Source organism: Malania oleifera, chromosome 2 (assembly GCF_029873635.1).
Source record: "Malania oleifera isolate guangnan ecotype guangnan chromosome 2, ASM2987363v1, whole genome shotgun sequence".
Lineage (NCBI taxonomy): Eukaryota > Viridiplantae > Streptophyta > Magnoliopsida > Santalales > Ximeniaceae > Malania > Malania oleifera.
In genome coordinates this window covers 44,110,088-44,254,266 of record NC_080418.1, presented here as the reverse complement: position 1 = coordinate 44,254,266, position 144,179 = coordinate 44,110,088, and the positions used below count along the sequence as shown (strand labels likewise).

Below are 144,179 nucleotides of genomic sequence, written 5' to 3'. Positions count from 1 at the left end.
CAAACATGTCTGGTTCGTCGGATGCTTTCAATTCCTGTCTAATGCCGAATTTGATCTTACCCCCAAAGCTCAAAGTCCCAAATTTTACTATGTTTAGTGGGTCCGAATGTCCACTAGCTCACTTGGGGATGTACTTACAGAAGATGGTTGCGCATTATGGTGATGATGATATGTTTATCTAGTATTTCCAAGATAGCTTGACTAGGGAAGCCCTAAGATGGTATAACCGAGTAAAGATCCGCACATGGGAGGATTTAACTCGTGCCTTTATCGCTCAGTACAACAATGATATAGCTTCAGACAAGAAGACTTTACGAAATGTGAAGAAGAAGGCAAGTAGGTACTCTCATGATCAAGAAGAAATGACAACACAGAGTTATCCTCGAATAGAAAAAGGAAAAAAAATTTGTTCATGTGATGACTTTGTCAAAGATCAAGGTGTTGCTTGAGGATTTGGCTTGCTTGAGGATCACTAGAAAGCAGGTTAAGGAAGCGTTCAAAATAAAAGAAGTGCAATATACAAGGCCAAGACAAAGTTCTTCGAAAAGGGTTGAAAAAAGGAAACAAAGGTGGGCAAGTAACGTAGTACCTAGGGGTGCAGGACAACACATGGATTCCTTCAGTCCTTCACGAACTTTGGAGCAACGTAACTTACAGAGACCAGGCATGCCTCCAAAGGAAAAGAAAAGAAAGGAAATTCAGCCTATCCCGATGACCTATGCAGAGTTATTCCCACAGTTGGTCGAAAGGCATTTAGTTGTGCCTACACCAGGAATGTTGATACAACCCCCTTACCCAAGGTGGTACAACTCAAATGATCGATGTGAATATCACATTGGGACAATAGGCCATTCGATTGAAAAATGTTGGACCTTTAAGTATAAAGTGCAATCATTGAGACATGTTGGATGGATAGCCTTCGAGGATAAACAGCCAGGGATCTAGAGTGATCCTCTACTCAATCACGAGGAAAGAAGTGGTTAATATGTTGTAAGAAGATTTGGGAGCCGAGGTCAGGCAAAAGAATATGTCAAGTTATGGATCCTAGAGTTCTCGTAAGGAGTCCAAATGGAGCAAAAGTGCACAAGGGGCAAGTTTTTGATTATCTAGTTTGTTTCATGTGATGATGTCATTTTAATTCCCTATCTTCTGGCAGTCTTTCAACACTATTGTCTCGGACAATTTCCCTTTCATCAATAAATTGAATTATGCATTTTCTCATATCACTTGTGTCGTGAGTTCAGTTGACCAAAAATTTGTTTGCTGATGTTTCGTGTAAAGATAAGGAAAATAATATTACCAATATTCATAAGCCAGAAAGTGATGTTAATTTTGAAAACCAAAACATGAGAAGTGGAATTAGGAGAAGATAAAATAATTTTCCTCACCCTATGAACTCGGATGTTGTAAAGAAATAAAGAATCTCGAAGGAATTCAGTAAAATGTATGTGTTGTGACAAGAATTTCAAGTCAATTCGCTATTCATGTTTTGATCAAATGATAGATGACCATCCTTGGCCAACCAGTTATCCCCAAAAGAACCAAATATTGATTTACCAATTGTTAACCAAGTTGAGCCTGAATGTTAAACTAGTCTTTTTTTAAAAGCCAGTTCACCAAAAATTTAACCTGGGTTGGGTCTCCTAGCATTTGGCAAGTCATATGAGACAATGGGCTATCGAAATGATGGCAGACCATTTTTTTGCTACCCAGAAGAAATTCAAAGAAGAAATCTCTTGCAAGCCCTTTTGAGCCTGAAAAATTCATTTATTGATTAACCCGTCAAAGGATCACACCCCACACTGGGGCAGTTTAAAAGAAATCAGTCCCAAAGGATGTCCAAATAAAATGCTAAAAAAGTCCTTCACAAAAGGAAGAGCAAAAGTGCAGTAAAAAAGAATATGCAGGGAAGAGAAAGAAGAAGAAAAAAAGAAAAAAAGAAATAAGGGACATATTACATATGTGATCTTTAACCAAATTACCCTTGATAAAATTGACAATTTTGACCCTTATTTAACCTTTTTCTTCTTTAACCTATAAACCCCCAACCTACATTACGGTCCAAATGAAGTTCTGACTAGATTGGTATACATTGTTGTCTCTAATGATTTGTCAAACTCAATATTGGGTCTGAACTACGTAATGACCTGATCCTGAAAGGGTACGTAGGCAACTTGTTTAAATAACAAGTTCGGTCAACATCTTGCAAAACGTCTCAACTCGAACTGGGGGTGTAAAACACTATTTGGGGTGGTATTTTTGAGCCTTAGTTTCCCTTTTATTCTGAAAACCTATATCCCTCAGCCTACGTTTCGTCCCGAGTCTTAAAGACCATTTTGAGATCAAAACATGAGTTGAACTTGACTAAACTAAAGGCAACGTTTAAATACGTGAAATTTTTAATGGTTTTACAGCAGGATGAAACGAAAGAAGAGAGATGGCCATCGATAAAGCTAGGACAGTCGAAGAAAAGATCAGCCATTCAGTTTGGTAAATTAACATCAATATCATATGACTTTTGAATACTAGTATCAATTTTTCTTGTAATAGCATTGGAACATGGTAAAACATCTATTTTTGGGTGGTTGACCTTTTGATTTCACAAGTTGATGTCATAATTGCATAATCATTCCTCATTTCCAAAAAAAAAAAAAAGGTGATGGATAGTCAAAGAGTTTCGGAACCACTAGTGTGCTTCTTATAAAGGAGGTCCCCATTGAGGAAATACAATGCATATAGAATCAGTCAATTTAACTTGGGCAAATGTCATGTCAGGCTTTAGAGATCTGCTTATTCAAGAAGAATCTAACAACCAGGCCAAGATCAGTGGCAGATAAACTCATCTAGGGCAAGTTTTGATTTGAGTTTCAATCGGACTTATTCAAGCATCTTCTTATCAGATTGGATGAATAGGAAAACAGGGACAAGAGCAGTTATAAATCCATTCAACTGGATAGATTCTGTGATGGAGTTTCATTTAAGCCAAGTTGACCACCTCTATTAAGAAAATTGGGCCAATATCAGTTATGAATCCATTCAGCTGGGGCAAGTTTCAAGGGAACCAGGTCAGAGGCAACATAGTCAAGATTAGAGATTGATGGGTTGATTATAGGCACATTGGAAAAAAAAAAAAGTTCATGCATCGTCATGCATTTCATGCATTACACAGAAAAGTGCATATATATTATATCATGCAACATGCCTGCATATCCCCATGTTCTGGTGTCATATCAAACACCTTGCATACATGCATCCCCATATAACATCATTCATTCACACCTGTCTTGTCATCCTTGTCTCAGCAATCCATGTTTCATCTAAAAAAAGAAGGAAGAAGAAGAAAAAGGGGTTGGGGCAACTGGCCCAGGTCTTATTCAAGTCTTTCGCTTCCAAACCGGGGCAACCGACCCTAGTCCAAATTTTAGCATTCATTTTGAAGTTGGGGCATCTGCCTTTAGGACCAAATTAGGTTGTATGACTCTTGGGATCCTATACCCGAGTATTCATCATCAATTCAAAATTTTATCTAGCTCTCGGTATCCTATACCAGAGCATTCATTATCAATTCAACAACTCATCTAGCTCTCGAGATCCTATACTCGAGTATTCATCATCAATTCAAAAATTCATCTGGCTCTCGGGATCCTATACCTGAGCATTCATTATCAATTCAAAATTTCATCTAGCTCTCGGTCTCCTATACCTGAGCATTCATCATCAATTCGAAACTTCGTCTTGCTCTCAGGATCCTATACCTGAGCATTCATCATCAAATTGACAATTTATCTGGATCTCGGTATCCTATACCCGAGTATTCATCATCAATTCAAAATTTTATCTGGCTCTTGGTATCCTATACCGAAGCATTCATCGTCAATTCAACAACTCATCTGGCTTTCGGGATCTTATACCCGAGTATTCATCATCAATTCAAAAATTCATCTCGCTCTCGGGATCCTATACCCGAGCATTCATTATCAATTCAAAATTTCATCTGACTCTCAGTATCCTATACCTAAGCATTCATCATCAATTTGAAACTTCGTCTTACTCTCGGGATCCTATACCTGAGCATTCATCATCAAATTGACAATTCATCTGGCTCTCAATATCCTATACCCAAGTATTAATCATCAATTCGAAAATTCGTCTTGCTAATCGGGATTCTACACCGGAGTCATCATTAACCATCGATCCAAAATTCCCATCAAATAGTCATCAGACTCTTATAATCCTACATCTAAGAAGGCCTCGAGATCCTACACTTGAGCAATCATTATACTCTCAGAATCCTACACCTGAGAAGTCCTCGAGATCCTACACTCAAGCAATTGGCAAACTCTCAGAATCCTACATCTGAGAAGTCCTTAAGATCCTACACTCGAGCAATTAGAAAACTCTCAGAATCCTACATCTGAGAAAGTCCTCGAGATCCTACACTCGAGCAATCAGAAAACTCTCAGAATCCCACATCTGAGAAGTCCTCGAGATCCTACACTCGAGCAATCAGAAAACTCTCAGAATCCTACATCTGAGAAGTCCTTAAGATCCTACACTCAAGCAATCAATAGACTCTCAAAATCTTTTATCTGAGAAGTCCTCAAGATCCTACACTTGAGCAATCAGAAGACTCTTAGAATCCTACATCTAAGAAGGCCTCGAGATCCTACACTTGAGCAATCAGAAAACTCTCAGAATCCTACATCTGAGAAATCCTCGAGATCCTACACTCAATCAATCAACAGACTCTCAAAATCCTACATCTGAGAAGTCCTTGAGATCCTACACTCGAGCAATCAACAGACTCTTAGAATCCTACATCTGAGAAGTCCTCGAGATCCTACACTCGAGAAATCAGAAAACTCTCAGAATCCTACATCTGAGAAGTCCTCAAGATCCTATACTCGAGCAATCAACAGACTCTTAGAATCCTACATCTGAGAAGTCCTTGAGATCCTACACTCGAGCAATCAACAGACTTTTAGAATCCTACATCTAAGAAGGTCTCGAGATCCTACACTTGAGCAATCATTATACTCTCGGAATCCTATACCTGAGAATTCCTCGAGATCCTACACTCGAGCAATTGGCAAACTCTTAGAATCCTACATCTGAGAAGCCCTCAAGATCCTACACTCGAGCAATCACAAAACTCTCAGAATCCTACATCTGAGAAAGTCCTCGAGATCCTACACTCGAGCTATCGAGAGACTTTCGGAATCCTACATCTGAGAAGTCCTCGAGATCCTATACTCAAGTAATCAAAAGACTCTCAGAATCCTACATCTGAGAAGTCCTTGAGATCCTACACTCGAACAATCAATAGACTCTCAGAATCCTACATCTGAGAAGTCCTCGAGATCCTATACTCAAGCAACCATCAAACTCTCAGAATCCTACATTTGGGCAGCCCTTAAGATCCTACACTTGATGCACATCATTTTTCGGCACTCGGGTTCCTACACCCGATGCATATCATCCGTGAACTATAGCTCGGGTTCTTATACCCGGTGCGAGTCACCCTCTATAAACTATAGATCGGGATAATACACCTGATTGATCATCTCCATAGAAGTAACCCTACACCTGAATAATCGGGATCTTACACCCAATTGATCATTCTCCAATGTAGTAAGCATTTTTCAAAGACTCAGGATTCTACACCTGAATACTCAGAATCTTACACTTGAGTGATCATCCCTAGTTGGCAGAAATAAACAATTCTTGATTAAACTGAAAAGTCATTGGGAGTTGAATGGCTTGGCTAAAATAGGTGTCTTTTATCTTTGCAGGCTTGTTGCTACAAAAAACCTAGGAGAGTTCCTACCGTTACATTGAAACAACGAAGCCTACAAAGAGGGGCAGCTGTAGACACCCTATTTTTGCTCTAACCAAACAGAACAAGAGGTCATTTCTCATTGTATTATTATTATTATTATTACCTTATTTTTATTATTATTTTATTATCACTATTATTTCATTATTATTATTATTGTTATTATTATTACTATGATTTCTATTGTTGTTATTTATATTATTATTATTATTAATTATTTTCCTATATTGATATAAGTAATTTATTATTATTACTATTATTTTATTATTATTATTATTATTATTTATTTTCCTATATTGTTATAAGTAATTTATTATTATCACTATTATTATTATTATTATTATTATTATTATTATTATTATTATTATTTGTTATTTTTACCACTATATTTTTACCACTATTAATAATAATAATAATAATAATAATAATATTATTATTATTATTATTATTTTTATTTTTATTAACATTATTATTATTTGGCTATTATTATTATTATTATTATTAATTTTTATTACTCTTGTTATTATTATCATTTACTATTATCATTATTTCTATATTCATCATTATTAAAATTACTTTATTATTATTATTATTATTATTATTATTATTATTATTACCATATTAGTATTATGCTTATATATATTATTACCATAAAAATATAAAAGAAAAAAAAATATAATAAAAAATAAAAAACCAAAAAAGGAAAAGGAGAGGAGCTAGGTTTCTAAAATTTTTATAGAAGGGCCTTACACACACACCCAAGAGGGAGGAGTCGGGGGTGCACAGCGCAAGCGCAGTAGAGAGCAGAGCCAAAAACCAAAAAAGACACCGGTAGCCTCCCCTGCTGCACCGACCACCCCCACAGCAGCCAACCACCAGATCCTACAGGCTACCCGAGAGCCCAGCAACGGCTGCAACTCCAAAGGTGAGATTTTTAGGCATAACACTCACCCATTCACACTACGTATGCACAATACACACGTGCACGCGTATTTTATTTTATTTTATTCTTTGTTTTTTTCATTTATTTATTTATTTGTTTTCTTACTTATTTTTCTGTTTCTTTTCTTATTTTGATTTGTTTTAATATTTAAAGCTTAAGACTTCATTGTACGGGCATGTATATTAATATATTAGTTGTCATAGTATGTAGTTAATATTCGCACCCAGGCTTTTTATTGTATGTATGTTAAAATTTTAATATTATGTTGACGGTTTAATTTTATTGTTGTGATATTTGTTTAGATTTTTTTGTGGTAATTATTTTAATTACTAATCGGTTCATTCTCATTATTGTAGGATTTTGTTTTACAGCGGAGGTAAGAATTCTATTGTTTGATATTTAAATGTAATAAGTTTTGATTGTCGAATATTATTCAGTGTGCCATATTCATGTTATTACTTTTAATATTTAAGATTTTTTTTATCGGTCATATTTAAGCATGAGATTAATATTTAGGGTTATGGTTGTGTTTAAATAGGTCGTGTTCATTATTGTATGTATTTAGAGTTTTTGATTGTTATTGCATTCATTTTATGTCTAATAATTGTATATTCAGAGTTGTGTATTAATTTTGGTGACCATATTGAATAGGTACATATTAATTTTAGAAATAACTTGTTTCCATAAGTTCAATTATTTTCTTGCCCTGTTCATTGGTTTTCATATTTTAATCTTAAGTTTGATTTGTTTCTTTAATTAATTGTTGGCATATGTGTGTCTTGTGCATATCTTTAACAGTGTATTAATATTAAGATAAATACCATATTATTAAAATATATATATTATTAGTTAACGATATTTATTATTATTACTGTTAATATTATTATTATTACTATTATTGTAATTTATTATTATTATTATTATCATCATTATTCTTATTGTTATCATTACGGTATTTATTATTATTACTATTAATATTAGTATTATTATTACTATTATTATTATTTATTAATATTATAGTTCTTATCATTATTAATATTATTATCACTATTTTTAGTATTTTCGTTATTTGGCCTTATATGTACTATGGTATTTATTTTTATAAAATACTTTCTTGATTTTCATCCCTATGATTTTAATGCTAGGGTATTAGCCTTCGGGCTTCACGTACCTTTAAGCTCTGAGGGAATATATATGCATATATTATATTTATTTGGTTATTTATTTTCCATGTGTATTTATAAATTCATAAAAGGAGTAATTTAAAGAGTTTTTAAATTAACTTAGGGATAATTCTAAATTAATTAGGTACCGTTCGTAAGAACGGGCGCGTAGGGGGTGCTTGTACCTTCCCCTCGCATAACCGAACTCCCGATCCTAGCTCTGGTAATGTAGACCCATTCTACCCCTAACGGGGTAGTAATCACGTGTTCTAACCTCACTAAAGGTTAGTGGCGACTCCGACATTCCCTATTTTTCCTTGAAAATTAAAAATAATTTTTATTTCATCGCCCGGGCCACACGCGCTCCGGGACGTCACGACAGCTGCTTTCGAATAGAGTCATTGTTTTATTTGATTCGGCAGCAACTCATTCGTTTATATCTACTAGTTTTGTCAAACCATGTGGGGTTGAAACCCAAGTGATGGATGAGTGGTTGTACGTGGCTTCACCGACTGGGAGTGTAAGGATCTCTAGTAAGATGTTTGGAAACTGCCCAGTGGTTATTCAAGAAAGATTGTTAACGGGGAACCTAGTAGTGTACGACATGTGTGGATTTGACGTCATATTGGGGATGAATTGGTTATTCTCTAGTTATGTGGTGATCGATTGTCATAAAAAGGTGGTAGTGTTTGGACCTCCTAGGGAGCAAGAGTATGAGTTCATAGGGTTATGTGTGTGCATTCGATGTCATAGATTCTATCAGTTATACAGGCGAGAAGGTTACTTTTGAAGGGCTGTCAAGGATACCTAGCTTGCATGAAGGATCCACCTTGGGATGATTTGATACTTGAAGATATCCGAGTGATCAACGTATTTCTGGATGTATTCCTGTAAGACTTACTCGGTTTACCTCCTGATCATGAGGTGGAGTTCGCTATTGATCTGCTGCCAAGTAAGGTTTCGATTCCTAAAGCTCCATACCAGATGGCTCTAGCTAAACATAGAGAGTTGAAGGAGTAGTTACAAGAATTACTAGACAAGGGCTATATCATACCTAGTGTTTCGCCCTAGGGAGCTCCAATATTGTTTGTGAAGAACAAGAACGGGTCGATACAGATGTGCATTGATTACCGTGCGATCAACAAGGTAATAATGAAGAACCAATACCCGTTGCCTCGTATAGATGATCTATTTGACCAGCTATAGGGAATGCAGGTCTTTTTAAAGATTGATCTACGGTCAAGGTATCATCTGGTGAGAGTTAGGACTGAGGATGTTGCGAAGACTGCTTTCCGAACCAGATATGGTCTCTACAAGTTTCGGGTCATGCCTTTCGGGTTAACAAATGCGCTAGCAGTATTTATGAACCCAATGAATAGGGTTTTCCATGAATACCGAGATTAGTTTGTAGTGGTGTTTATCAATAATATTCTGGTATACTCTAAGAGTTCGGAAGAGCACGAGAACCATATAAGGTTGGTACTTCAGGTTCTATAGGAGAAAAAATTGTATGCTAAGTTGAAGAAATGCGAGTTCTGGCTAAATTAGGTCGTATTTTTGGGCCATGTTATGTCAAAGGGTGGTATCTCAATTGATTTTAGTAAGATAGAAGCAGTGGTTGATTGGGTGACACCGAAGAATGTACAGGATGTTTGGAGTTTCCTAGGACTTCCTGGGTATTACAGGCGGTTCATGGAGGGATTCTTGAAGTTATCGAGCCCTCTAACATGGTTAATGAGGAAGGGTGTGAGGTTTGATTGGATCGACGAGTGCAAGTAGAGTTACCAGGAGTTGAAACACCGATTGGTCACTGCTCCGGTTTTAACCTTCCCATCTAGGGACGATGGTTTTGTGATTTACAGTGATGCATCATTGAAGGGGTTGGGATGTGTGCTAATGCATCAGGGGAAAGTAATACTTTATGCTTCTCATAAACTCAATGAGTACGAAAGAATTAACCCATGCATGATCTCAAGTTAGGGGTAGTAGTATATGCATTGAAGATCTGGAGACACTATTTGTACGATGAACAATGTGAGATCTTCAAGGACCACAAGAGCCTTAGATACTTTTTCATATAGAAGGAATTAAACATTAGGCAGAGAAGGTGGTTAGAGCTGATCAAGGACTATGATTGCACGATTAGCTATCATCCAAAGAAAACTAATGTGGTAGCTAATGCGTTAAGTCGGAAGTCAGAGCATATGTCAGTATCTACAATTGTAGGTCAGCATCATATCAAATAGGATCTGGAGAGTCATGGCATGGAGTTGGTGGATGGTAATCATCAGACTTTCATTGCTAGCTTGGTGATCCAGCCAACATTATTTAAGAGGATTAAAGTTGCGCAGTCTAATGATGCGAAGTTAGTCGAGGTAGTAGAGAAAGTGCAATAAGGGTTAGTTGTAGATTTTAACATCTTTGAGGGAGGTGCGCTGAGATTTGAGATCAGGTTGTGTGTTCCAAATGATAAGGGAATATAGAGGACGATTCTGGATGAGGCACATCATTCCTTGTATACGGTACATTCAGGCAGTACGAAGATGTATCGGGATTTGCACAAAACTTTCTAGTGGAGTGGCATGAAGAGGGAGATTGCTTGGTTTATGGAGCAATGTATGACGTGTAAGCAGGTAAAGGCTAAACATCAGAGGCTGGCAGGGCCGTTGTAGCCATTGAGTATTCCCGAGTCGAAATAGGAGCATATCTTTATGGACATCGTTAGCGAGTTACCACCAGCATTTCACGGGCAGAATGTCATCTGGGTAATTGTGGATAGGTTAACTAAATCTTCTCACTTCATACTGATGAAGGTTAGCTACTCTTTGGGTAGGTTAGCAGATTTGTACGTGCAAGAAAGAGTCAGAATGCATGGGGTACCGGTGTCCATTGTTTCAGATCGAGACTCGAGATTCACTTCTCGGTTCTGGATGAGTTTGCAAGAAGTAGTGGGGACGAAGCTTACTTTCAGTACAATGTTCCACCCCAAATTGATGGACAGTCAGAGAGTACAATACAAATCTTGAAGGATATGTTACGAGCTTGTGTATTAGATTTTGTGGGTAGTTGGATTCAGTTTCTACCATTGGTGGAGTTTGCCTATAACAATAGCTTCGACGCAAGTATCGGGATGGCACCGTTCAAGCCATTGTATGGTCGGAGGTGTTGGTCTTTTTTTTATTAGGATGAGGTCAGTGAACGGTAGATATTGGGTCCCGAACTCATACAGCAGGCGACTGAGAAGGTTAGGTTGATCGGGGATAGGATTAAATTAGGTCAGAGTCGGCAGAAGAGTTACACGGATGTTCATTGTCGTGAGTTGAAATTCAAGGTTAAGGGTAAGATATTTTTGAAAATCGCTCCGATGAATGAGGTGATAAGATTCGGGATGAAGGGTAAGCTAAGCCCAAGGTATATTAGACCATTCGAAGTATTGGAACGAGCAGGTTCGGTGGCCTATACGATTGCACTACTCCTAGAACTGTCGAGGATTCATGATGTGTTCCACATATCCATGTTGAGGAGGTATGTGCCGGATTTGTTGCATGTGCTTAGTTACGAGTCGTTAGAGATTGGGATGCTTTGGCGTATGAGAAGATACTTGTTTAGATTCTAGATCGTAAAGTTCAAAAGTTGCGTACTAAAGAGATATCGTTAGTGAAGGTATTGTGGCGGAATCATGCATTTGAGGAAGCTTATTGGGAGTTAGAGACGAAAATATGCCAGAAATATCTGCAGTTGTTCCAAGTAGTTGTTTTGGTAGCAGGGTCGGTATGGGTATGTATGTATGTATGTAATACTCTGTTATCGTAGCAGTATAGTGTGGTTAGTCTCTGGGAGAGTATGTGCTCCCGAGACAGTGTATGTATGTAACCACGGTATTCCTTTACCATAAGTGAGGGTACATATGTATTGGGATGGGGCTGCTATGTAGGTGGTCGCTGGCTCTTCCTAAAGTCGGGTATGTGTTCGAGTAAGTGGTTTAGCCGGTAAGTAAGAGATTACAAATTTCAAGGATGAAATATTTGTAAGGAGGGGAGGTTGTAAGAACCCAACACGAGATATGTGGATTGACTAAATAGCGAAAGGGTAAAAAGGTAAATTTTGCAGGCTTCGTTGATGAAGTCATTATTCTCGTCGACGAAGGCACTCTTAATCTTCATCACCGAAATTCATAGCCTCATCGACAAAGAGATACCAAACATGTTGTAAAATATTGGAATAGGGTTCGTCGCCGAAGGAGCTAGTTCATTGACGAAATGCATGGATGATTCATTGACAAAGGCGCCGTCTCATTGACGAGGTTGGCCGGGTCAAAGGGGCTATAAATATCCTATTTCATTGCTTAGGTGCTAAGAAACATCAAACTCTCTCTCTCTCTCTCTCTCTCTCTCTCTCTCTCTCTCTCTCTCTCTCTCTCAAGAACTAGTGGGATCTCTCTCTCTCCCTTCAATTCTTCGCTGTTCGTCGCTAGATTCATCGATCTGACGTTACTGCATGAATCAGGGCAAGAATCTCTACGTTTTTAGTGGATCAGATCTTTGTTACGAGGATTTTTGGGTTTTCACCCAAAACCAAGGTAAGGGTCCGATTTCAGTTTCGTTTTGGAATATATGTAGTAGTACGAGTTGCAGTGAAGTATAGTTATTGGATGTTTAGGTTTTGGTGTCTTGGTTTGTAGTTTTGGAGCTGTAGAGTTCGTATTTTGGTATTCAGGAAAGGTAAAGGGATTCTATCTATATTAGTTTATTTTTGAACTCGAGATCGGTAAACCTGTACTTTACGATCATATGTATGTTTTGATTATTTATTTGGGAAAATCTATCAGGTGAAAATGCAGGATTTTCGGGTTATAATTTTTTGGAAAAATTTGGGGTTTTTGGGTATCATCTCTATTTTGTTCGAGAAATCGTAAGTTGTATTAAAACTCTGGTATTGAGATGACTGTACCCATATTTGTATTAAACTGTATTCTTGAACTAAAAATGATACGATTTTTTGTATACAAAATAAGTGTGGAATGAACTGGTGTACGTAAAATGTTCCAGGGTTTTGTAAAAATAGCTAGGGGTGGCTAATTACTGTATGTTAATGAGTATAGGGACATGAGTTCCAAAATTGTTCCAGGTTTTGTAAATTAGCTAGGGGCGGCTAATTACTGTACACTGAATCCGTTAGGGGTGGCTAATTACCTTGCAGTGATGTCTCGATTAATTGCCTTGGGCGAGAGTGTTCAGCTCTATATTCGAGAGTGTGAAATATCGCCTGTTCTTTTTGGCTAGTCATCGATGGGTGTGAGCTACATCGTACTGGTAACGATATCGCTGTGAGGCTTCAGTTATTGTCGTGCATTGGGTACTTGAGTGTGACGACGGTGACCGTACGTTTGGTATCATATGTAGTGGAATGGATTTGTGGAAAATACTGGAACTGTATTGAACTATATTGTACTAGATTGTATTGTGTTATGTTTTCTGTCGAAATAACACTCGTATGCCACACGCTGATATAACCTGCTTTCTTCCTTACTGAAAGGTGTCTTACCCTGAATATACAAATATTTTTCAAGTCCTTCGGGTAGACAAAACTAGCAGCCTAGTATCCAGAAGCGGGGGTGTCGTTTAGCTACATTTAGTACCCGTGTTGGTATGAGTTTTGTAACCGGGTTGTTAGTGTATAGTTTTGTAGATTCCCAAAGTGTATATTGTATTTTGGGATGTATATTTCCAATTATGCATGGATTCTGGTATCGTATGATGTATGCATAGAAAGAACATTTAAATTGCGTATTTGATGAGTATTGATATGTGTGTGAATGTGTATAAGGTGTATGTGTACCCCACGAGATCGAACCCTCATTTAGTGTAGTATCATGTATGTTTTAATTGATACAAAGACAGGTCAGGTTACTATATTCACACCTGGGATCCATCTGTGGGTTCGAGGTGTGACAAATATTGAGTTTTGAAGTACTTACATGTGACTTCCATTTGACTATTCTATCTAAGTGCTTAATTCTTCATGTTGTGAAGCTTCCAATATGTCTTCTGAGCTTTGGGCACTGCTTCAATGAGCTTCATGTCTCATATGACTTGAAAATTCATGTTTATCATGTCTCATAGTCTTAAGTGTGATTATCCATTCAAACTCTTCAAGTATATCCACTTGAAACCATAAGATCACTTAAGTTTTGAAACTCAAACTTGCATAAACATGTTAAGTAACCTTGGTTTGTTATCATAAAAAAGAGATTAAGACTTGTTAGAAAAAAAATTTCCCCCTTTTTGATGATGACAAATAAGGAGTGTAATCCCAAAAGGTGGGGTGAATTGGGTATTTTAAATTTGTTAACTCAAGTTCTACTTTTGAACAACCTACAAACATACACATACAACTTAGATGTCAAGCAGTTCAGTATTTCTCAACTTATCAACTTTAAAGTGTGATTTTATTAACCAATCAATCTTACCCATTTACTATACTGACGTAGTAATCAGTTAACACATACATAGCCACCACAAAATTAAATGCAAGTGAAATTAAAAGAGTTAAGAGAATGAGAGATGCAAACACAGTTTTTACGAGGTTCAGCCAACTTGGCCTACGTCCTCGCCTTGAGCAACCCACTCAATGATTCCACTAATCCCGCTCCTTTAACTGGGATGGAGCATCCCGTTACAATTCGTTGATTACAAGAGGCGTAACTTCTTCCTCACCCCGATTCACAACCCGAACTGTCAATAGAATAAAATGATTACAATTTTCTGCAAAAGTCAACCGCTCCTTAACAAGCTAATAAGTATAATTGAAATTCTAATACATACTCAGATGATATAACATGAAGCTCAATGAGTGTATGTGATGTTGTCAGTGAAATTATTTTAATAATCTTTTAATAAATATAGATACGACTATTTTGTTTCAAAGATTAAATTCAACTAAATGACCGCTGTAAAAAAATCTGTAACACAGTTTAGCTCCAAAGATCTAAATTAATCAAATTTGCTCCAAAGATCTAATCCACTATATGATCTTTATAAAAATATTTGAAGGACAAGTTTGCTTCAAAGATCTAATCAGATATGTTTTGCAATAATTGAGCTGAGATGAAAACTTTGAATAAAGACATATAAAAGTGAATTCTTTCAAATATTTAAACTTTGATAAACCCTTTTAAAATTTCTTCATGTAAAAATAATATGAAGAGCTCAAGTTCTTGCTCTCAGAAAATATTTAACAATAGTATTGTAAGAGTACAAAACTTTGCGAATAAAGACCTATATATCGAAAATGATACTTTGATTACCAAACCTCACTACCCAAATTGTTTGCAAAAGGTATGAATGAATGCCCTTTGATCTTGAAACTCAACGCATGAAATGCCCAAAGTTGATGTGAATGCTTTGGAGTTGACTCACTCGAAAAATGAGCAGCTCGGAAGCTATCCCAAGTATAGGAGTTCTATCGTGTAATATTAAGCCCAAGGGCTAGATCGTCTCCTCAGGAAATGCGTTTTAATCTCAGATTTTACTTTCTTCCAATCGAAATTAAAAAGGTACTGAACGCAGTTCAGATTCGGGTTTTCAAGATTGTGGAGACTTAAATGAAAACACAAATTAAAATCCTAAAACTATCACTCACGGAATTAAATAACAATAATGAAAACCCTAGTCTACTTAAGGAAACACTAGATCATACTAACTAAAAATGGAAACTTTAAACATGGAATTAAAATAATAATAATGAAAACCCTAGTCTACTTAAGGAAACACTGGGACACGCGTTAATTAAAAATGGCAACGTAGAACATGGAATTAAAAAAACACAATGGAAACTAAACTAGACACATACTAAAAAAAAAACCGAACCTACTAAAAATCGAACCTTTAGCACAATTAAGAGATCAAATCAAGACTCACAATTTAAATGCAAACGTGAATTCAACGGAAATTTAAAAAACGTAAACAATAACGGAACACAATAAAAACACAACCTTTACTAATCATAAACCCTAACTAAATCGAATTTCGACAAAAAAAATATCTGAATTTAATTAAGAATGCGAAATTAAAATAACTATCAATTAGATAAACAAAGAGATTAATTTAACAATAATGAAATACCCAACATTACTCAACTTAAACAAAAAGAAAGAAAACTCCAATAACATTAAAAAAGAAACTAAACTTTCTTCAATATTCCAAGATTCAAAGGAAAGTAAATAAAAAAAAAAAAAAAAGGAAAAGAGAGAGAGAGAAACAAATCCACGGAGCCGTGAAGTTGCTGCTGTGCTGGAGAAGTTGCTGCTGCGCTTTGGTGGTCCTGCTATGGAGTCGGCTAGTGTTCTACTGTGCTTGGGGATTGCTGAAGATGGTGGAGGAGGCTAGCCGTACCGCAAGAGGGCAGAGGAGGCCAAGAGAAACAGAGGAAAGGGGGAGAGTGAGGGAGGAAATACAAAGGGAAGGACGAGAGACAAGGGGAGAGAAGCAGAATTGAAAAGAACAAAAAAAACAAACTAAAGAAGAAGAAGAAGAAGAAGAAGGAGAAGAGGAGAATGGGGAGCCATAGGGGCTGCCTCCGCAGGAAGAGAAAGAGAAGGGTTAAATAGGATAGAGGGGGAAAGCCCTAGACCCGAATAGGAAACCCGAATTGCTATATTTTTTTCATTCTCTGTTCATCACAAATTTGACTCTTTTGGAGCCCGTATCTCACAAAAATCAAAACACAAAAGTTGTAGATAATCCTTTCTTCTTTCTCTAGAAATTTGAATCATCTCGATCGAAGCTTAGACGGAAAGGTTATGCACAAAATACGAACAGGTGTTGGTTTTGATTCCCGGGAATTTTTCCACGACAAAAAATTACCAAAACTTCGTAAATAGTGCAATAAAGTTCAAGAATGATGATTTTGGCATTTTATTAAAATATTGGACAATTTTAGATATTTAATTAAAAATATAAATCGTAAAACTCGGGTTAAACGTCTAATTACATAGTTTCGGTGCGTAATCACACCCCCTAACTAACGTTTTGCTAGTCTCTAGCAAATGACGTGAATGAATCTCAGGGATTCTTTACAACTACATACTCTAGTGATCATGAAATCAATGCACATGCGATATAACTATACCACTTCACTTTCAAGAACATAACTGAATTTCACACAAGCTCGTTCATATTCAATGCACACGACTCCAAAGCACGTCACTCATGCAAGTTTCATCGTTTATATGTGATTTGAGAGTAGGATACTCACATGAAGTTAATCAGTGGCACATTTAGAGTTAATGCAATCATATAAGTTCGAGTATAAATAGGTAAACTCTCGAGGTGTGTGTGATGTGTGTGACTCAGTACACCTAGGACGCCAGTGGACACCTACAGAACGGTCGCTTTGACTCGGCCTTACTGGTATACCCTCAAGAACACTCAAAGAAAATGGGTTCACTCATCATATGTGAGGAGGAGTGTCGCGATCAAACATCCCACATATTAAAAGGAACAACGCTAAGTATATGGAGTGAACTAGTCTGGAAAGGATCTAACCTATCTATGAGGTGTCGGGTCCTTCACCATAGCATCTTCTCACCTACTCGCCATATCCAACTGAGACCACCCTAGATAAACTTATTCACAAACTTATCGTGAATACATCTGAGGCATTAACCGGTTGAAGCATCTTCATATGTGGAAAACATGTGTCGTCCTTGACTTTTTGTGATATGTATTTGGGCCGGCATTGACATTTCATTTCATGCGCATGTGTATTGCTTATTCTTTTTTTTTTTTTTGCTCATTCTTTATTTTCTGTCTTTTCTTGATCAACTAGGACAATCATAACACTTCTTTTGTAATCTTCATACCATCAATGGGAATTGAGCTCGAATAGGAGTTCATGAATTAAGTCTATCTCTAGGGGTGGCTCAACCTTCACATCTTGAGTAGGCTACAAGACCTAGGTTTCTATCTCCCCACCAGGTGTCACCTCTAGGCTAGCAAATCAAAACATAGACTAGTGTACAAAGGAATCATCCAGAAAAAGAGAATTGAGTTCCATGAACTCTGATTTGATATTAACGCTCAAAAGGATGATAAATAGCTCAAGGATATCTCACAAGGTGTCATAGTCTCCTCGGATGCTCTCTCAGTGCTCACAGGAAACCCTAAGTGCAATGAATCATGTGAATGTGTTTATTCAGTCTCATGAGATGTCGTATAAATACAGAAAATTATATAGTCAAATTAACACGAATGTACTACCAATCGATTCTTCATGGAGTCATAAAGTCATATAAAGAGAAACTATGCATGATTGACTCAAGTGTGTCATTCTTAAGTTATACGTAAGTATGCAAAAGGTATGAGTCAGTGTTAAGCATGACATAATGCAATGTAATCCTTCAGTGCTCCTTTCTTTCTCTCTTTCTTTTCGATTTTTTTTTAATTTTTTTGTTTTTTTTGTTCTTTTTTTGAAATATAAAACCCAGTACGTGTACATGCACCGTGTTACATGTGAATGCTCATCCCCCCCAACTAAAGTGGAACATTGTCCTCAATGTGAAAGCATAGGGGAAATAGAAAATACTGTGCATGAGAAACGTAAGGCGTACCTGAGTGGCGAAATAATGGAAAATAAAGATCGAACTACGAGAAAATAAACCTGAAAACTAACTAAAAATAAAATAAGATAAAATAAAAGGACAAGAACGAAAGGAAAAACATCACAATTGTCTAGCGGAGGCTCTGGAGGAATTTCGTCTGGTGGCCGCAGGTCTATAAATTGCAATGGTGGTTCTCCAAATTTGAGCTGCCACAATCGATCAGTCGTTATACCTGCATGAAAATCAGTCTCAAATGAAATAATGCATGTCAAAATACCAAACAATACGTGCACAGGTTGACCCTTGTGTGTGGACAAGAAAGGGTCTTTATTCAACATTGTGTCTAGGAAATGTACTTCTTTACGAACTAACGGTTGAGAGAAAGTGATCGGAATAATTACCTGCAGTTCTTCAGAAGCATTAACATTAAAGGTTTTACCTGGTTCTTTAAAAATTATATGCTCACCAGATTGGTCACCCTCTTTATCGGGTGTACATATCATCATACCACTGCAAGAGTCTGCGTCCACATTAGGCTCTTTAACATCTGATTCAAGTGGGGGTGACGGTTTCATGGTTTCTGAGCTTGGAGTATTAGGTACCACAGGTTGGCACTCCGTATGGGTACCAGTCTCCTCATCAACTAACTGCTCCGCTTCTAGCCCCGTTTCCTCTGATTTTTCTTTGAATTCATCTATTTCAGCCGTAACTTCTGGTACTGGGACAACTGTTTGCCTGGCGATGAGCATTTCAGATTGGGGATCGTCTTTCTCGTTATTGAAGGTGATGGTGGCCTCTGCTGTCTCAAGAGAAACATCATGTATTATTTGTTGCGATTGCTGGTACTCTTGAGAACTAGGCTGAGGTTCCGCGAGTGATTCCTCATTTTCTAAGATGTCCAACTGTGTGCTTATCGCATTAATGGTATCCCGCAATTCATTATTATGATCGACTTGAGTTTGCATGAACTGCTGGAGCATGTTCGCCATCTGAGTTATGCTATCCTCCAGAAATTCCGACGGCGTACAGCTCTGAGGGATTTGTGGTGGCTGGTATTGAGGCGGAGGAATATCTGGGCAGTTTGGTGGCTCGTATACATCTCCACCATCGATTGTGCTGATAGGGTGTGCAGTCATAGGTGCCTGAGTGCATCGTGTGTTTCATTGTGGGACATTGTCAGCTAAGTAATCAAAGAATGATAATACCTGATCAGGATCCTTGTTGATGGGCTCTCTATTAGACATAGTCTCGACAAAACACTTACAATCAGGGGTAAGAGCAGTATAAAAACAATCAACTAAACTCCATGAGTCGAACCTGTAATGTGGACAAGTGCATAATAGATCCTTGAATCGCTCCCAGCAAGCCTGAAATATCTCGTCATCCTGCTGCACAAAATTAAGAATCTGATCCTGCAAAAATTGAGTTTTCTGTGAGGGACAAAATGCATGCAGGAATTCACGCTCCATATCAACCCAATTAGTGATAGAAAAAGGTCTCATAGAATGAAACCAAATCAGTGCCCTATCCTGCAAAGTAGCAAGAAATAAATTCAGTCTAGTAGATTCGTCAGCTCTAGCATGAGAGAAAAACATGTTGCAGGTTAACTCAAACTCTGCTAGGTGCTGATAAGGGCACTCAGATTCCGTCCCGTAAAACTCGGGTAACAATGACGTCCTCCCACACTGCATCATGAAATTAAGCTCATCATAAGGCAAAACAGTGGAAAAGGATGCAGTGGCATTATCGAGCTGCAAAAAATCTATTATTGTGCGCGGTGCAGGTGCAACCATTTTTCAAAACTTGATTTTTTTTTCTTTTTTCTTTTTTTTATTTTTTGTTTTTTTTCCTTTTTCTTAAAACTAATAAAAATGACGGGAAAAATGCAAAATTGAGACTAAGAACGACATTCTCTGGCAACGGTGCCAAAAACTTGACTCACTCGAAAAATAAGCAGCTCGAAAGTTATACCAAGTATAGGAGTTCTATCGTGTAATATTAAGCCCAAGGGCTAGATCGTCTCCTCAGGAAATGCGTTTTAATCTCAGATTTTACTTTCTTCCAATCGAAATTAAAAAGGTACTGAACGCAGTTCAGATTCGGGTTTTCAAGATTGTGGAGACTTAAATGAAAACACAAATTAAAATCCTAAAACTATCACTCACGGAATTAAATAACAATAATGAAAACCCTAGTCTACTTAAGGAAACACTAGATCATACTAACTAAAAATGGAAACTTTAAACATGGAATTAAAATAATAATAATGAAAACCCTAGTCTACTTAAGGAAACACTGGGACACGCGTTAATTAAAAATGGCAACGTAGAACATGGAATTAAAAAAACACAATGGAAACTAAACTAGACACATACTAAAAAAAAAACCGAACCTACTAAAAATCGAACCTTTAGCACAATTAAGAGATCAAATCAAGACTCACAATTTAAATGCAAACGTGAATTCAACGGAAATTTAAAAAACGTAAACAATAACGGAACACAATAAAAACACAACCTTTACTAATCATAAACCCTAACTAAATCGAATTTCGACAAAAAAAATATCTGAATTTAATTAAGAATGCGAAATTAAAATAACTATCAATTAGATAAACAAAGAGATTAATTTAACAATAATGAAATACCCAACATTACTCAACTTAAACAAAAAGAAAGAAAACTCCAATAACATAAAAAAAAAAACTAAACTTTCTTCAATATTCCAAGATTCAAAGGAAAGTAAATAAAAGAAAGAAAGAAAGGAAAAGAGAGAGAGAGAAACAAATCCACGGAGCCGTGAAGTTGCTGCTGTGCTGGAGAAGTTGCTGCTGCGCTTTGGTGGTCCTGCTATGGAGTCGGCTAGTGTTCTACTGTGCTTGGGGACTGCTGAAGATGGTGGAGGAGGCTGGCCGTACTGCAAGAGGGCAGAGGAGGCCAAGAGAAACATAGGAAAGGGGGAGAGTGAGGGAGGAAAGACAAAGGGAAGGAAGAGAGACAAGGGGAGAGAAGCAGAACTGAAAAAAACAAAAAAAACAAACTAAAGAAGAAGAAGAAGAAGAAGAAGCAGAAGGAGAAGAGGAGAATGGGGAGCCATGGGGGCTGCCTGCGAAGGAAGAGAAAGAGAAGGGTTCAATAGGATAGAGGGGGAAAGCCCTAGACCCGAATAGGAAACCCGAATTGCTATATTTTTTCATTTTTTTCATTCTCTATTCATCACAAATATGACTCTTTTGGAGCCCGTATCTCACAAAACTCAAAACACAAAAGTTGTAGATAATCCTTTCTTCTTTCTCCAAAAATTTGAATCTCCTCGATCAGAGCTTGGACAGAAAAGTTATGTACAAAATACGAACAGGTGTCGATTTTGATTCCCGGGAATTTTCATGCGACAAAAAATTACCAAAACTTCATAAATAGTGCAATAAAGTTCAAGAATGATGATTTTGGAATTTTATTAAAATATTGGACAATTTTAGATATTTAATTAAAAATATAAACCGTAAAGTTTGGGTTAAACGTCCAATTACACAGTTTCGGTGCGTAATCAGGAGTGCAGGAAAAAAGTTTGTTATATGTTCAAAGCTCTCAAGAATTATGCACATAGTTATAGACTAGGGTTTAGAAGTTGTGTTTATAAGTGTTCTCACCATTTGGGAGATTATTGGCCAATGGATCATTTAAATCAAACGATTTCTGTTCGTGTGCGCTAGAGCATCATTCAGCGCGACGTACTCATGGACGAGTGCACACGTTTGTCGATGAGTGTGCAACACTCATTCATCGATGAGGACATGAGTTCATTGATGGGAGGACTATCTGATATTTTTTAGCTCTCGGTATTTTCTCATCGACGAGAACAACATGTTCGTCACCGAGTGGCCTTCATGCGTTCATCAATGAGGTTGATGACTCGTCGACAAGCTGCCTATTATCCAACCCAATTCATCCTAGGTTAATGTATAAGAATATGTCAAGAACAACATGCATCATAAGGTAAATCTATATGCCATTTTGAGCTTCCAATTATATCATGTGAGATATGTAAATGCAATCAAACCTAAATACCCATTACACTTGAAAAACTTGAAACTTGCTTCTTCATCCTTTTGTTCTTTAAGTTCCATGGAGTGTGCCAGGTTGTATATGCTATAATCCTCATAGATCCCTTGACTTCCTTACCTTCCGTGCATGCTAAGCAATGATCCTATTCACAATCTCAATGCACAGGTAAGATATTATGTGATTTGTCCTTATCAAAACAGGATTAGACTCATAGAGTCAACAATCTCCCCCTTTTTTATAATGACAAATACACGAGCAAAAATTTAAGGTTTAGAACAGTCCCCCCCCCCCCCCAAGAATATGCATGACAATCAATGTTGCAAAGTAATCCAAACAAATATTACTGTAAAATATTTCTCCCCCTTTGTGTCAAAAATTTACTCCCCCTTTTGCCATCAACAAAAAAGTAACCCAAAAGTATACAAAGTTAAACATTTCTTCCCTTTTAAAAAAAATATCTCTCCCCCTATGTTAAACAATTTATTTCTCCCCCTTTCTAAAGATATAACTGTTTTGTTAAATTAAATTTCATGTTGAACTTATGCAACATTTCAATTAACATTGATATAGGTAAGCAATTGAGTTCATTAAAGGTCAAAAATTCATGTGCGCATCAACATGTAGCATATATCCATAAAGTATTTAACATGCAATAGTCATTGCTTAATTTTAATTTACGTTGCTCTCCTCAGTTATGTATTATAATATATCTCTAGACAACTTCTCGACTATGCATTAGGCCTAATTTGTGTCTAATTTGGATAAACCTATCCTTTTTAAGTGGTTTCATGAATATATCTCCTCATTTTTCTTCTGTGCACACAAAATCAAGTTCCACATCCCTCTTTTGCACCTGGTCACGAAGAAAATGATGTCTAATTTCTATTTGTTTTGTTTGTGAATGTGATATGGGGTTCTTTGAGATATTTATTGCACTCGCATTGTCACACTTTATAGGAACGGTTTCATAGCGCAATCCATAGTCCATTAGTTGTTGCTTTATATATAGCATTTGAGCATAACAACTTTCAACCACTATGTACTCAGCGTGAGCTGTGGACAATGCAATTGAATTCTATTTTTTGGAAAACCAAGAAACTAAGGATTGTCCAAAAAAGTGACAAGTGCCTCCAGTGCTTTTTCTATCTACTTTTCTACTGGCAAAGTTAGCATAAGAATAACTGAAACTTTCAAGAGATGTGTACTTAGGATACCACAATCTGAGTTCAATAGTTCCAATAAATTATCTAAGTATCCTTTTAACCGCTAATAGATTTGATTCTTTAAGAGCGGCCTGAAATATTGTGCACAAGCATACTCTAAACATAATATCAAGGCCTACTCGTAGTTAGATATAATAGGCTACCTATCATTCCATGGTAGAGCTTAACATCCACCGGTATACCTTGCTCATCCTTATCTAATTTTGTGGAAGAACTCATAGGTGTTCTTAAAATTTTATCATCATCCATGTCAAACTTTTTGGGCAGGTCTCTAATGTATTTTGATCAGTTTATGAAAATTTCATGTTTTGCCTGTTTGATCTGAAGTCCTAGAAATAAACTAAGTTTACCCATCATGCTCATTTCAAATTCACTTTGCATGTAGCAGGAAAACTCATTACAGAGCTCTTCGTTGGTTGCTCCAAGAATTATATCATCTACGTATATTTGTACTAGGAGCAAGTTATCATTTTTAGTCTTTATGAAGAGTGTTGTGCCAATATTTTCTCTAGTAAACCCATTATCTAGAAGAAAACCACTAAACCTATCATTCCAAACTCTAGGAGCTTGCTTCAATCCATACAAGACTTTAGTCAATTTATAAACATGATTTGGAAATTCGTTGTTTTCAAATCCCGAGGGTTATTCAACATAAACTTCCTCTCTAATATAGCCATTTAGAAATGCGCTTTTCATATCCACTTGATATAACTTAAAATTCTTAAAAGCAGCATATCCCAATAACATCCTAATGGCTTCCATTCTAGCTACTGGAGCAAATGTTTCCTCAAAATCTATGCCTTCCTCTTGGTTATATCCTTGAGCCACTCGTCTAGCTTGTTTATAACTACTATTCCATTTTCATCTTTCTTGTTCTTATATATTCCTTTTGTTCCAATAACTGTATAATCATCAAGTGTAGGAACTAATTTCCAAACTTTATTTCTCTCAAATTGATTTAATTCTTCTTACATAGATATCACACATGATTCATCCTCATTTGCTTCACTCACATTCTTAGGCTCTTCTTATGATAAAAAAGCAAAGTTACTAATCAAATTTCTAAGTGAAGATCATGTAGGTACTCCACTTGATGGTTCACCTATAATTTTATCAATGTGATGATTCCTTTCATACTTCCATTCCCTAGGTAGTTCATAACTCTCTTTTTCTACTTAGATATCCTCAAAATATGTTTCGTTAACTTCAATGTTCTTGTCTAAGTTATTTTCAATAGATAGTTTTTCTAATCCCTTACCTATCTCAATCTCATCCTCATCAGTATTTTCTGGAGAATGGATTTGACTCATCAAACACTACATGGATGGATTCAATTACAATCAATGTTCTTTTGTTATGCACCTTATAGGCTTTACTATCTAAGGCATAACCTCGAAAGATACCTTCATCTGATTTGGCATCAAATTTTCCTAGGTATTCATTATCTCTAATAATAAAACATCTGCAGCCAAAGACATGGAAATATGAAATATCGGGTTTTCCACAATTCATAGGGAATTTTATTTAGAGTGGGTCTAATCAAAACTCTATTCAATACATCGCAGGCGGTGTTCATTGCCTCATCCTAGAAGTACTTAGGTAGCTTATGTTCGTTAAGCATGGTTATAGCCATTTCCTGTAAAGATTTATTCTTTCACTCAACTACTCCATTTTATTGTGGAGTCCTAAGTGCTGAGAAATTATGAGATATTCCTAGTGAGTCACAGTATTCTTCCATACCTTTGTTTTGAAATTCTCTACCCCTATCACTTCATATGTGTGCGATCGTATAACCTTTTTCATTTTGAATTCTTATACACAATTTAATAAAATTTTCACATGCTTCATCTTTATGTGCAAGAAACAGTACCCATGTGAATTTAGAATAGTCATCAACAATGATGAAAGCATATCATTTACCACCTAGACATTGAGTTGAATTAGGACCAAATAGATCTAAGTGCAACATTTGAAGTGGCCTAGTGGTGGAGAAAACTTTCTTCTTCTTAAAGCTAGATTTTATTTGTTTTCCTAGTTGACATGCAACACATATTTTATCTTTCACAAATTTTGTCTTAGGTAATCCCTTAACTAATTATCGTTTAACTAGTTTGGATAATAAGTCCATATTTGCATGTCCTAATCTCCTATGCCAAAGCCAACAAGCTTCATTTATAATAGAAAAGGAAGTTACATGTTCAGAAACGAGATTATCAAAGCTAGTGGTGTCGATATTTTCATGACGATCAGCTGTAAATAATATTTTGTTTTCAATTTTATTCGCAACAGTGCTTTTGTCATGTTGAAAGGAAACTTTTTAACCTTTATCACACAATTGACTTTGTTAGACTTACAAGGCTTAACATATTATTTTGATGCTAACAAACAAGTGGAACTTAAAATATTTGTTTGAGTGATGATATTTTAGATCTCACATATGTGAAAGAAAGGTCAAGTACTCACAAGGATCAATTAAAGCTTATATTCCAAAGGAACATGATCATATGAAGCTTAAAGAATACTTAAAGGCATGGATGATATATTAAAGCTTCACAACTATGAGAGGATGAACTTAATATTAAAGCTTGATGAAAGGGCCAATACAGGATGAACTTGATATTAAAGCTTGAAGAAAGGGCCAAGACAAAGCATGAAGACTTAAGTGTTTAAGAATATCAAAAAATCTAAGAATTTTTTATGTAAGTACTTCATTTGATTTCAATATGGATACAAGAAGCTCTTAGGTTAATTTATTAGAGCTAGATACCTTTTAAAATACTTGTAAAATACTTTTATATGGTCAAAAGTTATTTCAAAAAGGTTAAAATTGCTTTTGGAATGAAAAGCACTAAAACGGGATTTTTCCAAATTCTGTTAATTTTTACACATCCGCATTGATAAGTATTTTTATCTATTACAAACTCCTTATTTTAACAAATGTTCAACACAAAAAGTTGTAGGAGTTTCTCTTAGATTTATTTTGATACCAAAATAAACTAATTTTAAGTTGTATATAAAAAGTTATGATTGAAATATTGAAGCGGGGTCGAAGTTGTCAGCAGAATGACTTGTGTTCAATGACTCACTCGAAAAAATGAGCATCTCGGAAGCTATCCCAAGTATAGGAGTTCTGTCATGTAATATTAAGTCAAAGAGCTAGATCGTCTCCTTAGGGAATGCGTTTAATCTCAAAATTTACGTTCGTCCAATCGAATATAAAAATGCACTGAACTTGGTTCAGATTCAGAGTTTTCAAGGTTGTTCAATTTTACTTCTGACGAATTAAATGGCATGTAATTTAAAAACCCTAAAACTAACATTCACTAAATTAAAAAAAACAAGTATGGAAATTCTAGTCTTCTTAAGGAAATACCTAAACAGGCATTATAAATATGGCAACTACAAATAAGGAATTAAAACATGCAATGGAAACTTAATCGGACACAAATGCATACAATAAAAATTGATCCTTTAACAAGAAGGACCTCAAATTAAAACTAAATTATTAATGAATTAAACGAAAAAAAAACATGATAAAAACACAAACTTTAATAAACATCGACCCTAAACTAAATCAAGCTTCGGAAAATAAAAATTAAATCTTGAAAAGATGACTAGCCTAATTTCTTTGAACCAAAACACTTTTTTTTTTTTATTCTTTTATATATATATTTTTAGAATTACCGAATTTACGGAAATAAACCACTCCACCACTAAATTATGTGAAAAACAAAACAAAACGAAAAAAAAAATATATTAAATAGCTACTACAATAAAAATAAAACATTAAAATCCAGATTTTTTAAGTAACATTAACAAATCAAAACAGTAGCATTACTAAAAAAATAAATAAGAGAGAGAGAGAGAGAGAGAGAGAGAGAGAGAGAGCCATGGCAAGCTGTGAGGATGGAGAAACTCTCGGGTCCTCCTGGTGTTCTGCTGCGGCCTACTCTGCTGTGCCATGGACTGGTGGAGAAGTGGCCGAAAGGCCTGCTGCTACTGAAGACTGGCTGGAGCTGTTCTAATGTTGTAGGAGGCGGTCCTGGTGGTGCTGTAAGGAGAGGCAAAGATGGGCTGTAGGGCTGGTTTGATGGTGGCCGAAGCAGAGAAGCTCAGCTACTTTGGATTTGTTCTGCCGTGGTGCTCTCGATGGTAGCTGGTATGGCAGCAGCAGAGTGCTCGGCTGGGCTGAAAGAAAATAGAGGAGAGTTGAGGGAGTTCAGGGGAAGAGAAAATAGAGAGCAAGAGAGAAGGAACTTAGAGAGAGAGAAGAGAACAGAGAAAGGAGAATAACAGAGATAAGGACAAAGGAAGAAAAGAAAGAGAGAGAAGAGAAGGGAAGGATAGAGAAAGGGAGAGAGTGGGGAGCCCTCGGGCTGCCTGCGCAGGGAGAGGAAGAGAAGGGGATTTAAGGGGGAGTTGGGTTGCCCTAGACCCGAATGGAGAGGATTGACCCGGATTGTTATATTTTTTTTTTTCATTTTTTTCATTCTCTGTTCATCGCAAATCTGACTCTTCTAATGCCTGTATCTCACAAAACTCAAAACACAAAAGTTGTAGATAATCTTTTCCTCTTTCTTCAAAAATTTCAATCGTCTCAATCGAAGCTTGGATGGAAAAGTTATACATGAAATACGAACAAGTGTTGGTTTTGGTTTCCGAGATTTTTCCTGCAACAAAAAATTACCAAAACTTCATAAATAGTGCAATAAAGTTCAAGAATGATGATTTTGGAACTTTATTAAAATATTGGACAATTTTAGACATTTAATTAAAAATATAAACCGTAAAGACCTTGTTAAAATGCCCAATTACGTAGTTTTGACGTGTAATCACACCCCCCAACTAACGTTTTGCTAGTCTCTAGCAAATGACGTGAATGAATCTTAGGGTGGTATCTACAACTACATATTCCAGGAATCATGAAATCAATGCACATGCAACACAACTATACCACTTCACATACAAGAACATAACTGAATTTCACACAAGCTCGTTCATATTCAATGCACACGACTCCAAAGCACGTTACTCATACAAGTTTCATCGTTTATATGTGATTTGAGAGCAGTATACTCACATGAAGTTAATCAGTGGCACATTCAGAGTTAATGTAATCATATAAGTTCAAGTATAAATAGGTAAACTCTCGAGGTGTGTGTGATGTGTGTGACTCAGTACACCTAGGATACTAGTGGACACCTACAGAATGGTCGCTTTGACTCAGCCTAACTTGTATACCCTCAAAAACACTCAAAAGAAATGGGTTCACTCATCATATGTGAGGAGAAGTGTCGCGATCAAACATCCCACATATTAAAAGGAACAACGCTAAGTATATGGAGTGGACTAGTCTGGAAAGGATCTAGCCTATCTATGAGGTGTTGGGTCCTTAACCCTAACATCTTCTCACCTACTTGCCATATCCAACTGAGACCACCCTAGATCAACTCATTCACAAACTTGTCGTGAATACATCTGAGGCATTAATCGGTTGAAGCATCTTCATACGTGGAAAATATGTGTCGTGTCCTTGTGATATGTATTTGGACCGACATTGACATTTCATTTCATGCGCATGTGTATTGCTTATTCTTTATTTTTCTCATTCTTCATTTTTTGTCTTTTCTTGATCAATTAGAACAATCATAACACTTCTTTTATAATCTTCATACCATCAATGGGAATTGAGCTCGAATAGTGGTCTATGAACTAAGTCTATCTCTAGGGGTGGCTCAGCCTTCACATCTTGAGTAGGCTACAAGACCTAAGTTTCTATCTCCCCACTAGGTGTCACCTCTAGGCTAGCAAATCAAAACGTAGACTAGTGTACAAAGGAATCATCCAGAAAAAAAAGAATTGAGTTCCATGAACTCTGATTTGATATTAATGCTCAAAATGACGATAAATAGCTTAAGGATAACTCACAAGGTGTCATAGTCGTCACGGGTGCTCTCTCAGTGCTCACAACAAACCCTAAGTGCAATGAATCACGTGAATGTGTTTATTCAATCTCGTAAGATGTCGTGTAAATACAGGAAATTATATAGTCAAATTAACACGAATGTACTACCAATCGATTCTTCATGGAGTCATAAGATCATATAAAGAGAAAACTACGCATGATTGACTCAAGTGTGTCATTTTTAAGTTATACGCAAGTATGTGAAGGGTATACACAGTGTTAAGCATGACATAGTGCAATGTAATTCCTCAGTGCTCCTTCTTTTTTTCTCTCTTTTTGATTTTTTTTTTTAAAACCCAGTACGTGTACGTGCACAGTGTCATATGTGAATGCTCATCCCCCCCAACTAAAGTGAAACATTGTCCTCAATGTGAAAGCATAGGGGAAATAAAAAATACTGTGCACGGGAAAAGTAAGGCGTACCTTAGTGGCGAAATAATGGAAAACAAAGATCGAACTACGAGAAAATAGACCTGAAAATTAACTAAAAATAAAATAAGATAAAATAAAAGGAAAATAAGGGAAAGAAAAACATCACAATTGTCTTGGCAGAGGCTCTGGAGGAATTTTGTTTGGTGGCCATAGGTCTATAAATTGCATCGGCGGTTCTCCAAATTTGAGCCGCCACAATCGATCAGTCATCATACCTGCAGGAAAATCAACCTCAAATGAATTAATGCGTGTCAAAATACCAAACAATTTGTGTGCAGGTCGACCCTCGTGTGTGGATAAGAAAGGGTCTTTATTCAACATTGTGTCCAGGAAATGTGCTTCTTTACGAACTAACGTGTGATGGGAAGTTATTGGAGCAATTACCTGTAGTTCTTCAGAAACATTAACATTAAAAGTTTTACCTGGTTCTTTGAAAATTATATGCTCACCAGACTGGTCACCCTCTTTATCGGGTGTACATATCATCAGACCACTGCAAGAGTTTGCCTCCACACTAGGCTCCTTAACATCTGATTCAGATGGGAGTGACAGTTTCATGGTTTCTGAGCTCGGAGTATTAGGTACCACAGGTTGGTACTTCGTATGGCTATCAGTCTCCTCATCAACTAACTGCTCCACTTCTGGCCCCGTTTCCTCTTATTTTTCTTTGACCTCTTCTGGTTCAGCCGTGACTTCTAGTGATGGGACAACTGGTTGTCCGACGATGAGCATCTTAGGTTGGGGGACTTCTTTCCCGCTTCTCAAAGTGATGGCGGCCTCTTCGATCTCAAGAGAAACATCGTGTATTTGTTGTTGTGGCTGTTGGTACTCTTGAGGCCTAAGCTGAGGTTCCATGGGCAATTCTTTGTTTTCTAGGATGTCCAACAGCATGCTTATCGTATTAATGGTGTCCCGCAATTAATTATTATGATCGAATTGAGTTTGCATGAATTGTTGGAGCATGTTCGCCATTTGTGCTATGCTATCCTCAAAAAGGTCTGACGACGTACAGCTTGGAGAGATCTGTTGTGGCTGATATTGAGGCGGATGGTTGTTTGGGCAGTTTGGTGGCTCGTATACATCTCCACCACTAATTGTGCTGATAGGGTGCGCAGTCATGGGTGCTTAAGTGTATCGTGTGTTGCACTGTGGGACATTGTCAGCTAAGTAATCAAAGAATGATAATACTTGATCTGGATCCTCGTTGACGGGCTCTCCATTAGACATAGTCTGGACAAAACACTTACAATCAAGGGTAACAGTAGTATAAAAACAATCAGCTAACCTCTATGAGTCGAACCCGTGATGTGGACAAGTGCGTAGTAGATCTTTGAATCGCTCCTAGCAAGCCCCAAATGTCTCGTCTTCCTACTGCACAAAATTAAGAATCTGTTCTTGCAAAAATTGAGTTTTCTGTGAGGGACAAAATGCATACAAGAATTCACGCTCCATATCAATCCAATTAGTGATAGAATAAGGTCTCATAGAATGAAACCAAATCAGTGCCTTATCCTGCAAAGTAGCAAGAAATAAATTCAGTCTAGTAGATTCGTCATCTCTAGCATGAGAGAAAAATATGTTGCAGGTTAACTCAAACTCCGCTAGGTGCTGATAAGGGCACTCAGATTCCGTCCCGTAAAACTCGGGTAGCAATGACGTCCTCCCGCACTGCATCATGAAATTAAGCTCGTCATAAGGCAAAACAGTGGAAGAGGATGCAGTGGAATATTCAAGCTGCAAAAAGTCCATTATCGTGCGCGGTGCAGGTGCAGCCATTTTTCAAAACTCAATTTTTTTTTTCTTGTTTTGTTTTTTTGCTTTTTTTTTTCTTTTTCTTAAAACTAATAAAAATGATGGGAAAAACATAAATTTGAGACTAAGAACGAAATTCCTGGCAACGGCGCCAAAAACTTGACTCACTTGAAAAAACGAGCAGCTCGGAAGCTATCCCAAGTATAGGAGTTCTGTCATGTAATATTAAGCCCAAGGGCTAGATCGTCTCCTCAGGGAATGCGTTTAATCTCAAAATTTACGTTCGTCTAATCGAAAATAAAAATGCACTGAACTTGGTTCAGATTCAGAGTTTTCAAGGTTGTTACTTCTGATGAATTAAATGGCATGTAATTTAAAAACCCTAAAACTAACATTCACTAAATAAAAAAAAAAACAAGTATGGAAATTCTAGTCTACTTAAGAAAATACCTAAACATGCATTATAAAATATGGCAACTACAAATAAGGAATTAAACATGCATTGGAAACTCGATCGGACACAAATGCATACAATAAAAATTGAACCTTTAACAAGAAGGACCTCGAATTAAAACTAAATTATTAATGAATTAAATGAAAACAAAACACGATAGAAACACAAACTTTAATAAACACCGACCCTAAACTAAATCAAGCTTCGGAAAATAAAAATTAAATCTTGAAAAGATGACTAGCCTAATTTCTTTGAACCAAAACACTTTTTTTTTATTCTTTTATATATATTTTTTTAGAATTACCAAATTTATGGAAATAAACCACTCCACCGCTAAATTACGTGAAAAACAAAACAAAACGAAAAAAAAATATATTAAATAGCTACTACAATAAGAATAAAACATTAAAATCCATATTTTTTAAGTAACATTAAAAAATCAAAACATCAGTATTCCTAAATAAAGAAATAAGAGAGAGAGAGAGAGAGAGAGAGAGAGAGAGAGAGAGAGAGAGAGAGAGAGAGAGAGAGCCATGGCAAGCTTTGAGGATGGAGAAACTCTCGGGTCCTCTTGGTGTTCTGCTGCGGCCTGCTCTGCTGTGCCGTGGACTGGTGGAGAAGTGGCCAAGAGGCCTGCTGCTGCTGGAGACTGGTTGGAGCTGTTCTGATGTTGCAGGAGGCGGTCGTGGTGGTGCTGTAAGGAGAGGCAGAGATGGGTTGTAGGGCTGGTTTGTTGGTGGTCGAAGCAGAGAAGCTCGTTTGGTTTGGATTTGTTCTGCCATGGTGCTTTCGGTGGTAGCTGGTATGGCAGCAGCAGAGTGCTCGGCTGGGCTGAGAGAAAACAGAGGAGAGTTCAGGGAGTTCAGGGGAAGAGAAAATAGAGAGCGAGAGAGAAGGAACTCAGAGAGAGAGAAGAGAACAGAGTAAGGAGAATAACAGAGATAAGGACAAAGGAAGAAAAGAAAGAGAGAGAAGAGAATGGAAGGATAGAGAAAGGGAGAGAGTGGCGAGCCCTCGAGCTTCTTGTACGGGGAGAGGAAGAGAAGGGGATTTAAGGGGGAGCTGGGTTGCCCTAGACCCGGATGGAGAGGATTGACCCGGATTGTTATATTTTTTTTTTCATTTTTTTCATTCTCTGTTCATCACAAATCTGACTCTTCTAGAGCCTGTATCTCACAAAACTCAAAACATGAAAGTTGTAGATAATGCTTTCTTATTTCTTTAGAAATTTGAATTGTCTTGATCGGAGTTTGGAAAGCAAAGTTATACACAAAATACAAACAAGTGTTGGTTTTGGTTTCCGAGATTTTTCTTGCAACAAAAAATTACCAAAACTTCATAAATAGTGCAATAAAGTTCAGGAATGATGATTTTGGTATTTTATTAAAATATTGGACAATTTTAGACATTTAATTAAAAATATAAACCGTAAAGACCGGGTTAAAATGCCCAATTACGCAGTTTTGACGTGTAGTCATTCAATTAGCCGACTGACCAGTTAATAGAATTAATTTTTGGGAGATAGAAAGCTCTCAGTCACCTGTCCAGCCAGCTGACACTGTATAAATACCCACCACATCACCTGGTCAGCCAACTGACCCTGCAAAGATTAAAATTTTGAACTTTAACGGGAAAATTCTAAAAATTAGTTTTTTAATGTTATAAAAACTCGGGGGACACTCCAAGAAACTTGGGAGACAAGGTAACTCACTCTATAAATACATGATTTACCAAATTAAATTATACCAAGCAATTGAAAATAAATTCTCAAAATTGAAACTCTCACACTCTTAAAAGCTCTCATGCTCTCATCTTTGCACATCTGAATTGCTACGATTTTTTGGAAGCAACTAATCAATCCTTCTTTGTGTTTCTAAATTTTTGATTCCCATCTAGAAGGAAAACTTGGTGAAATCTTTTTTGAGCTTCAATTGTATTTCATATTGTGAATTTGATTAAAGTATATAGAATTAACTTGTACTAATTAGCTCTTTCTAAGAGCACTCTTTGTACACATCTATTTGTTGTATCTCTTGTAGATTGTGATGATTCCAGGATTTTTGGATCGTTGGCTAAGTGAGGGGATATCGCTTAGAGAGGTGTCGCTCTAGCCTAACTGAAGGAGTGACCAAACGAGGGTATATCGTTTGGAGAGATAGGCTTTAGCTTAATTAAAGGAGTGTGTAAATGGTGTTGTTCTGCTCGGAAAAGGAACTAGTTTTGGTGAATCCTTTGGTGGTTTGCCAAAGGCAAAGACGTAGACTGGGTATAAGCCGAAACTCGTAAAAACGTCGTCTCACTCTCTCTTTACTTTGCTCTCTATTTCCAACATATATATGAACTGCGTGGATGTTTTAAATTCCTTAAATTAAACCCTACATCGATTTGATATTAAATAAAATTAAGTTTAATTTTTTTTTGGGATTGTGGAAACCGAAAGAGAGTACGTTGGTTGATCCATTCTTTGTGAAAACCGTAAGAGAGTACGTTGATTGGTGAAACACTCTAAAACTCTTTAAACTAAAAGTTAATTTAATGTCTAAGATTTTTTGAAAGAGTATTGGACTTTATATTGCACCTCATTTTAAGAAAGCAAATTCATTAACAATAGGGCTGCAAACAAACACAAGATGAATCTTCTATCTTAGTTTGAATATTGTGGGTGATTGGATAATTGATTGGTTGATTGATTGATTAAGTACTTTGTTGGTTGTGGATTGAATTTTGTTTTTAAGTATTTATTATTTGAATAAATCAACAAGAAGTAAAGAATTTATTAAAAGAATAAAAGGAAGTTAAGGATTCTTGAAAAGAGTTAAAAGAAGAATTTTAAATCCAATTCACCCCCCCCCCCCTCTTGGGACTACACTTTAGTTTTCAGACTTATACTCAATAGGTTATGTTTTAGACCATCAACTAATAACATGTTATCAATAACAAGGAAAGGTTCCTTACCAACTCCAATGATTTTACCTTTTGAATTATCCCCAAATGTAACGAATCCTTTATCTTTGGATGTAATAGATGCGAATTTAGCTTTATCTGTAGTCATATGTATCGAGCATCAACTATCCATATACCACTTGTCCCTTGAAGAGGATGATCTCAAACACATCTGCAAAACATACTCAGATAACAAGGTCCTTTGGGGTTAGTGTTAGATTCTCCCTTCACTTTCCAAATCTTCTTAATTCTTGCATCCTTGTTCTTAAAAGGACAATCAAATTGTATATGTCCTAGCTTCTTCCATTTGAAGCATGTAGTATATCTATAATTGTCTTTAGATGGAGCATAGGATTTTGATTCTCTTACAAAATACCCCATGTAAAGATGTTTCTGTTTTAGGTTTTGCTTCCCATTGAAACCAAGTCCTTCTTTAACAAGTGAGTTTCTTTGAGCTTTAAGAATTTTATCAAGAACATTTTGGCCTTCTGTAAATTTGTGAAGAACTTTTGACTTATCTTCTAACTCTCTTTCTAACTCGATAACTTTCATATCCATTTTTTTTATTGTAGAAGCACAAGATTCATTTTTCTTTTCCAAAATTTTTGAAAATTCCTTTAGTTTAGTTGTCAAATCAGAATTCTTCTTTGTCATTTTCTCAAGCATTTTCAAAGTATACAAATATTCCCGTTGCAGTTCATCATAAGAAAACATGCTATTTTCATTTTCTGAATCACTAGAATAATAAGATGAGGCTGAACAAAAAGATTACACCTCGTTGTCTTTGTAAGCCATTAGATGAAGGTTTGCAATTTGGTCGTCGCTAGAATCAGAGTCTAAACTGCTACTGTGAGTGTCCCAACCAACTTTCAGTGCCTTCTTCTTCTTCCTTTTGGACACTTTCTTCAGTTGGGGAAAATCTAGCTTGATGTGCCGAACTTCTTTGCAGATATAGCATGTAGAAGGTGTAGACACCCTATTTTTGCCCTAGCCAAATGGAACAAGGGGTCCCCTCTTATTATTATTATTATTATTATTATTATTATTATTATTATTATTATTATTTTCCTATATTATTAGTACTTTACTATTATTTTACTAGTACTTTTATTATCTTTATTTTATTTTTACTTTACTATACTTATTATTATTATTGTTATTATTATTATTATTATTTTTATTACTATTAGCATTAGTATCTTATTTTGGTTATTATTATTTTTATTGTTTTTGGTAATTTTATCATTATTATTTATTGTTATTATTACTTTATTTTAATTATTATTATTATTATTATTGATAGTATCTTCATTTTTATTTTTTATTTTTTATTTTTTTTATATATATAATCATTTATTATTGTTTACTATTTAGTAGTATTACCTTATTATGATAATTACTATTATTATTATTTCCCATTTCATTATTACCAAAAGCCTAAAAAATAAAATAAAATGAAAAAAAAAAAAAAAAAGGAAAGTTTCTTAGGTTTTCAAACCTTTTTTTTTTTATATAACAGAGGAGGCTGCACAATACAGTCGGGGAGAGGCCAAGCGCATACACAGGGGGCGCAGCCGAGCAAACGAAAAAAAATTTTTTTCTTCTTCTTCCCCTGCCTGCAGTCTCTCCCTCTGTTTTTTTTTCTCTTTTCTCCATCTTTCCCTGCCTCCACCTTCTCCACAGCTACACCCCGACTACCCCTGCACCACCGTCACCATAACCACCGGCATCACCCCTGCTCCACGGCATCCAAGATCTCCAGCCAGCATCCAGGAACTCCGGCCACCCTCTGCAGCAAGCCTTCATCCGAGCAGCCCCCAAGCCTCCTTCCGAGCAGCCCTCTGAACCTCCACACAGCAGCCCCCAAGCCTCCATCCGAGCAGCCCTCTGAACCTCCACACAGCAGCCCCCAAGCCACCACTCCGTCTGCAACCTCCTCTGCTGCAAGTCTTCGCCGAACAGCAGCAACCCGAGACTCTCCAGGACCTCCAGCAATAGCCGAGCACTATCCCAGACTTTCCACCAACAGCTGCTGCCACCGCCCTCGCCTGCAACTCCTCTGCGGCCAGCCAACTCCGGTGGTACCCCCCCCATGGTAAGTCCCCGGTGAGTCTCCCTGCACAGAACACACACACACACAGGCATGCAATTTCATTTTATTTTTGTTATTTTTTTTAATTCTGTTTTTATTTATTTCTCTTATAATTTTGGTCTTTACTAATATCTAATATTCTGGTTTTTGTTTTTTTTTATTTTTTTTTATGCAGGTATGTGTAATATTTAGTGTCTTTGTTTTGTAATATATAGCTTTCATGTTTAGACTCTTATTATATGTATTAGTATTATTGTTGGATTATTATTTTTTTTTAATACCTTATTACATGTCCATATTTATTGTTTGAATATCGGTGCAAAGTGTTTATATTATCATTGTATTTTCAATCATTGTGATATACTTATTTATTATTTAGGGTATCTATGTTATTGTTGTTCACTATCTTGTGGTATGTTATTTATTTTAGTATATATTGTGTATTTAGGGTTTAAATTATTACGTGTTGTATTTAGGGTTTTAATGGTATATTTAGGGTTTTGTTCATCATATGCTTTATTTAGGGTTCGATTGGTCTCTCATATTGTCATAATATATTAATGGTAAGGTTTTAAATTATTCCCATAATTATTGTCGCGTGTTTTATTTATTAAATTTAGGGTTTAAATTGCTTTCGGTAATATTACTTGTGTAATAGTTTCTATTATTGTATATATTGCATGTGTATTATAGGGTTTAATTTGTTTCCACATTTTTATTGTACATTAATGGTAAGGCTTCAATTATTTCCATAATTATTATTGCATATATTGTATATTTATTTTAGGGATTGGCTAATTCCATAATTTCGTCTTATTTGTTTCCATGTTTGTTTTTAACTTTTAGGGTTTGATTTATTGGCAAGTTCTTAAACGTTTCCTTTATTCTTAATATTAGGGTTTTGTTAGTGCTATGTTAAAGTTTTGATTATTTATAGTTAGGGTTTTTGCATGTATTTGTTAAAATGTATTATTATCATATTGTATAGTTATTAAAATTATGATATATATATGTATTATTAGTATAGTAGTATTATTATGGTATAATATTAATATTTACGTATTAAGATATGTATATTATTGTGGTATATGTGTATTAGTATTCTAGTAGTATTATTATAATATATGTGTATTGCTATTGCTAATAGTGTGATATAGGTATATTATCATTCTAATAATACTATTATTGTACAATGTTAGTACTTACGTGTTACAATATATAATATTAAAATATTGTTTTAACATTTATATGTTATTAATATTATGAGATATATATATGTATCACTATCATAGTAGAATAGTTATTACATGTAGTGTATTATCATTATGATGTATTAGCCTTATTATTATCATATATATATATATATATATATATATATTTTATTTTTTGCTATTTTCTATGTTTCTATTGTATTACAATATTTACTATTTCTAGTATTTTTGTATTATTGTATTAAGTATTTTCGTATTTATATCCCTATGATTTTAATGCGGGGGGTATGAGCCTTTGGGCTTCACGTACCTTAAAGCTCTGAGGGAATATATGTATATATTTATTTATTTATTTATTTATTTTTCATAGGTATTTATAAATTCACAAAAAAGAGTAATTTAAAGACTTATTAGATTAACTTAGGGATAATTTCAAATTAATTAGGTACCGTTCGTAAGAACGGGCGTGTAGGGGGTGCTCGTACCTTCCCCTCGCGTAACCGAACTCCCGAGCCTAACTCTGGTAATGTAGACCAATTCTACCCCTAACGGGGTAGTAATCATGTGTTCTAACCGCACTAAAGGTTAGTGGCGACTCCGATATCCATGTTTTTCCATGAAAATATAAAAATTAATTTTTAGTTCGCCGCCCGGGGCACACGCGCTCCTGGGACGTCGCGACAGAAGGATCATCCATTTCCTTCCTTCTGCTTGACACTCCCTTTTCTATTTTTGTGTCCCGAAGTTTTCTAATATACTTCCTGTTCTTTTTCAGGAACTTTCCAAACTTCTTAGTTAGAAAAGCCTTGTTATCTTCTGATTCTGAACAACTTTTTTCACTGAAATTGGTGGATGATGCTATGAGGGCTGTTACTTTCTTAGTTTTATTTTGCTCACTCTATCTTTCATTTATTATCATCTCGTTTGTTATGAGTGGCCCGATCAACTCATCTACTGTCATTGCCTTTAGGTTCCTTCCTTCAGCTGTAGCAGTGGCTTTTGCTTCCCAAACTAGTGGTAGTCCCCTAAGAATTTTCTTGATCATCTCATAAGTGGGGTAAGTTTTACCAATAGCATGTAAAGAATTTGTGATGTGGGTGAATCTCATGTACATAGATTGAATAGATTCATTAGCTTAAAAGCTTCGTATCCACAAGTCAGCCTATCTATCCTACTATCATTTATAGGTGACTTCTAATTTTTTCAAATTTATTTAACAGTCTTACAAGCCATGACTCTGTTAAACTCATTTACATATAAAGCACAATACAAAAGATTTATAGCAGTGGCATTAACTTGAACTGATTTCAAATCATCATCTGTGTATTCCTCTTCAGTCTTAGGTACATTTTCTTTATCAATAATTTTCATAGGGACATGGTCTCCTCTAGAGACAATCGTCCATACTTTCCAATCAGTATCTTTAAGGAAGAAGCACATTCTTTGTTTCCAATAAGTATAATTTACACCACAAAAGATGGGTAGTCGTGTGGATGAGTATCCCTCATTGAATGGGGTTGCACCGATGTGTGCCATTTTGATATTTTACAAAAAAAAAAAAAAGACTAAGTCTATGTAACAAGCCTCTGATACCAAATGTTAACTTAGGTGTAATCCCAAAAGGGGGGTGAATTGGTTATTTTAAATTTGTGTCACTCACGTTCTAATTTTAAACAACCTACAACCATACATGTAAAACATATATTTCAAGTAGTTCAATATTTCTCAACTTATAAATTTTAAAGTGTGATTTTATTAACCAATCAATCTTACCATATTACTATATTAACGAACTAAACAATTAACAAATACACAACAACCACAAAATTAAATGCAAGCAAAAATTAAAAGAGTTGAGGGAAAGAGAAATGCAAACATAGTTTTTACGAGGTTCAGCCTACCCAGCCTATGTCCTCACCTTGAGCAACCCACTCAAGGATTCAACTAATTTCGCTCCTTTAACTGGGACAGAACTTCCCGTTATAATCTGCTGCTTACAAGAGGCGTAACTTCCTCCTCACCCTGGTTCACAACTCAAATAGTCAATACAATAAAATGAATACAATTTTGTGCTAAACTCAACCGATCCTTAACAAGCTAATGTGTACAATTGAAATCCTAAAACATACTAAGATGATATAACATGAAGCTCAATGAGTGTATGTGATGTTGTCAATGAAATTCTTTTAATAATATTTGTATAAATATAGATATGATGATTTTTCTTTAAAGATTAAATTAAACTAAATGATATTTGTAGAAATATATGTAACAAAGTTTGGCTCCAAAGATCTAAATCAGTCAGTTTTGCTCTAGAGATCTAATCCACTATATGATCTTTATAAAAATATTAGAAGGACAAGTTTGTTTCAAATATTTAATCAAATATATCTTGCAATAATTGAGCTAAGATGAAAACTTTGAAAAAAGATATTTAAACTTTGATAAACCCTTTAAAAATTTCTTCACGTAAAAATATATATGAAGAACTCAAGTTCTTGCTCTCAAGAAATTTTTAACAATAGGATTGTGAGAGTACAAAAGTTTGCGAATAAAGATCTATATATCTAAAGTCATACTATGATTACCAAACTTCAATGACCAAGTTGTTTGCAAAAGATATGAGTGAATGCCTTTTGATCTTGAAACTCAGCGCACAAAATGCCCAAACTTGATGTGAATGCTTTGGAGTGTAGGAAAAAAGTTTGTAATACATTCAAATCTTTCAAGAAGTATGCACACAGTTATGGCCTAGGGTTTAGAAGTTGTGTTTATAAGTGTTCTCGCCATTTGAGAGATTTTTGGTTGTTGGATCGTTTAAAGCAAACAATTTCCATCTGTGTCTACGCTGGAGCATCATTCAGCGCGATGTACTCGTCGATAAGTGTATATGTTGGTCAACGAGTGTTCAGCACTCATTCGTCGATGGGAGGATTGTCTAAGATTTGTGAGCTCTTGGTATTTTCTCTTCGACAAGAACAAAACGTTCATCATCAAGTGGCTTTCATGCGTTCGTCAACAAGGCCAAGGATTCGATGACAAGCTTCCTGTTATCCAGCCCGATTCATCCTAGGTTAATGCATATTAATATTTCAAGAACAACATGCATCCTAAGGTCAATCTATATGCCATTTTGAGCTTCCAACTATATTATGTGAGATATGTAAATACAATCAAACCTAAATACCCACTACACTTGAAAAACTTGAAACTTGCTTCTTCATACTTTTGCTCTTTAAGTTTCATGGAGTGTGCCAGGTTTTCTATGCTTTACTCCTCATGGCTTCCATGACTTCCTTACTTTTCGTACATGCTAAGTAATGGTCCTGTTCACAATCAAAATGGTATTAGACTCATAGTGTCAACAAGGAGTAAAAATGATAAAGCCTTAGAAGGCTCCCGCTTATGATAAGAGTACCTTTAACAAGTCATACACACATATCATAATATTTCAAGTATTCTGAATATCATGCTTTCAACATTCATGTCAAAATAAGTTCAAGCATTGAGAATTTTCAATATATATCATGCTCTTCAATAACTCATATCATCCATAGTAGCTCCCCATGAATATATATTCATATATGACTAATAAAGTCAATAATAAAATATGGCACATATATTATTGCTTAACCATGTCAACATATCTCATGTTAAAAAATTTCAGTATTTCTCAAACATGTATCTCATTTTGCAACTATTTCTCCCCCTTTTGACATCAATAAGAAGGGTTCTCGAAAAAAAAAAATGATCATGCATTTCAACATAGAACCAAAAATTAGAATTTAGTACAATATCAGTGTCCAGTAGTCAGCATGCCATTTCTCAAAGCAAACATTCGTCAAATATTCGGGTTTCATGCAAAAGATATTCAATATTATCAAAGTTCAGCATGAAAATAGTAATGTTGAAAAGAAGCAAAGATAAAGAAATTGAAAACAACTGTAAACAACTCAAATATTATAACTTCAAGTAGTTAAAAGTTCAGAAATCTAATTCTGATTTCCATCATCTGAGTCAGTGCTTTCCTCATCATCTTCAACTCCAGAGTTTGTTTCCATAGGAGCTTTGCCACATGATGAATAAATTTCCATATACTGTTCAATGCATCCAGTACATTGATTTAATGAAGTAGAACATGATTGAAGTGAATTAAAACTAGTACACATTTAACCATTGTTGAATCAGGTGTAATCCCAAAAGGGGGGGGGGGGGTGAATTGGGTATTTAAAAATTCTTTGACACTTATTTACTGCTTAAACCCTTCTTATATATTGTAACTCAATTACTTATGTGTAAGGCTATCCAACCTATGCATGCAATATACACAATTTAAATGCAGTGCTGAAACTAAAGAGTAAAGGGAAGAGAGAAGACAAACTTAGTTTTACAAGGTTCAGCCAATTTGGCCTACATCCTCGCCTTGAGCAACCACTCAAAGATTCACTAAATCCCCGCTCCTTAAATTGGGACGGAGTTTCCCTTACAATCTGCTGCTTACAAGAGGCACAGCTCCCTCCTACTCCGTTGCTTACAAGAGATACAACTCTCTCCTCACACACTGGTTTGCACATCGAACCGTGTATACAATATAATCTGAAAAATAACACTCAAAAATGCTTCTAAAAAAAGTGTGTGAGTACAAATCAAATTCCTAATGCATTAACATATGATATAACTGAGTATATTATTTTTTAGAAAAATCCCTCAATAAAATGTATAGTTATAAGTACCTAGGATATTTAATCAAGCGTTAATATATCTAAAATATAGATCTTTTAGAAAACACACACTTGAATACCTTTCAATCAATCACACAATCTAAATCAAGTAATGATCTTGTTTAGAATAACTATGTATATGTATAGGCACTTTCAAGATCAATCTTTTACTCAAAATAGGTTTTTCAATAATAAGCTCTATGAAGAATATATATATATATATATATATATATATATATATATTTATATACCCTTGAATCAAAAACCAATCAACTGATCTAAAAAAATGTTTTCAAGTAATGCTCTTTTTCAAAAATCAATTTTTATATGTATACGCACACTTAAGATCAAAACTTTTCTATTGATATTCAAGAACACGTAATGAGATGAGAAGTTCTTGAAAACAATAACTTGAATGATCAAAGCTCAATACTACAATAAAAATCCAGATGAGTAAACAAGTTCTCTTCAAGATTCTGAGTTGATGTGCCCAAGGTCGAAGATTAGAGATGGAAGTCTAGGCAATCGTATAGCAATAGGAGCAAATTTTCAATGTTCTTTCAATAAGGTGTGTTCTTCTCTTTCTTATGTGACTAGCTTTGTTCTAGGGTTTAGATATTCAGTACATATAGTGTCTTACCCTTAGAATTCATCTCACCCGTTGGATCAAAGAAATAGCTTGCGTGTCCTTTTAATAAAAATATGATTTTTTAAACTTTCCTATGACTTCAGGCAGCCGAAGTGGGGTTCAGGCTGAAATTGAGTTCAGGCTACTGAAGTCCCCTTTTTCTCAATTATTCATTTCCATTTTAAAATTATGATTTGATCCTTTTCTTGGGTCTTTTATAAAACAAATTTTCCATGATTTTAAAAATATTTCTATATCCATGGAAGTTCCCTAATGATGTACATGAAATGCGTGAATCCTAAAAACATTCTAAGTTATGTTGAGCCTCAAATTAAATCATATGACAATGTAGGTACATGAGTTCTAAATACCCACTCCCAAAATGTTCTTGAACTTTGCCACTTGCATCTTGATTCTCGTACTTTTTGAGTTCCATTTATCTTGCCAAGATTTGTTAGCTTTACTTGAAGGCTTCCATGACTCGTTGTCTTTCCATGCATGCTTAGTATAGTTCTTGTAGTTCCTTTTCACAAACTCCATGCACAGATCAAATACCAAGTGATTTGTCATTATCAACAACGGATTGGAATCGTAAAGTCAACAATCTCCCCTTTTTGATGATAACAAATGCACGAGCAAAAATATATAATGGGTTACACCTAACACGACTCCCCCTCAATTAATGCATCAAATAATTAATGAATGACAATATGCTCATGTTCATACACAAAGTATTTAGCCTAAATTCAAATAAATTATGAAATATGCTCATGATGTTTCAACCATGACATCAACCATGATGTTTCATCCATGACATCAACCAACTGTTTTTCCCCCTTTAGTTCCATTGTATTATTTTTGCTTCCAAATTTTCTCCCCCTTTTGACATCAACAAAAAGGTGTAAATAAGTAAAACCATGAGTAGACGCACCCTTATGTTCTTCTCCCCTTAGAGATCTTAAGGTTTTGAATGTGTCCAAATGTTGATTAATGCAATACCGAGTAATTAGATAGTAAATGATGTTGCTCCCCTTGAATTATATCATCTAACATGATTCTAAGCAACCTCTCGACTATGCATGAGATCTAATTCACGCCTAATTTGGATAAATCTATCCTCCGCAAGGGTTTTGTGAATATATCTGCCCATTGTTCATCCGTGCATACAAACTCTAGTGTTATATCCCCTTTTTGGACATGGTCATGAAGAAAGTGATGTCGTATTTATATGTGCTTAGTTCGTGAATGTAATATGGGATTCTTTGAGATATTTATTGCACTTGTATTATTACATCTTATAGGGATTGTTTCATAACTTAATCCAAAATCCTTCAGTTGTTGCTTCATGTAAAGTGTTTGAGCACAACAACTACCTACCACTATGTATTCAGCCTCAACTGTGGAAAGAGCAACTGGATTTTGTTTCTTGGAAAACCAAGAGACCAAGGAGTGTCCTAAGAAATTACAAGTACCACTAGTGCTCTTCCTATCCACTTTGCTACCTGCAAAATCAGCATCCGAATAACTAAGAATCTCAAAGGATGTGCACTTAGGATACCATAACCCAATGTCCACGGTTCCTATCAGATATCTAAGTATCCGTTTAATAGCTAGAAAATGAGACTCTTTTGGAGTAGACTGAAATCTTGTGCACAAACATACGCAAAACATTAAATCTGGTCTATTGGCAGTTAGGTATAATAAGCTACCTATCATTCCACGATATAACTTGATGTCTACAGGTATACCTTGTTCATCTTTGTCTAATTTCAATGAAACGCTCATAGGTGTACCTAGTATTTTTCCGTCTTCCATATTAAACTTTTTAAGTAAGTCTCTAATATACTTTGATTGATTTATGAATATTCCATGATTTGCTTGTTTGATCTGAAGTCCTAGGAAGAAGTTTAGTTCACCCATCATGCTCATCTCAAATTCATTTTACATGGTATTGGCAAATTCATTACACAATTCTTTATTTGTAGCGCCAAATATGATGTCATCTACATATACTTGCACTAGGAGAATATCATCTTTCTTAGACTTTATGAACAGGGTTGTATCTATCTTTCCTCTTATAAATCCATTTTCTAATAGAAAACTGCTTAGCCTTTCATACCAAGCTCTAGGAACTTGCTTTAAACTATACAAGGCTTTCGTTAGTCTATACACGTGATATGGATTCTTATGGTTTTCAAAACCTGGGGGTTGTTCTACATACACTTCTTCATTTATGTAGCCATTTAAAATGCGCTTTTGATGTCCATTTGATATAACTTGAAATCCTTAAAAGCTGCATATGCTAAAAGCATTCGTATAGCTTCCATCCTAGCTATAGGGGCAAATGTTTCTTCAAAATCTATACCTTATTCTTGATTATATCCCTGAGCTACTAATCTAGCCTTATTTCTCACAACTACTCCATGTTCATCTTTCTTATTCTTATATATCCATTTGGTCCCTATGATTGACTTATCCTCTGGTCTGAGAACTAAAGTCCACACTTTGTTTCTTTCAAATTGATGTAATTCTTCTTGTATAAACAACACCCAAGATTCATCCTCTATAGCTTCACTCACATTCTTAGGCTCTTCTTGAGATAGAAATGCAAAATGACTAACCATGTTCCTAGGAGAGGAGCGAGTGGCTACTCCACATAATGGTTCACCTATTATTTGATCTATGGGATGATTCTTTATGTATTTCCATTCTCTAGGTGGTTCATTAACCTCATTTGTAGTTTGATCAATTTCAATGGATGGTTCTTTAAGTTCATTTTTCTTTTCTGAATCATTCCCAATTGATAGTTCTTCTAGTTCCTTGTTTAAAATAGTTTTCATCTCCATCAGTTCTTTTGGAGAAGGGATTTGACTCATCGAATACTACATGAATAGATTCTATGACCATCAATGTTCGTTTGTTATACACTCTATAGGCTTTACTATCTAAAGCATACCCTAGAAAGATACCTTCATATGATTTCACATCAAACTTTCCTCGATGCTCATTGTATCTAAGCACAAAACACTTACAGCCAAAAACATGAAAATATGATATGTTTGGTCTATGGCCATTCCATAATTCGTAAGGAGTCTTATTAAGTGATGGTCTAATCAGAACTCTATTTAGCACATAGCAGGCGGTATTCACTACCTCAGCCCAGAAGTATTTAGGTAATTTATGTTCGTTAAGCATAGTTCTGGCCATTTCTTGTATATACCTATTCTTCCTTTCAACTACACCATTTTGTTGTGGTGTTCTAGGAGCTGAAAAATTATGGGCAATTCCTAATGAATTACAATAGTCTTCCATGCCTTGATTTTTAAATTCTCTACCCCTCTCACTTCGAATTTTAGTAATTGTGTATCCCTTTTCATTTTGGACTTTCTTGCATGGGTTTATAAATTTTTCACATGCTTCATCTTTATGACTTAAGAATGGTACCCATGTGTATCTTGAAAATTCATCAACTATGACAAAAGCGTATGATTTTCCACCTAAACTCTGAATTGGGTTTGGTTCAAATAAGTCTAAGTGTAGCATTTGAAATGGCCTGGTAGTGGAGATCTGTTACTTCTTCTTAAAGCTCGTTCTTGCTTGTTTTCCTAGTTGGCATACATCAAAGATTTTATCTTTCACAAATTTAGTATTAGGCAGTCCCTTAACTAATTCTTTCTTAACTAGTTTTGAGATTAAATCCATGTTTGTGTGTCCTAATCTCCTATGCCAAATCCAACTTATTTCATTCATAGCAGATAAGCATGTCACACTCTATGAAGTTAAGTTATCAAAGCTTGTGGTATATACGTTTTCATGACGCTTTGCAATGAACAGTATCTTATTATCAGTTTTGTGTTCAACTATGCAATTGCCATATTCAAATGATACTTTGTAGCCTTTATCACATAGTTGACTTATGCTCAATAGATTGTGCTTTAAACTTTCAACTAGTAAAACATCATCAATAGTGAGTGAGGAATCATTACCGACTTTACCGACACCTGTGATCTTTCCCTTAGCATTATCTCCAAAAGTAACAAACCCTTCATCCTTGAGTATGATGGATGTGAATTTTGCTTTATCCTCAATCATGTGGCGTGAGCATCCGCTATCCATATACCATTTATCTTTTGAGGATGCTAATCTTAAGCAAATCTGCAGGACACAATTAAACAACTAGCTTTGGTACCTAGATTGTCTTGGGTCCAGGGGGGTTAGTGCTAGATTGACCTTTGACCTTCCATACTTTCTTAATTTTTACATCTTTATTTTTGAAAGGACAGTCGAATTGTATGTGACCCAACCTTCTACATTTAAAACATGTAGTATTTCTATAATGATTCTTAGTTGGAACATATGACTTTGATTCTTTTGTAAAATACCCCATGTAAAGGTGTATTTTCTTTATATTTTCCTTACCATTAAAATCGAGCCCTTTTTTTTCTAGGGAATTTCTTTGAGATCCTAGGAGCTTTTCAAAATTGTTTTGTCTTTCAGTAAATTTACAGATAATTTTAGATTTATCTTTCAAGTCCTTTTCTAACTCCTAAATTTTCAAATCTTTATCTTTTATGAAAGATGCATGGGATTCATTTTGGTGTTCAACTAAGCTTGAAAGTTCTTTGACTTTACTTCTCAACTCAGAAATTTTCTTTGTTTTCTTCTCGAGCATTTTAATAGTGTACAAGTATTCTTGTTTCAGTTCATCATATGAAATCATATCCCTTTCATTTTCAGAATCACTAGAATAATATGAAGATGATGAAAAAGATGATTGTACCTCAAGGTCATCATGTGCCATTAGACACAGATTGGCCACCTCGTCGTCACTGGATTCAGATTCTGAACCGCTAGTGATGTGCGTATCCTAGCCGACTTTCAATGCCTTCTTCTTTTTATTTGAAGCTTTTATGAGCTTGGGGCACTCAAGCTTGATGTGTCCAACTTCTTGGCAGTTGTAACATGTGGGTGGATCCTCCTTCTTTTTCTTCATGCTTTGCTCTCCTCTTTCCGATTTAGAGTTCTAGAATTTTCTGTTGAACTTCTTGTTCTTCTTCAAGAACTTCCTGAACTTCTTTGTTAGCAAGGCCATGTCATCATCTGTTTCAAAATCACTTCCTTCACTTGAATATCTTGATGATGCCTTAAGTGCAGTGACCTTCTTAGCTTTGCTTTGCTCATTTTTCCTCTCGTTTATTGCTAGCTCATAGGTGATGAGTGATCCAATGAGTTCGTCCACTATCATCTCCTTGAGATTTCTCCCTTGTCCTATTGCCGTAGCTTTTGCTTCCCACACTGGAGGTAATCCCCTAAGTATTTTCTTGATCAACTCATAAGTAGGGTAAGTTTTTCCAAGAGCATTTAAAGAGTTAATGATGTGTGTGAATCTAGTGTACATGGATTGTATGGATTCATCAACCGTCATTTTAAATGCTTCATATTCACTAGTGAGCATGTCTATCCTACTATCCTTGACTTCCTTAGTGCCTTCATATGTAACTTCTAGTTTTTCCCAAATTTCTTTAGTTGAGTTACATGCCATTACCCTATTTAATTCATTGGCATCTAATGCACAGAAAAGTAAGTTTATGGCAGTGGCATTGATTTGAACTGACTTCCAATCCTCTTCAGTATATTCATCTTTAGTTTTAGGTACATTAATCTTATCAATTACTTTCATGGGAATGTGATTTCCGTTAGTCACTATTTTCCAAATCTTCCAATCTACGTTCAGTAGATATATGCTCATCCTACGTTTCCAATAGGTGTAATTTACACCACAGAAAATGGGTGGTCGAGTGGATGAGTGTCCCTCACTGAATGGAGTTACACCAATGTGTGCCATGTGATCATTTTACAAATTAACTATCAAGTCTATGTAAACCCGCTCTGAGACCAAATGTTGAATCACGTGTAATCCCAAGAGGGGGGGGGGGTGAATTGGGTATTTAAAAATTCTTTGACACTTATTTACTGCTTAAACCCTTCTTATATATTTACCAATGAATTCTTGTAACTCAATTACTTATGTGTAAGGCTATCCAACCTATGCATGATACACAATTTAAATGTAGTGCTGAAAATAAAGAGTAAAGGGAAGAGAGAAGAGAGAAGACAAATGTAGTTTTACGAGGTTCAGCCGACTTGGCCTACGTCGTCGCCTTGAGCAACCACTCAAGGATTCACTAAATCTCCGCTCCTTAAATTGGGACGGAGCTTCCCTTACAATCCGCTGCTTACAAGAGGCACAACTCCCTCCTACTCCGCTGCTTGCAAGAGATACAACTCTCTCCTCACACACCGGTTCACACATCGAAACGTGTATACAATATAATTTGAAAAATAACACTCAAAAATGCTTCTAACAAAAGCGTGTGAGTACAAATAAATTCCTAATGTATTAACATATGATATAACTTGAAGCTGATGAATGTATGAAAAACGATGCAATCGTTTTAATGTATGATATGCTTCAACACACAAATCCCTATATAACCAAACTCCCAAGTAAAGATATATTTAAAATGTTTTGGAGTATACTAGCGTTCTTAGTTCACTTTGAAAAAATGCACAAAATGTATTTGATGTGAACTTATTAATAAAAACTTTGTCTTGAATATTAAATCAATCAAAATCACAAAGTTTTCTTTCAAGTATTCAATCACAAATTGAGTATATTATTTTTCAGAAAAATCCCTCAATAAAATGTATAGTTATAAGTACCTAGGATATTTAATCAAGCATTAATATATCTAAAATATAGATCTTTTAGAAAACACACACTTGAATACCTTTCAATCAATCACACAATCTAAATCAAGTAATGATCTTGTTTAGAATAATTATGTATATGTATAGGCACTTTCAAGATCAATCTTTTCCTCAACATAGGTTTTTCATTAACAAGCTCTATGAACAATATATATGTATATTTATATACCCTTGAATCAAAAACCAATCAACCAATCTATAAAAACGTTTTCAAGTAATGATCTTTTTCAAAAATCGATTTTTATAAGTATACGCACACTAAAGATCAAAACTTTTCTAATGATATTCAAGAACACGTAATGAGATGAGAAGTTCTTGAAAACAATAACTTGAACGATCAAACCTCAATACTAGAATGAAAATCTAGATGAGTAAACAAGTTCTCTTCATGATTCTGAGTTGATGTGCCCAAGGTCGAAAATTAGAGATTGAAGTCTAGGCAATCGTATAGCAATAGGAGCAAATTTTCAATGTTCTTTCAACAAGGTGTGTTCTTCTCTTTCTTGTGTGTCTAACTTTATTCTAGGGTTTAGATATTTAGTATATATAGTGTCTTACCCTTAGAATTGATCTCAGCTGTTGGATCAATAAAATAGCTCGCGAGTCCTTTTAATAAAAATCTGATTTTTTAAACTTTCATGTGACTTCAGCCGACCGAAGTGGGGTTCAGGCTCCTAAAGTGGCAAGTTCAGGGGCCTGAGGTCCTAAGTTCAGGCGACCAAAGTGCCTCTGCCAAGTTCTATGTTTCCCATTAATTCTTCAAGCTACCGAACTTAATTTTCAGGCAATCGAAGAAATTCTTCAAGCGGCTGAAGTTGAGTTTAGGCTACCGAAGTCCCCTTTTTCTCAATTATTCATTTCCAGTTTAAAATTATGCTTTGCTCCTTTTCTTGGGTCTTTTATAAAACAAATTTTCCATGATTTTAAAAATATTTCTATGTCCATGGAAGTTCCCTAATGATGTACATGAAATGCATAAATCCTAAAAAAATTCTAAGTTATGTTAAGCCTTAAATTAAATTATATGACAATGTAGGTACATGAGTTCTAAATACCCATTCCCAAGATGTTCTTGAACTTTGCTGCTTGCATCTTGATTCTCGTACTTTTTGAATTCAATGGATCTTTCCAAGATTTGTTAGCTTTACTTGAAGGCTTCCATGACTCGTTATTTTTCCATGCATGCTTAATATAGTTCCCGTAGTTCCTGTTCACAAACTCCATGCACAGATCAAATACCAAGTGATTTGTCGTTATCAAAAATGGATTGGACTTGTAGAATCAACAACTGTAAAAGACATTCTGCTACTACTAATAAGCTACAAACCATGACGAAACATCATTAGCTGGATGAGCATCGTGCCGATATTTAGGTGCCTATTGAGGTCCTGGAGCTTGTCTGCGTTTCCTTCTACCCTTTGCCAACCAACAATGGCCTTCATATTTTTCATAACCCATTTGCTTAATGGTAGTAGACAAAACCATGTCATAGTGGGTATGACTTATGAATAGGGTAAATGAAGTGGTAACTCCTAAATGATCAAAAATATGATTCAAAACTCCTCCATAAGGCAAAATAACTCGTCTAGCCACTTCTCGTGTGTTCATCCATTTTAAAATAAGACTAGGTAGATCAAGTTTATTTCATTTGAGCAAACACCACATCACAAAACAATCAAGGTAGGAAATGTGATCATGTGATCCTACCCTAGGCAAAATATTTTATGTGATGAGTTTATGTAGAATTTGTGCTTGAAGGTTTAACTGATGATATAGTGGAGGATTACCAAAATAAATAGGAGCTTCTTTCATTATCAATGGCAGAAAGTCCTTAGGAGTAAAACCTTGTTCCATTATCCAAGATGTACCAATAAGTGGACATTCAAAATCTCCATTTGGAATTTGAAATCTAGCAGCTAAAGGTTGTGGAGTGATGGCAAATAATTTATCCATGATCTGAGTGGAGATCACAGTTTCTCCCTTTATCTTGTTTGCATAGAAAAGCTTAACCAGATTAGGATACGTTCTTCTAGCTTGATAACTTATGAATCTCTCCCAACCCAGAGCATTAAACATTGGTAAAATATCAGGAAATTCATCTATAATGAATTCAAGATCCAAAACCTTACCGAATATGGGTTTGTTTCATCGAAGATGCTTCTTGTATATTTTCTTTGCTTCAGGCATCATCAACCAATTCTCAATATCATTGGAATCATCTTTCATAGAATAGAGATCTCGATTTGCCGCATGCTTGGTTCTAGGCATAAGGGATCTCGATTCCCCTTAACCTTATGTGTGAGTTGGAGTATGAAAATGTTCACATGCTAAGTACACACATAAGATATTTGTGCTTTATCAACATAAAAACAAGGATTAGATTCAAAAATTTAACAATCTCCCCATTTCTTATGATGACAAACACATAGAGCAAAATGGGTTTAACCTGAAAAGGCTCCCCCTTACACTATGCATAATTTAAAAAAATAGACGATCGATATAGCACAAGCATAGTTTGGAAAGAAGACATTTGAAATTTAACATGCATTTAGTTTTGGAATTTAAGCATGCATGCTCATCCTATTTAAAATAATGTTGGGAGTATACTAGATATGCAACATATAAAAAATATGCAACATTCAACATTTTGCTCAAACAATTCTCCCACTTTTGGTATCAGCAAAAGGGCTAAGCCAAGTAACAAAAATTGAGCATTTTAAAAATTTAGCTTAAGATAACTCCCCTATTGAAAGGATTTTTGGACATATAAAAGCATTTTATTTTTTTTTTGAATGATTTGGCAATTTATGCAGACAAAAAAATTAATATGATTGGTCATATGAGATTAAAAACACATGATAAACATGGTTAGACTAGAATTATCCACAAACCATTGCAATTAAAACATATCATAATACCCATAAAAGGTTGGAGTTTAAAAGTGTACGACATATGATAGCAAGGTGTAGGTTTGAGTATAAATTTAGTCTAATTAGCTTGAATGCATTTTCATGTGTAATCACCAAACTAGTTATGCATATATAAATAATAAGGCAAAAGATAATAAATTTTAGTTTTGAAAATATTTCTTACCATAGAACAAAAAAAAAAAAAAAATGTTCCCCCTTTGTTGTTTTCAAAAAGTACTAGGTATGATGCTTGCTGAAAAAGAAACCTTAAAAATCATGTAAGCACAATTTTTTTGGTAGTTATTTAAGCACAAAACAAAATATGACAAAAAAAAAATACTAGCATATAGATCCTAAGGATATTGCAATTTAAATCAAGATCATATGGCAACGCAAACGATTGTGGCTAATCAAAATATTTTCATTTAAAATATTCAATACAAAACTTATAATTAAGCACAAGCCCTAATGAATTTAAAAATAGGTCTAAGCAGAAAATGTTGGTGAGCCTAGAAAGATGTAAATTTAATTTCAAAGACTCCCCCTATAAATTTGAGTACGAGCTTAGATGTTATGGATTGCTTATGCTAATCAAGATTAATTTCACTAAGTAAGCCAAGTAGTATAAGCAATAATTTTAAATCTCTTCAAATGAATATATTGGATAAACATTAATTTACTCTATTATGCAACTAGTATACCTATCCCTACAGATCACACATGCATAAGAAAAGAGATGTTAAGGCATGATATGATGCTCGTAAACTAGAGAACAATCCATATCTACATATAAAGCTTTAAGAGCCGTAAATGATGATCAAAGTTTTAAGAAGAGCCTCACAATTCAAAAAGCAAGACATGATGCATATGAGTTCTTTGTGCTCTTTTTCTTGTGATGGAGCTTAGTTTCCCTGAATATGTGATGATTATGTGAGGATGAAATTTAATATTCATTTAATTTTCATTCATCCTTTAAAAAATATTTTATCATTAATTTTATCATAATCATCTTTTTTCATAGTTTTATTTGAGGAAAATTTTAACGAAATTTTAGTAACATACCATCTATAAATTAGACATTTTTCCATAAAACATGTACCTAAAATGTGGTTGTTTTCAATAAATAAATCATATTATGAAAAAAAAAACCTAAATCCACTACCAGCATGCAATTCACATCACTAAATCAGCCATGTAGGTGGCATTCTAGATAAAGCATGCAATCAGGTAGCTCAAATAATAGATCATACAAAAATAAAACCATCCATCAAGGAAATTTGATCATTTAAAGCATTATGGATAGAAAACTACAATGCTATTTTAATAAAGGCATATGATTATGAGCAAAAGAGCATTTAAAGAAGTCATGAAAACTTTAAAGAGCAATGCTCCCCTTGAGTTATGCGCTTAACTCCATACCAGTTTATGCCTTTTCCAATTCTTCAAATTTTTAGCCAAGTGTACTAGATTTTTAATGATTTAAACTTGACTTTGATCTCCTATGCTTATTAGACCAAAAAGTCACAATGAATATTTCTTTAAGTGTACTAAGCCTATTTTGCCTCTTATCTTGTTCTCAACCCGTAAGAGGCACTAGTACAAAAGGATTTAAATTTTAAATGCTCATGTAAAGGTTTCCTCGAAATTTTTTCCTTCTTCTAGATTAAAACCTATTGCAATCATCTTAGCAATTTAACTTGTTCTAAGGATATGAAGCTCTAAATGATTTATCTTAAAGTCTAGAGCTTATGAAACGAATTTGGATAATTACTCTTGAAAATTAAATTATTAATATGTTCAGAACAGTATTTGGGAGGAGCATGACATTATTTAAAATGTTTTCATGCTAGTGAATATGTCCTAACTATTAGAAAATGAGCTATTAGGAATATATGAATTTATTAACACTGCTTTTTAGTGATTTTAGATTTTTCGCAATTTGAGTGTGTCCTTTAGATGTGATCACAAAGTAGAGCAAGGATACAAACTAGTGAATAGGTAAAATCTTTACTGAATATGATCGTGGATTGGTAAAGATTTCCTATGGAGAAGAAGATGAACCAAACGTAAAGGATTTTTACAAATTAAGTATAGAGAGATTATTATGACTTAGTGAAAGGCTTAAATCCCTTAATGGATGCCCCTAGTTTGATTGTGAGAAACGATGTCTTTTAACAAGCACTAGTAGAATATGGAATTCATGATAACCAATGCTTGTGCCTAGAGTGATGACCAAAGTTTGATTAAGGCTTTTATGTTTAAAAACAAGGTCAGGGTTGAAGGATATGCAGAATAGGATGAATTCCCTAAAGGCCAACTTGTGCAATGGACAAAATATGTTTAACCTAAGATTTTTATATTCACGCATGGATTGGGCATTTAGAATTATTTACCAAGTGAAATTACCTTTGTCCATTTCGGAAGTGGATTTTATTTAACATGCTTCTAAGATGAATTCAAGATAATGATTTATGGTTTATATCTCAGAGATTAAAGGTTCTCGATATATTGGACAGCTAAGTCCTCAACCTTTACTTTAAACCATTTAGAGGAATGAAATGAATTATGCGGAAACTGACGTCCACTTACGAGAGACTACAACATCCCTTTTCAGTTCAAAACTTGTATGCCATAAGCAATGATTTTATATTTTAACCAATCTTTGAAAAGTATATTCCTTAAGTTCATATTGGATATATTACTTAAAATCTCATATTGGCTTGATTCTTAAGATTCTTAGTACACCCATAGTGTATAGTGAATACATTTACCAAGATTTCACATTTTACACACAGACCACTTCCTAGGCCTCTAGTCATTACTACCCCCATTGACTAATCCCAAGAACTAAGGAAGAATGAAGTGATTATGTAATTTCCATTGGAACCCATTCTCCTTTTGGTTCTAAGGAGATTGCTTTCTTGACAATCCATAGCATTTTTCTATCTTTGAGTCTCGATGGGTTAGGACCAGGTGGTTCTTTGACACTCCATATCTGTTTGGGTTTCACACCTTTCCTTTTAAATGGGCAATCAAATTTTGTATGCCCCTTCTTTTTACACAGGACGCAGGTGGTGTGAACATATGGACTGGAAGAGGTACTAGCATAATGTTCAAATTCTCTTACAAAATACCCCATGTATTGGTTCTTTCTTTTTTTATTTTCAATTCTATTATAACCTATGCCTTTTTTGTCTAAGGTCATTTTTGTGAGCCTAATAATTTTTTAAAATTATCTTGGCCCCTAGTGAATTTATGAATTATTTTTGCTTGGTCTTCTATTTTCTTTTCTGAGCCTAATAATTTCAAATCTTTTAGGCTATTGCAAACACCTCGTAATTTTACAAATTCTTTAGTCATACTGTTTGCTTTATTTTCAAGATAAAAAATATAAAGATCCTTTTTAGTTTCAATGGAAAATTGGGATCTCGCATCATTAAGTTCTTTTTTCCGCATTGTATTATTGTTATCCAATTTCGTGATTTTTAAATCCCTTTCTTTTATATCAAGAATTTTAGATTCTAATCCTTTAATACCGCCTCATTCTTGTTTTTCAAATTAGTATAACGTTTGTTTATTTGAACAAACTTATGAGTTTTAATGTATTCTATTTTCAACTCCTTGTACGTAGGCATGCATTCACTATTAGATTCAAAACATGATTCACTAAAAGATCTATCACATGATATAGCACATGAATCAGTATATGAATCAGAAATAGATATAGAAGGTGAGGAGTATACCTCTTCTTTGATCAAGGCAACTAGACATCTATTTTCACCTTTTTAACAATTGAGCTTGATGCCTTTGGAGTAGTGAGCTCATTTTCCCCAGTCACTCCATGTTTCCTATTAAGTTCCTCCTAAATGGCCTTAGCACTTTGACATGCCATGAGTTCACTGAATATGTTAGTATCTAAAGCAAACTAAAGCATGTTGATGGCATTGAAATTAATTTAAAATAAAGATAAATCGTGTTCATCCATTTCATTCAAATCTTGGGGACACTCAATATTTTTAACATTTTTCACAGGGACATGGTTCCATTGTTCGATCACTTTCCAAGGCCTCCAATCAATAAATTGAATAAAAATAGTCATTCTTTGTTTCCAGACGGTGTAATATACACCACAAAACAATGGAGGTCTTGAAAATGATCTACCCTCTCTAAATTGAGATACACCAAACTGATCCATTGATCTTTATGTAGATACTCGTTAGGATATGCTACAACTCGGCTCTAATACCAATTGATGTAATTGGTGTAATCCCAAGGGGGGAGGGGGTGAATTCGAGATTTTAAAATTTATTCCTAGGTTAGATCATATCATAATTGTATTACTTAACCTAGGGTATGTCAAATTAAATATTGATTCAATAGATATATAAAGGACAAAACAATTTATACAAGTATCACAGTTTCAGTATTTCTCAATCAATCACAATGTAATATTCAAGAACTCAAGTAGTGATATCATCAGATAAATATAAGCACGCAAATACTGGAATGTAAAGAGAATAGGGATAGAGTGACACAAGGTTTTTATTGAGGTTTGGCAAAACATGCCTACGCCCCCGCCTCAAGAAAAACTTGCTTAGAGGATTCACTACCTTTGCTCACTTACTGGGTGGAGCAACACCCTTTACACCCTCTCCTTATGGGGTGAGGAATACCCCAACTCACATTATAGGGCTGAGCCCAACCTATACAACCACACTTTACAAGACAATGCTCCTAGTTCTCCTAACTGGGTCTAAACCAATCTGGTGCACTTTGCAGGACAGTGCAATCGTCCTCCGATCACATGTTGGGAAAACAAAAGATATAACAAATTGCGTACAAATAGAATGCTTCTATAGCAAGAAGATGATGTACAATAGTTAAGCACAAAACACTCAAGTATGATGGGAGTTTTAAGCTTAATAAAGATTTTGTGGATTATATGACAACTCTCAAAAATGTGTGTATATGTATATGTGTCTGAAAGTAAGATCTTCGATTCAAAATAAAATATTCACCAAATATATTATCCAAAGATCTTTAAAAAGTCCAACTAATATATAAAAAATTATTTTTCAAATATGAAGTATAAGAGATATTTGGGTTTTAGCTTGGCAAAAATATTTATCAATAAATATAATGCAAGCCTTTGAATCTTGCAATGAGGATGCAAAGACTCACAAGCCAAAGAGTTCTCCCAACAAATATTTACGAACCAAATAATATGGAAAGAACTCAAGCTTACTCTCTAAAATGTGTTTTCAAATATGAAGTAAATGACAGAGTATAAGCCTTGTAAATTATAGTGTACAATGCCCACAAGAATATTCAATCAATCTTCAAGTGCAGTAATTTGAAAATGAAGAATGAGAATTAGTGCTCTCTTTCTAAGATGATCTAACAAGGAGTGTAAGAAAAAGAATGAAAAATAAGATTGAATGTGTGGGAATAAATGAAATAGTAGCAAAATACTTTTTTATAGAGAATATCTTGTTAATCAAAATCAAGAGTTATGTTGGGATATATATATATATATATATATAGAATTTCAAAATATTATGACTGTTAGGGACATGGTGAGAATTTTCTAATTTGTTTATTTAAAAATTAACCATTTTTAAAAGTTGAAATATTACCAAACCCGAGAGGATCGGTTGATTGGCGCTAGTGCAGTCAGCTAACCTCACACAAAAAAATTGAATTTCTCTAGGGGTTGGTAAGCTATTTTAAGTACAGGTCGCCCGAGCCGATGGCGATTTTCAAACTTTCGTAGGTTTGGTCGGTCAAGGCTAAAGTCTGGTATACCAATCTTGGTAATCGGTCGGCTGAGGGCCTTTTATGCTTAGTTGGCCGATCGTTCGAGCATTAGAGGAATAGGCCAAATAGAATAGGTCAGTCGGTTGGGAATTTTAGTTCATTTTGGGTTCGGTCGGTAGAGCTTGATCAAAATTACAATATTGCCCTTAGGGCATGGTCGGTCGACTGAGGTGTTTAAAATGTGAATAGGTCGGCCGATCGAGGTCAATAAAAATCCAAGTTTTTACTCTAATTTTGACCTTAAAAGATTGACCCCTATATGTATGAATATGGTCATTTTAGTTAGGGAATTTTTCATGCAAAGGATTTGGGGACCTAAGATCAATATATGGTTTTGAGTTTGAGCTTGCAATTCCCATTATGCATGAAAACATTATTATAGACCAAAAATTAAATTAAATGCAATCACAAATAAATATCATGTCTTCTTTCTTCTTTGCTCTTCACTTCTTCATGTAGAACGCCAAAATGAGGTGGTCTTTAAGTCCCCTATGGCTTCCATACTCCTTATCCTTGTGTGTGAGTTGGAGTATGGACCTGTTCACAAGCTAAGTATAAGCATAAGATACTTATGTGCATCAAAATAGGGATCGGACTCAAAAAGTTAACACTTTGATTGATTGATGAATGTGCAAACCTTAGCTTGCTTGATTTGAAGACGAAAGAAATATGTCAACTCACCCATCATGCTCATCTCAAACTCGTCTTGCATGCATTTGGCGAAGTCTTTGCATAAATCCTCATTAGTAGCACCGAAGATAATGTCATCACTATACATTTGTATGATAAACATATCATTATCTTTAGACTTAATAAATAAGGTGCTATCCATTTTCCCTCTAGAGAAATCATTTTCTAACAGAAAGCCACTTAATCGTTCGTACGAAGCTCTAAGAGCTTATTTCAATCCATATAGGGCTTTTGTTAGTCTAAGGACATGGCTAGGAAAGTTAAAGTCTTCAAACGCTTGGGGTTGTCCAACATACACTTCTTCATTTATGAATCCATTTAGAAATGCATTCTTTACATCCATATGATAAAGTTCAAAATTTTTGTGGGATGCACAGGCTAGCAACATTCTTATTGCTTCCATTCTAAATACTAGAGCAAAGGTTTCATCATAGTTTATTCCTTCTTCCTGATTGTAACCTTGAGCTACCAGTCTAGCCTTATTATGGACTACAGTTCCATTCTCATCCTTCTTATTCCTAAATACCCATTTAGTGCCAATTATAGAATGATCAGCGGGTCTAGTAACTAACTTCCAAACTTTACTCCTTTCAAATTGATTCAATTCTTTTTGCATGGAAGTTATCCATGATTCGTCATTAATTGCCACATTTATGTTCTTGGGTTCCTCTTGAAACATGAATGCACACTAATTGCACAAATTCTTTAATGATGATCTAGTGGACACTTTTCATGAGGGTTCACCTACAATTTGATTCATGGGGTGATTCCTTATGAACTTCCACTCTTTAGGTAATTCAAATGTACTATGAGAGTTATCATATGAAGGTGTGCTCATTTCATTACTCTCATTTTAAATTTCATAAATTGTTAAGTCTTCTAAACCTTTTCTTACTTCAACTTCATCAACATCAATAGGTTTAAGAGAAACTGGATTTGCCTCATCAAACGTTACATGAATGGATTCTACAATTGAAAAAAGTCCTTTTTTTATTGTAGACTCTAAAGGCTTTGCTATTTTTAGCATATCCTAGGAAGATTCCTTCATCTGATTTAGCATCGAACTTTCCTAGGTCATCTTTGTCATTTAGGAGGAAGCACTTGCATCCAAACACATGGAAGTAAGATATATTTGATTTTCTTCCTTTCCAAAGTTCGTATGGAGTTTTTTCTAGGCTAGTCCTAAGCGAGACTCTGTTCATTACATAGCAAGCATAGTTCACCGCTTCAACCCAAAAATATTTAGGCAAGTTATGCTCGTTCACCATGGTTCTAGCCATCTCCTGAAGTGAGATATTTTTCCACTTCACAACTCCATTTTGTTGAGGTGTACGGGGAGTTGAGAAGTTGTGTGATATTCCTGAGTGAGACTATATTCATTACATAGCAAGTGGAGTTCACCACTTTAGCCCAAAACTATTTAGGCAAGTTATGCTCGTTTAGCATGGTTCTATCCATCTCCCAAAGTGACATATTTTTCCTCTCCACAACTCCATTTTGTTTAGGTGTATGGGGAGCTGAGAAGTTGTGTGATATTCCATGTTCAGTACAATAATCCTCAACATCCCTATTTTTGAATTCTCTCCCTTGATCACTCCAAATGTTTTAAATTATATATCTCTTATCATTTTGAAGCTTCTTTCATAAATTTATCAACATCTTACATGCTTCATCTTTGGAGGATAACAAGATCACCTAGGTAAATCTGGAGTAGTCATCAACAATAACAAGTGCATATTGCTTTCCTACTAGGCTTTAAGTTCTGGTGGGACCAAATAAACCTAGATGAATAAGCTCTAGTGGTCTACCAATAAAGATATGCTTTTTCTTCTTAAAGCTTTTCTTCCTTTGCTTCCCAAGTTGACAAGCCACACAATTTGTCTTTTACAAACTTAGTGCTAGGTAAGCCCCTGACTAAATTTTTCATTGCTAATTTGGACAATAGATCCATACTAGCATGTCCTAATCTCCTATGCCACAACCAACTGATCCCATTCACGTCTGTGAAGCACTGAACTTCTTGAGATATCAAGTTTTTAAAATTAATTTAATATACATTATCAACCCAATCAGCAATGAACAGTGTTTTATGAATTTTACTATCTTCGACTATGCATTTTTCTTGTTTGAAGGTTACTTGAAAGCCTTTATCACTTAGTTGACTAATGCTTAGCAGATTATGTTTTAACCCTTCAACTAACAGCACATCATCAATCTCCAAGGGGGCTCTCGTGTCGACTTTAACGATGCCAATAATTTTTTCTTTTAACTTTGACTCCAAAAGTGACATATCCACCACCATCCTTTAATGTTCATGAGGTGAACTTGGACTAATCTCCAGTCATATGCCTCGAGCATCTACTATCCAAGTACCATTCATCTTTTATTGGTGTGGACCTAAAGCATACCTCGTTGTCTCACGCTGTAAAGTACAGGTTAGCCATCTCATGATCTTTTGATTCACTCTCTGAGCCACTTGAACTTAAGTCATCCCAAGTTGCTTTCATTGCTCTCTTTTTCTTCTTCTTGGCATCTTTCTGAGCTATGGACAATCAGGTTTTATATGTCCTAGTTTCTTACAAATATAACAAGTGGGGGTTCACTCTTTGTTTATCTTTTATTTCTCTCACCCTTATCTATTTTTATCCATTGAATTTTCTAGCGAATCTCTTGTTCCTTTTAAATAATTTGTCTAAGCATCTAGTGAACAAGGCTAGATCATCATCATCTCCCTCATCATCCTCTTCCTCACTGGAACTATCCTTTGAAGCTTTTAGGGCTATTGTTTTCTTTCGTTTATCATCCTCAACATCTTTTCCATTGATTGTCATCTTATACGAGACAAGAAAACCTATTCATTCATTTAAGGAAGTGATTTTCAAATTTCTACCTTCTGTTATGGCAGTGGCCTTAGGTTCCCAAATAGGAGGAAGTCCTCTTAGAACTTTCCTAATCATCTCATAGGTAGAATAGCTTTTACCTAGTGCATTAAAAGAGTTAATTATATGGGTGAACCTAGTGTACATACTAGTTATGGATTTTTCTGGGTTCATTTTAAAGGCCTCATACTTGCTGGTGAGCATTTCATTCATACTATCCCTAACATCTACAGTTCCTTAATAGGTAACCTCTAACTTGTCCCAAATTTTTTTTATCTTATTTACAACTCATAACTCTATTGAATTCGTTTGCATCTAAGGTACAAAATAGCACATTCATTGCACTAGAGTTAATTTGTATTTGTTTCATGTCAACATTAGTTAATTCTTTTTCTTCTTTAAGGACTTTTTTGTTGTCTATAGTTTTAGTGGGAATCAAGTCATCATGTGTGACTACTTGCCATACTTTATAATCCATGGTTAGCAAAAATATCCTCTTTCATTGTTTCTAGAAGGTGTAGTTTTGACCACAGAAAATGGAAGGCATAGATTAGGATTGGCCTTTTCCAAAAGGGGATACTCCTAACTTTGCCATAGGGATCTTTATGTAGCTACTTGTTAGGATATACTACAACCTTCACTATGATACCAATTCAAATTAGGGGGGGGGGGGTGAATTGGGTTATTTAAAAATTGATTTTCAGAATTTTAAATACTTCAACCCTTAACTATGTTATCCTCCAATTCAACCAAGATTTCTATTTAGCTATACAAGCTATGCAAGTAAGGAGTCCTAAATATGTATGTGAGGATCAATATAGAATCCGAATTTACAATATGTAATAAATGATTAACACACTCAATTAGGCGCTTTATTTAAGATATAACTTTCATCTAGAGTCAACTATGTATTCAAAAATAAACTCAGTGACTTAATTTATACCTTAATGATATGATCAATGTCAAGATCTAATTTTCAAAAACTTACAATATTTTCTTTCAGAGAAGATTTTGTTAAATACTTGCTTAACTTCAACGCATACACTTTATTCATAAAATAAGTTTACAAAATGTTAATCCTTGATGATTTACTTTCAAACTCAAAGTTGTAAGCATTTCTGGATGTTCGAAAGAATGCTTTAATCATACAAATGATATATATTTGATCTTAAATTGAACATGTCCAGGTAGTTCAAAATATTCAGTAAGGTTCTTCTTTTCAACAAGTTTTTGAATAGTTGACACAATCTCAAGTATTTATTACGATTCAATATTCGACACTATTCAATAATCAGCAAGATGATATTGAAAATAGATTCAAGCATGTGCATTATATCTTGCAGAAAGTAAAGAGAGTAAGGAAGAAAAAGTTGAACACCGTTGTTTTTTCAAGGTTCGGCCGCAACCTACGTCCTTGCCCCAAGCAACTCGCTATGAGGATATTCTTTACCAACTTCATTGTGAGGTGAAGTTACAACCTTTCTCCCTCAAAGGTGTAGTTCACCTCTTTAATGAGAATCCCCTCTTTATAGGCAACAATTCAATACCTAAACCATCAAACAATACAACAAACAACAAATAATTGCTAGTACAATGAAAAGCCCCTCAAATGAGTAGATTAGTACACGTTAGATCCAAAAATAATACTTCAATTAAAAAAAATAATCTCGAGAACTGATTCAAACGTGAGAGATTTGAAAGATTAGATCATTTTTCTGAGAGAACTCAACAAGAACACAATTGCTTTTCAAAAGAGTATAACCAAAATAATTTTTAGAGCTTTTGCGTGCCATTCATGTACTTTTTTTTTTCTTCTAATGTGCGAGAATAATAAGTTTAAATAGTGCACTATGGTCTAAAAAACATTCCTTTGAATTTTATCTCAATTTGGAAAAAAATCATGCAATAATTGGAAACAAAATTAGCGTTGTTAAACGTTTAAACATAAGTATCAGTCGCCTGTCCTCAAGGGGAAAGTCGCTTGCACTCTTTTAAAATTAGTGCATTCTAAAAGTCATAGTAGGGCCAGTCGACTGTATCCGATAGCTTAATCACCTGTACCTATTATGTTTGTATGTTTTCAAACATAAAAGCACCACAATCATCTGATGACTTCATATCAGTCGTCTGTCCTTTCAGAAAAACTTGTTTTAAATATTTTTTGTTTCAAACATAATTCATATTTTGGAAAACTTAATTTGGACCTGTAGAAACCATTTTGCATGAATAAAATCAGGTATCTAAGTCCAATGACATATCCTAGGAGCTTCAATCAATCAATATTGAGTTTTAAAGTACTTACATGAGACTTCCATTGGACTATTCTATGTAAATGCTTAAGTCTTCATGTTGCGAAACTTCCAATATGTCTTATGAGCTTTGTGCACTGCTTTAATGAGCTTCGTGTCTCACATGACTTGAACTTTCATGTTTAACATGTCTCATAGCCTTAAGTGTGATTATCCATTAAAACTCTTCAAGCATATCCACTTGAAACCTAAGATCACTTAAGTCTTAAAACTCAAACTTGCATAGACATCTTAAGTAACCTTGATTTGTTATCATCAAAATGAGATTAAACCTTGTTAGGCCAACACTTAGGCTTAGAGGACCAAAAAGTCACAAATAATACTTATTTAGGGTCATAAGCCTATTTCTGCTTCTTTTCTTATGAATCTCAACGTGTGAGAGGCTCAAGTTCAAATGACTTTTCATTTTTAATATTCGTGCATAGGTTTCTCATTCATTTATGTTCAAATCTATAACAAACATTTTAGCCACTTTATACCAATAAGAAATTCTAATTGATTTGATTTAAAGTTCAAGAGCTTATGAAGTGAGATAGGATAAATACTCTTAACAATTAAATTATAATTAAGTTCATAAGTGTATTAAGGAGGATTATGAGTGGACAAAATTCAAGATGTATTCGTGGAACAAGACATGTCCAAACATATTAGGCAAGGGGCATTGTGGAGTATTTGAATTTCTTAAACAAAGCTCTTTTGAGATTGGATAGTATCCTTTTAGATATGATCACAATTTAGAGCAAGGATGTGAACCAATGAATGTATGATACTTTACTAGATATGATCGTGGAGTGGTAAAGTTTCCTATGGTGGGGAGATGAACCAAACTAAGAGAGTTTTGCATTTTAAGCATAAAGGGAATCTTTTAATACTTGAACCCCTTAGTGGATGCCTCTAATTTTTATTACCAAAGGATGTCATATGATAAGCACTCGGAATCTTAGGAGTTTATGATCATAAGTGCTTAGAACTTGAGCGTAATGACCCCAAAAATTATATGCGTGGAAGTGTTAAAAATTAAAAAATTAAAAAATTAAATTAAATAATTGATTACTTGATTAATTAATAAGAATTATTAAGTTAATAATATAATATATTATAAAATTATTATATATATAACCTTCTGAAGCTTCCTAAAGCTTCAGGAGGATTTCAAATTGAAATTAGGAGACTCCCTATGGAATGCTCTCTCTCGCTCTCTCTCTCTCTTCAATTTCTCTTCGTCTATAAGCCAAATCAAAAAATGAACATCATATCTAGGGCCTAGCTTCGCTCTTCGACACTTTAACCAAAGTGGATTCTTCGTTTGGACATCGTAGGCACCACTCCAAGGCTACAGAAATGGGAATAGATTATGTTGAGATTATTTTAAAAATATTCCCAATTAAATTTTAGTATGTGAATTTAATTAGATTTATGTTAATTAAAATATGCCTGATTAGAATTGAATATGTGAAATTAATTATATCTATATTTAGATTTTATTCTAAAAATATGCCTAAGTTAAATTAAATTGCAAGGATTTGATTATATCATATTTTTAGGGGATATTTTGGAATTAAATTAAATTGTAGGGACTTGATTATATCACATTATTGGGAATAATTTGGAATTAAATTAAACGGCAGGGACTACAGTATATTGGGTTTTCTTGGAATATAATGAAATTAAATTAAATAGGTGAAATTAATCATACCCTTATTTTCAATAAAATATATTTTTCCCAGACTGTTATTATATTATGATTTATTAGACAAATCGTGTGGGATGAGAATAATTATTATTGTATGATTAAACATGATGATTTTTATATAGTAATGAAATGACAGTTCAGATGACTTTATGTTGAGTTCACACAGCTTTATGCCGAGTTCAGACGACTTATGCTGAGTTATGAAATGGTAGTCATATACAGAGATATGATGTGACAAATTTTATACAGAATTGTAAACATGTTAGATTTTATACAAACTTATGAAAATGAAATCATGTTACAATTTTATTATATGAATTGTATTATATGATAGATGAATCCTGATGGACAAGTTATGATTCAAAGCACAGTACCGTACTTAGTATTACATGCAGTGCAGCCACATTATCAGGAAAGTGTAGGTGCACGACAGTCAATTGGCCCTTAAAGTGATGAAATGTAGGAGCAGGTTACCCAGTAGGTCCGGACCAAGTTGGGTGGGCAATCGTACTGCAGACATAATAGTTTTGACTTAGCCTAGTAGGCCAACCATGACTTAGCCTAACCTTCGGGCTACACAACCCGATCATGAAGGATTATACATGATGTTATATGATAGCTCCATTAGGGAAATTCTTTTATGTATATATTTGTAGATTTATGAAAACATGATTATCTATTAAGTTAAAGTATATTTGAGTAGAAAATATGTATTTAAAATTGTATAGGTGTGAGTTATGGTATATAAATGCCTTTTTCAGTTAAAGGTAAATTAATGGTTATGTTTTGCTTATGTAAAAACTCATCTACCAAACACTGATGATATTCTATCCCATCTTACTCAGAAGTGTCTCACCCCAATAATTTCAACATTTCAGGAAGTACTAAGAACCAAGCCTAAAGAGCTCAGGGGCGGGATTAGTTAGTTTTGTGAAGGTAAGTTCTGGTGAGACACTGATATGTGTATGTAGATATGCTTTTGACTATTTGGGATATAAATAATCTGGATTTTGGAGGTATATGTATAATGATGGTGGTATAAGAACTCTCGTATAGTTATTGTGGTATTTATGTTTTCCGCTGCATGTTTGATAAGGAGTTTTGGACAGGTATACCCAGTACCCCACTTTAGGTTCGGGTTGTTATATATATGGCATCTGAGACATATGTTATGAGGAATAGCACCCGTGCCCCACTTGGTTCGAGGTGTTACAGTTGTGGTATCGAAGAAGTAGAATTTTCGGGTCTTTAGAGTTGTGGTATCATAGCCTAGGTTGCTAGGTTCTGCAAACTTTAGTACATATCAGTACCAGAGTATAGGAATAAATTCTGATTAAGGTAGGAAATGGGTAGATTATGAATCAAGCAAGTCATTATTGGAGGTTAAAGTGGAATTTTTTGTTCGTCTCGCAACCTAGAGGCATAAGTTTCGTGATGATCTTCTGTGACTTTCCTGAGACGACAATTTCAGGAAAGTCATAACAACCTATCAACAAATTTTGTTTCAGAGCAGTGAGATTGTGACTTCTAATGGAAAATTTGAATGTTAAGTTGATTTATTTGTATAATGGAAGTTCCTAAGATAGCCCGAGTATTTTAATATGAGGATAGAGTGTATTTTAGAGTATCTTAGTTAATCGATTGTACCATTTGTGTTATGACATGGGTTCTAATATTGTTTTCTGTCCTATTTTTAGGATAGGCCCTAGGAATAACAACGCAAATGTTGGAAGTAGTGGCTACGTGGGGGCTTCCAACATGGGTCGTAGTGATTCTAATCAAGTACTGTGTAGTGTAGCTTAATAGGTCATGACGGAGATTGCACGGAACTTTAGGGAACAGGATTGCCCACCAGCTGATCAGGGATGCACCATAAAGCAATTTACCCGGATGAATCCCCTAGCAAGCCAACCCAACTATTGCAGAGAATTGGGTACAAGAGATGGAGAAGATACTAGTAGTGCTGCGCTACACTGATGAGCATAAAAGTCCTCTATGCCACATTTAAGATGATGCGAGAGGATGAGTGGTGGTGGTTAGTTGTGAAGCTACTTGAGGAGCAAAGGCTAGTACCCGCAACACTAACCTGGAACTGCTTTAAAGAGATCTTCTTTGATCAGTACTTCCCCGCCTCCACTAGGGATGCTAAAGCAGAGGAGTTTCTAAACCTAACCCCGGGGCACTTGACCGCGTAGCAGTGTGTAGCCAAGTTCATTGAGCTGTCTTGTTTCGCCCCATATATGATTTGAGAGGAGTCCAAAAAGGAGTAGAAGTTTGAGAAGGGTCTAGGACAGAAGTTTTATCAGCAGGTGGGGATCTTACTGGTGCGGGATTTCTCAGAGTTAGTGGACAAAGCCACCGTAGTAGAGATGAGTTGGTAGAGAAGCGTAGGGTTGCAGAGCCAAAGGAAAAAGCCCATGCCTCCTGGATCTAATGCAGGTGTGAGTTAAGGGCCTTGGAGAAGGCATGGTAGTAGTGGAGGCCAGAGATGGGGGATGAGAAATCAGGCATTTCAGGGTAACCCATCATACCCTATTTGCCCTAGATGTAACAAAAGGCATCTGGGGGAATGCAGGAGTTGATCAGGTACCTATTTCTGGTGCAGTAGACTCAGCCACATTTTAAAAGACTGTCACGTACCGTTGAATAATGCACCTCTACCTAATCAATACCGGGGAGGTAATCAAGCACCTGAGGCTACTACTAAAGGAAAACCGCCTAGGTGTGGGTTTATACTCTTACATTAAAGGAAGCAAAGAATATAAGTGACGTGGTGACAGGTACTGTTTTCATGTTTTCGAATAAAGTTGTTGTGTTATTTGATTTAGGAGCATCACATTCTTTCATATCTCTAGGGTGTATTAAACCGTGTGGGGTAGAAACTCAACTATTGGACGTCAAATTTGAAAAATTAGGTGTACGCCCAAGAGGGGAGGTGAATTGTGTTTTTAAAATTTTCTTTGAAATCCCTTTATTTTACAAGTTCCTTTAGTTAAGAATTAACCCCTTTTTTTCAATTTGAGTTAATTTGCAATCACACTCTTCAAAGAAATCAACTTCACAAGTACCATTGATATTCAATCCAATCAATGAAGTTAGATTGATATCACAAAAAATAGAAAATTCAAAAAATCTTCCAAAATTCAAATATCGATATCAAATAAGTATCTTGATTTTAAGTAGTAACCAACCAATATATTAATGAGCTTTGGTATTAATCAATCAACATACTCCCTTGTGGTTTCCACAGTAATATTGATTAATCAACGTACTGGATCCCTTACGGTTTCCGCAATTCCCAAAGACAAATTAATATTTAGCTAATTAAGTACACAACCACGCAGTTTATATAAGAAGAAACTTAAAGAGAATAGGGAAGAGAGTGACACCGAGATTTTTATGAGGTTTGACTATTCCAGCCCACGTCCTCGCCTTTGGTACACCACCCAAGGATTCACTATACTGCTCCCTTAACTGAGCAGAGCAAACCTTTTACACACTCCTTTAAATAGGATAGAACCCTTATCTCCAAGTGATACCACATGCTTGGTAAACCAACGATTCAACTACTTGAACCATCAAAACAACAAGAAATAAGAGCAAATTTTTGTGTACAAGGACACTCTCACAATAGAGTTGATTTGTACAAGTTAAAGCACTAATATACTTCAAATTAAATATCAATAAAGAATGAATTTGAAGCACAAGAAATTAATCACTGGGTTCTTCTTTAGATTGGAAGAAACTTAATAAGAGCACAAGAACCAAGTGGTTGTAGCAGCAAGAATTCGGTAGAACTTCAGCAAGGATGTGTGAGCAAGAGAGCTTTGAGAATTAGAGACTTTTATAACTAGATTGTAAGTAGTTGTGTGTAAAATTCCTTTGCTTTTCCATGTATTTATAGAGTTCTAAAAGTAATTTCTTATTGCCCAAGTTTACTTGGAGTATTTTTCAAGTTTATAGAAAGTTTGGAGCCCAAGCAAACAATTATGAAAGTTTCCCACGCAACTTTATCTTAATTTTTGAAAGTCACTCACCTTTCAAAAAGAGGTGTTGTTAGGTTCAACAACCTTTCAGTATTTTGTCTTTAACTTTCACTATACAACTCTCATTTGAACGTTCTTGGTATCAACAGAACGCTAAGATAAAATCCCACGATGTTCATGTTGGACACTTTTTAAGATAAAAATTTTTTGATAGCAAAAATTGCTCATCAATGCAGATGTAAGGTGCTTTTGTTTTCAAAAATAATTTTAGCATTTTTTGAAATAACTTTTGACCTTAAAAAATATTTTCCAAGTATTTTAAAAATGGGCCTTTGAGTCAATAATCATTCCTAAGAGCTTCAAAGCGTCCATATTGATTTTAAATTGAAGTACTGACATGAGACTTTCTTAAGACTAAAACATTTGAAGTGTGAAGTCTTCATGTATGTCTTCCTTTGAGTCCATCTTGACTTTCAACTTCAACATTCTTTAAGCTTCCATAAGATTTGTTGAACTTCGATCTGTTGAGCTTTCTTTTGATTACTTATTTGGAGTGTAGGCTATCAATGCACTATTGATCTTGAACTCTAATGTTTAATTCCTGAAGCATCCTCACTTTAACCAAAACATGTTAAATTTCATTGATTTGTTATCATCAAAATAAGACTCATAAGCCTTGTTAGGCCAACAATCTCCCCTTTTTTAATGATGAAAAATAAGGAGCAAAAATGAGTAAGCCTTAAAAAAAGGCTTCCCCTTAAAATAAGCATAAACTTGACAATATTTATCAATTTCAATAAGCATATCAGATTTTACGATCAATTTCCATATCATGCACATCAAGATTAGCTCAAATCACATCATGTCATAATTCAAGATCAATTATCATGCTCAATTTTTACCAAAAACTTCTCCCCCTTTTGACATCAATCAAAAAAAGTAAGATATCAAGAAAAACATATAAATACTAAGGCAATGAGGAACCATGAGCAAAAGTGTATATGAAGCGATGACACAAAACAGAAACTTTGCATTCATCATGCATAAAAAGATAGACAATAAGTGTCAAAATAGCATGAGAAAATACTAAAGATTGTATGTCATAATTTTCAATAATTTTTAGCAATGAACATAAATCATGATATCACTATTTAACAAGTTTAACTCCCCCTGAATGAAGTATATTTCATATTCAATGGATTTAAAATTTCATTCATGAAGTAAAAACTATGTATCCATGAATAGTATGAGTGTAAATATCATGTGAAACTATCATTATTATCAGTCATCATTAGTAATCATTATTATCAATCATGCTTTTAAATTTATCATCTCATGCTCATCCTCAGTTTGCTCACATTCAATTTTTGTTAAATTTTCTCCCCCTTTTTATATAAACAAAAAGATGAACCGAAAGAAATATTATGCAAAGGTACTAAAAAGATTTGCATTTAGATCACAATAACAAAGTCCATAAGCCAGTATATATTTCAATCATAACATGGTCATCCATAATTCAGTATGCAATAGATATATATAATATAATCCAACATTAATATGTGAACCAAGATGGTCAAGAGAAAACAAGCAAAAAAATAATAGTGTCAAACATTTCAACCCAGCTTAGTGTTTGGTTTCAAAATTTCTCTAGTTTGATTAATCCCTTTTCTATTTTACCAAGCTTCAAATATCTTTCCAAATTTGCCTATTGAAGTATATGACTTCTTTAACTTCAAAGATAAGTCTTGTATAATCTATCCTTTGATTGTGGCCAACAATGCCATGTTTTTATATTCTTTTAATTCAGTATAATAGTTATCAATAAGTTCGGAAGCTCATCTTTTATATTTTCATACATTGTTTCAACTTGTTCAATATCCTTGTACATTAGTTTGAACAATGATAAGTTTTCTTTTTGGAAATTTTGAATTCTTTGGATTTCTTAGATTTTCTCAGCTTCTCGAGTTCTATATTATAGTAGATATTTGAACTATTGATAACTTACATTTTTAAGTATTTATCTACTATCTGAGCACATTTATAGTCATTGCTCAATCTCTTAAGATTGGTTACTTTAAACCTTGTAGGCTATGCAGGCATTACCATCCCTTTTGATTTTAGTACACATTTAGCTTTCTTTATTCCTAAATGAGGAATGACTAATCCTAATATCTATGAAGTTCTCAGTTTGAGAACTAGGCTTTTTATCTAGGTACCCGAACTTTCTTGGGTCCATATGGTTTAACAATAGATGTTTCATTTACGTTCCAAACTTATTTAATTTTAACATCCTTTCTCTTTGATGGACATTCCAACTTAATGTGTCCTTTCTTCTTACATAGAAAGCATGTGGTGTGAATGTAAGCATTTGAAGAGGTGCTAGCATAATCATTTGGAGGCTTTTGCAAAGTACCCTATGTAGAGGTTCTTTTTCCTTGTATTCTCAACTCCATTGAATCCTATGCCTTCTTTATCCAAAGACACTCTTTGTGATCCAACATTTAACAAGGTTTTCTTTTCCTCTAGTAAAGTTGTAGATGATTTTGGCTTGATCCTCAAAATTTCTCCTAAGATCATATATTTCTAAGTCTTGTATTTTTTTAAGCTTTATTTGCAGCCTGGATATTGTGATATTTTGTTGATTTTGCTTTCTAATTCAGATATATACAGATCTTTCTCATTATTCATAAGATATTTGGATCTTAGATCGTTTAATTCTTTCATCAACTTTTCATTCTTGTTTTCTAATCTCTTTATTTTTAAATCTTTTTTCTCTTTCAGGAAGATTTTTAGATTCTAAGTTTTTCATTATAGCTTCATTTTTATTTTTCAATGAAGTGTATCATTTAGCCACATTAACTAGAATCTTATGAACCTTGAATAGTTCACTTTCTAGTTCTTCATAAGATGGCATACTCTCATCATTGGATTCATCAAATGAATCATCACAAGATTCACTACATGTTTCATTAAATGATTTGGAAGAGGAACTTTGTACTTCATCATCGTCCTATGCCATAAGACAACCATTTTCAACATCTTGATCACTTGATTCACTCTCTGAACTACTCAAACTTATGCTGTCCCATGTGGTGGCCTTCATTGCCTTTTTATTTTTCTTCTTGGAATCCTTCATAAGTTGTGGACAATCCAATTTTATGTGGCCCACTTTCTTCCAATTATGGCATGTAGGAGGTTTATTCATTGTTTTCTTTTTATTGGTTTCTCCTTCATTTAATTTGGAGTCTCTGAATTTTCTTGTAGATTTGTTATTCCTTCTAAGGATTTTTTCAAGTTTCTTGGTTATGAAAGCTATATTGTTATCATCCATTACCTCTCCATCTTCATCACTAGAGCTTTCATTTAAGGCTTTAAATGCAATGGATTCTTTGACTTTATATTTTCCTTTAGTTCTTTTGTTTATTGCCATCTCATAAGTGAGGAGAGATCCTATTAATTCATCAAGAGAAGTGTTTTTGAGATTTCTTCCTTTCCTAATTGTTGTGGCCTTAGGCTCCCGAATTGGTGAAAGTCCTCTAAGGGTTTTCCGGATCATTTCATATGTTGAGTAGTTTTTCCCTAAGGCATGGAGGGAGTTTATTATGTGGGTAAGCCTAGTGTACATACTAGTGATAGTCTCATCATAGTTCATCCTAAATGCTTCATATTCGCTAGTGAGCATATTGATTCTACTATCTCTTACATCAACCGTTCCTTCATAAGTCACTTCAAGTTTATCCCAATTTTCTTTGGATGATTTACATCCCATGACCCTATTGAATTCATTTACATCAAGAGCAAAATATAATGCATTCATAGCACTTGAATTTACTTGTAACGTATTAGGGTCGTTGTCAATCAACTCTTTTTCTTCTTTAGGTATATATTTACCATCCACAATTTTAGTGGGGACAAGGTCACCTTTTGTGACAGCTTTCCATGCTTTCCAATCCATGGTTTGCTGGTATATCCTCATTCATTTTTCCAAAAAGTATAGGACACCGCAAAAAAGGGGTGGTCTATAAGAGGATTGACCCTCGGCAAAGGGGGATACACATAGGTTTGCCATATAGGTCTTTATGTAGCTTTTAATTTAAGATTTACTACAATCCCGCTCTAATACATATTGAAAATTTAGGTGTACTCCCAAGAGGGGGGTGAATTGGGTTTTTAAAATTTCCTCTGAAATCCCTTTGTTTTACTAGTTCCTTTAATTAAGAGTTAACCCTTTTTTCAATTTGAGTTAATTTGCAATCACACTCTTCAAACACAACAACTTCATAAGTACAATTGATATTCAATCCAATCAATGAAGTTATCTTGATATCAAAAAAATAAAAAATTCAACCAATCTTCCAAAATTCAAATATCGATACCAAATAAGTATCTTGATTTTAAGTATGTAACCAACCAATATATTAATTGGTACTAATCAATCAACGTACTCCTTCACAGTTTCTGCACTTCCCAAACACAAATTAATATTCAGTTAATTAAGTACACAACGACGTAGAATGTATATGCTGAAATTTAAAAAGAATATGGAAAAGAGTGACAGTGAGATTTTTATGAGGTTCCACTATCCTCGCCTACATCCTCGCCTTATGTACACCACCCAAGGGTTCACTATACCACTCCCTTAACTAGACAGAGCAAACCTTTTGCACACTTCTTCAAATAAGATAGAGCCCTCCTCTCCAAGCGATACCCCATGCTAGGTAAACCAACGATTCAACAACCTGAATCGTGAAAAAAAAAAAAAAAAGAAACAAGAAATTTTTTTTGTGTACAAAGACACTCTCATAATAGAGCTTATTAGTACAAGTTAGAGCACTACTATACTTCAAATTAAATATCAATAAAGAATGAATTTGAAGCTCAGGAAATTAATCACTGGGTTCTTCTTTAGATTGAATGAAACATAGTAAGAGCATAAGAATCGAGTAGTTGTATCAATAGGAATTCAATAGAACTTCAGCAAGGATGTGTGAGCAAGAGAGCTTTGAGAATTTGAGACTTTGATTGCTAGATTGTAAGTAGTTGTGTGTAAAAATCCTTTGGTATTCTATGTATTTAAAGAGTTTTAAAAGTAATTTCGTGTTGCCCAAGTTTACTTGGAGTATTTCCCAAGTTTACTTGGAGTATTCTCCAAGTTTATACAAAGTTTGGAACCTAAGCAAACAATTTTGTATGTTTCCCATGCAACTTTATCTTAATTTTGGAAAGTCACTCACCTTTCAAAAAGAGGTGTTGTCAACTTCAACCACCCTTCAGTATTTTGGGTATAACATTCACTATACAATTCCGATTTGAACGTTCTTGGTATCAAAAGAAAGTTAAGAGAAAATTCCACAACGTTCATGTTGGAGAAAATTTAAGATAAGGATCTTTTAATAGATAAAATTGCTCATCCATGTAGATGGCATGTGAATTAATCATATAAAAAACATTTTCATTTATTTGTGCACATCTTCCTTTAGTAGCCACAAGCTAGACCCTCCAATCTATAGATTTCATAAATATGCTCATTCTAATTTTCCAATGGGTGTAATTTACACCACAAAACAATTGAGGGCTAGAAGGAGATTGTCCCTCTCTAAATGGGGATACACTGATGAGAGCCATTGCGATCACTTACAAAAGTTGTTAAGCTTAGTGCAATGTGGCTATGATACCAATTTCTTAATTTAGGTGTAATCCCATGAGGGGGGTGAATTGGGTATTTTTTAAAAACCTTTAATATTATTTACTACTTAATCCCTATTTCTATATTTAATCAATTAATTGCAGGGGTTTGACACTGATTCAAATTATTATCTCAATAAATTCTATTTTACCCAATTAATTATCAAGTGCTTATGGGTTATTCAACATATACACATGCAAGACAAGTAATGAAATGCGTTGCAGAAATTAAAAGGAGTAAAGGAAGAGAGAAGGCAGACACATTTTTTATGAGGTTTAGCCAACCCGACCTACATCCTCACCTTCAGCAACCCACTCAAGGATTCCACTAAATCACTGCTCCTTTAACTGGGACAAAGCTTCCCTTACATCCACTGGTTACAAGAGGCACAACTTCCTCTTCACCCGGTTCATAGCCTGAACCGTGATTACAATAAAGAATTTCAATTCTGCAAAAGAAGTCAATATTGTTTCTAACAAAGCTAGTGAGTACAATTGAAAGCCTAACACATATCCATATGATGAAACTTGAAGCTCAGTATGTATGTAACGATGTAATCGTTATATGAATGATATGCTTCACAAAATTTCCCTTTTATCAAATCTCCTAAAATAATTATATGAGTAAATGCTTTGGAGAAATTAGGATTCTATTTCAACTTAGTAGATGCACGAATACCAAATGCGATCTTATTAAAAGATTTTTCTTGAATATTATTAAGATCTAGATCAATAAGTTTTCTTCCAAATATCCAAACACAATATGATCTTTGTTATATGTAAATATATATATATATATATATATACATATATAAGTTCGAAAGATCGAAAACCTAGTATAAGATTTTTCAGAAAACCTAGTATAAGATTTGTCTTGAATATTATAAAGATCTAGAACAATCAAGTGGTTTTGTAATATCGAAAATATCGAGTCTTTAAATGAATACACACTTGAATCAAAATAATTTAACTAATGGCAAAACTTTTCTCAAGTAGTGATCTTGTCAAATACAATCTAATATGAGCACACTCAAGATCTATCTCTCAAATAATATTCAATAATGGATTTTGAGATGAAAAACTCATTGAGAATAAAGATTAACAAGAAAATCGATTTACCAAACCTCAATACCATGTAACAAAAATCACTAGAATGACTTTTGAAGATTAATATAGCCTTAGCTCAGATTTGACGTATAAACATTAAAATCCCAAGCAAAAGTTTCAATAGTGTGTTTCCCAATATGCTCAAATGTATGCCAAAAGTTCTTTCTCTTGGGGGCACTAGGGTTTAGATGTTCATTATATAGGTAACCTTGCCCTTAGGATGATTTCTAACCGTTGGATCAACTTGATGTAGAAATAACTCGCGTGTTCTCTTATTAAAGATTAAACTTTATATCTTCTCGTAGGTTTAGACGACTGAGGATTTGGGCTAAGACGACTGAAGTTCCTTAAAGCTTCGAAAAATTGAACTGGACATGGGGTCAAACGACTGAAGTTGGGGTTTAGACTTCTGAAGTTGCGAGTTTAGACAACTGAAGTCAGGGTTTAGTCTTCTGGTGTGCTTCTGTCTGTTTCTGTGTTTCTCCAATAATTCTTCATATGACTGAACTTAATCTTCAGTCTTTTGAAGAAAATTTTTAGACATCTGAGCTTAAACTTTGGTCTTTTGAAGTTGAATCTTCAAAGGAATGAGCGTACACTTCAGTCTTCTAAAGCTGACACTTCGGTCTTCTGGTTAGTGAGTTCAGTCTTCTCAATTGACCATTTTATGGATTTTTCTTTTTTTCAAATATCTTCTTTTGCACTCTTTCTTTGCCCTTTTATAAAAATATTTTTTGGGGTTTTAAAATATCTCTAAGTCCATAAATATCCCTTAAAGATGCTCATGAGATACATAAGTCCTAAGGTCAGTCTAGGGTATATTTTGAGCTTCAAATTAAATGATATGACATATGTAAATACATTCAGTTCTAAATACTCATTCCCATGACGATCTTGAACTTGCCGCTTGCATCTTCATTCTTCAACTCTTTTAGTTCCATGGATTGTGCCAAGATGTATGTACTTTAATATTTATGACTTCTAATACTGTCTAGCCTTCCATGCATGCAAAATATTGTTCCTGTTCACAATCTCAATGCACAAATCAAATACCAACTGATTTGTCATTATCAAAATAGGATTGGACTCATAAAGTCAACAATTTCCCTATTTCTAATGATGACAAATGCACAAGTAAAAATATAGATTGGGTTATGCTTAATAAGGCTCCCCCTCAAATAATGCACGAACAAATATGCAGCAATATGAAATATGCTCATACAAATATGTAGCAATATGAAATATGCTCATACACAATTTGTTTTGCCAACCATTTTTTCTCCAACCATTTTTGCTGTAGTCTAATTTTTCTCCCCCTTTTGACATCAACAAAAAGGTGTATAACAATACATGAGTGGACATAACCTAATATTCTCCTCCGCCTTTAAATCTTAAAGTTTTAAACTTGTTCAACCATCAAATTTTTAAAATTGTACTATGAAATGTGTCTCCCTGTGTTACTTCAACTTACTTCTCCCTCTTGCTAATGCAAAAGTTGTGTTGTTGAATGTAAATTGCAATGTGAACATACATAGTGTGGCAATTTTCATATACATGAATAAGCAAACATAGTCACTAAAGTTCAAAGATTACGTGAGGATTAACAGGTGTAAGTCAATATCCTCTTATCATGATAAGAGTTTAATGCTAAATGTGAACAAATGTGATACCAACTGGGAATAAATCAGCCGAATATGAAATTTTTTAACCAATTTTGAATATTAAGTGACGTTGCTCCCCCTGAATTATGTCATCTAATATAATTCTAGGCAACCTTTCAACTATGCATCAGACCTAATTCACACCTAATTTGGATAAACCTATCCTCCACAAGTGGTTTCGTGAGTATATCTGCCCATTGTTCATTTGTGCATACAAACTTAAGTGTTACATCTCCTTTTTGCACATTATCACGAAGAAAATGATATCTTATTTCTGTATGTTTAGTTCGTGAATGTAATATAAGATTCTTTGAGATGTTTATTGCACTCGTATTGTCACATTTTATAGGAATTGTGTCATAACTTAATCCAAAATTCGTCAGTTGTTGCTTTATGTATAGTGTTTTAGTACAACAACTTCCTACCGTTACGTATTCAGCCTCAGTTGTGGAAAGAGCTATTGAATTCTGCTTCTTGGAAAACCAAGAGACTAACAAATGTCCTAAGAAATGACACGTACCACTCGTGCTCTTCCTATCCACTTTGCTACCAGAAAAATCATCATCTAAATAGCTGATAATCTCAAAAATGCATACTTAAAATTCCATAACCCAAGTTTCACCATTCTTATCAAGTATCTAAGTATTCATTTGATAGCTAACAAATGTGACTCTTTTGGTGCAGCATAAAATCTTGCGCACAAACATACGCTGAACATTATGTTAGGTCTACTGACAATCAGATATAGTAAGCTACGAATTATTCCACGATAGAGCTTGACATCTACTAGTACACCTTGTTCATCTTTGTCTAATTTCAAAGAAGAGCTCGTAGGTGTTCCTAGTATTTTTCCATCTTCCATATTAAACTCTTTAAGCAGATCTCTAATGTACTTCGATTGATTTATAAAGATTCCATGTTTCGCTTGTTTGATCTGAAGTCCTAGGAAGAAATTTAGTTCACCCATCATGCTCATCTCAAATTCATTTTGCATAGTGCTAGCAAACTCATTGCACAAGTCTTTATTTTTAGCTTCAAATATGATATCATCTACTTATACTTGAACTATGAGTATATCATCTTTCTTAGACTTTATGACAAGTGTTATATCTATCCTTCTTCTGATATATCCATTGTCTAGTAGAAACCTTTTTGTCTCTTATACCAAGCTCTAGGAGCTTGATTTAAACCGTACAAGACTTTAGTTTGTCTATAAACATATTTTGGATACTTATGATTTTCAAAACCTGGGGGTTGTTCTACATATATCTCTTTACTTATGTAGCCATTTAAAAACGCGCTTTTAACATCCATTTGATATAGCTTGAAATCCTTAAAAGCAACATAGGTTAAAAGCATTCAAATGGCTCCCATTCTAACTACAGGTGAAAAGGTTTCTTCAAATCTATTCCTTCTTCCTGGTTATATCCCTGAGCTACTAGTCTTGCCATATTTCTAACAACTATTCCATGTTCATTTTTCTTGTTCTTATATATCCATTTTGTTCCAATAATTTTTTTATCCTCAAGTCTAAGAACTAATGTCCATACTTTGTTTCTCTCAAACTGGTTTAACTCTTCTTGCATGGACATCATCCACAATTCATCCTCAATTGCTTCACTCACATTCCTAGGTTCTTCTTAAGATAGAAAGGCAAAATGACTAATCATATTCCTAAGTGAGGATCGTGTGACTACTCCACGTAATGGTTTACCTATTATTTGATCAGTGGGATGATTCTTTATGTACTTCCATTCTCTAGGTAGTTCATTAACCTCAATTTCAATTTGACTAGTTTTAGTGGATGGTTCCTTAATTTCATTTTTCTTTTCTGAATCATCTTTAATGGACAGTTTTTCAAATTCCTTATTTATCTCAATTTCATCTTCATCAGCCCTGTTAGACAAGTGACTTGACTCATTGAACACTACATGAATAGATTCTATAACGGTTAATGTTCGTTTATTATATACTCTGTAGGCTTTACTATCTAAGGCATACCCTAGGAAGATACCTTCATCTGATTTCACATCAAACTTTCCTAAATGTTCACTGTCTCTAAGCACAAAACATTTATAGCCAAAGACATGAAAATATGAAATGTTTGGTCTATGGTCATTCCATAATTCGTATGGAGTCTTATTTAGAGATGGTCTAATCAAAACTCTAACTCTATTTAGAACATAGCAAACGGTATTTACTACCTCAACCCAGAAGTACTTAGGTAGTTTATGTTCACTAAGCATAGTTCTGACCATTTCTTGTACAGACCTATTCTTCCTTTCAACTACACCATTCTACTGTGGTGTTTTAGGAGCCGAAAAATATGAGCTATTCCTAATGAATTGCAGTAGTCTTCCATGCTTTAATTTTAAAATTCTCTAAACCTATCACTTCGGATTTTAGTAATAGTATAACCCTTTTCATTTTGAATTTTCCTACACATATTTATGAATTGTTTACATGCTTCATCTTTGTGACCTAAAAAGAGTACCCATGTATATCTTGAACAATCATCAACTATAACGAATGCGTATGATTTTCCTCCTAAACTCTGAGTTGGGTTTGGACCAAATAAATTTAAGTGCAAAATTTGAAGGGGCCTAGTAGTAAAGATTACTTTCTTCTTCTTAAAGCTCATTCTTGCTTGTTTTCCTAGTTGGCATGCATAAAAGATTTTATCTTTCATGAATTTAGTCTTAGGCAATCCCTTAACTAATTCTTCCTTAACGAGTTTAGATATTAAGTCCATGTTTGCATGTCCTAGTATCCTATGTCAAATCCAACTAATCTCATTTATAGCAGAAAAACAAGTAACATGTTGAGAAGCAAGATTATCAAGGCTAGTGGTGTATGCATTTTCACGACGATCAGCAGTAAACAATATTTTACTTTCAGATTTGTTCTCTACAGTGCATTTGTCATGTTCAAATGAGACTTTATAACCTTTATCACATAGTTGACTTATACTCAATAAGTTATGTTTCAATCCATCAACTAACAACACATTATAAATGACAAGTGAAGATTCCTTACCAACTTTACCAACTCCAATGATTTTACCTTTAGAGTTATCCCAAAATGTAACGAATCCTTCATGTTTGGATATGACAGATGTGAATTTAACTTTTTCTCCTATCATATGTCACGAGCATCCGCTATCCATATATCACTTGTCCTTCAAAGAGGACAATCTCAAGAACATCTATAGGACATAATCAATAACTATTTTTGGTACCCAGATTTTCTTGGGTAATATACAATTTTGACTCTCTTACAAAATATCCCATGTAGAGATGTCTATGTTTTTTATTCTATTTCCCATTAAAGCCAAGACCTTCATTCTCTAGGGAATTTCTTTGAGCTCCTAGAAGTTTTTTAAAATTATTTTGACCTTCTATAAATTTACAAATAATCTTAGATTTATCTTTCAAATTCTTTTCTAACTCCTCAATTTTCAAATTCTCGTCTTTCATGAGAGATGCATGAGATTTTTTTTTTACATTCAACTAACTTTGAAAATTCTTTCAATTTTAATTTCAAACCAAAATTTTTCTTATTCATTTTCTCAAGCATTTTAAGGGTATACAAATATTCCTATTGCAATTCATCATATGAAAGCATGCTATTTTCATTTTTTGAATCACTTGGATAGTAAGACGAAGCAGAACAAAAAGATTGTACCTTGTGGTCATCGTGACCCATCAGACATAGATTCGCAATCTCGTCATAGCTAGATTCAGATTCTGAACTACTAGTACTGTGTGTGTCCCAGCCCACCTTTAGAGCCTTCTTCTTTTTCTTAGACACTTTCTTCGGCTGGGGACAATCCAGCTTGATGTGTCAAAATTCTCTACTGTTAAAACACATGGGGGGGATCATTTGATTCTGAATCAGTTCCCTCATTAGGGCAGTGAGATGATGCCTTAAGTGTTGTGGCTTTCTTTGCTTTAATTTACTCATTCTCCCTCACATTTATTGCAAGCTCATAGGTGATGAGTGATCCAATTAGTACTTCAACAGACATCTCCTTGAGATTTCTCCCTCACATTTATTGCAGTAGCTTTAGCTTCCCAAACTGGTGGTAATTCCCTGAGTATTTTCCTAATCAACTCATAAGTAGGGTAAGATTTACCAAGAGTATTTAAAGAATTTGTGATGTGTGTTAATCTAGTGTACATGAATTGAATAGATTCATCAACAGTCATTTTAAATGCTTCATACTCACTAGTGAGCATGTCTATCCTAATATCTTTTACTTCCTTAGTACCTTCATATGTAACTTCTAATTTTTTCCAAATTTCTTTAGCAGAGTTACATGTCATTACCATATTAAACTCATTTACATCTAGTGCACAGAATAACAGATTCATTGCAATAGTATTTATTCGCACAAATTTCCAATCCTCTTTTGTATACTCATCTTAAGTTTTGGGTACATTAACCTTATCAACTACTTTCATAAAAACATGGTTTCCCTTGAAAACAATTTTCCACACATTCCAATCCACATTTAAAAGATATATATTCATCATTCTTTTCCGGTAGGTGTAGTTTACACCGTAGAAAATAGTTGGTCTAGTGGATGAGTGTCCCTCACCGAATGGAGTTACATCGACGTGTGTCATGTGATCCTTTTAGAAATGAACAATTAAGTCTATATAAACCCGCTCTGATACCAAATATTAATTTACGTATAATCCCAATAAGGGGGTGAATTAGGTATTTCAAAAACTTTTAATATTATTTACCACTTTGTCCCTATTTCTATATTTAATCAATTAATTGTAGGGGTTTGACACTAATTCAAATTATTATCTCAATGAATTCTATTTTACCCAATTAATTATCAAGTACGTGAGGGGTTATTCAACATACACACATGCAAGACAAGTAATGAAATGCGCTGCGAAAATTAAAAGGAGTAAAGGAAGAGAGAAGGCAAACACAAGTTTTTATGAGGTTCAGCCAACCTGGCCTACGTCATCGCCTTAAGCAACCCACTCAAGGATTCCACTAAATCCCTGCTCCTTTAATAAGGATGGAACTTTCCTTACATCTGCTGCTTACAAGAGGCACAACTTCCTCCTCACCCAGTTCATAGCCTGAACCGTGATTACAATAAAGAATTTCAAATCTACAAAACAACTTAATAGTGGTTCTAACAAAGCAAGTGAGCACAATTGAAAGCCTAACACATATCCATATGATGAAACTTGAAGCTCAGTATGAATGTAATGATATAATCGTTATATGAATGATATGCTTCACAAAAATTCCCTTTTATCAAATCTCCCAAAACTAATTATATGAGTAAATGTTTTGGAGAAATTAGGGTTCTAGTTCAACTTACTAGATGCACAAATACCAAATGTGATTTATCAAAAGATTTGTCTTGAATATTATACAGATCTAGATCAATATGTTTTCTTCCAAATATCCAAACACAATATGATCTTTGTAAAATGTAAATATATATATATATATATATATATATATATATATATATATATATAATATGAGTTCCAAAGATCAAAAACCTAATATAAGATTTTTCAGAGAATACCCCTCAATAATATATATATATATATATATATATATATATAGTTATAAACTTCTAAGGATATTTAATCAAAAGTGGTTTTGTAATATCGAAAATATCAAGTCTTTAAATGAATACACACATGAATCAAAATGATTTAACCAATGGCAAAACTTTTCTCAAGTAGTGATCTTGTCAAATAAAATCTAAAATAAGCACACTTAAGATCAATCTATCAAATAATATTCAATAATGGATTTTGAGATAAAAAAACTCTTTGAAAATAAAGATTAACATGCAAATCGATTTACCAAACCTCAATACCAAGTTGTATGCACAACAATCACTAGAATGACTTTTGAAGATCAAGATAGCCTTAACTCAGATTTGACATATAAACTTTAAAATCCCAAGCAAAAGTTTTAGTACTGTGTTTCCCAAAGTTGTGCTAATCTTACAATATGATCAATCGTATGCCAAAAGTTCTTTCTCTTGGGAGCACTAGGGTTTAGATGTTGATTATATAGGTAACCTTGCCCTTAGGATGATTTCTAACCATTGGATCAACTTGATGTAGAAATAACTCGTGTGTTCTCTCATTAAAGATTAAATTTTTAATCTTCCCACAGGTTCAGACGACTGAGGATTAGGGCTCAGACAACTAAAGTTCCTCAAAGCTTCGAAAGATTGAACTGGACACAGGTTCAGATGACTAAAGTTAGGGTTCAGACTTTAGAAATTGCGGGTTCAGACGACTGAAGTTAGGGTTTAGTCTTCTGGTGTGCTTCTGCCTTTTTATGTGTTTCTCCAATAATTCTTCATACGACTGAACTTAATCTTCGGTCTTTTGAAGAAAATTTTCAAATGACTGAACTTAAACTTCAGTTTTCTGAAGTTGAATCTTCAAATGAATGAGCGTACACTTCAGTCTTCTGAAGTTGACACTTCATTCTTCTAGTCAGGGAACTCAGTCTTCTAAACAAACCATTTTCGAGATTTTTCTTTTAGTTTCAAAAATTTTCTTTTGCACTCTTTCTTTGATCTTTTATAAAATATTTTTCAGGGTTTTAAAATATCTCTCAAGTCCATAAATATCCCCTAAAGATGTTCATGAGATGCTTGAGTCCTAAGGTCAGTCTAGGGTATATTTTGAGCTTCGAATTAAATCATATGACATATGTAAATACATTCAGTTCTAAATACCCATTCCTATGACGATCTTGAACTTGTCGCTTGCATCTTTATTCTTCAACTCTTTTAGTTCCCTAGATTGTGCCAAGATGTATATACTTTAATCTTCATGACTTCTATGACTTTCTAGCCTTCTGTGCATGCTAAATATTGCTCATGTTCACAATCTCAATGCATAGATGAAATACCAAGTGATTTGTCATTATCAAAATAGGATTGGACTCATAGAGTCAACACAATTGTTAGCTTTAGAGTATTCCCAAAAGGGGGGTGAATTGGGTATTAAAAATTTTATCCTAGGTTCAACTAATTGAACAACCAGTATTACACAAACCTAGGGTTTATCTATGTAGTTCCAAATATGCCAATAAATATAACATGCGAAAATTAAATCATGAGCAACATTCACAATATGACATACACGTGCAGAAATATAAATTATGGAAATATAAACAGTGCACACACGATATGTTATTGAGGTTCGACCAATACAGCCTATGTCCCCGCCTCTAACTCAAAAGCCCGAGGATTCCACAATTGCTCACTTAACGGGTAAAGCGGCACTAGTTACAACTAGGTCAACTCTTAGGGCTGACCTCAACCTACACCTTACCAGGATGGTGCACCTAGCTTTCCTAACCAGGTCGAAGCCAATCAGGGACTATTCAACAAGGCTAGTCTCCCTCTTCAAGCTCATGCCTAGAATACAACCAATGTAAACTTTTGCATACACAAAGATGCTTCTTACACAAGCTGATATGTACCACTAACAATCAATCAATGCATATCAATGATATAGGAACTATAAGCTCAATGATGTATGTGTGCTATCAACACTCAATAAGATGTATAATGCGCAGAGTGTTCTAACAAACTAATCTTTGAAAAGAAAGTATATCAGATTAGTGTTTCAAAGCTACTAGTAATAATATTCAAACGAACTCAAAAATATTTTCTAAAATGTATCTACCACAAGAGTTGTTTGAAATCAAGCTTTGTAAAAGATTTGAACACAAAAATATAAGCCTAATGAATCTTGCAATCCAAATGCAAAGACTCACTAAGAGGTAGGAATTTTTCCCAACCCAAGATTTATTGATAAAATCAAAGGGGAAAAATTCTTTGCTCAACCATCCAATAAAAATCATAAGCACAAAGCAAGTGGGGGTTTCTAGCAATTTAGAATGATGAATAAAACACTCAAAATATAATATTTCTCAAAGGAATTAAGGTATTTGAGTGTTATGAACTTAGTAGGAGAGAAAAGAATTAGGAAATTTTCATAGGATTTCTCACTAATCAATTTAATAATTTCCTATTAATCCTTACAAATGAAGCCCTATATATAGAAGTAGGTTAAATTATGACCATTAGGAACATAGAGGTCTTTATTTAAAAATATTTACAACTGTTTAATGAAATTAACCTCGTTTAACCATCTTTAACCTCGGTGAAAATAAAATGACCGGAGAGTTTTCGGGTGGCTGAACCACGGTTCAGTCGCCCAAATAGACTCAATCAAAAAAGCTATTTTTGAAGGTTTTGGTACCCGAATCAGGGCTTGATTGGCTGAATCGAGGCGATTACTGAAAGGTCCGCGATTCGATTGCCTGGTCAAGAGTTCGGTTAACCAAACTCATGTGTTCAATCGCCCGAGACTATTTTGAATGTGAAGTTCGGGCTTTCGAGTTGGTAGGGAAAGGTCAGAGTTATCATTCGATCATCCATGGACGATACGGTCATTTAAGTTCAGCCGCCTGAAACCAAGTCAACATTCTTACCGGTCAATGGTTCAGTTGCTCGATGTATTTTAAACTCTCTGGTTTTGTCACTCGACCTCTCATAATTTTGCCTATTAAGTCCATTTTTTCCTTCAATTAATTTCCCTAATATTATAAGTGATTTTGGGGACTTCTTATGTGCTTATGCTAGGAACTAAGGTCTTTCTAGGGTCATTTTGAAATGGTCCCAAAAATCCGGCATCGGTCGATCGAAGGGTGATCCTGAAGGTTTGTCTATGGTCTTGAGCTTATCAATTCCTATCACGTATGATATGCAGATTATTACAGACCATTTTGAATTTAAATATTACAGACCCGAATATGAAAATACAACAAGTAAATATGTCTGGGTCTTCATTCTGCTTCAAGTTGTCTCATGCCATCAATATGATCTAACTAATGTGATCCTGCACACAAACTTGAAAGTCATCAAATACATGGGTATTTGTCATAATCAAAACAGGGTATGACCTATAGGGTCAAAAAAAGTATTTTCCAAATATTTTAAAAATGGGTCTCTAAATTAATAATCATTCCTAAAAGCTTCAAAGCGTCCACATTGATTTTAAGTTGAGGTACTTATATAAGACTTTCTTAAGACTTAAACATTCAAAGTGTGAAGTCTTCATGTATGTCTTCCTTTAAGTCCATCTTGACTTTGAGCTTCAACATTTTTTAAGCTTTCATAAGATTTATCAAACTTGGATCTATTGAGCTTTCTTTTGATCACTTGTTTGGAATGTGGGCTTTCAATGCACTCTTGATTTTGAACTCTAATGCTTAATTCCTAAAACATCATCACTTTAACCAAAACATGTTAAATTCCTTTGATTTGTTATCATCAAAATAAGATTCGTAACCCTTGTTAGGCCAACAGAATTATATGTGGCCACACCGACAGGTATAGTAGTGGTATGTAGTAAAGTGCTTAAAGACTATCCAATTTGTATTCAAGGGAAAATGCTACCCTATAATCTAGTAGTATTTGACATGCACGGGTTTGATGTAATTCTCGAAATGGACTATCTAGCTTCCAATCACACCAGTCTTGACTGTTATAAGAAAAAGGTAGTGTTTCAACCTCATAGGGAATAGGAGTACAAGTTTGTTGGGTCATGCGTGCGCTCTGCACCACAGATACTGTCATCTATTTAGGAAAAGATGCTGCTTCTGGAGGGATGCCGGGGGTACCTACCTTGTGTGAAGGAAGCACCCGAGGGAGAATTAAAGTTTGAAGATATCCCAGTAGTAAACGAATACTATGATGTATTCCTAGAGGATTTACCCGAGGTGCCTCCTGACCATGAAATTAAATTTTCCATTGACTTACTTCTAGGGACGACACCAATCTATAAGGCTCCTTATAGAATGGCTCCAGCAGAGTTGAAGGAATTGAAGGAGCAGTTTCAGGAATTACTAAACAAGGGATTCATCAAACCTAGCATGTCACCCTAAGAAGCACTAGTGCTTTTTGTGAAAAAAGAAAGTCGGGTCGATGAGGATCTGTATCGACTACTGAGAAATAAATAAAGTGATGATTAAGAATAAATACCCGCTACCCCAAAGTGATGATCTTTTTTACCAACTCCGAGGAACAAAGGTCTATTCTAAGATTGATCTTCAATTCGGGTATCATTAGGTGAAAGTCAAATCAAAGAATGTTCCAAAGACAGCTTTTTGAACCAAGTATGGTCACTATGAGTTCTTTATTATGCCCTTTGGACTAACAAATGCTCCTGCTGCATTTATGGACCTAATGAATAAGGTCTTCCATGAATATCTAAATAAGTTTTTGGTGGTGTTTATCGATGATATTTATATCTATTCGAGGAGTCCCAATAAGCATGAGACTCATTTGAGGTTGGTACTCGAGGTGCTATGGGAAAAAAAAATTTATGCTAAATTCAGGAAATGCGAATTTTGGCTGGAGAAAGTTACATTTTTTGGACATGTGATATCTGAGGATGGTGTTTCTATAGACCCAAGTAAGATAGAGGCGGTAGTGGAGTGGGTGAGACCGAAGAATATTCAGGAGGTTAGGAGTTTCTTAGGTTTGGCAAGGTACTGTCGCCAATTCGTGGAAGGATTTTCTAAACTATCAAGTCTTCTAATACGGTTCACGAGGAAAAATGTAAAGTATAAGTGGACTAGTGATTATGAGCAGAGTTTTCAAGAATTGAAGCAACTACTCATCACTGCTCTGATTTTAACTATCCCATCAGGAGACAATATGTTTGTGATTTATAGTAATGCATCTCAGAAAGGGCTTGGGTGTGCTTTGATGCAATAGGGGAAGATCATGGCATACGCTTCTCGGTAACTCATGGAGTACGAGAAAAATTATCCGATGCATGATTTGGAGTTTGAAGCAATGGTGTATGCGTTAAAAATCTAGAGGCACTACCTATATGGTGGAAAGTGCAACATCTTTATGGACCACAAAGCCTTAAGTATTTATTTACACAAAATGAACTAAATATGAGATAGAGGAAATGGCTGGAACTGATAAAGGATTATGATTAGACCATCAGTTACCACCCAAGGAAAGCTAATGTTGTAGCCGATGCGTTAAGTCAGAAGTCATGAGTACATCAGTATCAGCAGTGGTAGCTCAACAGCAAATCAAGATGGATCTAAAAAAAAATTGTGTTGAATTAGTATAGGGAAATCATCAAGCGTACATTACTAATCTGGTAATACAACCCACTTTGTTGGAGAGGATTAAGACTGCTCAGAAGAAAGATACAGAGCTAGTGAAAATTACGGATAAAGTGCAGAGTGGACTGACAGCAGATTTTAATATCTTAGATGATGGGGTTTTAAGGTTCAATACCAAGTTATGTATACCAAATGATGCTAAGATTAAAAGAACCATTATGGAGGAGGCACATCGCTCTCTTTATACAATGCATCTAGGAAGCACTAAGATTTATAAGGATCTGCGGGAATCTTTCTTGTGGAATAATATGAAGAGAGAAATTGCCTAATTTATGGAGTAGTGCCTAACATGTCAGCAAGTAAAGGCTGAGCATCAGAGACTAGTAGGACCGTTGCAACCACTTCACATTCCTAAGCGAAAGTGGGAGCACATTTCTATGGACTTCGTCATGGGATTACTACCAGCACTTCATGGGCAAAACGCCATCTGGGTAGCCATTGACCGACTGAAATAGACCACCCATTTTGTTCCGATTAAGGTTAACTACTCCTTGAATATGTTAGTAGAGTTATATATTCAAGAGATAGTCAGGTTGCACAGCGTACCGGTGTTCATTGTATCAGATCAGGAGCCACGGTTCACCTCTCGGTTCTGGAAGAGTTTGCAGGAGGCATTGGGATCTCAGCTTACTTTCAGTTCACCATTTCACCCCAGATCGGTGGACAGTCAGAGAGGATAATATATATTTTAGAAGATATGTTGCGGGCGTGTGTGTTGAATTTTAGGGGTAGTTGGATTCAGTATCTTCAATTAGTGGAGTTCGACTACAACAATAGTTACCAAGCTAATATCTGGATGGCACCGTATGAAGCATTATATGGTCGGAGGTGCCGATCGCCATTATACTGGGATGAGGTTGGTGAATGACGGATTTTGGGGCCAGAAATTATACCGTAGACTTCTAAGAAAATCATACTCATCAAGGAAAGGATTAAAAGAGCTCAGAGTCAACAAAAATGCTATGCTGATATATGCCGACGAGTGCTGGAGTTTGATGTGGGGGATTTGATGTTTTTGGGGATTATGATTACGCGTCAAAACTGCATAATTGGGCACTTTTACTTCGTCTCTATGGCTTATATTTTTAATTAAAGGTCCAATTATGTCCAATATTTTAATAAAGTGCCGAATTTATCATTTTGAGTTTTATTGCATAATTTACGAATTTTTGGAAATTTGTTTGTCGCAAAGAAATTCTTGGGAATCAAAACCGGTACCTATTTGTAATTCATGCATAACTATTTTATCCAACCTCTGATTGAGACGATTCAAATTTCTAGAGAAAGAGGAAAGGATTATATACAACTTTTATGTTTTGAGTTTAGGGTGAAAAAAAACTCCAAAAGGGTCAAACTTGGCTGTGAACGTGGAGAACAAAAATGAAGGAAAATAAATAGAGAAAAAATAAAATTAGTTTCCTTCGTTGTGACCCGGCTATGCATGGCTGAGTCGGGTCCTCTAAATGGGTCAAGGATCTGGGTCCTAGGGCTTCATACTTTCCCCCGCCTATTTATTTTTCTCCCCTTTTCTTTTCTCAGTTGGGCGGTGCTCCTGCACCCAAACTCCTTTGCTCCCTCACCATACTCTTTTTCTTCCTTGTGTGTTTTTTTTTTTACTCTCTTGCTCTCTCCGTCTCTATTGCTTTGTTTTTCTTTCTTATCTCTCTCTTTTCCTTTTATCCTCTCAGCTTCCCTGCTCTGTCCTCCTCTTCCCTCTATCCCTCTCGATTTCTTTTCTTCACTCCAGCCACCATAGCTTTCTAGGATAGCTTCCAGCACCAGCAACGGCATCACTAGTCCACAACAACCGAGACTCTTCTGCACACAAGCACACAAGTAGCAGACCAGATGCTCCTCAGCCTTTGCAATTCCACTACAACTGGGCTACCATCTCAAACCAACCTCTCTCTCTCTCTCTCTACCATATTTTCCTTGTGTTTTTATTTTATTTATTACTTGAAATACTGCTGAATTTGCATTGACACTTGTTAAGACCTTGGATTTGAATATTAGTTAAGATGTTTTCTTTTATTATTGAAGTATTTATTTATTTAGTTTTTTTTTTTTAAATTAAGTTTGCGATAACTTTCTTTAATATTCCGCATTATTTAATTATCCTAGTAGAGTCCGGTTTGGTTCTAAAATAAAAATAAAAAATAAAAAAATAAAAAATAAAAAATACAAAAAGAAAGAAAGGGGTGTTTTTATTTTTAAGAAGTTAGAATGAAAGTTCTTTTCATGACTTAATTCTTTGATGCTTAGTTTGATCAAAATTGTATTTTACTATGGTTCTTTTGAGTGTTTAAGCATTAGATTTTTATTGCGTGTGCATTTAGATTTGGTATGGGTTGAGTTTTGATTTAGTAAAATTTTGATTTTTATTGTGCATTTGTGTGTTTGATTGAGTTTTCGTCGCATGTTTTACTTCCATATTCTAAGTCACCATCATTAATTAGCGCGTGTTTCGATGTTTCCTTGAGTAGATTAGAGTTTCTATTCTTACCCTTTAATTCGAAGCATGTTAGTTTTAGGACTTTAATTTTTGTTTTTAATTAACTCTCCATAATCTTGAAAACCCCCGAATCTGAATTGAGTTCAGTGCATTTTTATTTTCGATTGGAAGAATGTAAAATTTGATATTAAAACACATTCCCTGAGGAGACCATCTAGCCCTTGGGCTTAATATTACACAGCGTAACTCCTATACTTGGGCTAGCTTCCAAGTTGCTCATTTTTCTAGTGATTCAGGTTTTTGGCGTTGTTTCCAGGGAATGTCGATCTTAGTCTCAAATTAGCATTTTTCCTGTTATTTTTATTAGTTTTATGAAAAAGGAAAAAAAAAAAAAAAAGCAGAAAACAAAAATAGAAAAAAATTTAGTTTTGAAAAAATAAATAAACATGGTTGCACCTACACCGCGCACGATAATGAACTTTTTACAGCTTGAATATGCTACTGCATCTTCTCCCACTATTTTTCCTACTAACAAGCTTAATTTCATGATGCAGCATAGGAAGACGTCATTGCTACTCGAGTTCTACAGAACGGAATCTGAGTGCCCCTATCAGCACTTTGCAGAATTTGAATTAACTGGCAATATGTTTTTCCCTCATGCTAGAACTGATGAAGCTATTAGACTACAATTATTTATTTCTACTTTGCAAGATATGACACAGATGTGGTTTCAGTCCTTGAGACCTCATAATTGATCTAATATGGAGTGTGAATTTCTGTATGCATTTTGTCCCTCACAGAACACTCAATTTTTACAGGAACATATTCTTAATTTTGTGCAACAGGATGATGAGACATTTCAGGTTTACTAGGAGCGATTCAAGGATCTGCTAAGTACTTGTCCACATCACAGGTTTGACTCATGGAGGTTAGCTAATTATTTTTATACTGCTTTTACCCTTGATTGCAAGTACTTTGTCTAGACCATGTCTAATGGAGAGCCCATCAGCGAGGATCCAAATTAGGTACTATCATTCTTTGATTACTTAGCTAAAAATATCCCACAATGGAACACATGATACACTCAAGCACCTATAATTGCACACCCTATAAGCACAATCAGTGGTGGAGATATATACGAACCACCAAACTACCCAGATATTCTTCCGCCTCAACACCAGCCACAACAGATCCCTCAGAGCTATATGCCATAAGAACTTTTCAAGGATAGCATAACATAGATGGCGAACATGCTCCAGCAGTTCATGCAAACTCAAGTCAATCATAATAATGAATTGCGAGATATCATTAATGCGATAAGCATGCAATTGGACATCTTAGAAAATGAAGAATCGCTCATGGAACCTCAGCGTAGTCCTCAAGAGTACCAACAACCACACCAACAAATACATGATGTGTCTCTTGAGACAGCAGAGACCGCCACTACTTTGAAAAGTGAGAAAGAAGTTCCCCAACTTGAAACGCTCATCGTAAGTCAACCAGTACTCCTAGCACCAGAAGTTACGGCTGAAATAGATGAATTCAAAGAAAAATCAGAGGAAACAGATCCAGAAGCGGAGCAATCAGTTAATGAGGAGATTGATACCAATACAGAGTACCAACCTGCGGTACCTCACTCTCAGAGCCCAGAAACTGTGGAACCGTCACTCTCGCCTAAATCAGATGTCAAGGAGCCCAATGTAGAGGTGGACCCCTGTAGTGGTAAGATTAGATGTGCACCCGATAAATAGGGTGACCAGTCTAGTGAGAATCTAATTTTCAAGGAACCAGGTATGAAGACTGGTCCACTGTGGCAGCTCAAATTTGGAGACCCATCGGTGCAATTTATAGACCTGCGGACACCAGACAAAATTCCTCCTGAGCCTCCACCAGACAATTGTGAAGTTTTTCTTTTCCTTCTTTTCCTTTTATTTTATCTTATTTTATTTTTAGTTAAATTTTAGGTCCATTTTCTTATAGTTCAGTTTTTATTTTCCACTACTTCACCATTCAGGTACGCCCTACTTTTCCCGTGCACAGTCTTTTCTATTTCCCCTATGCTTTCGGATTGAGGACAATGTTCCACTTTAGTTGGGGGGGTTGAGCATTCGCATGTGACACTATGCACGTACACGTACCGAGTTTTATATTTAAAAAAAATAAAAAAAAAATGAAAAATAAAAAGAGAAAGAAAGAGGAGCATTGAGGAATTACATTGCATTATGTCATGCTTAACACTGACTCATACTCTTTACATACTTGCATATAACTTAAGAATGACACACTTGAGTCAATCATGCGTAGTTTCTCTTTATATGATTTCATGACTCCATGAAGAATTGATTGGTAGTACATTTGCGTTAATCTGGCTATATAATTTCTTGTATTTACACGACATCTCACGAGACTGAATAAACACACTCATGTGATTCAATGCACTTAGGGTTTCCTATGAGTACTGAGAGAACACCCGTGACGACTATGACACCTTGTGAGGTATTGTTGAGCCAATTATCGTTCTTTTGAGTTTTTGACACCAGTTCAGAGTTCATGATACTCAACTTTCCTTTTTTTTTTTTTTGGGATATCCTTTGTACGCTAGTCTATGTTTTGATTTTTTAGCCTAGAGGTGACACCTAGTGGAGAGATAGAAACCTAGGTCTTGTAGCCTACTCAAGATATGAAGGCTGAGTCACCCCTAGAGATAGACTTAGTTCATAGACCATTACTTGAGCTCAATTCCCATGGATTGTTTAAAGATTACAAAAGAAGTGCAAAGATTGTCCTAATTGATCAAGAAACGATAGAAATTAAGGAATGAGCAGAAGAAAGAATAAGCAATACACATACGTATGAAATGAAATACTAATGCTAGCTCCACATACATATCACAAAAATTCAAGGACACGACACATGTTTTCCACGTATGAAGTTGCTTCAACTGATAAATGCCTCAAATGTATTCATGACAAGTTTGTGAATAAGTTAATCTAGGATGGTCTCGGTTGGATGTGGCGAGTAGGTGAGAAGATGCTAGAGTGAAGGACCCGACACCTCACAAATAGGTTAGATCCTTTCTAGAAGGGGGGGGTAGGGGGGGTGGGTGGGGGAGGGGGTGGGTTTGAGGGTGTGGGGTGAGGGGGCGTGGTGTGGGGGTGGGGGGGGGGGGGGGTGGGGTGGAGGGGTGGGGGGGGGTTGGGGGGGGGTGGTGGGGGGGGTAGAGCGGGGGGGGGGGGGGGGGGGGGGGGCGGCGGGGGGGGGGGGGAGGGTGCTTTGTTTGTGGGGCTTGAAGAGGTGGGGGGGGGGGGGGGGGGGTCGCGGAGGGGGGGGGGGGGGTCTGTGGGGGGGGGGTGGCGGCGGGGGGGGTGGGGGTGGGGGTGGTGGGGGGGCGGGTGGGGGGGGGGTGGGGGGGAGGGGGGACGAGTTGGGCTCGGGGGGAGGGGGGTGGGTGGGTGGGGGGGTTTCGACGGGTGGGGGCGGGGGGGTGGCGGAGGGCGGGGGGGTGGTGGCGAGTTGGGGGGGTGGGGCGGGGGGGGGGAGGGAGCGTGGCGGTGGGGGGGGCGGGGGGGTGGGGGGGGCGCGGGGGGGGGGCGGGGTGGGGGGGTGGGGGGCGGGGGGGGGGGGGGGGGGGGGGGGGGGGGGGAGGGGGGGGGGCGGGGGGGGGGGGGGCAGGGGGCGGGTGGGGCGGGGGTGGGGGCGCGGGGTCCGGGGGGGTGGGGAGGGGCTGTTTTGGGGGGGGGGGGGGGGGGGGCGGGGGGGGCGGGGGGGGGGGCGGGGGGGGGGGGGGGGGCGGGGGGGTGGGGGGGGGCGCTGGCGGGGGGCGGGGGGGTGGGGGTGTGGCGGGGGGGTGTGGGGGGGGGGGGGGGTGGGGGGGGGAGGGGGGGGGGGGTGCTGGGGGGGGGGGGTCGTGGGGGGGTGGGGGGCTGGTGGGGGGGCTCGGCGGCGGGTGGGCCGGGGGGGGTGGTAGGGGGGAGGGGGGGGGGGGGGGGGGGGGGTGGGGGGGGGGGGGGGGTTGGGAGGGGGGGGGGTGCGGTGGGGGGGGGGCGGATTGCGGGGGGTGGGCGGCGGGGGGGTGAGGGGGGTGGCGGGGGGGGGGGGGAGGGGGGCGGGTTGGGGGGGGGGGGGGGGGGGGGGGGGGGGGGGGTAGGGGGTCCGGGGAGGGCGCAGGGGGCTTGGGGGGGGGGGGGGGTGGGGCGGGGGCGGGGGGTGGGGGGGGGGGGGTGGCGGGGGGGCGCGGGGGGGGGCGGGGGAGTGGGGGGTTGGGGGGGTGGGGGGGGGGGGGTGGGGGGGGGGGGGGGGGGGGGTTGGGGGGGGGTGGGGGGAGGGGTGGGGGGGGGGGGGGTGGGGTGGGGAGGGGGGTGGGGGGTGGGTGGGGGGGGGGGGTGGGGGGGGGGGGGGGTGGGGGGGGGAGGGGGGGGGGGGGGGGGGGGGGGGGCGGGGGGGGGGGGGGGGGGGGGGGGGGTGGGTGGGGGGGGGGGTGGTGGTGGGGGGTGGGGGGGGGTGTGGGGTGTGGGGGGGGGGGGGGGGGGGGGGGGGGGGGTTGGGGGGGGGGGGGTGGGGGGGGGGGGGGGCGGGGCGGGGGGGGGGGGGGGGGGGGGCGGGGGCGTGGGGGGGCTGGGGGGGGGGGCTGGGGGGGGGGGGGGGGGGGGGCGGGGGGTGGGGGGGGGGGGGTGGGGGGTGTGGGCGGGGGGGGGGGGGGGGGTGGGGGGGGGGGGGTCGGGGGGGGTGGGGGTGGGGGGGGGTGGTGTTGGGGGGGGGGGTGGGGGGGGGGGGGGGGGGGGGGTGGGGGGGGGGGGGGGGGGGGGGGGGGGGGGGGGGGGCGGGGCGGGGGGGGTGGGGGGGGGGGCGGGGGGGGGCGGGGGGGGGGGTGGGGGGGGGGGGTGGGTGGGGGGGGGGGGTGGGGGGGGTGGGGGGTGGGGGGGGGGGGGTGGGGGGGGGGGTGGGGGGGGGTGTGGGGGTGGGGGTTGGGGGGCGGGGGGGGGGGGGGGGGGGTGGGGGGGGGAGGGGGGGGGGGGGGTGGGTGGGGTGGGGGGGGGTGTGGGGGGTGGTGGTTGGGGGTTGGGGGTGGGGGGTGGGGGTGGGGGGGGCGGGGGCGGGGGTTCGGGGGTGGGGGGGGGGGGAGAGGGGGGTGGGGGGCGGGGGGGAGGGGGGAGGGGGGGGGGGGTGGTGTGGGGGGTGGCGGGGGGGGGGGGGGGGGGGGGGTGGGGGGGGGGGGTCGGTGGGGGGGGGGTGAGGGGGGAGGGGGGGGGGCGGGGGGGGGGGGTGTGGTGGCGGGGGGGGGGTGGGGGGGCGGGGAGGAGGGGGGGCGCGGGGGGGGGGGTGGGGTGGGGGGGGTGGGTGTTGGGGGGTGGAGTGATTGGGGGGGGGGTCGGGGGGGGGGGGGTGGGGGGGGGGAGGGGGGGGGTGGGGGTGGGGTGTGGGGGTGGGGGGGTGGGGGGGTGCGGGGGGGGCGGGGTGGGGTGGTGCGGGGGGGGGGGGGCGGGGGGCGGGGGGGGGTGGTGGGGGGCGCGGGGTGGGGGGGGGGGGCGGAGGGGGGGATGAGGGGGGGGGGGGGAGGCGGCGGGGGGGGGGGGGGGCGGGGTCGGGGTGGGGGGGTGGGGGGGTGGTGGGGGGGTGGGGCGGGGGGGGGGGGGGGTGGGCGGGGGGGGGGCGCGGGGGCGGGGGGGGGGGGGGGGGGGGGGGGGGCGGGGTGGGGGGGGCGTGGGGGGGGGGGGGGGGGGGGGGGGGGGGGGGGGGGTGGGGGGGGGGGGGGGGGGTGTGTGGGGGGTTGGGGGGGGGGGGTGTGGGCGTGGCAGGCGGGGAGGCGGGGGGGGGGGTGGGGGGGGGGGGGGGGAGGGGGGAGGGGGGGGGCGGGGGGGGGGGGGGGGGGGGGCGGGGGGGGGGCGGGGTGGGGGGGGGGGGGGGGGGGGGGAGGGGGGGGGGGGGGGGGGGGGGTGGGGGGGGGGGGGGGGGGTGGGGGGCGGGGGGGGGGGGGGGGTGGGGGGTGGGGGCGGGGATGGGTGGGCGGGGCGGGCTCGGGGGGGGTGGGGGGGGGGGGGGCGGGGGGAGGTGGGTGTGGTCTAGGGGTGAGAGTGGGGGGGGGGGGGGGGGGGTGGGGGGGGGGCGGGGGGGGGGTGGGGTGGGGGGGGGGGGTGGGGTGGGGGGGGGGTGGGGGGGTGGGGGGGTGGGGCGGTCGGGGGGGGGGGGTGGGGTGGTGTGGTGGCGGGGGGGGGGGGGGTGGGGGGGGGGGGGGGGGGGGGGGGTGGGGTGTGGGGGGTGGGGGGTTGGTGGTTTGTTTTGTTGGTTGGGGGGGTGGGGGGGGGGTGGTGGGTTGTGGGTGGGGGGGGTGGGGTGTGGGGTGGTGGGGGTGGGGGGGGGGGGGGGAGGGGAGCGGGGGGAGGGGGGGGGGGGGGTGGGGTGGGGGTGGGGTGGGGGGTGGGGGGGCGGGGGTGGGGGGGGGGGGGGGGGGGGGGTGGGGGGCCGGGGGGTGGGGGGGGTGGTGGTGGGTGGGTGGCGGGGGGGGGGGGGTGGGGTGGGTGTGGGGGGGGGCGGGGGGCGGGGGGTGGGGGGGGGGGGGTGGGGGGGGGGGGGGGGGGGCGGGGGGGGGGGGGTGGGTGGGGTGTGGGGGGGGTGGGGGGGGGGGTGGAGGGGGGCGGGGGGGGGGGTGGGTGGGGGGGGGGGTGGGGGGGGTGGGGGGGGGGGGGGGGGGGGGGGGGGGGGGGGGGGGGGGGGGGGGGGGGGGTGGGTGGGGGGGGGGGGGGGGGGGGGGGGGGGGGGTGGGGGGGGGGGGGTGGGGGGGGGGGGGGGGGGGGGGGGGGGGGGGGGGGGGGGGGGGGGGGGGGGGGGGGGGGGGGGGGGGGGGGGGGGGGGGGGGGGGGGGGTGGGGGGGGGGGGGGGGGGGGGGTGGGGGGGGGTGGGGGGGGGGGGGGGGGGGGGGGGGGTGGGGGGTGGGGGGGGGGGGTGGGGGGGGGGGGGTGGTGGGTTGGGGGTTGGGGGTAGTCCACTCCATATACTTAGCGTTTGTTCCTTTCAGTATGTGGGATGTTTGATCGCGACACTCCTCCTCACATATGACGAGTGAACCCATTTTCTTTGAGTGTTTTTTAGGATATACCAGTTAGGCCGAGTCAAAGCGACCGTTCTGTAGGTATCCCCTGGTATCCTAAGTGTACTGAGTCACACACATCACACACACCTCAAGAGTTTTCCTATTTATACTTGAACTTATATGACTGTATTAACTTTGAATTGTGTTGTTGATTAACTTCATGTGAGTATATTGCTCTTAAATGACATATAAATGATGGAACTTGCATGAGTGACGTGCTTCGGAGTTGTGTGTATTGAATATGAATAAGTTTGTGTGAAATTCAGTTATAGTCCTGTATGTCAAACGTTGTGGTTACGTTGCATGTGCATTAATTCCATGTTCACTGGAGTTCGTCATTGTGGACGCTACCCTAAAATTCATTCACGTCATTTGCTAGAGACTAGAAAAACGTTAGTTGGGGGGTAAGATTACGCGTCAAAACTATGTAATTGGCCACTTTAATCCGGTCTCTACGGCTTATATTTTTAATTAAATGTCCAATTATATCCAATATTTTAATAAATTTCCAAATTTATCATTTTTGAGTTTTATTGCATAATTTATGAATTTTTGGTAATTTTTTTGTTGCAGAGAAATTCCCAAGAATCAAAACCGGCACCTATTCGTAATTCATACCTAACTTTTCCATCCAAGCTTTGATTGAGACAATTCAAATTTTTGGAGAAAGAAAACGGATTATTTACAACTTTGTGTTTTGAGTTTTGGGTGAAATAGACTCCAGAAGGATAAAACTTGGCTGTGAACGCGGAGAACAAAAATGAAGGAAAAAAAAAAGAGAAAAAATAAAATTAGTTTCCTTTGATGTGACTCGGCCATGCATGGCTGGGTTGGGTCCTCTAAATGGGTCAAGGATCCGAGTCCTATAGCTTCATACTTTCTCCCTCCAATTTATTTTTCTCCCCTTTTCTCTTCTTAGTTGGGCGATGCTCCTGCACCCAAACTCCCTTGCTCCCTTACCATACTCTTTTTCTCCCTTGTGTGTTTTATTTTTTTTTCTCTCTTGCTCTCTCCCTCTCTGTTGCTTTGTTTTTCTTTCTTATCTCTCTCTTTTCCTTTTATCCTCTCAGCTTCTCTGCTCTGTCTCCCTCTTCCCTCTATCCCTCTCGATTTCTTTTCCTCACTTTAGCCACCATTGCTGTCCAGGACAGCTTGCAGCACTAGCAGTGGCATCACTAGTCCACTGCAGCCGAGACTCTTTTGCAGACCAGCACCTGAGCAACAGACCAGCTGCTCCTCAGCCTTTGCAATTCCACTTCAACCGGGCCACCATCTCATACCAACCTTTCTCTCTCTCTCTCTCTCTCTCTCTCTCTCTCTCTCTCTCTCTCTCTCTCTCTACCATCATTTCCTTTTGTTTTTACTTTATTTATTACTTACTTGAAATACTACTGAATTTGCTTTGACACTTGTTAAGACCTTGGATTTGAATATTAGTTAAGATGTTTTCTTTTATTATAGAAGTATTTATTTATTTAGTGTTTTTTTTAGTTAAGTTTGTGATAACTTTCTTTAATATTCCGCATTATTTAATTAGCCTAGTAGAGTTCGGTTTGGTTCTAAAATTAAAAAAAAAAGAAAAAAAATATAAAATACAAAAAGAAAGAAAGGGGTGTTTTTTATTTTTAAGAAGTTAGAATGAATGTTCTTTTCATGACTTAATTCTTTGATGCTCGGTTTGATCAAAATTGTATTTTACTGTGGTTCTTTTGAGTGTTTAAGCATTAGATTTTTATTACATGTGCGTTTAGATTGGGTATGGGTTGAGTTTTGATTTAGTACAATTTTGATTTTTATTGTGCATTTGTGTGTTTGATTGGGTTTCCATTGCATATTTTACTTCCATATTCTAAGTCACCATCATTAATTAGTGTGTGTTCTGATGTTTCCTTTAGTAGATTAGAGTTTCCATTCTTACTCTTTAATTCGAAGCATGTTAGTTTTAGGACTTTAATTTGTGTTTTTAATTAAGCCTCCACAATCTTGAAAACCCCCGAATCTGAACTAAGTTCAGTGCATTTTTATTTTCGATTGGAATAATGTAAAATTTGAGATTAAAATGCATTCCCTGAGGAGACGATCTAGCCCTTGAGTTTAATATTACACGACGGAACTCCTATACTTGGGATAGCTTCCGAGCTGCTCATTTTTCGAGTGAGTCAGATTGCTTTGATGAAGGGAGTCATGAGATTTAGGAAGAAGGGTAAACTAAGCCCTAGGTACATCAGACCATTTGAGATACCATAGAGGGTTGGTGTGGTTGTTTATAGGATAGCGTTACCCCCAGCACTGTCTAGGATCCATGACGTGTTTCACGTGTCTATGTTGAGAAAGTACGTCCTAGATCCTTCACATGTGATTAACTATGACTCTTTGGAGATTAGAGACACCTTATTATATGATGAGGTGCCAGTTCAGATTCTAGACCAGAAAAAGCAGGAACTACGTACCAAGAAAATTCCATTGGTAAAGGTACTCTGGCGTAATCATACAGTTGAGGAAGCTTCATGAGAATTAGAAGAGGAAATACGTCAGAAGTACTCACACTTATTTAGCAAAGCCCGATATTAGTAGGACAATTACGATGGTTCAGGTAAATATTTGGTTGTTTTGGTTGTTGACGTGGTCAGTGTAGATTGTATAGTAATTTGTTTAGTTAGAATTTGTCTATTATTTTTTTAAGTTAGTTGTTTTTGGAGAGATTATATTTTGAATATTTGTAATCTCTCAAAGGTTGTATACTCCTCCACCATAAGTGAGGGTTATTAAAAAAATTTGGGACGGGGCCGCCATGTGGGTGGCCGCTGGCTCTTCCTAGAGTCGGATAAACATTTCAGTGATTCTTAGAGGAGATTGTGATAAATGTAAGTTAGCAAATTTCGTGGACAAAATCTCTATAAGGAGAGGAGAATGTAATGACCGCTAAAATTATATGCATGGAAGTGTTAAAAAAAAATAATTAATTTAAATTAAATAATTAATTAATTCATTAAATAATAAGAATTATTAATTTAATAATATAATGTGCTAATATACAACATAATATAATATTATAATAATATTATATATATATATATATATATAACCTCCTGGAGGATTCCAAATTGAAATCCAGAGACCACCCCACGGAAGGCTCTCTCCCTCTCTCTCCTCAAATTCTCTCTCTCTCTCTCTCTCTCTCTCTCTTAAATTTCTCTTCGTCTCTAAGCCAAATCAAAAAATGAACATCATATCTAGGTCCTAGCCCCGCTCCTCAATACTTTAACCAGAGTAGATTCGTCATTTGGATGTCGTAGGCACCGCTCCAGGGCTCAGGTACTAAGAATAGATTATGTCAAGTTTATTTTAAAAATATTCCTCATTAAATTTGAGTACGTGAATTTAATTAGATCTATGTTAAATAAAATATGTCCGATTTAAATTGAATATGTGAAATTAAAAATATCTATGTTTAGATTTTATTATAAAAATATGCCTGAGTTAAATTAACTCCAGGGATTTGAATATATCAGATTTTTGGGGGATATTTTGCAATTAAATTAAATTGCAGGGATTTGATTATATTAGATTATTGGGAATAATTTTGAATTAAATTAAACAGCAGGGATTAGAGTAAATCTAGTTTTCTTGGAATATAATGAAATTAAATTAAATAGGTGAAATTAATCATACCCTTATTTTCAGTAAAATATATTTTTCTCCGACAGTTAGTATATTATGATTTATCAAACAAATCATGTGGCATGAGAATAATTGTTACTGTATGATTAAACATCGTCGTGTTTATATATATTAATGAAATGATAGTTCGGACGGCTTTACGTCAAGTTTAGATGACTTATGCCGAGTTATGAAATGGAAGTTTTATACAGAGATATAAAATGACATATTTTATATAGAATTGTGAGCATGTCTGGTTTTATACAGACTTATGAAAATTATATCATGTTACAGTTTTATTATATTAATTGTATTATATGGTAGCATATTCAAAGCACAGTACTGCAGCTAGTATTACATGCTGTGCAACCACACTATCAAGAAAGTGTAGGCAGATAGTAGTTGATGGCTTTTGAAGTGATAAATGGTAGGAGCAGGTTACCCACTAGGTCTGGACCAAGTTGGGTGGGCAATCGTACTATAGTCATAATGGTTTTCACTTAGCTTGGGCAATCGTATTCAGTGATTGAATTTGTGCCTCAATGATATAATCAATGTTAAGATCTAATTTTCAACAACTTACAATATTTTCTTTCAAAGAAGATTTTATCAAATACTTGCTTAATTTCAGCACATACACTTTGTTCAGAAAATAAGTTTACAAAATGTTAATCCTTGATGATTTACTTTCAGACTCAAAGTTGTAAGCTTTTATGGATGTTCAAAACAATGCTTTAATCATACAACTGATATATATTTGATCTCAAATAGAATATATCCAGCTAGCTCAAAATATTCAACAAGGTTCTTCTTTTCAACAAGTTTTTAAATAGTCGACACAATCTCAAGTATTTATGAAGATTCGATATTCAACACTATTCAATAATCAATAAGATGATAATGACAATAGATTCAAGCATTCAAATTATATCTTGCAGAAAGTAAAGAGAGTACGGAAGAAAAAGCTGAACACTGTTGTCTTTACAAGGTTCAGCCGCAGTCTACGTCCTTGCCCCAAGCAACCTGCTGTGAGGATTTCCTTTACCAACTTCATTACCAAGTGAAGTTACAACCTCTCTCTCTAAAGGTGAAGTTCGCCTATTTAGCAAGAATCCCCTCTCACTAGGCAATGATTCAATACCCAAACCTTCAAACAATACAACAAACAACAAAGAATTTCTTGTACAATGAAAAGCTCCTTAAATAAGCAGATTAGTACATGTTATTTAAAAATAATACTTCAAATAAACAATATGAAGATTGAAGCTTGAAAGTATATCACAAGAACTGAATCAAATGTGTGAAATTTGAAAGATTTGATCATTTTTCTTAGAGAACTTGGCAAGCTAGAACACAATAGCTTTTCAGAAGAGTATAACCAAAAGAAATTTCAGAGTTTTTTGCGTGTCGTTCATGTACTCTTTTTTTTTTTTTAAATGTGTGAGAATTGTCGCGACGTCCCGGGAGCGCGTGTGCCCCGGGCGGCGGAATTAAAAAAAAAAAATCAATTTTATTTTTAAGGAAAAACATGGTGTAGGAGTCGCCACTAACCTTTAGTGCGGTTAGAACACATGATTACTACCCCGTTAGGGGTAGAATCGGTCTACATTACCAGAATTGGGGTCGGGAGTTCGGTTACGCGAGGGGAAGGTACGAGCACCCCCTACGCGCCCGTTCTTAAGAACGGCACCTAATTAATTTAAAATTATCCCTAAGTTAATCTAATAAATCTTTACATTACTCCTTTTTATGAATTTATAAATACATAGGAAAATAAATAAATATATACATATATTCCCTCAGAGCTTAGGGTACGTGATGCCCAAAGGCTAATACCCCTTGCAATTAAATCATAGGGATTTAAAAATCAAGAAAATATTTTATCAAAATATATACCATAGTACGTATAAGATTGAATAAAGAAAATACTAAAAATAGTGATAATATTATTAATAATGATAAGAATGATAACGTTAATAAATAATACTAATACTAATAACAATACTAATATTAATAGTAGTAATAGATATGATAATAATAATAATAATGATAATAAATGACAATAATGGTAACAATAATAATATTAACAGTAACAATACTAAACATCATTAACTAACAATATACATATTTTAATAATATGATATTTATCCTAATATTAACACGCGGTCAAAGATATGCACAAGACATATATATGCTAACAATTAATTAAGGAAAACAATTTGAATTTAAAATATGTAAACTACTAAAACGGGCAAGAAAATAATTGAATTTATGGAAACAAGTTAATTCTAAAATTAATAATTACCTATTTAATTATGGCAACCAAAATTAACACGCAACCTTAACTATACAAAAATTAAATACAAAGAGAGTACAATAATGACCAAAAAAAAAAACCCTAAGTACATAATTTATGTGGAAGCAATTTCAACCCTAAAAGTACATCAAGATACAATAAATCAAAATACGAGAATACAATATTAAGAATATATAGTAGTAAGGCAGCAATTTTAAATGTACCCTAATATACAATAAGAAGAATAGGTAAAAATAACGTAAATATGCACCTAAACATATGAGGTGATCACAATAATAAGATGTAAACTATACAATTAAATGATAATATAAATATGCCGATAAATGATTAAGGCAATGATAATAATACCTATGCATGCAAATTAAATATACAATTAAAATATGCAATCAATAATAACATAAATATAAATATATAAGGTCATAATAATAATAATCACATAAATATGCAAAAATATATATAAAATAAATATGCAACATAATAATAATAATAATATGCAAAATAAATACACAATGATAATATGACAACAATATTAAAGTATACAATAATAATAACAAGAAAAATATATCACGGATATTAAATATCAAAACAAACAATGTAACAGACAACAATAATATTAATATTTTATATATGTAATAAACGCAGCAAAAAAGCACACTTCAAGTTTTTTTAAATGAATTTCTACAATGAATTTTCTACACCTATATTTAACATTTAGAAATAAATAAATAAACAAATAAGCCTGAATAAGTATCATAAACTAAATATTTAATATTTACCATCAAGAGCTTAACCCTGCACAACTAAAAAAAAAAAATCTGTTAATCATTTAATCTCTACACATACAAAATAAAGGAGTAAACTTTAAATATTAAAACTGAAGCAAACCAAACCAATCTATATAAAAAAACAATATGCAACCCAGTAAACACAAAAGAAGTAAAACATGGATGAGTATAGGCAAGTGGGTGTGTGCGGAGACTTACAGAGAGGGTGGCTCAGCCGGGACTTGAGATGGTGATGGCCGGAGATCTGGAGCAGAGAGGACTGGGTGGTTCGGGTTACTGTGCAGCAGAGGAAGCTGGCGATGGCGGGTGATCCGGCGTGACTGCTGGCGGATGCTGGTGCAGACAGCTGCTGCGAGAGCGACGGCACGTGGCGTAGGCGACGGCGACGGCGACGATGTATTGGGCTGTCTGGGTTGGAGCTGCCTGAGACAGCCTCGATTGGAGCTGTCGCTAGTGGCCTTCGGGCCTGGTGTGACCAGAGGAGCAGCAGGGGTGGTTTGCTGGTGTGGAGGAGGCCAAGAGGCCTGCTGGAAGGGCTGAGGAGGGAGGCTCAACCGGAGAAGGAGAACAGAGGATGGAGGCGGGGAAGATCTGGAGCGGGATCTTCGGGCGGTTGCCGGAGTTTTCCGAACTGGGTGGAGGCTGGCGCAGGCCAGAGGAGAGTGACGATGAAGCCGGGAGTGGTGGTTCTACTTTCGGATGGAGGTTGTTCAGAGGGGATGGCTGGAACAGTGGATTTTTTTTGTGGAGAAGAAGAAGAAGAAGATGGGGATTTTTTTTGTCTGCGCCCGCTGTGCCCCCCTCCTCTTATAAAAATAATCTTGAAGAAACCCTAAAAATATTTCTTTTTTTGGTTTATGGTATTTTTCTTTTCTTTGGTAATAATATATACCACTATCATGTAAGTAAGGAAATAATAATAATAATAATAATAATAATAATAATAATAATAATAATAAGGTAAAAATAATAATAATAATAAAATAATAATAATAATAATAATGATAAAGATAAATAAATAAATAAAATAATAATAATAATAGTAATAATAAAGGTAAAAATACTGATAATAATAATAATTAACAATAATGTCAATAATAATGAAAATAATTAATAATAATAATAATAATAAGCAATATAAATAAAAATAAAAGTAATAATAATAATACTAATGAAAAATAATAATAATAAATAAGATAATAGTAATAATAGTAATAAAAATACTAATGATAATAAAAATAATAAAAACAATAATGAAAATAATAATAGTAATAATAATAAAGTACTAATAATAATACAGAAAATAACAATAATACAGAAAATAATAATAATAATAATAATAATAATAATAATAACAAGATAAATAAATAATAGTAATAATAATAATGATAATAAAGATACTAAAAATAATAATAACAACAACAATAATAATAATAATAATAATAACCGAAATAAATAATAATAATAATAATAATAATAGTAATAACAAAGATAAATAAATAAAATAATAATAATAATAATAGTAATAATAAAGGTAAACATACTAATAATAATAATAATTAAAAATAATGTCAATAATAATGAAAATAATAATAAATAATAATAATAATAAATAATATAAATAGAAATAAAAACAAAAGTAATAATAATAATAAATAAGATAATAGTAATAATAGTAATAAAAAAACTAATGATAATAAAAAATAATAAAAATAATTAATGAAAAAAAATAATAATAATAAAGTACTATTAATAATACTAATAATAATAATAATACAGAAAATAATAATAATAATAATAATAATAATAATAAAAATAACAAGATTAGTGAAGATTAATAATAATAATAATAATAAGAATAAATAATAATAATACTAATAATAATAATAATAATAGTAATACATATATTGGGCCTGGGTAAAAATGGGGTGTCTACAAGAATAATACATTTAAATAGTGCACTATGGTTTCAAAAACTTTCCTTTGAATTTTCTCTCAATTTGGAAACAAATCATGCAAGATTTGGAAACAAAATCAACGATGTTAAACATTTAAACATAAGTATTAGTCGCCTGTCCTCGAAAGGTCAGTCGCATGTGCTCTTTTAAAATTAGAGCATTCTAAAAGTCAGAATGGGGCTAGTCGACTATGCCTGATAGGTCAATCACCTGTGCCTATTCTATTTGTACATTTTCAAACACAAAAGCACCACATTCGCCTGATAACTTAACATCAGTCGTCTGTCCTTTCAGCAAAGCTTGTTTTTCAATATTTTTCGTTCTAGACTTAATTCATATATTGGAAAACTTAATTTGGACTTTTAGAAACCATTTTCCATGAATAAAATCAGGTATCTAAGTCCAATGACATATCCTAGGAGCTTCAATCAATCATTATTGAGTTTTGAAGTACTTATATGAGACTTCCATTTGACTATTCTATCTATGTGCTTAAGTCTTCATGTTGTGAAGCTTCCAATATGTCATCTAAGCTTTGTGCACTGCTTCAATGAGCTTCATGTCTCATATGAATTGAACTTTCATGCTTATCATATCTCATAGCCTTAAGTGTGATGAACGGAACTCTTAAAGCATATCCACTTGAAACCTAAGATCACTTAAGTACTGAAACTCAAACTTGCATAGACATCTTAAGTAACGTTGATTTTTTATCATCAAAATGAGATTAAACCTTGTTAGGCCAACATTTAGGCTTAAAGGACATAAAAGTCACAAATAATACTTATTTAGGGCCATAAGCCTATTTCTGCGTCATTTCTTATGAATCTCAACACGTGAGAGGCTCAAGTTCAAATGAATTTTCAATTTTAACATTCGTGCATAGGTTTCTCAGTCATTTATGTTGAAACTTGTAGTAATCATTTTAGCCACTTGATACCAATAAGAAGGTCTAATTGATTTGATTTAAAGTTTAAGAGCTTATGAAGCGAGATGAAATAAATACTCCTAACAATTAAATTAAATAAATACTCCTAACAATTAAATTATCATTAAGTTCACAAAAGTATTCAGGAGGATTATGAGTGGAAAAAATTCAAGTTGTATTCGTCGAAGAGAACATGTCCAAAACTATTAGGTATCCTTTTAGATATGATCACAATTTAGATCAAGGATACGAACAAATGAATGCATGATACTTTACAAGGTATGATCGTGGAGTGGTAAAGTTTTCCTATGGTAGAGAGGTGAACCAAACTAAGAGAGTTTTGCATTTTAAGCATAAAGCGAATATTTTAATACTTGAATCCCTTGGTAGATGCCTCTAATTTTGATTACAGAAGGATGTTCTATGATAAGCACTCAGAATATTAGGAGTCCATGATCATAAGTGCTTTGGATTTGAGTGTATTGACCCCAAAAATTATATGCATGGAAGTGTTAAAATTTTTTAAAAAAATTAAAATTTTAATTAAATTAATTAATTAAACAATAAGAATTATTAAGTTAATAAATTATTATAGTAATATATAATATATTATAATATTACAATATTGTATGTATATATATAACCTCCTAAAGCTTTAGGAAGCTTGGGGATGATTTCAAATTGAAATCCAGAGATACCCTCCCCCCATGGAATGCTCTCTCTCACTCTCTCCTCAAACTCTCTCTCTCTCTCTCTCTCTCTCTCTCTCTTTCTCTTCAATTTCTCTCTGTCTATAAGTCAAATAAAAAAACAAACATTATATCTGGGGCCTAGCTCCGCTCCTCAACACTTTAACCAGAGTGGATTCGTTTTTTGGACGTTGTAGGCACCACTCCAAGGCTAGAGTAATGGGAATAGATTATGCCAGGTTTATTTTAAAAATTTTCCCAATTAAATTTGAGTACATCAATTTAATTAGATTTATGTTAATTAAAATATGCCCAATTTAAATTGAGTATGTAAAATTAAATATATTTATGTTTATATTTTATTTTAAAAATATGCTTGAGTTAAATTAAACTGTAGAGATTTGATTATATCAGATTTTTAGGGGATGTTTTGGAATTAAATTAAACTCCAAGGATTTGATTATTCAGATTATTTGGAATAGTTTGGAATTAAATTAAACGGCAAGGATTAGAGTATATTAGGTTTTCTTGGAATGAAATGAAATTAAATTAAATAGTTGAAATTAATCATATCCTTGTTTTTAACAAAGCATATTTTTCCCGGGCAGTTATTATATTATGATTTATAAGACAAATCGTGTGGCATGAGAATAATTATTATTGTATGATTAAACATGATGATTTTTATATAATAATGAAATGACAGTTTAGACGGCTTATGCCAAGTTATGAAATGGCAGTCTTATATAGAGATATGATATGACATACTTTATATAGAATTATGAGCATGTTGGATTTTATACAAACTTATGAAAATGAGATCATGTTATAGTTTAATTATATGAATTGTATTATATGGTTGTAGAACCCTAATGGACTAGTTATTATTCAGAGTACGGTATCGTAGTTAGTATTACATGCAGTGCAGTCACACTATCAGGAAAGTGTAGGCGAACAATAGTCAATTGGCCCTTGAAGTGATGAATTGTAGGAGCAAGTTACCCACTAGGTCCGGACCAAGTTGGGTGGGCAATCGTACTATAAACATAAGAGTTTTGACTTACCCTGGTAGGCCAGCCATGGCTAAGTCCTGCCTTCGGGCCACACAACTTGATCATGGGGGATTATACATAATGTTATATGAAAGTTTCATCAGGGAAATTATTTTATGTATATATATGTAGATTTATGAAAACATGATTATCTATTAAGTTAAAGTATGTTTGAGTAGAAAATATGTATTCAAAATTGTATAGGTGTGAGTTACGATGTATAAATGCCTTTTTCAGTTAAAGCTAAATTAATGGTTATGTCATGCTTATGTAAAAACTCATCTGCCATGCACTGATGATAATCTATTATGTCTTACTGAGACGTGTCTCATGTCACATCCCGAACCCGGAAATGGGACCCAGGGATGAAGATGTAAACCAACCAGTTCTTGTATCATACAAAACATCCAAGATACAGGAAAAAAGATGAGGGTCTGACCCCATGGGGTTCCCAGGCACCCTATAATCATCCGAACACAACCATATATACGCAACGAAAAAAGGTCATACTATATACATATGTAGTACCATGCCAGAGTCTATACAAGAGCAAAAATAGGCTCTAACATACAACGCACAACTAGGTGCCCAACACATCCCAAAATGGCAACCCATCAAAAGCACAGTCCTAGCACTTACCCAAGCGCTAACCGTAATACATTACGGTTACTCGAAGGACCTGTAAAAATGTACGTATAGTAGGGGTGAGACACCTCTCAATAAGGAAGAATACAGGTTATATTGGTGTGTGGTATTTGAGTGTTATCATGATACAACATACACGTAGTTAAATGCAGTTCACTACTAATTTCACAATAGTGCATACAAGCACACATAAACATGATCAACAATCTTGGTGTCGTCACACCCATCGCCCCAAAGCTGGCCCGTGACTTATGGCGTTGGTCCGTAGCCAACCCGCGAACACGACCCCACCAGCACATGGCTAGTCCCCGACTCCCATGGCATCGTACCGACACTAACTGGTGGATCCACATCCTTCTTCCTGATCTACCAGAATAGGCTCATGCCCTGGAATATAGAGTCGGACCTCTGCCAATCGATGGCCAGCAATTTCATATGCCCTTGGATATAGAGCCGGACACTCTCAGTACCAGCAACAATTTCGGAACCACGTTCCTACTAACATTTAAACCAATCACACACACATGCATGCTTATATAACCAAGCAAACCACACTCATTTGGTAATCTAAAATCATGGTTTTTCAAAGACATACAGTTTAAAACAAGTCAAGGCACAGCCATCCCTATAACATAGTATAAATCAACATATACGTTCGGTTTTCAAAAAAACCAGGGATGCAGCCCGTCGCCCCCTTTTTCCCAAAACTATAATCATGAAAAATCCATAGTTTTCCCTATTAGATCCCCCTAAATGAGTAGCCAAAACACACACAGGACCGTGAACAATAGTTCTACCAAGTCCGATTTCAAAAATAACCGATTTAAACACAATTCCCCTTACCTTTCCCCTGAGAGAGATTCCCGAACTCTAAGGCCCCTAAACAGTGAACCGAGTTCCAAAACCTACAATCAATAGTACAAAATATACTCACAAGACAGTTCCCTACAAAACTATTGGATTAGAATTGAAAACCGAGCCTTACCTTGATTTTTCCCCAAAACCCAAAAATCTCCAAAACGAGATTTCAATCTGTAGAACTTGTAGAGAATCCTTCCACGATCCTTGTGGTAACTTTAGATTCACGATTCCAGCGACAAATGGCGAAGAAATCTAGAGAGATAGAGAGTACGGAGAGTTCTAGAAAGAGAGAGAGAGAGAGAAGATATTTGAGTTTCTTAATGGTTAAGCAATGAGAAATGATATTTATAGCCCTTTGACTTGGCAAACTCGTCGATGAGATGGTGTCCTCATCGACGAGGCTCTATAGTCTTCTCATTGACGAGATAGTAGATTCGTCGATGAATCCTGATATCACCGATTTCCTGAAACTCCTCAACTTCTCCTCATCGACGAGCCTGTGAACTTCGTCGAACGAGAGATGCATGGCCTTTGTCGATGAACTCTGGCTTCGTCGACGAAGCCTATTCAAATACCAACTGTCTTATTTATTTAAACCCATTTATCATGGTTCGAGTTCTTACACCCTAATAATTTCAACATTTTAGGAAGTACTAGGAACCAAGCTCAGAGAGCTCAGGAGCGGGATTAGTTAGTGTTGTGTAGGTAAGTTCTGGTGGGACACTGATATGTGTATGTAGATATGCTTTTGACTACTCAGAGAGCTCAGGAGCGGGATTAGTTAGTGTTGTGTAGGTAAGTTCTAGTGGGACACTGATATGTGTATGTAGATATGCTTTTGACTGTTTTGGATATAAATAATCAGGATTTTGAAGGTATATGTATAATGATGGTGGTATTAGAACTCTGGTATAGTTATTGTGGTATTTATGTTTTCCGCTACATGTTTGATAAGGAGTTATGGACAAGTATATCCCGTACCCCACTTCGAGTTTGGGCCTTTATATATATGGTATCAAAGACATATGTAATAAGGAATAGTACTCTGGACCCCACTAAGTTCGAGGTGTTACGGTTGTGGTATCAGAGTAGTATAATTTTTCAGTTCTTTACACTAAGTGATGACTGGATTTCGATAAATCATTTGAGGCTCCAAGATGAGTTTAGGAAAGATGATGCTTAGCACATGATTAATTTCCTAAAGCTCAAGCTTGTACAATGGACACGATATGCTTAACTTAATATATTTATACTTAAGCGAGTTTTAAGCATTAAGAATTATTTATCAAGCAAAGATGTTTTGTCCATTTGGAAGTGCTTTTTTATTTAAGCATGCTTATGAGATATTTTTCAAGATTGATTTATATTATTCATCTCAAAATTACAAGGTTCCACAAATTTTACTTAGTTTAGCCTTCAACCTTTACTTTGAACAAGGAGGAATGATATGGATTGAGTAAAGACCAATGTCCCATTTAAGAAAATATAAACTCATTATTTTTTAGTTCAAAGCAAGCATGTTATAGCCAATAATTTCATTTTTATCCAATCATGATTTTGTATATGCATTAAGTTCAGATTGGGTATTTTACGTGAATTTTTATGTTGGCTTGATCATCTAAGGTTCTTAGTATACAAAATAGTGTATAGTGAATTTATATACTAAAAGTTTTCATTTCAAGTGCATACCACTTCCCCAACCTAGTAGTCATTACTACCCCTAATAATTAATCTAAAGAACTAAGGAAGAATTAAATAATTATGTAATTTTAATGGGGATCCTTTCTTCCTTTGATTCACAGTGGTTTGTCTTCATTATTACCCACATCATTTCCTTGTCTATGCCTCTAACACCTCTAAGTAGACAAGAACACCATATGTGCCCTCTTCTTTCACAATAAAGGCGGGTTTGAATGCATGTGAAAGATTTTGCTTATTGATCCTACTTTTGTTCGAGGAGGCATAAATATGATCATGGGTTTTAAAAGATTAACCTTTTTTGAAAGATTTATTTCGTTTAACTCCTAAGGGTTCCTTCGATTTATCTTTTCATTAGTGGATTTGAAAATCACTTTAGAGTAAACTTCAATTTTTCTTTGTAAGTAGATGATTTTCAAAACCTTCACAATCTTTTTTCTTTTCTAAGGTGGCATGATATTATTTTAGATTTTCTAATTGTATTGCCCACCTTTTATTCTCATTCTTCAAAATTGCTCTAGTCTTAGACATCCTAGCTAGAAACTTATGTGTTTTCAATAGAGCATTTTCTAGTTTTTCATTAGAGTCCATGCTTTCATCATTGAATTTATTGCATGATTCATCAAAAATTTTATCACATTAACTATTATATGAATCAATGCATGCATCATTAATGGGATTATCACTATATTCAAAGGATGATTCAACACATGGTACATTACCACATTTGTCACAAGAATCATCAATTGAGGTAGAGTGAGAATTATATTTCTTTTTTTTTTTTGTTGATCATATTACCCCGTGATTTACCACATCTTGATCATTTGAGCTTCACAATTCTAGAGCGGCATTCTTTTTCTTCTATGCCTCTCCATATTTCTTTTTTTGTTTTTCCTAGATTTCTTATGCACTACAATAGGCCATGATCTCTTGAAAGTTATTAGACCCTAAAGCACAGTATAATATATCCATGGCATTAGAATTAATCAATTTAAAGTATTTTTCTCTGATTTGCACATAGCTTCCTTTAACAATCACTGGCCAGGCCCTCTTGTCCATTGATTTTATAAATATGCTCATCCTTATTTTTAGGTGGTGTAATCAATACCACAAAATAATAGAGGCCTGATAAGTAATTGTCCCTCACCAAATGGGGATACACCAATATGATTCATTCCAATATTTAACATAAGTGGTTAAACTTTTTTGCAACAAGGCTCTGATACCGATTGATAGGAATGTTGTATTCCCAAGAGAGAGTGAATTGGGTATTTTAAGATTCCTAGGTCAATCTACCTCTATTTTGAGACCCAAAATCAGTAGAACTCAACTTAGGGTCTCTCTAAGCAATTTCCAATTCAATTATAAATATACGGTAATATTTAAATAATGCACATCATTCACAATAAATCAAATATAAACATACATGTGCAAGAGAGATAAATAAAAAGAAGAGAGAGACACACACACAATATTTGTTATCAGAGTTCAGCCAATCCTACCTATGTCCCCACCTTAATCCAGTAGCTCAAGTATTCACTATATGCTCACTTAACCGGGCAGAGAAACTCTGTTTACAACTCTCCTTGTAGGGTGGAGACTCCCCAGCTCAATTACGGGGCTGAGCCACAACTATTTCTCCTTACGAGGTGGATACACCTCAGCTTAATTACTACGCTAAGCAAAACTATGTGCACTTTACAAGATGGTGCAAATCCTAGCTCACCTAACCGGGTACAAGCCAAACTAGGACTCCTAACAAGGCGAGTCTCCCTCTTCAGGCCACGCTTGGAATACAACAAATAGTAAAATTTTCGTACAAATAAAGTGGTTCTTCACTAAGTAGATGTGTACAAAATAAATTTCAATGCACTCTTGTATGATAGGAGTTTAAGCTTAATAGAGTTTGTGAAATATCTCTCAAAAATGAATTTATGAAATAATGTGAGGGATGATATTGAAAATGATCTTTGATTCAAATATGTAATATTCAGTAGGTATATTTCAAAGATCTAAGACTCAAATAATATCTCCAAAGTATTTTTCAACAATAAAGTATAGGAGATAATGATGATTAGCATTTCAAAAATATTTTTTCAATAAGCACAAAGACTATCCTTGAATCTTGCAATGAGTAAGCAATGATCCCTAAGTTATAGAGAGTTTTCCCAACAATATTTATCAATGAAATAGAGTGGGAAAGACTCAAGCTCGCTCTCCAAAAATTGATTTACAAATATAAATGAATGAGAGAGTATAAGCTTTAAGGAATGAAATATATGATGCTCACAATGTAGAGTAACTTCAAGTTGCAATGACTTTGCAAGTGAAGATGATGAACTAAATGCCCTCTTTCTGTAATGATAAAAACAAGTAGATATATATATGAGAAAAAGATTCAATATATGCTTCAGTATGTGAGAGTATGTGTGTCGCGACGTCTTGGCGCGCATATGCCCCGGGGTGGCGAAATAAAAATTATTTTAATTTTCAAGGAAAAATAGGGAATGTCGGAGTTGCCACTAACCTTTTAGTGTGGTTAAAACACATGATTACTACCCTATTAAGGGTAGAATGGGTCTATGTTACCAGAGTTGGGCTCGGGAGTTCGGTTACGCGAGGGGAAGGTACGAGCACCTCCTACGCCCCCGTTCTTACGAACGATACCTAATTAATTCAGAATTATCCCTAAGTCAATCTAGTAAGTTTTTAAAATTACTCCTCTAGTAAATTTACTAATACACGTACAAAGTAGATAAATAAATAAATAATACAAAAATATATATATAATATAAATATTTACATATTCCCTTAGAACCAAAAAACGTAAAGCCCGAAGGCTCATACCCTAGCATTAAAATCATAGGGATAATAATTAAGAAAATACATTCCCAAATTTTGAAATTGTATATAAAATTTTTAAAGGAAAATACTAGTATGGGAGGTTTTAATATATATTAATAAGATAATAAACTAAGAAATTAAATTATCATAATACATGTAATAATAATAGGGATACATATATGCTAAAATATTACAAATATCAACGTAAGTAATGAAATACCATGATACTATATATATATTAAGACACTAAAGATGCTATAAAAAAAAATAATTAATGCTAACTATATCGAGATACTAAAAGTAATTAATACTAAATATATTAAGATACCAAAAATTATTAACACAAATGTATTAAGCTACTAAAAAATAATTAATACTAAATATATTAAGATGCTGAAAATAACTAATACTAAACACATTAAGATACCAAAAATAGTTAATATTAAATGTATTAAAATATTAAAAATAATTAATACTAAATATATTAAGATACCAAAAATAATTAGTACTAAATATTGTAAGATAAAACAAAAAATATCACAATACATAACTATAACACCATAATAACTACATGTAATAAAGGAAACCCTAAAAATACCTAAAACAATGTAAACTAATCAAAACCCTAAAATATATATACATGGAAACACGTAAAGCCCTAAAATTAATATGTAAATATACAATATTACATATGGAAACAAATCAATCCTAAAATTAATTTTCCAAATACAATAATAAGTATGGAGGCAACTAATGCAATTAAGGAGACAAATCAACCCTAAAACCAATATGCAAAACCACTAATGAAAATGGGAAACAATCCAATCCTACAATTAATGTGCAAGCTATACAATATGAAGACAAATCAATTCTAAAATTAGTAGGTACTTACACGATTATGAAGATGACACAAAGATAATGAAATTATGGAAACACTTAAGATCAATATACATGTAATCTCTAAAGTTAGTATACTAGTCATATAGAAATAAATTAAGTCTTAGACGCAGAAACCAATTGAAACTCTAAACATGCTTAAATAGTAATATACTATTTATTAAATAAATATATGACAATAAGAAAATTAAAACTTTAACAATAATATTCAATCAACCATAATGTTCCTATTTAACATATGTACAATTCAAAATTTTAAAAATTGAAACCAGCCCCCACAAATAAAAAGGAAACCTACAAAAATGAGAGAAAGCCAATTATTATTTACAATAATTATCACAAAAAATTTAAACAAACATTACCGCAAGATCGTGAACATAATATTTAAAAATTTAACATATATATAATAAAAAGCCTAAATGCGAATATTAACTACATACTACCATAAATAACATATTAATATAAACACCTATACAATGAAGTCTTAAGCTTTAAATATTAAAACAAGTCAAAATAAGAAAAGAAACAGAAAAATAAATAAATAAATTCATTAATTAATAAATAAACAAATGAACGTCAAATATATATATATATATATATAACCTGAATAAATATTATTACAAAAGACGAAAAACAAAAAATCCTGCGAAAAATAAATTAAAGTTAGTATATATATATATATAACATCAATTAAATGTATGATAAAAAGAAAAAAGAAATTAAACTTTACATATATATGTGCGCGTGTGTGTGGCTTGCATGAAAGGAGTTTACCGCCGGAGGTGGATTGCCGGAGCTAGAAGAGGATGTCACCAGAGTGCTAGGATACCGTGGTGATGCAGGTGTAGTGTTGCTGTGGTGATCGGAGGTCCGGGTGCAGGCCAAGGAGGGAGCTGTGGTCGCCGGAAAGGAGGAGCTCTGATCGTTGGCCGGAGTTGCAAAGTTACTGTGCGTGGCCGGAGGAAGGCTAGGAGAAGGCTTGCCGCAAGGTGGTTGCTATGTAGCTCTCGAGTGGTTGTAGTGGCAGAGATGAGCAACGTGACGACGCCGGGTTGTGACGCTTGGCGCTGATGAAGGAGGATCGCCGGAATGTTCTGAGTATGCTGGCCGTGGAGATGGCTTGGACGGAGGCAGGGGAGTGAACTGGAGCAGAGGGAGTTTGAAAGATGAGCAGAGAGGCAAAGGGAGGTAGAGAAGATGGATTCAAGGTGCGCCGGGAGAAGGAGAGAAGATGGGAAAGGGTGGCAGCGGTGTGTATCTCCGGGAAGAATAAGAAGGCGCTCTTTTTTCCTTTTTGCTGCGCTCTCCCCTCCCTTTTGCCTTGGTTGTGCCCCCTTATATAAAAAAAATTCTGAAAACCCTAAAAAAAAACTTCCTTTTTAATTTTATTTTTCTTCTTCTTTTCTTTTTTTTGCTTTTACAATTATGGTAATAATGAAAATAGTAATAATAATAATTATTATTATTATAATAATAATATAAGGATCAATAAGGTAATAATAATAATAATAATAATAATAATAATAATAATAATAAAAAAAAATAATTATAGTAAAAATAAAAATAATAAAGGTACTATCAGTAAAATAATAATAATAATACTAATAATGATAATAATACTAAAAATAATGACAATAATAATAATAATAATAATAATAATAATAATAATAATCATAATAAAAGTGATAAAAAGAATAATAATAATAATAATAATAATAATAATAATAATAATAATAAATATATCCAAAATAATAATAGTAAAGTAATACTAATAATACTACTGGTAATAAATAATAATAAATAAAAATGATTATAAGAAAGTAATAATAAAAATACTAATAATAATAATAAAACAATAATAATAAAAATAAAAATAATAATACTAATAGTAATAGTAAAAAAAATACTAAAAATAATGACAATATAATAATAATAATAATAATAATAATAATAATAATAATAATAAATATATCCAAAATAATAATAGTAAAGTAATACTAATAATACTACTGGTAATAATAATAAATAAAAATGATTATAAAAATACTAATGATAATAATAATAATAAAATAATAATAATAATAAAAATAAGGTAATAATAATAATACTGAAAATAATAAGAGGGACCCCATGTTCTATTTTAGAGAGAATTTCTAGCTAATCAACTCCCTTATCATGCTTTGGAATTGTCTATATATAGAGTTCCCAAGAATTATAACTATTGGGGACACGATATTCATTTTAGAAAAGATTAATTGGAAAAATAATGACATTGTTGACTCTATAAGTCCAATCCAGTTTTAATAATGACAAATCACTTGGTATTTGATCAGTGCATTGAGATTGTGAACAAGAACTATATTAAGCATGCACGGAATGATAACAAGTCAAGGAAGCCTTAAAGAATAAAACATACATATCTTGGCAAGATTCATAGAACTCAAAGAGTACAAGAATGAAGATGCAAGCACCAAGTTCGAGAGCGTCATGGGAATGGGTACTTAGAACTCATATATTTACATTTTCATATGATTTAATTTGCTCAACATATACTCTAGACCATAGGACTTATGCGTTTCATAAACATCATTAGGGACATTCATGAACTTAGAAATATTTTTAAAACCTTGAAAATATTTTTATAAAAGAGCCAAGAAAGAGAGCAAAGTAGTTTTTCTAAATATAAAGAAAAAAATTCAGAAAATAAGAACTTCAGTTGACCGAAATCAACGGTTAGTCGCCTGAAGTTGCCACTTCAGAAGACCGAAGTTAACCTCAGTCGTCTGAAGAATTTCTTCAAAATACCGAAGATTAAGTTCAGTTGCCTAAACAATTTATGGTGAAACACAGAACCTGGCAAAAGCATCTCAGAAGAATGACTTAGACTTCAGTCATCTGAACCAGACATTTCAGTCATTTGAACCCCAAACTTCAGTCATCTCAACCTCAAACTTCAGTCATCTGACCTTGTATCCAGGTTAATTTTTTGAAGCTTTAAGGAACTTCAGTCATTTGGGCTTTTGACTTCAGTCGTTTGAACTTGCAAGAAAACTTAAAAATCTAATTTTTAATAAGAGAACTCGCGAGATATTTGTTGATCCAACGGTTGAGATCTATTCTAAGGGCAAGATACATATGTATTGAACATTTAAACCCTAGTGCAAAAGCTAAAATCAAAGCTTGGCAATACAATTGAGCATACTAGCATAGCTTGGGAGATCACACTACTGAGGTTGTGATTGAGATTTGAAATCTTACACTACACATCTGAGCTAAGGCTACTTTCACTCTCAAAAGGTTTTCTTGTGATTATTGTACAATTTTTTTTTGAAATTGAGGTTTGGTAAATCATACTACTTGTTAAGAGTTAGTCTCATGGAGTGTTAGTCTTATAGAGTTCTTCATATATATATACTGATCTACTTGTTGATATTCATTTTTCAAAGTGCTTGGCATTGCAAAATCTATTTTTGAATATTTGATAAGAGGTTGATCTTGAGTGTGCATATATTAAATCAATTTGATAAGATTACCACCTGAGAAAAGCTTTTATTATTGATTAGATATTTTTCATTCAAGTGAGTTTTTCATTCAAAGACTTGATATTTTTAATATTCCAAAATCCACTTGATTGAAAAGTCTAAAGGTTATCTATATATACTTGAGAGAAATATTGTTTTGACAATGTGTGTTTCAAATCTTTGCAATTTTCGAAACTTTTTATGTATTCAAAGATTTAACCTAAGTTTTCTAAAGCATTGACTTACATAAATATTTTTGGGAGATATATAAAAGGGAGAGTTAGTGAATCATACTCTTGCATAAAACGATTATATCGTTTCATACATTTTGAGCTTCAACTTTCATCATTCTATAATGTATTAGGAATTTCAATTGTACTCACTAGTTTTGTTAGAAACAACATTGAGTGTTTTGCAGATTTCATATTATAATGTAATCACGGTTTAGGTTGTGAATTGGGTTTGAGGAGAGAGTTGTATCTCTTGTAAGCAGCAGATTAGGAGGAAGTTGTACCTTTTGTAAGCAGTGGATGTAAGGAAAACTCTGTCCCAATTTAAGGAGCATGGATTATAGTAGAATCCTTAAGTGGCTTGCTCAAGGCGATGATGTAAGTCGAGTTGGCTGAACTTCATAAAATCGCATTCTCTCTTCCCTTAACTCTTTACTTTGCATTCTCTCTTCTCTTAACTTTTTACTTCCTACACTACATTTCATTACTTGTATTTCACGTATGTTTTTTGAATAACTTCGCATGATATTGATAAGTAATTGATTAAATATGGAATAGGGATTAAGTGGTAAATAAGTTTCAAAAAATTTTTAAAATACCCAATTCACCCCCCGACCTTGGGGTTACACCTAAATCATCTGACATTTAGCACTAAAAAAAATGGGCAACCCAAAAGGGTCAGTCGACTGGCGTAGGCATCAATCGGTTAACCACAGGATAATTCAAACCTTTCAAAGAGGGTCGGTCGGCTAACCAAAGTGCCGGTCAGCTGACCCGTGTACTTTTCAAAATATTCTATGAGGCTCAATCAACTGAGCAAGTGGCTAGTCAGCTGAGCCAAAGACGATTTCCAAACCTTCGTAAGTTTGGTCGGCTGAGGATTAAATTACTTTATTTTAGCCAATTAGCTAATCATGAAAAAATGGGCGAGTATAATGGCTGGTCGACTGAGAGAGTTATGTTCATTTTGGGTCAGTCAGTTGAGGCTTTGTAAATAGGCCAAATATGAAGGGTCATTCAATTGAGGAATTTATAACGCTCAATGCTCGGTCGACCGAGGTCATTGAAAAACCAAGATTTTCTCTAATTTCGACCTTAAAAATTTTACCCCTATATGTATGACTATGGAATTCTAGTTAAGGGATTTTTCGTGAGAGGTTTGGGGACCTAATGTAATAACCCAAGAAAAAAAATTAAAAAAATTAAATTAAACCAGGTAAAGGGTCCCTATAGGCATAGTTCAAGAAACCAGGTAAGGGTAAAAATATATATTAAACTAGAATTTTTATGAATTTAATGGAAAAATGAATTGTGTTATATATATGTGTATATGTTTTGGTATGAGTTTAAAAATGCCAATCATTTAAATTACATTTTTCGAGCTTAGGTCTATTTATTACATATTTATATTCGAAAATGAACTCATGAAAATGAAAGATATTTTTAAGATAATTATGTAAGAAATGAAAGGTATATTTTCAACATATAAATGTTAAATATGGGTTAGCTTATTTTACATAAAATATATGTATGAATTTTACTGTTAAATTGTGTGGCATGAGTAAAATAGAATTTTGTGTGGAATTATGTTATATATATATAAGATGCAAGATATACAAAAAATGAACTAAGTATGAAAATGATATATGAAATATGCAGCATGTGAGTGTTAATGCAATCATAAAAACAATCACAGCTGAAAAATGTTGAACAACTACGGCTGAAAAGATGCCGAACAACCATGGCTAAAAAGATGCCGAACAACCACGACTGAAAAGATGCCGAGACTAACCAACAATGGCTGAAAAGGTGTGGGGAATGTTATGAAATGAAATTAAAATGAAATGGAAATGAAATGTGATATGTGAACAATGCAAAATGGGAAAAAGTCATATAAAGTGAAACGCTATGAAATGTCAAAGCTGAAAACATGAACACATGTGAATTGCAGAATAATGACAGACAGAATAATGTATTATGGTATTATTACTATTTATACTAGTAGAACATGTTACGTTTGGGCGGGGTGTACTCTTCGCCCGAACGCTACTTGAGAAAGGTGAGTGCCCTGTTTGTATCTGGTGTAGCTGTAGGCTGCATAACGTGCTAGGGTAGAGGGACACTACTTGTATGGTGAGTAGATTTCCCTATTCTTGGGAGCCTTTGCTGGTAAACTTTTGGTATGAACTGTGTGATTACGATATTAATTTATCACTTAAGGGCTTACTAAGTAACGTGAGTGCCCTAGTATGTTTTAGCTGTGACCTTTGGGTTGTCTAATGTATCAGAGCAGAGGGGTACTACTTGAATGAGCGGGTAATCACCCCTATCCTTAGGTAATCTCATGGGTAAAATATCTTGCATGTGTTTGAATAGGATTAGAAAATGATTTCAGAAATTATGTTAATGATTTGCAAATGATAAATAATATGTTGTAGTTATATAAACTCATGTTAACCAAACACTGTTTTAATGTATTGTTTCTTCCCTTATTGGGATGTGTCTCACCCGAATTTAAATTTATCTTTTTCAGAATTTCCTTGAGATCAAGCTAAGAGAGCTCGAGGTTTTATAACATTTGTGGGAAAATAGAAAGAGAAAAGGGTATATTTTTATGTTGATTTTGAGATGTATATTTTATGTTTTATGTTTTAAGTCTTCTAGATATTATGAATGGTTGTGAAACATACTGGTATTTGTGGATAACGTTTTGGAGACATGTATATATGTGAGTACAGGTGGTGAATAGTTAATTTGGAGTATGGATAGGAATAGTAAAGTCTGGTATCATATATTTGTGGAGATTATATTTATGTTTTCCGTTGTGTACATGATATTAGTATGTGGATTATTAGGCAAATGGATGGATTAGTAGCACTCTGGGCTCACGTAGAGGGTCGGGGCATTACACCTAAGGTCAGTCAATGGTCTTGTGTTTTAACTTATCAGTCCCGTCATGCATGATATGCATTATTACAAATTAAAACACTAAATGCAATTACAAATAAACTATTATATGTCTTTTTTCTTCCTTGCTCTTCAGTTTTCCATGGAATATGCCAGACTGTATGATCTTTTAGTTCTTCCTGGCTTCCATTTCTTCTTTACCTTATGTGTGTGTTGAAATATAAACATGTTTACATTATAAATACACATATAAGATACGAGTGATTTGTCATAATCAAAATGGGATCAGACTCAAAAAGTCAACAGTTTTAAAGACTTTTTTTTTCTCAAATTTGATAATTTTTATTTGATTATTATCTGTATATATTTTATTTTTATGTGTGCGCATAATAATGCGTTAACAAGGGGTAAAGAGGTATTTTATACCTTACTTATTAGTTCTAAGGGGGGGGGGGGTTATTTAATAAAATCCCCTCGTTTGGAAGTCTTATTAGACATTCCTAAATCGCACTGTAGATTTCATTTTCCTTTTAAATTTTTATTTGATTATTTATTTATTTGATTGTTTTAAAGGAGTTAATTAAAGATCATTACATTCAATTTAGAGATATTAATTTTATGATTAATTAGGTTCCATTCATAGATGGGTGTGTAGGGGGTGCTGATACATTCCCTCACATAACTGAACTCTCAATCCCAACTCTAGTAAAAGCAGACCGAGACTACAGGTTCCTTGGCATTAGTCTAGAGACCAATCAAAAAAGAACTAATATGGTGAACTAACCACATCTAGGTAACAGGTTAATGGCGACTCCATCAAACTTATATTATTATTATTATTTCTCACCATTCTGGACCTTTCTTCGAGAAGTTGCAACATATCCAATTTTTAACATGGTATCTTGTGATTGGTGGGTTCCTAGTCAACATTGAGAAACCATTTCTTAGAATTCTTTCAACCTAGAATATGGATGATAAGATTCTTGGGCTTGATAGATGATAGCAAGGTCCTCACACAATGAATTTAATTCCAAGTTCTTCGAGACCTATTAGAATATTGTCAAATCAAACTTCGTATAGGGATGACAAAGCTCCCTAAGATGGATGATAGTAAGCACCCTGGCAGAATGGGTTTAATCCCAATTTCTTTGAAGCCTATTATAATATTGGGATGACAAGGCTACCTGAGGCTGATTGATGATAGTAATATCCTAGAACAATGGGCTTAATTCCCAGTTCTTCAAAGCTTACCATAACAATGTCAAATCAAACGACTTCTTTAATATAGCTCATTACACTATTGCAATGTCTTATATAAGTGCATTACAAAGGTTCCCAAATATAGATTTTAGAACTATTTGGTTTCTATTCGTAGTCCAAATCAAACTACTTTTGTTAAAGTCAAGTATATATCATACTACCCTTTCCTCACCAAGGAACTTCATAATTTTTATTATCCAAATTAGGGTGCCTTTAGGTTTGCTGTAAAAGTTTATTTGAAAAAGACTTTTAATTAAATAAATTAGGGATTTTAACATAAGGTTCTTGAAGCCATCAACAAAGCTATTTTCATATCCAAGATAAATGAGTGTGTTGAATTTTTGAGTTTGATCTTTGTTTTGATGTTGAAAAAGAACATGTTTCTTAGGTGTGTATTTAGTGCTTGAATAGGCCATGTTTCAACTCACACATAAAGACAAGGGACATGGAAGCCAGGAGGAACCTGAAGATTATTCTCTTGGCCCATTCCATGGTGGACAGAAGAGCAAAAGAAGAAAAAGAAGACATATTTGTATTTATCGTAGTTGCATTTAGTTTTCATATTTGGTCTGTAATAATGTATACATCTTACATGATATGATTTGAGAGATCAGAATGACCATAGACAAACCTTAGGGTCCAACACACTTCACAGAAAAACCTTTTCTTAACAACTAAAATAATAAAAAAAAAAGGTTTAAATTGGTTAGGATAAAAAATAGGGCTAAAAATTAATTTCACAAAGATTTCAGTTGACCGATGTTGCATTTTTAGGCTTAATTAAAAAGTCTTAGCCAACCGACCCCTCATGTACTAAATGACTCGGTCAACCGAACCTGCCATGTGAGGCATGTTCTGTAAAACCTTTGTTCAACCGAACCATTTACTGCTGAAAACCCTCGGCCGCCTAACCATGACTTTGGCCTATTTCTTAGAGCTCGACCAACTAGCCTATGTGCTTTAAACTTGGTCAGCAAACTGACCTTGTCTCCTTGACGAACTGGCCCTTACATTCAGGTGACCAAACCTACGAAGGTGCAAAAAATCGCCTTGGCTTGGCCAACCGATCATCATCCACAGCCAACCGAACCCAAGATAAATTTCAAAATCACTATTTTTGTTTGGTCGACTGGCGATACCCACGGTCAACCGAACCTCTCGAGTTCAGTAATTTTTTACGAAGTTAATTAGGGTTAATTTTTAATTAAACTTTTCCAAAATACCAGCCGCATCCCTAACGGTAATATTTTTTGGGAAACTTATATATACTCCTTCATTTCCCTGATTGACAATAAGATTAGCACTTGATTAGCAAAGATTTTCTCTCAAATCTTTTTATGCTATTTCTTGTTATTTTATTCACATCCAGGAATACACTTTGAACTCTCTTTCACACTTTATATGTTGGACATTCATTTAAGAAAGAGAGCATGATACTCACCTTCTTCATTTGCACATTAATTGCAACTTCATTTCAATACTTAGCTCAAAGCTTAAACTCTCTCATTTTTACATTATTGAATATTGATTTTTTAGAGTAAGCTTAAGTTTTTCCCATTGTATTTTACTCATAAATATTTATTAGGAAAAAATCTACATTTGCTTGTGAATCATTGCATCTTTGTTGCAAGATTAAAAAGCTTGCATAGTGCTTTTGAGAAATACGTTTTTGCAAGCTTTAACCACTTATATCTATTGTGCTAAATGTTTGAAAAAATATTGTTGAGATATTTGCTAAGGGCTCTAAAGATTCTTTGATATTACATAGAGTAAATATATTATCTTAAAATCAAAGATTTTACTCTCACACACATACATTGATATATACACTTTTGAGGGTTGTCATATAGTTTACCAAAATCTCATTGAGCTTAAAATGGTATCATATATGAGTGCATTATAGTGCTTTATTGTTGTACACATCTGCTTTTGTAGAAGCACTCTTTGTTGTACAAATATTTTATATTTATTGTTGGAATTGGTGTATTCACAAGAGGAGGGTGAATTGAGTATTAAAAAATTTTCTCCTAGGTTTAACGTCCAGCAGTAGTATAACACAACTTAGGGTCTATCTATGCAATTATAAACCCAATCATTCAAAATAATAAATCACAAACATTCAAGTGTTGAAATTTAAATTGCCGAAATTAAAAGCAGACACAAGAAATGTTATCGAGGTTGGACCAAGTAGCCTTCGTCCCCGCCTCAGCTTGCCAGCCCAATGATTACTACTATTACTCACTTAACGCGTAGAGTGACACCGATTACAACTAGGTCAAATTCCCAAGGTTGACCTCAACCTTCACTCACTCTTTTTGCGAGGCGAATAAAGCCCTACCGAACCTTATGGGTTAGATCAAACCCCCTCAGGACACGCCTGGAATACAATAATGAGGATAAAATTTTTGTACAATACAAATGCTTATAAACAAGAAGATTATATACGAATATGCACAAGCAATAATCAATGCACCTCGAGCAAATAGAAACTATAAGCTCAGTGCAAACGATTTGTAATAGCACTCTAGGTAATGTCAATAATCAATCAAGTGCAGGAGTGTATTACCAATCTATCGTTGAAACAATATATAAATATATTTCAACCACAAGTAGGGTTTCAAATATTTTCAAAGAATATAATCAAATGTCCCAAAATGATTTTCAAAAATTTTATGCACAAGAGACAATAGCAAACCAAGCTTGTCAAAAAGATTTTTGCTTCACAATCACAGTACAAGCTTAATGAGTCTTGCAATAATAATGCTAAGACTCACAAGCTAAAAAGTTTTCCCCACACAATAATTATTAATTAAACCAAGGAGGAAAACCCTGAGCTAAACTCTCAATATAAAAACAATCAAACAATCAAAACAATGAGAGTTTAAGCAATAGTAGGGAGTGTAGGATCATTTAGAGTACCCTCACTCAAAAGGATTTTGAAATAGAATGATCAATGGAAGAGTATTTGGCTTTATATGTGCAGAAAAGGCTCTAAAAAATTCAAAAGATTTTTCTTAATCCAAATTCATAATCTTCACTTAATTTGTGTGAATGAGCTCATATATATAGACACCCTTAAAATTTTGACCGTTGGGGACATAAGAGTAATATTTAAAATTTTTTAAAACATGTTTAACAAAAATAACCTTGATTTACCTTTAATTATCTACAGTAAAAATTGGTCAACCCAAGAGTTTTGGTTGCCTGAGCCATAGGTTTGGATGCCCAAATAGACACATAAAGAAAAGGCATTTTTGAAGTTCAGGTCCCTGGTGAAACATTCGGGTGGCTGAGTCTAAGGTGATTTCCAAACTATTCAAGGTTCGGTTGCCTAGTCCTAAGTTTGGTCTGTAGAACTTGCCACTTCGATCGCCTGAGGTATTTTTGAACATCAAGTTCAGGCGTCTAGCGAAGGTGGAAAAATTTACGGCCAGGTTTTGGTCGATCGAGGAAGATATGTTCGTATTAGGTTTGGTTGCCTGGACCTTAGTCAACTTTTTAACTTTCTTTGCATTCAGTCGATCGAGGCATTTTCAAAGCACATGGTTCGGTCACATGAAGTCCTTTCAAGCTTAAATTTTGGTCCTGATTTTGAGTATAATTTATGTGCAGGGACCTAGGGTCTATCTATGGTCTAGTCTTTTTTAATTTAGCCTAAAAACCTGGCATCGGTCGACTTTAAGTCGACCAAAGTCAACTTTAAAGTCTATGTACAATCATTACTGAGCTTATAGTCTTATTACGCATGTCATGCATTAATTATTATAGACCTTGGATTATAGCTATAGACCCAAATGATAAAAATGAAACAATATAATACAACTTGAATTAAACAAGGACTTCATGATTTGCTCCCTTGCATTTCCATGGAATGCGCTGAGTGATGTGCTTGTTTAACTACTTCTCGGCTACCATTTCTCATCTATTATCCGTGCTTAGAAAAGTAAACATGCTAATACACTTAACACACAGATGAGATACTGTGGTTTGTCACAATCAAAACAAGAGACCGACTCAAAAAGTCAACATTTATTGTATTCCCAATGTGTGGTTGGAAGAGGATTGCACTGACGTATAACGTGCACCGGATAGACTTAGACCCTTTTAATAATGTCTCAGATAGGCTTAGAACTAATTAGGAAATCATGGATTTGCACCATCCTATAAAGTGTTTATCGGATTGGCTCAAACTCGATTAGGAGAATTAGGAGCACCGTTCCGTTAGGTGTTGTAAAGGTTGGGGTCAGCCCTATAATCTGACCTGAGATATTCCTCGTCCAGTAAGGAGAGGGTGTAATCAGTGTAGCTCCACCCATTAAGTGAGCATTTAGTGAATCCTCTTACTGGTAAGCTTAAGGGGGGGACGTAGGCAAGTTTGGCCGAACCCCGATAACATTTCTTGTGTCTGTTTTTAATTTTCACAATTTAATTTTTGTACTTGAATGTTTATATTTTTATTATTGTGAATGATTGGGAAATATTGAGCCTGTTGTATCTGTTTTATTTGTCTTCTCAATTTTATATTGTTAGGTAATTGGTATTTTCTTAGACATATCCTAGGTTGAGTTATACGGATTGTGGATTTGAATTGAACCTAGGAATAAATTTTTAAATACCCAATTCACTCCTCTTGTAAATACACGAATTCCAACAATTGGTATCGGAGCCTCATTGCAAAAAGCTTAACCGCTTATGTTAAATATCACAATGGCTCACATTGGGGCATCCCCATTGTGTGAGGGACGATCATTTACCAGTCGTCCATTATTTTGTGGTGTCGAATTCACCACCTAGAAAATTAGAATGAGCATATTTTTAAAATCAATTAACTGGAGGGTCTGAAAAATAACCGTCAACGAAATTTATATGAAAATGAATGAAAATGATATTATGTTGATGCAAGCAAATTCAAATGCCATTGATATGTTATATCGTGCATTAGATTCTAGTATCTTTCAGGAGATCATGGCTTATGCTAGCACTAGGGAAATATGGGAAGGGCTTGAAAAGAAATATGGAGAGTCCTAGGAGAAGAAGACCACCACTTTGATAGCGTCTAACTCAAATGATTTGGAAGTGGTAAATCATGAGGTAATAACATTAATAGATCAAGAGTTATATGATTCTTACTCTACCTTATTTACTGATTCTTATGTTGAATGTTGTGTTGTGTCATATGATGAAGCATCTGATATTCCTTGTGATAATCCTGTTGACAAAGCGTGCAATGATTCATGTAATAATTATGATATATCTTATGATGAACCATATAATGAATTTTATGATGAAAGCATGCTATTGGATAGAAAACTAGAAAAAGATTCATTTAAAATACATAAGTTTCTAGTTAGGATGTCTATTCATAAAACTTTTCTGAAAAATGAGTACAACGGGATGGAAAAGCAATTAGACAAATTAAAAGAGTATCATGTCATCCTTGAAAAGAAAAAGATTGAAAAGTTATTGAAAATTTTTTTGTTTAAAGGAAGAAATAGATGATTATTCTAGAGTTACACTCAAAGTCATGAATGAAAAGAATAATCATGTTAAACCCTTAGGATTAAGAAGAAATATTTCTTTCAAAAAGGGTTCATCTTTTAAATCCCATAATTCATCTCATGCCTCATCGAGTAGGAACTGGTTTAATAAGCAAAATCCTTCACACAAAATCAAAGCCTTCCTATTCGGTGAAAATAAATGGCATATTCAATATAAGTGTAAATTTAGAGGTGCCAAAGGCATAGACAAGGAGATTATGTGGGTAATCAGGAAGGCAAACCTCTCAAGACCTAAAGAAGATCAAAGTCCAATAGGGATTATATAAATGTTTAAATTCTTCCTTAGATCTTAGGATAAACTATAGAGATTGCGATGATTAAATGGCCCGGGGAGTGGTATGTGCTTAAAATGTAAAAATTTAGTATATGCATCCACTATACAAATTTTTGTATACCGAGAATCTTGGAAAATCAAGCCATTATGAAAATTCAAGTAATTTATCCAATCTGATCGCTAAACACACACACACACACACACACACACACACACACACACACACACACACACACACACACATATATATATATCATAACAATTGGAAAACATTGGCTATTGTTTGCTAAAGTCAAATCCACTTCCAAATGGACAGAGGTAATTTTTTTTTACCTGATAAATAAATTCTTAGGCTTAATTCATACTCAAAAGTAAACCTTAAGTTAGGCATAGTATTGTCCATTGCAAAAGCCTAAGCTTTAGGGACTCTACTTTATACTATACATCTTTTAACCCTAAATCTCATCGATCTAAACATAGTCATCACTCTAGCCTTAAGCACTAATGATCATAAATTGCAAATATATTAAGTGCTTATTCAATGACATCCTTCCGAAATCAAAATTAGCGACATCAACTAAGGGATTCAAGCTTTACCATTCAATCAAAATAATCCCTTGTGCTTTAAATATTGAATTATCTAGTCTTGTTTCATGCTAATGCCTCCCTCCTCCATAGGAAAACTTTACCTCTGCATGATCATATCTGATAAAGTTTCATCCTTTTAGTGGGTCATATCCTTGCTCTACTTGTTGATTATATTTAAAGGATACCCTCTAGTAATAGCTAATTAGAAATGTCCAAAGAGGAGTGTTTCAAAAATTCATACTCTCTCAAATGCTATTTTCCAAAGTCATTTGGACATACTTCCCAACACAAAAATATTTTGAATATTTTCCTACTCCAAAATACTCTTCTGCACTAAATCATAATTTAATTGTTAAGAGTATTTGTCTTAACTCTCTTTATAAGCTCTCAAAATTTAAATCAAATCAATTAGAGCTTCTAATTGGTATCAAGTGGCTAAAATGATCCCTATAGGTTTCAACATATAAGGAAATTCAAATGACTGAGAAACCTATGCACGAAAAAATTAAAATTAAATGTCATTTGAACTTGAGCCCCTCACGAATTGAGATTCACAAGAAAAAGAGGCTACATAGGCTTTATTCATTGAAAGAATATTGATTGTGACTTTTTGGTCCGTTAAAGCTTATGCATCTAGAGCCAAGTTTTAATCACTGAAAATATTGGACACTTGGCTAAAGAACTTAAAAATTGAAAAGAAGATTAAGGCATAAGACGATTTTAGTTCAAAACTCCGAGGGAGCATTTATCTTTTCATGACTGCATATATTAAATGCTCTCATAATTTTTTTTTTATGCCCATATGTCTACGTAACAACAGCACTATTGCATACTGTCCATATTACACTAAATGCTGAAATTACTTCGATTGATAGTGATTAGTGATTATCTGGTATTGTGAATTGTTATCGAATATACTAAATTGCATGGAACGCCATCTACAAGGTTGTTGCATAAATTTATATACTTGCATGCTTGTATGGAACACCAACATCATGGCTGATGCAATACTTTGTGAATTGCATACTAGTAATGGATTATAGGTTGTTGCATGACTTAATATGTTTTATTTGCTGAAAACAACCAAATTTCGGTACAGGTTTTATAGGAAAATGTCCAATTTATAGATGACATGCTACTGAAATTTCATAAAATTTTCCAAAAATAAAACCATGTCTTGAGGATGATTATGATAAAATAAATGTTAAAATGTTTTTGAAAGGATAAGTGAAAACTAAATGAATATTAAATTTCATCCTTACATAATCATCGAATATTTAGGGGAGCTGAGCTCCATCCCCAAGGAAAAGACATAAAGGACTCATATGCATCTTACATAGTAATCTTTTTTATTATTGAGGCTCTTCTGAAAAACCCTGAACATCATCTCTAGTTGTTCATATATGAATCGTTCTTAGTGCTATGAATATTAAATCAAGCCTTAATATATATTTTTTTGATGCATGTGAAAAATTATAAGGATAATTATATTGGTTGCATGTTCGAAATGATTTAATCAATACCCAGTATAGTTGTGTTAAAAGTTTTAAAATGATTGCTTATACGGTTTGATGCTCTTAGTGAAATTAATTCATTGTATGTATAAGAAGATTATTACATCTAAGTTAGAATTCAAATCGAAAGGGGGAGCTTCTAAACATAAATTCCTATCTTGTTTTGCTCACCAATGTTTTTGCTTAAATATGTCTTGAAATCATTGTGGCATGTGCTAAAATGTATAGACTTTATTGACAATCTTGAGTTGAAATATGTTGTTTTGGCACAGTCATCTGTTTGTCATATGATCCTTGTTTTTTAATTTCCTGATATCTTTAGGATTTATGCGGTTGTTTATTCTTGTTATAATATGAATTGTGCTCAAATGCTCAACCAGAATATTTTTGTTTGTATGATCTTTAAAGTTTTTTTCCTAGCAAGGGCAACCCCCAGTACTCCTTGAAAAACATCAAAAAAGGAATTTCTTTTTAAATACTTTATTGCAAGAAATATTTTCAAAATTAAAACTCATTCTCTCTTTCCTTATTACTTAAATTTTCTTCATGCTTAACTGGTTCATTGATCATGCATAGATATACATGCGAAATAGTTAGACACTCTTATGCTCAAACCGACTTTTGCTATCATATGTTGTATGCTTCTTTTACGGGTTTGATGAAATTTTTCAATCGCAATGATTTGTGTGTATTTCTTGTCTAACCCAGTTTATCATGTGTTTAATTTCATATGGCCTGTCATATTGTTCATTTTTATATGTGCATAAAATGCTAGATCTTTTAAAACAAAAATAAAATGCTTTTATATGCCCAAAATTCTTTTAAATAGGGGGAGTAATTTTTTTAATGCTCAAATGGGTTTATAACTTAGCTCTTTTGCTAGTGACAAAAGGGGGAGAATTTCGCTCAGCAAAATGCAAATTATTTGAAATGTTTTGCAAGGGGAAAAATATTTTAAATGGGGTAAATGTCTAAGCCTATGAGCATCTGTGTTTTTAATGTCAAAACTAAATGCATGATTTATTTGAAAAGTCTTCTTTTGCGAATATGCCTAATCTATAGTGTTTTTCTTTTTTTAACTATGCATATTCTTAGGGGAAGCCTTTTCATGTCAAACCCATTTTACTCTAATGCGTTTGTCATCATAAAAAAAGGGGCAGATTGTTGAATTTTTGAGTTCGATCTCTGTTTTGATACTGCCAAAGCACACGTTTCTTATGTGTGTATTTAGTGCTTGAACATGTCATGTTTCAACTCACACATAAGGACAAGGGACATGGAAGCAAGGAGGAACCTGAAAATTATTCTCTTGACGCATACCATGGTAGATAGAAGAACAAAAGAAGAAGAAGAAGACATATTTGTATTTATTTTAATTGCATTCAGTTTTCATATCGAGTATGTAATAATGCATACATCTTGCATGATATGATTTGAAAGCTCATAACGATCGTAGACAGACCCTAGGGACCAACACACTTCACAGAAAAACCTTTTCTGAACAACTAAAATCATACAAAAAGATTTAAATTGGTTAGGATAAAAAACAAGGCTGAAAAAGGTTGACCGATGTTGCATTTTTAGGCTTAAGTAAAAATTCTCGGCTGACCAACCCCTCATATACTAAATGACTCGGTCGACCAAACCTTCCATGTGAGGCATGTGTTGTGAAGCCTCGGTCAATCGAATCATTTACTATTGAAAAAACTTGGCCACCTGACCTTGACTTTGATCTGTTTCTTAGAGCTTGGCCGACCGGCCCATGTGCTTTAAACTTGGTTAGCAAACTGACCTTGTCCCCTCGACAAACTGGCTCTTACACTAAAGCGACCAAGCCTAGGAAGGCGCAAAAAATTGTCTTGGCTTGGCCGATCGGTTATCATCCACAGCCAACTGAACCCAAGATAAATTTCAAAATCACTATGTCTATTCGGTCGATCGGCGATACCCATGATCAACCGAACCTCTCAGGTTTAGTAATTTTTTACCGAGTTAATCAGAGTTAATTTTTTATTAAACTTTTCAAAAATACCAATCATGTCCTTTACAGTAATATTTTTTGGGAAACTTATATATACTCCTTCATTTCCCTGATTAGTAATAAGATTAGCACTTGATTAGCAAAGATTTCTCTCAAACCTTTTTGTGCTATTTCTTGTTATTTTACTCACATCCAAGCATACACTTCGAACTCCCTTTCACACTTTATTTGTTGCACATTCATTTGTGAAAGAGAGCATAATACTCACCTTCTTCATTTGCACATTAATTGCAACATGAAGATCAAGTGGAGTGTTCATTATTGTGAGCATTTCAATATTTAGTTCAAAGCTTAAACTCTCTCATTTTTACATTATTGAATATTGATTTTTTAAAGTAAGCTTAAATTTTTCCCATTGTACTTTACTCATAAATATTTATTGGTAGAACTCTACATTTGCTTGTGAATCTTTGCATCCTTGTTGCAAGATTCAAAAGCTTACATAGTGCTTTTTAGAAATATGTTTTTGCAAGCTTTAACCCTTTATATCTGTTGTGCTAAATATTTGAAAAAATATTATTTAGATATTTGTTGAGGGCTCTAAAGATTCTTTGTTACATATAGTGAATATATTATCTTAAAATCAAAGATCTTACTCTCACACACATACATTGATATATACACTTTTGAGAGTTATCATATACACTTTTAAAATCATATCATATGTGAGTGCATTATAGTGCTTCATTGTTGTAAACATATACTTTTGTAGAAGCACTCTTTGTTGTACAAATATTTTATATTTGTTGTATTCCTGACGTGTGGTCAGAAAAGGATTCTACTGGCTTGTAACATGCACTGGGTAGACTTAGACCCAGTTAAGAAAGTCCTGGATAGGCTTAGACACGGTTGGGAAAGCTTGGATTTGCATCATCCCATAAAGTGTCTACTAGATTTGTTCAGACTCGGTTAGGAGAACTAGGAGCACCGTCCTGTATGGTGTTGTAAATGTTGGGGTCAGCCTTATAATCTGACCTGGGGTATTCCTCGCCCAGTAAGGAGAGGGTGTAATTGGTGTTGCTCCATCCATTAAGCGAGCATTTAGTGAATCCTCTTGCTTGTGAGCTTGAGGTGGGGACGTTGGGAAGTTTGGTTGAACGCTGATAACATTTCTTGTGTTTGATTTTAATTTTCGCAATTTCGCACTTGAATGTTTATGTTTTTATTATTGTGAATCATTGGAAAATACTGAACTTGCTGTATCTGTTTTATTTATCTGCTTAGTTTTATATTGTTGGGTAATTGGTATTTGCTTAGACATACCCTAGGTTGAACTATACTGATTGTGGATTTGAATTGAACCTAGGAAAAAAATTTTAAACACCTAATAAACCCTCCTTTCGGGAATACACCAATTCCAACAGTGTGCATAGTAACTCCTTTCATCTCATTGTCTATAAATGGTTATGCTAAGGGGCTTTGAAAAAAGAGAAGGGAGTAAGGTAAGGAGACCTTATTTGCCCCCATCTTTTGTCATGCTCACGAAAATTTTGATTATAGTTTTTGGGATTGCTATTTAAGAATTTTTGGACTATGAAGAAGGGAGAGTTGAAGCTTCATCACAAAAGCATAACGATGTGAGTTACAAACTTGTTTTGCTAATGATCTATTAATGTTTTATTTTCACACAAAAATATTACCTTTGCATGCTAAAAGCTTCAAAAACTCCTTGGATTTGTTTTACCTTGCTGCACCAGCAAGTCCTTAAACCTTCTCTGCTAAAATCCGAAATTTCTTATTCCATTGTACTTATTGTTAACTTTTAGAGTTCAATCTCGTTTTGATAATGACAAAACATAATTATCTCATATGTGAATTGAACTTTTTAATAGGATCATTATTTAGTACGCACAAATGATACGAATGCGATGGAAGCCATAAGGAAGTTGAAGCACATTCAACCCAGCATATTCCATGAAATTAAAAAAGAAAAAAGATGAAGATACCTTAGATTTTCAATTGTAATGTGTGTTTAGTCTCACTTGTATTTACATATTTCATATGATATAATTGGAAGCTCAAAAAGACCCTAGACTGACCTTAGGACTCATGCATTTCTTGAAAAATCTATTTACATTAGTTCTAGGTTGGATGGACATTTTAGAGGCAAAATAATTCTAGAAAACAGAGGCATCATCGATGAACTCTATGGCCTCGTTGACAAATGCATGAAGGCCACTCCGTGACGAACAATCTATTCTCCTTGACAAGAAAATATCGAGAGCTCAAAATTTTCATACAGTGCTCTCGTCGACAAACTCATGTTCGCATCAATGAACGAGTGTTGAACACTCGTCGACAAACGTGTGCACTCGTCGACGAGTTCCTGGCATAGAACGGCGGTTCAACGTGGACACAAACGTAAATACTTTATTTTAAATGATCTAATGGCCAAGAATTGATCCAATGCCAAGAATACATGTTTAAACACTCCCAAAACCCTAGGAGAACACAAAGAGACAAGAAAAGATAGCTTTTGTATGCTTTGCCTACACTCTACCAAGTTCAAACATCTTTTGGGCATTCTCTCGGCTTCTTCAAGAGCATTCACACACACATCTTACAAACACATTTTTATATTGATGTTTGGTATACATGGTTTTATATTGGGCACTAAATCTTCACTAATTGTAAAAGTTTTTCTTCTCTCATATTTTTATTTAATATTTTATTAAGAGAGCAAGAACCCTAAATTTCGTATTTTTGTTGGGAAATTCTTGTGGAAGAAGTTCATTCTAGGACCATAAATCTTTGAAGCATTCTTGATATTATTTTTATTCAAAGATTTAATATTTTTTTATTCGTGCCAGAAGTTTTTTCAGAAAATCCTAGATCTCTAATACATATTATTTGAAAAATCAATTTTTTGAGATATATTGTAGTGGGTGCAGATCTTTGAGAAAACTCATCATACATATTTTTATATATAAATATCATATATTTTATTATTATTGAAATCATCACATACATTCATTGAGCTTCAGGTTATATCCTATGAATGTGTTTTAGGAATTTTATTGTACTCATTAGCTTGTGAGAAGTATCTGAGTGTTCAAGAATTTCAATCAACTATTGTATTAAAGGTTTGGCCTGTGAACTGGGAATGAGGAAGCTATGCCTCTTGTAAGTAGCAAGAAAGGAGGAAGCTACGCCTCTTGTATGTAGCGGAGTAGGAGGAAGTTGTGGCTCTTGTAAGTAGTGGAGTTTGAGGAAGTTGTGTCTTTTGTAAGCAGCAGGTTTGTAACAGGAAACTCCGCCCATGTATAAGAAGTAGATTAGTAGAATCCTTAGGGGGTTTTTCCCAAGGTGAGGATGTTGGTCAGGTTTGGCCGAGCCTCATTAAAAATTCGATGTCTACACTCTCTCTCTATCTCTCTTGATATTACCGCACTTATATTCATATTATATCTGTTGTGTATGTTTTGAATGTTGGCATGTATGAATATCTAAAATACGTGAGAATAATTAGGTAATACTGAATTAATTGAGACATCCACTCATTAAATCAATTTAGGTTCACAATACTAAAATCAGTGTAAATCCAAATTTTTGAATGTATGGTTGCGTTTTTAATTAATGATTGAAGTACCAAATATATTTTTAAATACCAATTCACCCCCTTTTGGGATTAAACCTAAATTAACACTTATTAATATCGAACTTCACAAAAGAGATCCCGACCATTGCAACCAATAGCTCTCATACCAATTGTTGATCCAAACGCGTAACAAAAGACCTGTTACATACTCGAATCAATCAGGAACAAGTAATGCAAGCACTCAACGATGAATATATAAAATAACCAATCACTCACAAAAAGAATAAATGAAAGCAATAATCAAAGACAAGAGAATTACGTGGTTTGGTAACGTGCCTACGTCTACAGGTGTAGTGAATGAATTTTCACTATCACAATGTCAAGCTTACATGAAGGGTTAAAAAATAATGATTATAATTGAACCCTAGTGCATACAGAAGTCTAAGAACCTATCTAAATCACTGTTGTAACAATCACCAAATTCAAAAAACTGCAATCTGCGCCAAACAATATCATCAATGGTTTCAGCCAAACCATCGCCAGTTTTATGTCGAAAGCTGAAACTTGCAAACTGAATTAAAATCATGGACAATTATAGGGAAACCGTTGAATATTACTGCAACCAGTTTCCTTATTTTTCGCTTCACAATACTTTCCCAGTGCATGCGTTCTACTCAATATGAACCACATCCCCAACATAATTTATTAGTAAAAATTTTACTAGCTCAACAATATTACTACGCCTTAAAAAAATGAAAAAAATTTGTAGTAGATTTTACATCATATAAGTCAAATGTGATCATTTTTGGTCCATTTTTGTAGCCAATGTTATTTGAGTTATTTTCATAGCCCAACTAGTTCGCGATTCATAAGGCAGAGGAACCTTTCCTTAATTCCCACCCTCCTCCCAAGTAAGTAGGTTAGATACATGATTCAAATCCCTAACCAACAATCACATTTTGCGCAATAAGCTAACGCACATAACTTGTGAATTTTGTTGAAGATTAAACTTGAAGACCGGCAGCCCACCTCCATTGAAGACCGGCAGCCCACCGTTGTGGACATTGGAGATTTGCAGGCAACCTACTCCACCTACCAGCCCACCTCTATTGAAGATTTGCACCCACCACTGTTGATTATTTGATTTCTATAATTACTATAAATAGCTGAGTTGTGTGTGAGTAAATGTGAGCAATGTGGTGTGTTGAGAGTTGAAAGCCAGTGAGTGAGCGAGAGATTTTGTTATTTGAATTCCTCTGTATTATTTTTCAGATTGAAATATACTTGTTTGGTATTTATTCTCACTGAGTTTCAGTCACATCCAGTGACTGAGTGTTCCTCTCCACCCATCAGTGGTATCAGAGCGTCTAGGTACGCCGGAATTCGCCAAACAGAGGCGAACAGAGGAGAAATCCGATTTTCTCCCAGTTTTGAAGTTGCTCCAAATACCAAATTGAGCCTGCCATTGTGCAATTCGATTCAAGACGATTCCAACGGTGAAAACCACGTCTCAAACGGACACCGGAGGAGCCTACACGCGCCTCCACGCTCCTCCCACGAAGACAGCGCTCTTCCCACGCGCTGCACGCGCCGACGAAGACTCCGGCAGACGGTGACACGCGCCTCACGCTCCCGCACGCGTCTTCTTCGCCCGATTGGCGAGATCCGACCCGGACATCGACCCGCAACCCGGCCCAGCGACCAGGAACCCGGATCCGTACCCGAGACTTGACCCGCATCCGACCCGCCTCCAGAAGCGGACACGCGGCAAGCGCAGAGAACGCCACGTGGCGTAACGGAAAAATTAACGCCGTTAAGCGGCCGTTAAGTTAAACCGGTTAGTTTAAAAATTCACCAGAATTTTCCTATAGCCGATTCGGTGATTTTTAGACCGGTTCTTTGCAAATCAAAACCGGTTCCTAAGGTTTTTCAATCTTCTGAATTTATTGGTGGCATTAGATTTACCAAAATCAGCCCCCATTTCTCTGTTTTTTATATATTGAATTCGATGGCTAATGGTACTATCCAATCGGTCATTCCAAAATTGACCCGAGAGAATTATGACAACTGGTCGATTCAAATGAGAGCCCTTCTAGGTTCTCAGGATGTCATGGACATCGTTGAAGATGGGTACAGAGAAAGCCCATCAAAAGAAGCCGAAGCAGTTATGCCCGATGCTCAAAGAACGACCTTGCGAGCCGATCGAAAGAAAGATTGCAAGGCAAAATCCATAATCTACCAAGGCCTTGATGAGGCCACGTTCGAAATCATTGCCTCCGCGAAGACATCTAAAGAAGTCTGGGACTCTCTCCATCGAACACACAAAGATGCAGATAAAGTAAAAAAGATTCGTCTTCAGACATTACGAGGTGAGTTCGAATCTCTCAAAATGAAGTCTACTGAATCCATTACAGACTACTATACACGAGTAATGGTAGTATCAAATCAATTAAGAAGAAATGGAGAAATTCTCAATGACGAGAGAATTTGTGAAAAAATTTTGCGATCTTTAGATCCAAAATATGATTATATAGCTGTGACCCTAGAGGAGACAAAAGACTTGGAAACAATGTCTGTAGAAGGACTTGTGGGCTCACTCCAAGCCCATGAGCAAAAAGTCAATAGAAGAAGTGATGATAAAGTACTGGAGCAAGCTCTCCAAACGAAGTTGTCCCTCACTACAGATAGATACGACAAAGGGGGGACGTCACAACAAGGAAGAGGACGAGACCGAGGATCTCGTGGAAGAAATTCTAAAAATTTTAACTCCAGAGAAGGTGGTAGAGGCAGAAGAGGTCTCACTAGAGGAGGACGAAATCAACAGAGCTATGTCCCACAAGGCAGAGGACAAGGAAGAAGAGGAGGATACAATAATCGATCGAATGTAGACAAAAGAAACATTCAATGCTACAATTGTCACAAGTATGGACACTATAGCAATGAATGTTGGGGGCGACAACAAGAAAAGGTTAGCGAGGAGGCCAACCTTGCCGAAACTGATCATGCAGATGGAGAGTCATTGATGCTGATGGCACACAATTCAACTCCCCAGGACCAAAGCGTTTGGTACCTTGATTCTGGAGCCAGCAATCATATGACTGGCAGAAAGAACTTATTCTTTAAACTTAATGAGAAAGTTCAGGGGGAGATCTCTTTCGGCGATAATTCTAAAATCCCAGTCCAAGGGAGAGGAGATGTTTTGATCAAACAAAAGTCTGGAGATCATGCTTACATCTCCAACGTCTACTATGTGCCAGCCATGAAGACTAATATACTTAGTCTCGGACAGCTCGTGGAGAGAGGCTATCGAATTAGCCTCAGTGATAAGCAGATGGTGATAATAGATGCTCGAGGAAAGCTTGTTACTCGAGTTCAAATGGCAAAGAATCGAATGTTTCCGCTCGCCATCCAACATGATACGCCAAGGTGTTTGAGCGCTATCATTAAAGACAAAGACTGGCTATGGCATCTAAGGTATGGGCATCTAAACTTTGAAAGTTTGAAACAATTGGGAAGCAAGAAGATGGTGAAGGGCTTACCCAATATTCATCATCCAAATGTGATATGTGAAAGCTGTATTTTGAGTAAGCAACATAGAAACAGCTTTGGAAAGCAAGCCAACTGGAGATCAACCATGCCGCTCCAGCTAATACACACAGATGTGTGTGGTCCACTAAGACCATTTTCGAATGCAAAAAATCGATACTTCCTCACCTTCATCGACGACTACAGCAGGAAGACCTGGGTTTACTTCTTGAAAAGGAAGTCAGAGGTGTTTGACAAGTTCAAAGAGTTTAAAACTCTTGTGGAGAAACAGAGTGGCTTCCGCATCAAGTCACTCCGGTCAGACCAAGGAGGAGAGTACAAAGACGAAGCTTTCCTGGAATTCCTTAGACAACAAGGAATTCAGAAACAGTCACAACCATCATACCACTCCCCAGTTGAATGGTGTAGCCGAAAGAAGAACCGCACAATTCTTAACATGGCTAGAAGCATGTTAAAGGATAAAAATGTGCCAAAGAGTTTTTGGGCAGAAGCAGTGTTATGTGCAGTCTATCTGCTCAATAGGTGTCCGACGAAGAGTCTTGATACAAAGACACCATATGAAG

The 144,179-nt window shown here is 35.9% G+C and overlaps 1 protein-coding gene across 1 annotated transcript; it reads right to left on the bottom strand.

Moving 5' to 3' along the window:
- Window positions 1–96,807: 96,807 nt before the first annotated feature.
- On the bottom strand, window positions 96,808–141,809 carry LOC131148160 (uncharacterized; the record flags this gene model as incomplete). The annotated part of the gene is given in 10 exon segments (XM_058097895.1): window positions 96,808–97,028; window positions 97,285–97,362; window positions 97,488–98,073; window positions 98,075–98,183; window positions 98,880–99,213; window positions 99,866–100,209; window positions 101,430–101,519; window positions 107,266–107,709; window positions 140,520–140,627; window positions 141,520–141,809. Coding segments are annotated over 10 exon segments (2,604 nt in total), but the record flags the coding sequence as incomplete, so codon positions are not given.
- Between the last annotated feature and the right edge of the window lie 2,370 nt (window positions 141,810–144,179).